Source organism: Notolepis coatsorum, assembly GCF_963971535.1.
Source record: "Notolepis coatsorum genome assembly, chromosome: 17".
Lineage (NCBI taxonomy): Eukaryota > Metazoa > Chordata > Actinopteri > Aulopiformes > Paralepididae > Notolepis > Notolepis coatsorum.
The window spans coordinates 75094619-75238797 of NC_140181.1; the positions used below are offsets into that span (position 1 = coordinate 75094619).

General features: G+C 43.2%; 1 protein-coding gene across 1 annotated transcript; it reads left to right on the forward strand.

The window, feature by feature from the left end:
* Positions 1 to 27471: 27471 nt before the first annotated feature.
* On the forward strand, positions 27472 to 96850 carry LOC311244479 (rho-related GTP-binding protein RhoA-D-like). Its single transcript, XM_084334017.1, has 5 exons — positions 27472 to 27594; positions 71506 to 71661; positions 87293 to 87413; positions 88841 to 88971; positions 94047 to 96850. The coding sequence occupies exons 2-5, from the start codon at positions 71506 to 71508 to the stop codon at positions 94218 to 94220; spliced, it is 582 nt and encodes a 193-aa protein (XP_084190143.1). The 5' UTR covers positions 27472 to 27594; the 3' UTR covers positions 94221 to 96850.
* The last annotated feature ends 47329 nt before the right edge of the window (positions 96851 to 144179 follow it).

A 144179-nucleotide genomic window follows, 5' to 3' on the forward strand; every position in this document is an offset into this window, starting at 1 on the left:
TCTGGTCTGCATCCCCTTAACAATTATGTGTATTGAGCCGTATTGTATTGTACCCATTCTGCAATCTGTTAAATAAGGTTTTTCATTCATTCATTCATTCATTCATTCATTCATTCATTCATTCATTCATTCATTCATTCATTCATATACATACATACCTGGACCTGTTTCCCTATTTTTTCATGTATAGTATCAGAGGTTACAGCATCCAGTGTCAAGTCAAGTGAGGTGAGCGTGTTCTACTACTTTTTTCCTCTAATGTCGTGAGGTTAAAATATATCTATGGATTACAATTACATTAGAGCAAAACGTAACACCCTGTGACGGATGCATCATTATATATGCGATATTACCTTGTTCCCTCACCCTTATTGTTGGTTTAGTTAGTTAATGTTTATACAGGTTTACATTCATGATGCACATACACTATTTATATTTCACATAATAATTACACACGACACATAGACTTGCGTACTGATATCATATACATTCTTTATTGACTGACTTGCATGGTTTAAGTTTGAGTGCATGCATCTCGTTCATTTGTTTGTTTCTTCAACTCTGCAGCCAACCGTCCTCGACTCCTCGCTCTGGGAAAACAGAGCAGCTGCGACTGGTCCACCCTAAATAGCCGGATGGGGGTGGTGGACCAAACCATGTTAAAACCATTGTATTGTAATTTTGTTTTGTTATATGTATTTCCTTATTAATTAAGATTATTGGTTGTTCAGTTTGGTAGATATTTATTAGATTAGTCTGAATTGTAAGATGTTGTTTAGTAGAATATTAGTTATATCAATTAACCTGCCTAGGTTAATGTGTCTGGCCAGGACCTATATATAGTTTTGAGTTCTTATTTGTCTGTCCTCTTCCGTTCTGTTCATTCCTGCTTTTATTATTTGGACCATTTATGTTCTATTTTGTAAATGATGTATTTGCATGGGTAAATAAAACCCTTATTCTTTGGCTGTATTTGCATAGGTAAAATAAAACCCTTATTTTTTGCCTACACCACTGTGTCCTCCTCGTCTGGCTGCTTGGTCCCTTACACACCCCATCTTGCTAAATGTAACTCTGGATTAAATAAGTCACTATTCAATGTATTGTGGTTATATATATTTTTATCGGCTGTCACAGGAAAAAAATCATCAGGCCTTTAACAGGCCTTTTAATTGTATCTTTCATCCATTAATATATGTAGAAATAATAATAATAAAAAAAAAATATATATAATTTTGTATAATAATAATAACTTTATTTGTATAGCACTTTTCATACAGAGGTTGCAGTTCAAAGTGTATCAAAGATTATGAACACAATGATGTGTTTATTTTTATATATATTTTCAAGACCCCCAGGTTGAGAACCACTGAACTAGATAAAACAAATATGTCTACATTGCTAATCTTTTGTTACAGAATAATGTTTGGATCACTGATTGTGCCTTTAAAGAACTCGTTCAAATGATTTGAACTTTGCACACAGCTTATCTATATCATTTTATGGGCACAGTATGTTGTGGGAGTTCAAGGTACATGCAGTAGCACGCAGCACTTTTGTTTGTGCAGCTGTTTAGGAGGGCGTTCCTCCAATGAAAACTTGGATCTTGCTCAATGCAGTACAGCAACTTGCAATGGGCCTGGTCTACAAGATACACTACACCACTAAGATACCCATGTACATGTCGAAATACTTCCCAAAGGTCAGTGAATTCCACGACCACAACACCAAATCATGTTCAACCCAGATTCGGCTCAAACAAGGGACTAAACACGTTTTGCAATTATGCTACAACAATGTGGAACGCCCTACCCACAGCCATAAAATAATGTGAATCCCTACCCTCCTTCAAAACCGCGCTCAAAGAGCACCTACGCGAGGCTGCAATTCGAAACTGGCCCCGGTAAATGTCCAAACCCCCACCACCCACCCACCCACCCAACCCCCTCCAATGTACAGTTTCTTCCCCCTCGAATGTATATATTTTCTTTTATGATCTCTGTCTCTTAAACAGTATATATTTGTATATCTTGTGTGTCATAAATGTCTGGCTGTAATAGTACTGTATATCTGTATCTGTCGTGTATGTCATAAATGTCATGATGAATTGAAAATGGGGGACCCTGACAAGACGAAAGTCTTTCTCTGGTCTGCATCCCCTAACAATTGTGTGTATTGAGCCGTACTGTATATTGTACCCATTCTGCAATCTGTTAATAAAGTTTTCAATCAATCAATCAATCAATCAATCAATCAATCAGTTCCGTGCCACTGCCTACTGCCTCCACGTCTGGTGTGAACGCCTGGTCGCGTGAATATTTTCCCTAACCTGCGTTACTTCCACGTTCGGTTTGCGCAATCTGATTGGCCACTGACGTTTCTGGTCATGTGACATCTGCGCCAATCGTGTGACGCCTGTTTCTGCGCCTATTTCCGCCTCGAACAGCATGCAAACTACCTAACGCCTAGTTTATCACTGGTTAAGCTTAGGCGACTCTTTCAAAGTTGGTTAAGGTTAGAGTTTGGAATCAGGGCTGGTGTTCTATCGCCCTGCTCTAAGACAAACTCTAACCTTAACCAACTTCGAAAGAGTGCCTAAGCTTAACCGGTGAAAGAAACAGGCGTCACACGATTGGGCGCACATGTCACATGACCAGAAACGTCAGTGGCCAATTGAGAGCGTCTCCGCAAACTGCGGCTACGGAAAAAAAGAACGACAGATGCGTGCTACTGACTGAGGGTTGTGTAGTGAGCCTGTTATTCCACTAGGTGACACTGTTTCTTTACACCCTACCTGGCTGTCGAAGCCTTTTATGGAACAACCAGAGCCTTCAACGGCTCTGGGAACAACAAGGTGAAAAGAGACCAGTGCCCATCCCCCCTCTCTCTCATGAGTAAACTTCCTCTGGGATGTGAGTGGTGGTGACTCAATAGTTCACTGTAGCCTCAAGCCTGTTCTCACTGTTTATCGGTCTGTGATAACTGCTGAGAGAAAATGGTGAATCTCCTGCGTGCACGTGGGAGTCAGACTCAGATATGATCATCGTATATCGCTGGAATCCTTCATCATGGAGGTCTGGAAGGAGAAAATGAGAAGGCCATCTCGTCTATTTTCCCCATGTCATGTAAACAGGAAATACTGATACACGGTCTGCTGTTTTTTGGACGTGTGAGTCTGTTTGTTTTCCGGGGGGAAGTGCACCATGTCAGGTTGCCCAGATTAATTTCACTTTTGTTTCCTTGGCTCAGCAATGCATGACAAAGCATTATTGTCTCTTCACTTCCTGGAGAAAAGCCCACACCTCCAATTTATACACAACCACAGTTCAGGGACGTGCACAGGATTTTAGAGGGGCAGGTGCTCAAAGGCTGAAAAGGGCACTATGCCCTGTAGCCTGTAGCTCCTACTGGTTTCCATTTACAGTGCAATCCTTCTGGCCTTCCTCGCTGCAAAGTCATCATCAATCACATCATCATATGAAATCTGACCACCTGAAATCTAACCTCATGGTTAATACTGATTACAGCCAGCCCACTGAGGCGTTCTTGAGCCATGGTTGACCTCAGGTATGTTTTTTTTTTTATCTACTTTTTTCTCCCATTTTCAATTTTTCTCCCATCCCAATTTTCGTATCGTCCAATTCTACCCTCCCCTGTCTCGAACGTTGTTAGGCCATGCTTCCCACAAGCCGGCTGCAATGTGGACTAACCCTTACATCACGTGTCCCCTCCGGTACTCGAGGAAGCAGCAGTCGCATCTTTTCACCTGCACAGCGCGATCTCTCAGCGTCGGGGGTCTGCATTTTTGGAGCGCACGCCGCCCCCGTCGCTTCCTGATTCTGCTGTGCAGGCGCACCAACCGACCTGTCCGATCCCCACCCATCAGCTTCCCACCCCCTAATACTGCCAATTGTATTAGTATGAACGACCAGCCAAGCTGATAGCAATGCGGAGAGCTGGGCTCGAACCCAGCGTCTCCTGCATTGGTGGTGAGCGCCTTGCCTACTGCACCACCTAGCCGCACCTCAGGTATGTTTTCAAGAGTTTTAATTTGGAAAAACTCCTCTTGGCTGAAGCTACTGTTACTGGTAGCGTTGCACTGATCCGCAGAGCAATACACAAGTTGGGATATATTTCTGTGAGCTGCTTTGTGTGTATGAATTTCAACAACTCAAGAGTTGTCATGCTCTTTGGTGGCAAGTCAGGTACATTTTCCAACTCCTGAGCCAGCTCCTTCCCATCCAAATCAGATTGCCCTCCATGGTTTAAGGCGTGTACAAGTGCCTCTGCTTGCTTCATCAGCTCTTGGTGTGGCAGGTCTTGGAAGTTGTACAAAATTGCATACAAGTTACAGGTTGAAAAAGCCCTCAGCTCGGAACTAGGCAAAATCTGCATATGGCTCGCAGACAACAAACTATCATTACACATGGGCAAAACAGAGTCCATTCTCTTCGGTTCAAATAACAAACTCAGCAAGACCGACGGCTTCTCGGTTACAGTGGGTGACAATATTGTCACAAGGAAAGATGAAATTACCTACCTGGGTTCCATCCTAGAGGCTAATCTTTCCTGTGACAAAATGGCATCCAATGTAATAAAAAAAAGTCAACCAACGAACTCGATTCTTGTACCGGACCTCCTCTCTGGTAAACAAGAATACCCTGAAGACTCTAGCAGGAGCACTCATTCAAGGGTACTACGACTATGCTTGCACCTCATGGTACCAAAGCACCTCAAAGGCACTAAAAAACAAATTACAAAAATCCCAAAACAAGCTGGTCAGACTACTGCTTGACCTGACTCCTAGAACCCACCTCACCCCTGCCCACTTTGACAACCTAGGATGGCTTAGAGTAGACGACAGAGTACAGCAACTTGCAATGGGCCTGGTCTACAAGATACACTACACGACCAAGGTACCCATGTACATGTCAAAATACTTCCCAAAGGTCAGTGAATACCACGATCACAACACCAGGGGGAGCTCCACAAATCATGTTAAACCCAGATTCGGCTCAAACAAGGGACTAAACACGTTTAGCAATTATGCCACATCAATGTGGAACGCCCTACCCAAAGCTGTAAAGGAATGTGAATCACTACCCACTTTCAAAAACACTCTCAAAAAACACCTACGGGAGACTGCAATTCGAAACTGGCCCCTACAAATGTCCTAACCTAGTTGTACAGTAAATTACCAAGTATGGCTTTGTCAGTATTCCAATGTACAGTGTACAATGTGTGTGTGTCCCCTACCCAACCCCCCCCCCCCCCACCTCCAATGTACAGCCCCCACCCACCCAACCCCACCCCACCCACCCAACCTCCTCCAATGTACAGTTTCTACGTCAAATGTATATACACTCTTTTTCTGGACACTTTTGTATCACAAACAGTACTGTATTTGCAAATCTGATATGTCATAAATGTATAGATGTACAGTAGCAGTACTGTCTATCTGTATGTCATGTATGTCATATATGTTATAATGAATTGAAAATGGGGGACCCTGATGTAAACAAGACGAAAGTCTTTCTCTGGTCTGCATCCCCTTAACAATTGTATGTATTGAGCTGTACTGTACTGTACCCATTCTGCAATCTGTTAATAAACTTTTCAATCAATCAATCAAACAATGTGAATTTGTAATTCTTATTTATTTGTTTGTTTATTTAGCATATTATATTTTGATTATATATGTGTAACATATCGCTGCTGTCGGGACAAAACCTCATAACTCCATTTTTTGAATATTTTTTTTATTATATAAATCAACTCCGTAGATCATCCTCCATATGTGTGTGTGGGTTTTACAAAGTTTAAACAATGGGAAAGCATTAAACCGATCATCTGTCTAAACCTCCTAACTCTATTCACCCTCAAATCTGTGTTCGTTTTTTTCATCTGCTGAAAAGTTGGGTTTTTGGAGTTATGAGGTTTTGTCCCGACAGCAGCGATATTTACAATTTTCTTTTAAAGCAAATTTGCACATTATTTTATTGTTTGTTATTGTTATTATTATTATTATTATTATTGATTGTTAGCTAAGTTGTTTGTTTTAATTCTTTAGTATGCACTTTACATTTCTTCTTAATTTTCTTTGAAAGCAAATTTGCACATTCTTTTATTGTTTGTTATTGTTATTATTATTATTGTGTGTTAGCTAAGTTGTTTATTTGTTTTAATTCATTAGTGTGCACTTTACATTTATTCTTAGCTCTTGTTCTTGCTTGTAAAAAATAAAGGTGCAGTACTTTACTGTATAACTGTTAACCCTTTCACTGCCACACGACAGAGGGTTAACCCTTTACTATCACACAACCGACGGTCATGAAAAGGTTAACCTTGTGTGTATTGTTGCAGTGAAAAGGGTTAACCGTTTGGTAGCGCGGCAGTGAAAGGGTTAAGATCTCTTGATTTGGGGGGGGCGCAGTGGTGAAGCTCGCCTAGGGCACCAAATGTGCTAGGTCCGCCCCTGCACACAGAGACACACACTTCACTAAATAAGTATAAACATTTCAAACTAAAATCTGTTTCCCCTGCTTTTGATTTGAATCCTGGGAATTGCTCAAGTAAATAGCTAATAACTAAAAGGCTAATAACCCAAGACACCAGGAGGTTTCTTATCTGAGGTGCATATCTGTCAGTGTGCGACTTGGCAAAGGACACTTGCCTGAAGAATGTAACTATTATGTATTGTAATTTGTCTATTGTGTCGCAGTGAATGAAATTATGTACGAAACGGCCCACTTATTCAGAGTTCAATCTTTAAAACACTGTCAGATGTTTTCAAAATGGTCATTCAACCAGGTCCTATGATAGCTATTTTTTATATAGTAGGAGAAGACTATGATAATCTCTCTGGAACTAAACTCCAGATAACAAAATGTGTCACGTTGCTAGCATGGAGATTGATCCTCCTTCACCGGACATCTCAAACAAACATCTCAAAACAAACTAGTCAGACTACTGCTTGACCTGACTTCTAGAACCCACCTCACCCCTGCCCACTTTGACAACCTAGGATGGCTTAGAGTAGACGACAGAGTACAGCAACTTGCAATGGGCCTGGTCTACAAGATACACTACACGACCAAGGTACCCATGTACATGTCAAAATACTTCCCAAAGGTCAGTGAATACCACGATCACAACACCAGAGGGAGCTCCACAAATCATGTTAAACCCAGATTCGGCTCAAACAAGGGACTAAACACATTTCGCAATTATGCCACATCAATGTGGAACGCGCTACCCAAAGCTGTAAAGGAACGTGAATCACTACCCACTTTCAAAAACACTCTCAAAGAACATCTACGGGAAACTGCAATTCGAAACTGGCCCCTACAAATGTCCTAACCCAGTTGTACAGTATGGCTTTGTCAGTATTCCAATGTACAGTGTACAGTGTCCCCCACCCACCCACCCCCTACCCAACCCCCCCCCCCCCCCCCCCCCCCCCTCCAATGTAAATCCCCCCCCCCCCCCCCCCACCCACCCAACCCCACCTACCCAACCTCCTCCAATGTACAGTTTCTACGTCAAATGTATATACACTCTTTTCTGGACACTTCTTGTATCACAAACAGTACTGTATTTGCAAATCTGGTATGTCATAAATGTATAGATGTAGCAGTACTGTCTATCTGTATGTCGTGTGTGTCATATATGTTATGATGAATTGAAAATGGGGGACCCTGATGTAAACAAGACGAAAGTCTTTCTCTGGTCTGCATCCCCTTAACAATGGTATGTATTGAGCTGTACTGTACTGTACCCATTCTGCAATCTGTTAATAAAGTTTTCAATCAATCAATTCAATCAATCAATCAATCAATCAATCAATCAATCAATCTCCTCACCCTCAGAGCTGGACTCAGTGGCTGAGAGAGGTAATGCAGCATCTCACGTGAGGCTCCTCTAATACATTTCAAATGTATCTATGGGTTACATTAGAGCAAAACGTAAACCCCCCACCTGAATCCACCAGAAACACACATGTGAACGCTTTATCCGATTTATACCAAATCGAACAGTGATGTATTTCAACAAGTTATATTTGGGGGAAATTGATTTTGATATGAGGGATAATGACGTCAAGAATATCTTTCACATATTAAGGGTGGCGAGTGGCGACTAAAAGGGCTCTGACAAGGAAGTGGATGAGTCAGATGGTACCGACGGAGGGAGAATGGATGGAAGTGATCCATGAGATGTATGTGATGGAAATGTTGACGTATACGCACTGAGACAAACAGAAGGAAAGGTTTGAGGAGAGGTGAGGTCAGGTGAGACTCATGAGATCAGAATCTGTGTGACTGTGGGAAATACGGAGAAGATAATGGTGAAATGTCCCTTTTTGACTTGTGATATTTGAATTGATTTTGTTTGTTATTTATTTAAATTTTTTTCACGAGTGTTGTTTCTGTTTGCATGTTTTGTAATGAAGAATTGTTAACACTTTGGTCGCCGGCCAGAAATCCGGAAATGACGGCGCCTGGCCAGGATTCCAGGGCGATTTTAGCATATCTCATGATCTTAGCGGAGCTATTTCTATATTTTATATTATAACTATTGGGAAACTATTGGGAAATGGTTTGGCTCATTTGACGACGACGAGTTGATGTACACTATGAAAGAAAACCGTTTGTTTCTGCATGTCTTCGTTCGTTCACAATTACAAGTTAAAAAAGGTAAACACAGAGGAAAATTCAGCTGGTTTTTCTAGAAAAAAAGTTACAGCCGTTTTTATGCCAGCTGCGCAATTCCCCATTGCTGCTGCTTGAAACAGACGAGAACATGCACCAACATGGGCGGGGGTGATAATAGTTACCGAACGTGTTATAAAGCAATTTAGACTGGGATGGATGGATGGATGGTTTGATTGATTGTTTTATTGTTTGATTGATTGTTTTATTGTTTGATTGATTGATTGTTTTATTGTTTGATTGATTGATTGTTTTATTGTTTGATTGATTGATTGTTTTATTGTTTGTTTGATTGATTGTTTGATGGTTTGATTGATTGATTGTTTGATTGTTTGTTTGATTGATTGTTTGATGGTTTGATTGATTGATTGTTTGATGGTTTGATTGATTGATTGTTTGATTGTTTGTTTGATTGATTGTTTGATGGTTTGATTGATTGTTTGATTGTTTGTTTGATTGATTGTTTGATGGTTTGATTGATTGATTGTTTGATTGTTTGTTTGATTGATTGTTTGATGGTTTGATTGATTGTTTGATTGTTTGTTTGATTGATTGTTTGATGGTTTGATTGATTGATTGTTTGATTGTTTGTTTGATTGATTGTTTGATGGTTTGATTGATTGATTGTTTGATTGTTTGTTTGATTGAATGTTTGATGGTTTGATTGATTGATTTTTTGATTGATTGTTTGATTGATTGTTTGATTGATTGTTTGTTTGATTGATTGTTTGATCGTTTGATTGATTGTTTGTTTGATTGATTGATTGTTTGATTGAATGTTTGTTTGATTGATTGTTTGATTGATTGATTGTTTGTTTGATTGATTGTTTGTTTGATCGATTGTTTGATTGATTGTTTGATTGATTGTTTGTTTGTTTGATTGATTGATTGACAGTCCGACTGACTGACTGACAGTCCGACTGACTGACTGACAGTCCGACTGACAGTCTGACTGACAAACTTGAAATGCAGTAATACTATTATATCGATCAGGTGGGAATATATTGTATTGATCAGGTTAGTAGATATTGTACCGATCAGGTATTATAGATCATGTGCATGCAATGAACTAAAAAAAATACCATTTCGACTGTTTCTCATTCATGTACTGTGCATAATCTGCTCCTGTGTTGTAGACACTGTGTTGCTCTGTACCTACCTGTTTTCCAATTTATTCGTCCATACATGATAAACACATTCATAAAGTAATAATATCTTGTATTGATAATATATCAATTAGTTTCACCTGGAAATACTACTACCTTATCAACCACCATGCCTGGCGCTAACAAACAAGTAAGTTATGACTACTGGTGTAGGTCCAGAAAAACATTATTATAAAATACAGAATACTTTACAATGCAGAAAACTTGAAACTTTGATGAAGTGAAATTTTAATTTCACAATATGTTCAATAAACTGGGTGACAGTCATCAGTACCAACCATTGTTGCTGTGCATTAGACACATATGCTGGTAACATTCACAGTATAAAATTATGGTAATTTACCAAGACAATACCTTGTAAAAAGTGAACACTGGATGATAACCAACCATTGTTTCAGTGCATTTAGAAGTTTGCTGGTAACATTCACAGTATAGGATTATGGTAATTTACCAAGACAATACCTTATAAAAAGTGAACACTGGATGATAACCAACCATTGTTTCAGTGCATTTAGAAGTTTGCTGGTAACATTCACAGTACAGGCACGTCACATGATCAACTACAGGGCATATCTTACAGTTGGTCTCTCGCATCGATGACTGCATTGTCCATTGATAAATGGATGAAGCGCCAGATGATCTGTGGACCAAAAAATATCCAATACATGCTTCCAAAGTATATAAATAAGAGGCCAATGGACTGCATTAGAAAAGTGTGGTATGTTACCTACAGTATATACTTTTATAAACTGGGTGACTGTCAGCAACCATTGGTTCTGTGCAAACGGTAAAAATGAGGGGGGAAAAAGATAAATAAAAAAATAAACTATATACACAGACAATGCAAATGATGAATGGAGTCGACACAGCTAGATCGCTAACATAACGTCTCATCTGCAAGTAGTCCAAACATGCCTATGCAATATCGACAACCGTGGCCCAAATACATGTGTTCAATGCATTTGTCTTGTACAGAAAACAGTGCAACTACCCATACACTATACTATACTATACTATACTATACTATACTATACTATACTATACTATACTATACTATACTATACTATACTATACTATACTACTCTCAGCTAGCTATACTATGTACCGGAGTGGTACACATGGTTTTGTCTGTATCACACAATGATGGATTATTTAGAAGTACTCTGTACTTCTGTGTGCCGGATTATTTAGAAGTAGTCTGTACTTCTGTATGACAACTAATAAAGAAACTATTTAGAAAAATCCTTCTTTGTGTGATACAGAGTGAAGCATTTGTCACGATGCAGGGGGACTTTGCACAATGTGCAAAAATATCTGGTTTCACCCCTGAGGCCACGCCTAAGGCAGACCCGACATTTCCTACATGGTAGCTTTCGCTTGGGGGTGGCTTTGTATGCAACCATTACATGCTTCCCAAAGCCACCCACTAATCTGCTCTGTGGGTCCCCCGGTGGGGCCCTAGGGTCGCGCTGCCTGTCACGCCCCACCTGCTCAGCCCCTGCCTCCTCCTCACCCCCACCCTCCTCCTCCTCCTCCTCTGCCACCCCAGGAATCTTCAACTCCTGAGCCCCTGTGTAGGTCCGCGCCACAGCCCTGGTGTACCGGAAGAGGTTGTAATAATACCCTTGTTGGTGCCTGGTTTTGTACAAGACAAACGAGTTGAACATACATATTTGGATCAGATACAGCACAAACTTTTTGGTCCACTTTCCAGTCTTACGTGTAGCCGGATAGTACGCAAAATTTTGATCCAGCTGGTCGACTCCTTTCATATAGCGCTTGTAACACATGATGGTTGACGGCTTGAGCATCTCCACCCTCACCGCTTTGCCCTTCTTCCGCTTCTGCCACACTTTTGCCATTTCCATGGTGTCCTCATGGAAGCTGGTGATAGACTTCACGATCCGTTTATCACGCCATGCCACGATCATGACCTGCTTGTTGTTGACCGCAATGCGCTCCCCCACACCGATGTCAGCATTGGTCAGGTTCTTTATGATGGCTGGCTCCCCCCGGTGCTTCCTGAGGGTACCACAGACGTCGGTCCTCAACTGTCGGAGCCTGGCGCACATGTTCACCGAATTCTAGAAATTATCCATGTATAAGGTATGCCAAACGTCCAAGCGGACCGATGACCGTGTCCCCCAGGTTCGCGCTATCCCGGCAATATGGCTTGAACGCGAAGCAATATCCTGTGCGTGATTCGCACAGGAAGTATGACTTGATGCCATACCGGGTTGGCTTGTTGGGGTTGTAGACACGGAAAGCCAGGCGGCCTCGCCATGCCATCATCCCCTCGTCAATGGCGAGCTCACGTTCGGGCTGGTACAGTTCCTTGCACCTCATGTTGACATGGTCGACTACAGGGCGTACCTTACATAGTTTATCTCTAACATCTAGGGATGTGTTGTCGGCAAAGTGGAGGAATCGCCAGATCAACTCATACCGGTTGCGTGGCATGGTGGCTGAGTAGTACGGTGTGAACATCATCTCATCAGTGGTCCACATCATGTCCACGTGAGGCTTCCAAAGGACACTGCTCAGGAAAATGAGTCCAAGGAACTTCTTCAGCTCCTTCAATGTGAGGGCCTTCCAACCCAGTGCCCTGCTACTGGTTAGCGTGGGATCCAGCCAGGCAATGAACTGATCAGCATAGAGGTTGGTCTGGGCAACAATGGCGTTGAGAAAGTCATCCGTCAGGAACAGATCTAGCCATTTTGCAGGCCGGTGCGAATTCAGTGCCGCGGCGTCCTGGAGCAGCACCGGTTGGGACGTGAAGGGGATCCTGCGAGGCACCCAGCCCTCACGAGACCAGGCATTCTCCTGGTCCTGACGGATCGCAGACCTGCTCTTCGCTCCTCCGCGTCGCACGCCACGACCTGTCAACGTAGTTACAAACTGTGTGTGAGTGAATGAGTGAGTGTGTGTGGGGTTCAGATGTCAGAGCTGGACGTGGTGTGGGGGTCAGAGGTCAGAGCTGGAAGTGGTGTGCAGAGTGAGGCCAACTTACCGCGCTTAGATGTGCGTTTCCGCCCTGCAACGGGTTCCGGCATGTCCCGACTATCATCCAGTTCTAGAATCACATGATGTAATACATTACACTAGGGCAACGTATTGTCATTTTATTTACATGATATATATATATATATATATATATATATATATATATATATATATATATAGCATTATGTGTTATATTTTATGTACAATCACCTGCAGGAGTAGACTGTGATGCTATGTTGTGTGGGTCTCTGCGTCACTATCTGCGCCAGAATCTGAATTGGATTGAATTCATTCAGTAAGTAAGTCTCATAAAACACAATAGTAATACATTTACATACATGAATGCATTAGTTAGTACATACCCAAGTATGTGGGTGTACCACCGCCGGACGCTGAATCTGTGTCGGATCCTGTAATGTACATAAAATAAATCAGCTGCCATTGTACTCAAAGTGATGGTCACTCCTCCCCCCATATTAGTTAGATGAAATGGGGAGCACATGTGGTGGTGAATAAATATAAATCAAGGCCTATATGACAATATAATCTCCAAATAAAAGAACTTGACATTAGTTAGATGCAGATCACATGTGAATCAAGGCCTATATGACACACACACAACACACACACACACACCTGTACAAGCCATTGTACATCATAGCCATGGTCACTCCTCCCCCCATATGAAATGGAGCACATGTGGTGGTGAATAAATATAAATCAAGGCCTATATGACAATATAATCTCCAAATAAAAGAACTTGACATTAGTTAGATGCAGATCACATGTGAATCAAGGCCTATATGACACACACACACACACACACACACACACACACACACACACACACACACACACACACACACACACACACACACACACACACACACACACACACACACACACACACACACACACACACACACACACACACACACACACACACACACACACACACACACACCTGTACAAGCCATTGTACATCAAAGCCATGGTCACTCCTCCCCCCATATGAAATGGAGCACATGTGGTGGTGAATAAAATAAATCAAGGCCTATATGACAATATAATCTCCAAATAAAAGAACTTGACATTAGTTAGATGCAGATCACATTGTGAATCAAGGCCTATATGACACACACACAACACACACACACACACACACACACACACACACACACACACACACACACACACACACACACACACACACACACGCCATTGTACATCAAAGCGATGGTCACTCCTCCCCCCATATGAAATGGAGCACATGTGGTGGTGAATAAAATAAATCAAGGCCTATATGACAATATAATCTCCAAATAAAAGAACTTGACATTAGTTAGATGCAGATCACATGTGAATCAAGGCCTATATGACACACACACACACCACACACACACACACACACACACACACACACACACACACACACACACACACACACACACACACACACACACACACACACACACACACACACACACACACACACACACACACACACACACACACACACACACCTGTACAAGCCATTGTACATCAAAGCCATGGTCACTCCTCCCCCCATATGAAATGGAGCACATGTGGTTGTGAATAAAATAAATCAAGGCCTATATGACAATATAATCTCCAAATAAAAGAACTTGACATTAGTTAGATGCAGATCACATTGTGAATCAAGGCCTATATGACACACACACAACACACACACACACACACACACTCACACACACCTGTACATCAAAGCCATTGTACATCAAAGCCATGGTCACTCCTCCCCCCATATGAAATGGAGCACATGTTGTGGTGAATAAATATAAATCAAGGCCTATATGAATCTCCAAATAATGTAGCTGTTTGACACGATATTATACTTCATCGATTTGAACCTGCATGTAAATACACAATATTCACATTGCATTTGTCAAAATGACTTACCCTGCTCCCCTCGACCACCACCACCACGTCCATGGCCCTCGTCATGGCCCTCGTCGTGAGATGAATCCGATTCTTTAAATAAATAAATGGACAACGTTGGTCGTCGAATATACACCGAAATAAATAACATGGATCAAAATGTGCTGCACTTACCATGGTATCTCCGACCAAGATCAAGGTCGTCGTCAGATGACTCCCGATCTATAATAAATACATACCGGCGTTGGTTGGCGAACTAGCGTTACATAGTCACAGTATACAATGAATCAATTAGCGTTAGGTAAAGCATCATCAAATATACACGTTTCACACACACAATCACATCTACACGACCTTACCTGGTAGTTTCCAATCGGCGCTGCCGTCCGATTCATGAACAGTTGAATCACTGAGTCCCGGTCGGAGCTACCAACGGACCGGTCGTTGTTGCTACAATGGGTCCAAATGCCAGCTTGGTTTGAACAAACCGATCCCCCGTCGGCCTGTCCCCACGCTTACCTACACTACGTCTCCTCATACTGAACTAATAATCTAAATGGAATAACTAACTGATCAAACTACTATTACTACTACTAAAATATACTAACTAGACTACACACTAATCCCTCACAATAGTACTACTAGTTAGCATGACTAGGTACTTCTAAAGCACAGCTGAAACCTTAAAATTATTCTGATACTATCACTAATACTGTATAAAACTATAACTATACGACTATAGGCTGATTTCAATGCAAATATCTCTCTCAATCTCTCTCTCTATCTCTCTATCTATCTCTCTCTATCTCTCTCCCCAACAAAACCTCGTAGATTCTGGGACGGCGTAAACTTTTATACCTGCGGTCAGGTATGCTGGCCAATCAAATATCAGCTTCATTGTAGGCTGCAATATCATTATATTGGGATACAGTGTTAGAAAATAGGGGGCCACCTAGTGTAATTTGAGAGGAAATGCAGTTTCCGGTTCAAACTCAAGTCCAAAAGCTCTGCGGTGAAGTTCAGACTGGGAAAATGGAAAAAAGATGTAAACAGATCAAAGACGCTGTCCAGCGTCTTCGGCAGAATAAGCATGGCGGGGAAAGACGCTGCACAGCGTCTTCGGCGATTAAAGTGTTAATGGGGAATAAGTCAATTTCACAAAATTTTTATTCAAGTTAGTCCAATGAGAGAATGCATAAAAATGACTATTGTGATCATAGGTTTCACTCAGACAGTTATGGAATTTTGGAATAATTCACATACACAAACACCAACTATCTCCTCAGATGGGAGTCCCTAAGACAACATCTTATCAACCTATTACGTGTCCATTTGGGGGTCCTTAACACAAACCACTTTGAATGTGGGTTGGATTTCAGTGTGTACAGGGGAGGAGTCGCAACCAAGGTCTGGAGAAATGTACAGTAGAAATAGTTAGTATAGTCCCAAGCCACACGTTGGACCAAATCCTTTTTTTTTTTTTTAAAGTACGAACAAAATGCAATATCAAGCAGGGCTCTTTTGCCTAGAAGTTGTTGTTATGGACGGCATTACTGATTCTACCTTTAAGTGCTCATACATACTGTATGTGGATTAACAAAACAATTGAAAAATGTAAAGCTGGGGGTAAGAAAGTCATTGAGGATCATTGAGCGCATCACTGTGAAGGAAGGGTGTGCTGCATTTACAACACAAGGCAAAATGAGAGCAGCGCAGTGTGCGGCACAATAATAGTGTTATCTCAATTATCTTGTGTTTGTGATCGTGGGAAGCCAACATCGTAATTGAAATTGAAACTCAATTGATCACCCAGCTCTACAAGGTGCACAGAGCATTGTTCTTCCCGCGGACAGAGGCAGCCGGCTGTAATGTGGATGCCTTCTAGCCATTGCCCTCCTGTCTTGGTAATATGGAGGATCCGTTTTTTTTACATTTGCCAACAATGCAAAGCAATCAAAACCATGGACCATAAACACCCCGGGTGGTATGATGGTAGCAGTAAATATGATCCAAGAAAGGTTAAAGCAGTAACTCAGCTACAGGTCATGTAATGTTTTGGAACACAAAACATTAATTATTTTGACCATATAAATGTTCAAATTCACAAACTGTTACATTCTTTTGTTTGATTTGTAGATGGGAAATAGATTTTCTCACCCCCCATTGTAAATCTGTCAAGAACTTTACCTTGTACTGTCTTTCACTCTGCTACTAAGGAATCTACCTTGCCTGATTACCTACTATGCTAATATGCACTCAAGTTCAACACTGTTTGACGGACAATGTTACTTACTCTTATCTGCCAGAGTTGTACCATTCCTGCTGACTTGTTGTACAGAACTTGTAAGTCGCTTTGGATAAAAGGGTCAGCTAAATTACTAAATGTAAATGTAAATCAGAATATAGGCATTTTACTTGAGTTCTTACTAATATTATCAGCATAAGCAAACCTTTGACAGCCACAAAACACAGTAAATACATATAAAACCTTACATATTTACCCAGTGTTGTAGTACTCGAGTCCGAGTCTGATTCCTGAAAAAGTATTTAGGACTCGTGACTTGACTTGGACTTGAGCACTGATGACTCGGATTTGGACTTGGACTCGAGCATTGACTGCATTCGGACTCGGAAGGTGCAGATGAGGACTCAGACTTGTTAATTGAAAAATACTGTTATTTTATAAATTAAAAAAAGATTGTAATAGGCGCTAATCATTCGGCATAAGACATTGATGGGTAGTGCATTTGTTTGGCTATTGTGTCATAAAGTAATTAAACTCCCTTTGAAATAGTGGCCGCTGTGTCATTTATGTTTAATGTAGACCTTTTTTTTTATTTGTATGTCAGCTCTTTGACAGCCAGAGGGGAGTGGACTCAACCTTGATGACTTTGACTCTGACTCAGACTAGGGTAATGGGGATTCGACTAGGACTCGACTCGGACTCTTCTTTGGTGACTCGGACTTGGACTCGGACTCCAACACTGGGGACTCAAGACAAGATTTAGTGACTCGAGATTTAGTGACTCGAAATTTAGTGACTCGACTACAACACTGCATTTACCCCTTTCCTCATGTTAGTCCTCTTATCAAAAGCTCAGTGGATCTAAAGACATGTCTCTATTCCTATGTTCTTGTTTTTGGGGTTGGGGCTATACCTAATTGTATGTGTGAGTATGGATTGGGCCTTCTAGGCTTCTGTTAACCCTTTCACTGCCACACTACCAAAGGGTTAACCATTTCACTGTGACAATACAGAAGGTTAACCCTTTCACTACCACACTACATACTGTTAACCGTCTGTAGTGTGGTAGTGAAATGGTTCATGTGAATTTTCATCTTTAATTCCAAGAGTTTAAAGGGATCATATTTTGCTTTATTTTTCACTATTTGGGCCATTTTACACAATTCCTGTGAGTATATGGAACACATCTGTACATTTCTTTTCAATAAAAATTTAAAATGTATTTTTAACACTTTGATCGCCATGGTTAAATTCATAATTTACCATCCCTCGCCATCTCTATTTGTCTATGGAGAAGTTCCCCTTCTTTGCAGGGCTATAACTTTTTAAATTGTATTGCTAAATTGACATTATTATGGCCCATTCAATGTCCTATATCTATTGTTCAGGGTGTAGCAACGTTATACTTTTTCATTCACATATTCATACTAAAATACGGTCTAAAGTATAAGTATGTTTTTATCGTTTTCTGCAGCTTTCTCCAGAACTTGATTTATAGCCCTAAATGCATTATATTGATGATCAAATACAGTTTGGTAGGAATCTGTGCGAGATAAAAAATGTCAACTGGATGTGCTTCTAGGAGTTACTACGTATGATCTGATGTTGACCGGATGGGCGGGGGGTCGTTTATAATTCCGTGGGCAACGTTATATCATTCATCTAGTAGCGGCACGGTGGTGTAGTGGTTAACACTGTCGCCTCACAGCAAGAAGGTCCAGGGTTCGATTCCCGCTTTGGGACCAGGTTTCCATGATGCCAGGTACCCAGGTGGGATATCTCCCAGGCCTTTCTGTGTGGAGTTTGCATGTTCTCCCCGTGCTCGCAAGGGTTTCCCCCCCGATAAGATAAACCCAATGGAAAAACATGCACAACAACAGATCGCTAACGCTGTGGTGTCCTTGACGAAGACGGACAGGAGCACTTGGATTGGTCCCCTGGCGCGGCCCTCGCCGACGCCTGTCTGCTCCCGGCTGCCCTTGGGGGGAAGGACGACGGGATGGGTTAATCGCAGAGACAAATCGCATCGGCGATCCTACAAAAAGACAATGCATGCGTGTGTGTTCCGGTGTGTGTGTGTGCTAACCGTGTGTGCTAATCGCTAAAACGTTGAGGATAATTGCATGCAATTAAAGACCTCTGAACAGGTCCTGCATTATTAGTGTGGGTGATATGATCATCAGAGCAGTTAGTAAAGAACACGTTGGAAAATAACGCTGGATCTTACCGTATCTTCCTCGCGCCGTTGGGCGATGAGCGTGGAGCAGAGATATTCCTATTATGGATGTATAAATACCCGATCCATTTCCAGGTTGTATAATAGTATATACGTCCAAATCATGTTGTTTATCGAGCTATTTGCACCGATCGGTGTTCACTGTGTCAAGATGGAGTCCCTCTAACGATAGCGAGTGCCCGGACGAAATATGGGTGAGCATCACTTCATCCACAGATCACTTCCTGTTGGGCAATCTGCCGATCGGCCACCAGATGGCGCTCTTGTTTGTTTGTTTGTTTGTTTATTTACACATATAAAAACAATTACATATATAATACAATATAATCCACAAGGGATGTGTAGGAGAATTGCATAAAAACCCTCAAGGGGCTTGCATGTGGCATTCACCAGGAAGCATAATCCACAGGGACAATGCATTGTTAACTTGTTTCGCATGGCAAGATATAGCCCCGTGAATATTATTGCACGGATCGGAATACGGGCACGCACGTGGGAGTGTGCGCTATGATATTTTGCAACAGGTAGACAGTGATACAGAGAGAGAGAGACATAAGCCCCCTCTCTCTCAATGCAGTGCGCTCCGAGACTTGCACCGGATGAGCCTGTCTCTCTCTCTCTCTCTCTCTCTCTCTCTCTCTCTCTCATCTCTCTCTCTCTCTCTCTCTCTCTCTCTCTCTCCTCTCTCTCTCTCTCCCCTCTCCCCTCTCTCTCTCTTTTTCTCTCTTTTGAGGAAGTGCTGAATGACAGGGAAACGGCTTCCGCATTAGTTCCACTCGCTCCGTTTTGATAATAATTTCAAAGTATAATATCAGGTTAACCTGGGCCCCCAAAATTGGCCATTTTAGTTTTAGTTTTTGAGAACTGCATACTTTTTTTGCAAACCAAAACAACATACTTTATACTTATAGCACATGCATGAGCCTGGTCTCTTTTGAAAGCTGACATTCTGAAGTTTCCAATTCCAGAAGGGGAATTCACTTTTAGTGCTAACATAATAGAGTAACATAGGTCTGAACTTGAGTTGTAGATAAACTTGTTACTCAAGTTTTTCTGTAGTAGTTAGTTAGTAGTCCAGAGGTAGTATTTCCCCAGAAGGTGGCATGGCTTACAAATCCATACAGACCCATAGCCTGAAACCTTATGTAGTACATGTCCAAATTCCATAAAGATCCATTCAGAAATGAGTGATTAGGAGTGATTTTGGTAAACTGTGTACAAAAGAAAAACTCAGTTTTCTCATAGACTTGAATTCATTCGCTGTTTTCCTCGTCCTGTTTTCGCTTGTTAGTTTTCTTTCGTTTTTTAGATTCATACATCCCCACGTGGGGTATCATTGGAAGGCCACACTCATTGGCTACAACCCTCCACAATCATTTTCGAGATCGCCAAATGATTGACGGAACTAGAGCCCCAAGAGTTGGGAGTTGTATTTTGCGTAATGCCGTGTACTTTGCACAAGCCTCAAATACCGGCATGTAACTCGAGAACTGCTGAACGGATTTTGTCCGATTTTGTCGCTATCGACAGGCAATAAATAAGCCTTCAATTCGATATATATATTGTATTACAAAATATGCATACCCGAGCCATTAGAGGTCACCAAAGTGGCAGTGGGCAACTCGTCCTCAAAAGGGCCCACGTGTGATTGTGGGCAGGCGGGGGCAGATCAGCGCATATTCACGTCAGCGAGTGAGTCAATTCAGAATGGCTTGGTTCAGTGGGGGAGGTACTTGTCTCAGCTGAAGTAGAGGAATGGGACTGGGTAGAAATGTCACATCTAGTCAGTGTTGGTACAACCCCACATTGCTAGAAAACAATGCAAACCACTGGAAATCTGGAATCTGACCAATGTTGTCACAAGGAAAGATGAAATTACCTACCTGGGTTCCATCCTAGAGGCTAATCTTTCCTGTGACAAAATGGCATCCAATGTAATAAAAAAAAGTCAACCAACGAACTCGATTCTTGTACCGGATCTCCTCTCTGGTAAACAAGAATACCTTGAAGACTCTGGCAGGAGCACTCATTCAAGGGTACTACAACTATGCTTGCACCTCATGGTACCAAAGCACCTCAAAGGCACTAAAAACCAAATTACAAACATCTCAAAACAAACTAGTCAGACTACTGCTTGACCTGACTCCTAGAACCCACCTCACCCCTGCCCACTTTGACAACCTAGGATGGCTTAGAGTAGACAACAGAGTACAGCAACTTGCAATGTGCCTGGTCTACAAGATACACTACACGACCAAGGTACCCATGTACATGTCAAAATACTTCCCAAAGGTCAGTGAATACCACGATCACAACACCAGAGGGAGCTCCACAAATCATGTTAAACCCAGATTCGGCTCAAACAAGGGACTAAACACGTTTCGCAATTATGCCACATCAATGTGGAACGCACTACCTAAAGCTGTAAAGTAATGTGAATCACTACCCACTTTCAAAAACACTCTCAAAGAACACCTACGGGAGACTGCAATTCGAAACTGGCCCCTACAAATGTCCTAACCCAGTTGTACAGTAAATGACCAAGTATGGCTTCGTCAGTATTCCAATGTACAGTGTACAGTGTCCCCCCCCCCCTACCCAACCCCCCCCCCCCCCCCCCCACCTCCAATGTACAGCCCCCACCCACCCAACCCCACCACCCCACCCACCCAACCTCCTCCAATGTACAGTTTCTACGTCAAATGTATATACACTCTTTTTCTGGACACTTTTTGTATCACAAACAGTACTGTATTTGCAAATCTGGTATGTCATAAATGCATAGATGTAGCAGTACTGTCTATCTGTATGTCGTGTATGTCATATATGTTATGATGAATTGAAAATGGGGGACCCTGATGTAAACAAGACGAAAGTCTTTCTCTGGTCTGCATCCCCTTAACAATTGTGTGTATTGAGCTGTACTGTACTGTACCCATTCTGCAATCTGTTAATAAACTTTTCAATCAATCAATCAACAGTACATAACTCAGGTTTCATGCACTCAGTTGCATGGCATAGTATACTGTTTGGCTCCAAAGGCCAATGTGTGTGTGTGGGTGTGTTGTGTTTGTGTTCATGTGTGCATGTGTGTGTGTGTGTGTGTGTGTGTGTGTGTGTGTGTGTGTGTGTGTGTGTGTGTGTGTGTGTGTGTGTGTGTGTGTGTGTCATAGGCTCACACAGATTTTCTATGCTAATTAGCAGCATTAGAGTGTCAAAACAGAGATTTGTGTACTTAGGTACTCGTTCACTCTGTGTGTGTGTGTGTGTGTGTGTGTGTGTGTGTGTGTGTGTGTGTGTGTGTGTGTGTGTGTGTGTGTGTGTGTGTGTGTGTGTGTGTGTGTGTGAGAGAGAGAAGAGAAAGAGAGAGAGAGAGAGAGAGAGAGAGAGAGAGAGAGAGAGAGAGAGAGAGAGAGAGAGAGAGAGAGAGAGAGAGAGAGAGAGAGAGAGAGAGAGAGAGAGAGAGAGAGAAAGAGAGAGAGAGAGAGAGAGAGAGATGGCTGAGCCCGATCATGAGTGTGCTCTCTAAGTACTATTCTACATTTCAACATCAACACATACCTTTTCCCAGCCAACAGACACCAGCTATCTCCCCACACCCACCCAGGCAGTGTACAGAAATAGCATCAGTATTCTATGGGACTGGGAGGTGGCACACTGCTTCCTTTTATCTGAAACTATGTGTGGGTATTACCATGGAAACAGCAGTGAACTGTCCAAATTACTGTCAAAAGAGGCCTTGATTTTGGCACCCGTGTCATGGGGCATAGATAGGGTAAGATCGGCTCTGACACGGGAGCCCGATCCCGGTGGGGGTCCTCCGGGGCGGATGTATGTGCCCAAGGCTGCACGCTCACGCCTGCTGCAGTGGGCGCATACATCCTCTCTCACCGGCCACCCTGGGGCCGCCAGAACCCTGGAGTTTATCCGTAGGAGGTTTTGGTGGCCAACAGAGGAGGGGGATACACGCTCCTTTGTAGCGGCCTGCCTGGTGTGCGCACGCAGTAAGACCTCTCGCCGTGCACCGGCGGGTCTTCTCCGGCCGTTTCCTATTCCCAAACGTCCCTGGTCGCACATATCCCTGGATTTCATTTCTGGCCTTCCTCTGTCGGATGGGTTCACTGCCATCTTGGTGGTAGTGGACCGATTCTCCAAGGCGGCTCATTTCATTCCCCTTCCCAAGCTCCCCTCGGCTCGGGAGACGGCTGACCTGGTGGTGCAGCACGTCTTTTGGATCCACGGGCTTCCAGTGGATATTGTGTCCGACCGGGGCCCTCAGTTCGCCTCCAGCTTTTGGAAGGCGTTCGCCGCCGGCCTCGGCGCCTCCGTCAGCCTGTCGTCTGGGTTCCATCCGCAGTCGAACGGGCAGATGGATCGCGTCAACCAGGATCTGGAGGGTGTCCTGAGGTGCTACGTCGACATGGAGTAGGAGGTTGGCCTGGGCTGAGTATGCACATAATACCCTTCTCTCCTCCTCTACTGGTATGTCTCCCTTTCAGTGTCAATATGGTTTTCAACCTCCTCTTTTCCCCGAACAGGAGCAGGAGGCTGAGGTGCCATGTGGCTCGCTGTCGCAGGATGTGGAAGAGGGTGCGGACAGGGCTGCAGAAGGCCTCTGTTAAGGCTCAGCGGCAGGCTAACCGTAAGCGTCATCCGGCTCAGGTTTTCCGTCCTGGGCAGCGGGTTTGGCTTTCCACCTGTGATCTCCCTCTCCGGGTGGAGTCCAGGAAGCTGGCTCCTTGCTTCATAGGCCCCTTTAAAGTGGTTCGTCGGGGGAACCCTGTGGCTTACAGGCTGCGGCTCCCGGCCTCTATGAGGGTTCATCCAACGTTTCATGTGTCCCTGTTGAAGCCATTCCTCTCATCGCCCTTGTCCCCGCCACTCCCTGCGGTTCCTCCGCCTCGCATTATTGATGGTCAGCCTGTCTATACGGTGCGGAGGATCCTGAGTTGTAGGCGGAGGGGTAGGGGGTTTCAGTTCTTGGTGGATTGGGAGGGGTACGGGGTAGAAGAGCGTTCTTGGGTGCCTCAAAGGGATATTTTAGACCCCAGCCTGATCAATGATTTCCGGCGGCTGCATCCCGAGGCCCCCAGGTGAACGTCTGGTGCCGTTCGTCGGGGGGAGGTACTGTAACGTTCTGGGTTCCCTCTAAGCTGTCAGTCTGGAATGTTTTCACCTGGTGGTTGGTATTTGCATTTTGGTTGTCACGCCCACATTCCTGTTTTTTGTTACTGATTGGTACTCTCCACTGTTGCTGTCACTGTGCTGTCAATTTGCTGTCACTGCTAATTGATTGGAATGTTTGGTTGGTGACTACTTATTCTTTCTCTGTTCCCTTGTTTGTTGTCGAGGCTTCAGAATACCGTTCGTGTGTAAAAGGAGCTGGTCAGAGTTTGCTGAGCCACTCGTGATGCATTTATATTACTTTTGCCTGTTCTCTCTGTTGACGCCCGGCGTCTTTCCTGGATTATCGCTGCTCTGTGTGTTAAAGACACATCCTTAGAAATAGCTACCTATCTCTGTCTCTCCTTGTCTCCTCCACCATGGGACTCACTACTAATCACCCCCATACGTAACACTTTGGGGTATTTTGGGGTATACTTTGGGCTATTTCGTGGTACTTTGGGGTATTTTGGGGTACTTTGGGGTATTTTCTGGTATTTTTTGGTGATTAGTAGGACCCATAAAGGGTCGTACTTTTGCTATATTTCTGAGATGGAAGAACGATGTTTTCGTCACTTTGTTAATATGAGAATTGAAGTTCAGTTCTGAATCTATGATAACCCAGAGACTTGTGACCTCAGATTTGATCCACGGGTTAGTCCTCCCAGGTTCTTTATTAACGTTTCTTCTTCTGTTTTGGGGCCGATAATTAGAATTTCAGTTTTGTTCTCATTTAGTTTCAGGAAGCTCTTACTCATCCATTTATTTATTACCAATAAGCAGTCTGTAATGGAGTTAATATCTGTATCATTTGGTTCAGCAGATATGTACAGTTGTGTATCATTCGCATAGCTATGGAAACCCACATTATGTTCTCTGATGATATCACCCGCAGCGGTAACATGTAAAGGGAGAAGAGTAAAGGACCTAAGCAACTCCCTTGTGTAACTCCATAGTTGTTGTTATATATCTCAGACATGTGGCCTCCTAGTTTAACATAGAATTTCCTCCCTCTGATGTATGTTTTAAACCAGCTTAGCACATGTTCTGAGAAACCGACAAGGTTTTCAAGAGGATCGATTAGAATATCGATTGTATCAAATGCTGCACTGAGATCTAGCAGGATAAGGATGGAGACCTTATTCTTGTCAGAGTTTAGTCTGAGGTCACTGATTATTTTGGTGAGGGCAGTTTCAGTGCTATATTTTCTGAATCCCGACTGTAATTCTTCTAAGATTTTGTTTTCATTAAGAGAGGAATTAATTTGAACTGAAACTATCTTTTCAAGTACTTTACTAATGAATGATAGGTTAGATATTTGTCAATAGTTTGCCATTACATTACTATCCAAGTTAGTTTTTTTTAGTAATGGCTTTACAACTGCCGTTTTAAAGGCATCTGGGAAAATACCAGTTCTAAGGGAAGTGTTTATGATATCTAGCACAGGGCTTGAAACACTATTAAACACCTGTTTAAATAAAGCTGTAGGTATAGGATCAATGTCTGAGGTGGAGGAGTTACATTCTGAGACAGTTTTGCAGAGTACATCTAATGTGATGCATGTGAATCTTCTCATGGTTACATTGCACGGTTTGCTGTAATCAGCTTTATTTCCATCATGAGTAAGGCTGGCCCTGATCAAGGTTATTTTGTTGTTAAATAATAGTGCAAGTTTTTCACACTTAACCGTTGATGACTGAGGAGGTGTAGGGGCAGTGTTAAGTAGTAGATTAACTCATTGGACGCCAGACCCGATGATAGTCTGATTAACTCGCCATCGTCATAGACAGTAGTGAATAGGCTTTAAAGGGACAGTTTTTGACATAACATGGTATGAAATACTTGCCAGTAGTGTAGGCTAATCGATACATTAAGCTTACTTACCGAGACCCATGGTCGTGTTATAGTCATATTTCAAGTGAGCCGGGCCGCTTCAGACAGAAATATTTTGATCCGTTTACATTTACATTTAGCTGACGCTTTTATCCAAAGCGACTTACAAGTTCTGTACAGCAGGTCAGCAGGAAGGGTACAACTCTGGCAGCTAAGTGACAATGTTTGTCAAACAGTGTTGAACTTGGGTGCCACACTGCCACAGTCTTGGGTGCATAGTAGTAAAGACATGTTAGCAGGGGTGCGTTGGTGATTTCAAAGCTGGTTGCACTGTGTTTTAATGATGCCACGTGCATGCACGCTCCCGGCACATCCGTGCATGTGCGTGCGCGTAGAGCCGGTTGCTCTACGTGCAACCCCGTCCCATGCATCAACGCACCCCTGCATATTAGCATAGTAGGTACAGTAGTAATATAGGCAAGGATCCCCACCACAACATGCAAACAAAGGTTTTAACCATCCATCCACAACAGAATACTGTGGTCCAAATGTATTTCCGATACTTGCTTCTTCTTTCAGATCAACTATTTTGTTTATTGAGGAAAGCAGTGCATTAACATATTGCACATCCAGTTCCAAGACTTGAGGAGGTTAATAACACAATAAATGACTAAATGAAAAGAGCATCCACACACTCAGGTCTGAGCAAGCATTTTTTTTTTATTTGCAAGCTTTCAGTTAGAGTGTGTGATGCTCTTTTCATTTTAAGTCTGCTATTTTGTCAGCTGAGTCTGATCGGGTGAGCTGTGTATTAAAAAATAAAAAATGTAAATGTAACCCTACCCCTAATAAAATAAATACAAGCTACTGTACAATACAGAAGATTATTTGTTATTGAATGTGAAAAGCTTAATTTTGTTCTCTGTTCACCTGTACCTCCTCTTGTAAATGTAGGATTATAGCTCTGAATCAGAAAATGTACAGTATATATCCCAATAAAAGCACCTGTGCTGTCATAGTAGTGTCCTGTGAGTTGTGTGTGTGTAGGTATTATCATGTATAATGATGTCATTCTTTTCTAACCGTAAAGGGGAGGGGACTTCTAACGGCTGAAACCTCCGCTCAGCCAATGGCGTGCAGACGCAAGATTCTCAAACGCGTCAAACGGCTCCGTAGACGCGTGTGGGCGGGTCTTGTGAGCTCGTCAGTTGTGTTCCTTCCTTGGCCATAATAGGCTAATTAGAGCTGGAACAAGGAAGGAGTCGCATCTCCAGTGAAAAAGACGGAATTCTCGGATATTAAAAGCACGCGCGGACAGAGGTGAGGCACAATAATGTATTTTTAACACGATATATATTTGTATTTTTATTTATTTTTTTGAATGCGAAGTCGAGTCAGTATTGACAGCAGAAAGTGAGTTTCGGGCTTTGAAGGAAAAGTAGGTGGTGGTCGGCGGACGAAACGGGGCAGGCACGTTGATTAGTCGATAATATCAACAGCTTGGCGAGTTGAGACTTTTGTTTCCAAGTATGATGAGCAATTAGAAATGTTCGCGTGTATCGTGGGCCGTGGCTTTATAACGCGATGGAAATCGTCGCAAAGGGGACACACCTGTTTATTTCCCCAACGCAAGCTTGTTGTTGCGGGTAGTTGAATCATGTTTAGCACTACAAAATGCATCGACCTGGATATTGGTTGTATAACTAATAGTAATTATTAATAGTAGTTTATCATTTGGACCATTTTAATAACTTATTTCAACGACATGCTATGTGGCGATCATTTGAAAGAACAATTTCCTTGCTGTGAAAAGTTTCTCGTTTCAAACCTGTTTTACCAGTGAGATGATCGATGGTATTTGAGGCGTTTCTGATGACGGCGACTTTTCGGAATGCGTTTATTCAGAATAGATGATTACTTAACCCCTTCAGTTTGGCTATTTGGCCAAGACTGCCCTTTTCCCTCGCCTGTCCTGAACATGTAATGGCCTAAAACTGTTCCAATGTCCCGAGGACATTCCTTTCCCCCGAGTCGCCACACCCTTCTCTAGTCTGCTTCTCGGCCACTGTAGTAGACCCGCCTGCCTCGCAGCATGTTGCTCCCGAGCTCCTCGTCTTGGCTTGTTGTCGAACACAACCGAGACGCACTACTTGGGCTAAATCTTATTATGATGTGCAAAACCCCAAAAAACGTTTGTGTACTTCAACTAGGCCACTCCCACCCCGTCGTGTAACGCTCAAAGGACATTGTATGACAGCCACTTGCTGGTAAGGAATGCATAGCGATTCCCCCACAGGTTGTGTGTGTGGCTACTGGCTAGCACAGGAGAGTGATGTCATTGTGGTGGACCGTGGAACAGCTGACTGCTGACCAAGCCATTCACACACAGGTAGTGGACAGAATTGGGACGTTACACTCTCACAACACATACACCGTGACACACGAACGGTGCAGTGGAAGGGAACCTGGAGGAAATCTGCAATCCACAGTAGCCTAAATCAATGGCACAGGAAAGGGGACATCGTGATTTGTGCCATGTTACAGTACATACCAGAGAAGCAAGCTCTCTGTATTACATCATCATCATGTTTTTTTATGTATGGCCACTTTGTTTGCACAGCCCTCTCTCAATCGAGGTCATCTTGAAAGATGGCTGAGTTGCTCATATAGGTCAATGTGAAAGCCTCGTTGATAAATATCCATTAGGGAGGCATGAAGCCCCGGCTCCATACGCTCCTGCATAGCCGGAGGCTATCTCACCCACAAAACCCCCCTCACCACCACCTGAGGTGCACTCTCTCTGGCCCACCTCGTATGGCTGTGCTGTACTTCTCTCTGTGGGGGTGTGTTTGTGCGTAGGAGTGAGCATATGAGACGCTGAACCCAGAACCGGAGTTTTATGTTTGTTCACCGGGTCACAAGAAGAGTCGCTGTAAATATTTGGGAACCTAGGATGAGGTTCTCTCCTCCTCGCAAACCAGTTTTGTACAACAGAAAGCTCTAGTCTAGGAGATGTATAGCTTTAGTTGGATCTCAATGGCTGTTTCTAGTCTAGGAGATGTATGGCTTTAGTTGGATCTCAATGGCTGTTTCTAGTCTAGGAGATGTATAGCTTTAGTTGGATCTCAATGGCTGTTTCTAGTCTAGGAGATGTATGGCTTTAGTTGGATCTCAATGGCTGTTTCTAGTCTAGGAGATGTATAGCTTTAGTTGGATCTCAATGGCTGTTTCTAGTCTAGTATGGCTTTAGTTGGATTCTCAATGGATGTTTCTAGTCTAGGAGATGTATGGCTTTAGTAGAGCCATATGAAATCCGTTTTATTATTTTCCAAATTCCATTTTATTTTTTCCCAAATTCCATTTTTTCCGTTTTAATATTTCAGAATTCTGTATTTTGCCTTTTATGCTCATTTTACCATCAGAAATAGTGTCTAATAAGTGGGAATGAATAAATGTCCACAATTGAATAACAGTCCATTTAATGTTTTTAAGTGCTCAGAAATACAGTTCAATTTTACACAATATTTTTCAATTAATATTGTGACAAAATAAAAATACATATTTCAAGTGTAAACAATAGATACAGCTAGCTACTACTGACATTATCACAATGACAATGTCAGTAACCTAGCTATATCTATTATATTGTGATGAAATATAGTAATGCATAATTTAGGCACCTTTAGTTTAGTTTATTTCGTTTATAAAGGACAGTGTATAATGGAAATCGTTTGCATTAAACAAATGGATGGGTGCACTAGATTTAGCAAGAAGCTATCATTTCCATCTATAGTCCTATGTACTGTAACGTTTCATAGCTATTTAAGTTTATTTAGATTATAAATGGCAGTGTATAATGACAATAGTTTGCATTAAACAAATGGATGGGTGCACCAGATTTAGCTAGAACTTCTAGAAGCTATCATTTCCATATAGTCCTATAACGTTACATAGCTATTTAAGTGTATTTAGTTTATAAAGGGCAGTGTATAATGACAATCGTTTGCATTAAACAAATGTATGGGTGCACTAGATTTAGCTAGAAGCTAAACGTCCTAACGTTATAGCTATTTAATCACAATAGTGTCGCAAGTGTTTTTGCGGGTCCAGTCCACGGAACGTTGACAGAATTAGCAAAACACCTTATCACCGGAGGCATAAAAGTCATTAGGATACTGTTCTGCTCTGAATTGAGGGCTTATTGTGGAATTGTTTAGCTTCTTGACGATGTTAACACTGAAGCAGCCAGACGCTTGAGCACCGCGGCTGTGTTGTGTGTAACACGCTGTAGAGTCCCCGCCTCCCCGGTCGCGTGTGCACCAAACGTTCCACCCAAAAACGAAATTTCAGTCCAGATTAGGCCAAATTCTGCAATATTCCACGTTTTGCAGTCGATTCCATTTTTATTGGTTAATTCCGCGATTCCGTCCGCGATTCCGTGAACGCGGATTTCATATGGCTCTAGGCTTTAGTTGGATCTCAATGGCTGTTTCTAGTCTAGGAGATGTATGGCTTTAGTTGGATTCTCAATGGATGTTTCTTCACAGCAATGTTTGTGAGCGCATCCATAATCAGTAGCCTGTGCAACTCTAAGGGTGTCTTCCCATTAGGAACGGGTGCTCCGCTCCGTCCTTGAGTGCGAACTCCCTCTCCCCCCTCTGGTTTGCGTACACACTGCAGTCTTGGTTCGCTCCCAGCCAGGCACAATTGAGGAGAGCAACTCTCTATAGTCTATATATTTCTGAATAACCAAAACAGTTACACAGGACATTTTCGCTGTACCTCGGGAAGTAATGTACCAGCTAAACCTACACAATGGGTTTTGGATTTCCCTACACTAAAAACATTATGGCCATGACGGATAGACAAAACATAACGAACAACGTAAAAGATAATATGCATATATACTTGATCGCTATAGTCCCGCTGAACACAACTAGTCACAACGTCGGGCTCCCAATAGACCTATCTCAAACCCTGCCCTCTTTTCTTGATCCTCCAATCACAACTGTTGCTTACCTCGGACAAACTGATTGGAGGATCAAGAAAAGAGGGCAGGGTTTGAGATAGGTCCAGGCGGCGTCTATTCGAATACCAACCGGTTCATGCTTCCGTGTTCGCGTTTTGCGCTCTGATTGGCCACTGATGTTTCTGGTCGCACCAATCGTGTGACGGCAAGTTCTTTCGCCGGTTAAGCTTAGGCACTCTTTTGAAGTTGGTTAAGGTTAGAGTTTGTCTTAGAGCAGGGCGATAGAACACCAGCCCTGATTCCAAACTCTAACCTTAACCAACTTCGAAAGAGTCGCCTAAGCTTAACCAGTGATAAACTAGGCGTTAGGTAGTTTGCTGCTGGTCGAGGCGGAAATGGGCGCGTCACGCGATTGGGCGCACATGTCCAGAAACGTTAGTGGCCAATCAGATTAGCAAAACGCGAACGTGGAAGCATGAACCGGTTGGTATTCGAATAGACGCGGCCAGGCGGCCACATTACTGTGGACAACGGCGGGATCACTGGTTGGTTTTGGCCGATTATGCTGTCCACTGCATCAAACCACAGGAAAGATATTGAAGCCTCATCTACTTCACTTATTAGCTCGATATTGTTGACTGATCTGTTGTACCCGTGCACGCACATTTTCTAATAACAGCATTATTAGACATGCAGCCAATCCAACGAAAGACGCGCTGGTTGCGCTGGAGAAAAAACAAATTGGATGTTGCGGTTGTCTTTTGCATGTTATTTGTTCTAAGATGCTAATTCATCTGTATCTGGATAACCAATGCATGGATTTTGTCGAGACGGGTAGCGTTATTTTGGGAAAATTATAGTCTGGTGTAGTTTTCGTCCACGAAAAATGGAGGCTCTAATTATTATTATTCATAGACTCTCTATGAATAATTAGAGCTTCCATTTTTCATGGACAAACTACACCAGACTATAGATATAAATTTTCCCGAAATAACGCTACCTGTCTCGACAAAATCCGTGCATTGGTTATCCAGATACATGAATTATCATTCAGAATAAGTGGCTTTGTACGTGTTTTTGCTTATCTTTTACGGCTTACGTTTTGGGCTATTATTAGAGGCTCCATTTTTCGTGGCAGAAAAATACATCGGTCTATAGAAATAAATGCATTCAAACAAGAAACCAATGTATAGACATAGCATTTGGCAAATTGCCAGGCCTAATGCGAGCCAGGGAAGTCTTGGGACTAGGGCTGGGCGATATGGCCAAAAACGTTATCGCGATAAAATTATAAAATTATTTTCATATAACTCGATATCGATAATTATCGTCGATATAATGTCTGTCAAGTTTAATTAACTTATTATGCCCGGCGCCGATGGACGGGCTATTAATATACTTGTTTTGCTGCTGCGAATGTCTCGAGAGTCGAGTTGATGTCGTCATCAGTCCACGCACATTAGCAGTTAGCCAAAGCAAGCGGAGTATCTCATGACAATGTACTAAATATGACCCTAAAATACTCTGTTCCGCCCCAATACATTGCAACGACGTCCACCGTATACCCCACACTACTATAACAGTTACCCTCAGAATTCAAAACACACACCAACTCGGCAGGTAAACTGTAAAATAGCGCCGTGCAAGCTAATTAGCCTAGCCAGCCTGGTTTACTGAGTCCTACCTCCGGGTCTACTTCCGGGTCTCCTTCCGCTGTCGGCCATCTCCTTCACTGATTGGTTGTTAGTGCGTGTGCTCATATCCAAGCTTGGAAAATCGATATATCGAAACTTTGCGACCACGTTTCATGTTTATTTCGAGGAAATAATTTATCGTGATAGTTATCGTTATCGTTTTATCGCCCAGCCCTACTTGGGACGCAGCTTCATCTCAAAGTTTCCATCATCCACTGAGCCGTGAGGCTCAACATGCTTGTTTGGTTGAGGTCTGAACTCTCCAAATTGCCCATAATATAGTTTTTGTGGGTACTATTGTCCAGTTGTAGCTGTATGTTTTTATCTGCCCAAAATTCAAGCAAGCATGAAGGCATTACAGCTTTGCTTGCACACCACGCCCCGCTCCGTCATCGGGAACACTGGTGCGCACCCGAGACCACCTATTCCAGCGGTCCCGTCTTGGACCGAATCAGCGTCCCCGGTGACGGGGGGGGGGGGGGTGTTCTCATCACACTCTATTTTGGTGTGATCGTGTTCTGATTCGACCCCGAATGGCTAGTGTGAAAGCCCCCTAAGGGACCCTCCTCCAGGTCATTGATGTCACGGTCACCTAGGAGACTAATGAGCTGACTTTGCTCAGAGAAAACGGCGAAATAACCTGTGTGCACGTTCGCCCCTAAACTCTTTGATGTTGATCAAAACCTCTGTGTGGCAAACAGAGCCTGCTGGCTACAGTGCAGTGCAGCACTAGTGAGCAGCCACTCTCTGACTCCAAAGATCCGCTGGAAAAATCTGAATCCTTTTCTACTCAGCTGAGGCCTAGTTTCCTGTAGGGATATTATTAGTAATAGCAGCACGGCCCGAAGACCGCTTTGGAAAGCTCCACTTTTTTCTCGACTCCTATTCGGAGCAACTTCCCCACACCTCCTGTGTCTTAAGTCACAGATGGGACTGGTGCAAGTGACATGATGTCGCTGTCACTGGTGACGACCTAGAGAGACAGAGCGAGAGAGGGAGTGTGGCACTGTGGCACCCTGAAGACATAGAACATTAGTTCCCTAATGGTGACATCACACTGCAACACAGGAAGAGAGGAGAGGAGAGGAGAGGGACATACTGGGAACGTTAGCCTGGAGGAGAGGAGGTAGAGCTGAGAGCAGAGGGAGAGATGACAGAGAGGGAGGGATATAAGGGAGGATGGAAAACTGGGTACAATCCGGTTGGCAGCATAGCACACTCAGAGCCATCAGGGGTACACACTAGTACACGCAGCACCAGCCTTTGCTGCCTCATTAGCAGCTGCTTCCCCCATAACTAATTCATCCACTTATTTATTTCATCATGGAATATTAATCAAAGGAGTTCCATTTATATACGTTTGAGTTTCTCCACATCTGCTGCTTGTGTTTTACAACTCTCTTTCTCTTGCTTTCTCTCTCATCCTAGTTCTCTCTCTCCCCGTTCCTCCTCCCTTCCCTCCATCGTTGTCTGTCTGTTTGAACCTCAAGTGAAGGCCCGAGGGTGGATGAATGGATAAATCTGTGATATTTTTCTCTGGTCCTCTCTGTGCTCTGAGCTGCGGTTGAGCGCTGTGATAAATTGGGATTTTGGCGGGGGGGGGGGGGGGGGGGGGGGGGGGGGGCGGTTGTCTCAGTGGTTCTGTCCTGTTTCAGATTTCTGTTTGGCTCTCTGGCTCTGCCTGCTGGTCCCTTATCTGCCCACACCCTAGCCTGGATGGATCCTTCTAACCGGTGTAAAGGGGCCAACTCCAGTCAGGCCCAATGATTTTCAACCATGTACTTCAAGTCTTATCTTATATGTTCAGAGACTGCAGATAAGCTACCATTCTAAATACATACTGTACTCTTATTTCCATGCATTTATTTACTTTGCTTATGAAACCTCACACACCAACAGCAACCAATAGACTGGGTTAAACACAAGTACAAAAACATGCATGACGGCATTGGGACAAAGGGGATTCTTTTTCGCAAGTATTGTTTGCGTGCATTTCACTACCTGATTTATATACTGAACTGAACGCTGTGAGGCAGGATCGATGTTGGCAGTAAGGGACCAGGGGAACGAGACGGGACTGAGCGGCTGCGCTATCTTTGATCTGGTCAGGTCAGCCTGTGTTTAATGTGCGCCTCCGGCTGTACCCGAATGGGCTGAAACGTGTAGGACTTGTACTTTTTTTTTATTCTTTTTTACGTGAACTTCCTAGGTATAGCCGCGCACACACACATTTACACACAAATCTCAATGGTGCTTTGGGCTGCTTTTAATCCGTCCGTGGCCCGAGTGGAAAAAGCGTGCGGAAAGATAAAAGGGGGGTGCTGGGTTGTGTGTTTAGGGGATAAGGGTGAGTGAGGGGGTGTTGGAAGTGGGTGAGACATTCCTCATAGCTTACGGTACCTCCTCCCTCCGTTTTCCAAGTCACGCGCACGCACACACAAACTCACACAATCGCACTGTTGGTCAGTGTTGCGTGTGAACTTCCAGTGACCCATTGTCGGTTGTCATCGTGACGGTATTGGCTGCCGTCACTAATCAGGCTCTCAATGGTTGCTGACGGTGACTAATTAATTTCCCTCTGATGGTTGGGTACCGTTTTTGAACCACATTTGAACTGATACCGGTACCAGTTCCTGGAATTCGGTTTTCGGAAAGTTCTCATGGCTTAATGTCTTTGTCCGAGAATAACTCATTTACATAATTAATGTTGGATTATTATTTCTATAAATTAATTATGTCAACTATTCTTTTGGAGTGGTAAAAAGAGAAAAAATCTAACCGGAACCTCCGGATTGCCAGACGACTGCTCTACTTCCCCGAGCCAGTGCTGTCACCCCAGAGCTCAACAGAGCAATTGTTTACGTTTATAACCCGGGAATTATTATGCCAATTTAACCATGTTGATGGACGACAGACTACATGTGTAATGTTATTCCAACAATAGTCGCCTGGGGGGGGGGCAGGTGGCGCACGGAGATTACGTTCGTCACCAACACCGGGAGACACTAGGATTCGCCTGTTCAAATCCAGCTCCCGGATTTATTTTTCTCCTGTCCATTTATTTTGTTTGCTTTCTAATTTAAAATACAGTTTGAAACCGTCTGTACACAGTAGGCTATGTGTGCTAGCAGAACTAGACTCCAGTCACGAGTCACCGTGCACATGTGCGGTGGTTTGTCCACCAAAAAAGCGCCAAAAGATCAAAAATAAACTAGCAGAGCCAGAACTGTTCAACTCCCCTGGAGCCACAGCCAGCAGAGAAGCCGGTTTACTTTAGCTTTTAAACCAGCTGCAGCCTGAGAACTGGAGTGTGAGGGGATGTAACACTAAAGATGGCGGCAATGACAAAGAATTGCTGCAAAATAAACATACATCTGTTGTTAAAATTTTATTTTTATTATACTTATAACAATTCGATAATTATCGATATCGAGAAATATGATAACATTATCATATCGTTATCGTAGGGCTGGGCGATAAAACGATAACGATAACTATCGCGAAAAATTATTTCCTCGAAATAAACATGAAACGTGGTCGCAAACTTTCGATATATCGATTTTCCAAGCTTGGATATGAGCACACGCACTAACAACCAATCAGTGAAGGAGATGGCCGAGAGCGAATGAGACCCGGAAGGAGACCCAGAGGTAGGACTCACTCAACAACAAGGCTTGCTAGGCTAATTAGCTTGCACGGCGCTGTTTTATATATTTACGTGCCGAGTATGTGTGGCGTGAATTCTGAGGCCACGTTTATAGTAGTGTGGGGTATACAGTGGACGTCGTTTCAATATATTGTGGCGGAAGAGAGTATTTTAGTGTCATATTTAGCACATTGTCATGGAATACATCGCTTAGAAACAACAGGCTGGCTAGGATAACGAGCTTGCACGGCGCTGTTTTATATATTTACGTGCCGAGTATGTGTGTGGCGTGAATTCTGAGGCCACGTTTATAGTAGTGTGGGGTATACAGTGGACTTCGTTTCAATATATTGTGGCAGAAGAGAGTATTTTAGTGTCATATTTATTACATTGTCATGAGATACTCCGCTTGTCGGCTAACTGCTAACGTGCGCGGACTGATGACGACATCAACTCGACTCGAGACATTCGCAGCAGCATAAGAAGTTAATTAAACTTGGACATTATATCGACGATAATTATCGATATCGAATTATATGAAAATAATTTTATAATTTTATCGCGATAACGTTTTTAGTCATATTGCCCAGCCCCCACCGTGTCCACCGTGCTTTTTTAAACTCCGATCGTCGTGAGCCATATCGGCCGATACCGATCCGATACCGATTGTTTTTGATTAAAAAGAAATTAAAAATTATTTTATATAAAAAGTTTTTTTTTTGTTTTTGTTTTTTATAAAATATATATATTATATAATTAGACTTGTACTTGTATTATCTGCGAGACATCGCCACCACGTTTAAGTCAAAATGCTCGCTATCTGCAAACAGCTCCACTGTCTGTGTGTACTCTAGTAGCCTCCAGCTCCAAAAAGGATTCTCCGGCGCTGCAGCGGGACCCTATTGGTAACGTTATGGTTCTTTGGTCATTTCACATTCAGCAAGCCCTCAGCTCGAATACGCATTAAATCAATGTTATAAGACATTGATATCAAGAGCTATCTGTAGCTACTGCTAGCCGGCTAGATGACGTTAAGACAGAACTTTAGTTCAATGGGACATTTCGTTTTGAACAGTAAACTAACGTCAGCTAACGCAAGCTAACGGAGGTATGAACATGGACTACTGGACTTTCTGGATCATTTGTTGATATCAGGAGCTATCGGTAGCTAGCCGGCTAAATACCGTTAGACAATGCCTACTAAACGTGAATAGTTGACTGGGTAATTTTGTTTAAACCGTAACGATAGCTAGGTAGCTAACGTTAGCTCAGGTCGAATGCACTACAGACTCGAGCAGGGGAGCCTCCTCTCAGTCCTCAGTGTTTACAAACTCTACACGGGGGCGGGCGGGGCTAGGGACGAGGAGCAGCGACAGTTTGCAGGTCCTGTGTGTCTGAGACGGACAGCGAGTGAGAGCTTCGCTTGATCGGTTTCCGCTATCGGCGAATATGACTCATTATCGGAATTCACAGATTGCATATTTATACTGAGTATCGGCCGATAACGATCGGTGGCCGATCGATCGGGGCATCCCTAATTGGCTGTATCAGGGGGTGGGGAAAAAGCTGAAGGGTGGGTCCTGGGTGTTGTGGACAGCGACCCCTACAGTTCGGTCGGGGCGCCTGCTCAGCGAGGGTTGGAACTGAGGAGAGATAGTGTGGCCTCCCACACGCTACACTCTCCCCGGTGAGAACCTGCGCGGCCAGGTTGGCCTGCCCCAGGCTGCACATGCGTCGGAGGAAAGCATGTGACAGTCTCCGGTCTCCCGGACCAACAGTAGGGGAAAGTACGCAACAACCAGGAAGGGTGGGATGGGAGAAAAATCAGGAAAAAGGAGGGGAAGATAGATAATAAAAAAAAAAAAAAAAAGAAAAAAAAACAATAGTCGCCTAGCCAGTGGCGGCTGGTCCATAGAGGGAGATAGGGCGCCACCCTCTGGTGCAAAGTGGTTTTGGATTGTTCTATTATAGTAGATTTTGACCGCTAAATGTATAATAATTTTTTTTTAAATAAATAATCATTTCGAATAGGCTTGGGCGGTATGACGGTATTACGGTATACCAGGGTATTTAGAAATCCCGACGGTATTGAAAATCAATACCGTCCGTCACCGTCAAAATCACAGATGCGCTTCAGCTTCTATTACAGTGAAACAGAGTTTTGAGTGTAGTGCACACACACGCCAGCAGAGGGCGAGACCAGGCGTCCTCACTAGTGGAGCGAGTGGGTCACAACAGTGTTCACGTTTTATGGTAATGTTGCGACAGTGCTGTGAAAATACCGTAAAGCGTTGTGCTGCGTCCCCAACCGACCTGTAGGAGTCGCTGTCCACAACGTCCAGATTACCACCCATCGACTTCCACCCCCTAACTCTGCCAATTGAGTTAGTATGACAGCTGGCCCAAGCCGGAGGCAACGCCGACAGCCGGAGTCGAACCCGGTGTCTCTTGCGTAGGTGACAAGCGCAATGTCCGCTGCGCCACCCAGCCGCACCTTTCTCCTCCTTTTTCTGTGATTTTTCTCCCATCCCAATTTCCTCTCGTGCCAATTCTCCCTCCCCTGTCCTGATCGTTGCTCGCATGTGCCCTCCACTGGCCGGTCGTAGGGAGGATAGAAGCCCATCACATGTCCCCTCCGATACATGTGGAGGCAGCCAGTCACTTCTTTTCACCTGCCAGTGCGGACTCTCAGGCTGCGGTTACACCTTTCGTATCATTGTCATACGCGTTTCGCAGCGACGTCCTGCGCCTCGAGTCACACTTTCGTTTTTTTTTTTGTTTTTGTCACCTGAGCACACTGATGTAGTACACTGCCAAAGCAGTAGGTGGCAGTAGGTGGCGAACATGAAGGCAATTTCAACCAAACTTGAATGTGCCAATACACTTCCTGGAAGCTCCAGCAAAGAAAATGTCAACAAGGCAGACGCCTATGGGCGCCACCATCTTGCCTATTTACTCAATGCAGCTATTCTTTTTCAGCAAAGCCTAATAAAAGTGCAATAAACAAAACGGATACATTCACTGTGTGTTCTGCCTGTCATTTGTTGATGAAACAAAACTAACATCAACACAAGTGACCACCAAGAGCGGATAGTTTAGTCTAAAAAAAGATCGGTAGCATTGTTAGCTGCATGCTAACGTCAATGGAATTTGCCATTATAACAGTATAGCATTGTGGCTAGAAGCTAACGTTAGCTCACGCTACTTAGCCAGCACCAAACTGATGATATCGGGAGCTATCAGTGGTTAGATAACATTAGAGACAACGCTGTGTGTATTAAACAAAGGTGAATAGATGACTGGGCCATTTTGTTTAATGCTTGTTAAGTTGAAAGAGGAGCTTTGAGCTAACAGGGTTTGATGGCTAACACTAGCTCATGTTATCCAGTGGCAGTGCCAATCGGTAATGCTAGCAGAATGAATGGATGTAAACTTTATTTAACATATTGCATATGGGTACAATACAATACGGCTCAATACAAACAATTGTTAAGGGAATGCAGACTGTTGTAGCTTGGACTGGGGTCCTTATAACAATAACTTGACAACACATAGTAGCTGCAGCTATTTGGTTTGGGACAGTGTCACCGGAAGGGCACGCAGATGGTATCTACTGCGCATGGGCGTTTTCGCAACAACGGCTCCGTGCAGACTACACGCTGTTGTCGGCGCGTATTTTAGCGTTTCTCGAAAACGCAAACACAATTTAGCGTTTCAGCCGTATCCACAAAAAAACGCCAAAACGCATTTCTGTGTAATAGGGACATGAAACGTATTTAAAAACGTATAAAAAAACGCCACAAATACACTAGTCTAACCATGGCCTCATTGGCGAAATGTAACGTGTGGGAGGCTCACACTGCCCCCGCCATCTCCTGTCTTTGCTGTACAGGTGCCCTGACCGACCTGTAGGAGTCGCTGTTTACAACGACCAGATCAACTCCCCTCCCACTGACTGCCAATTGAGTCAGTATGATGGCCAGCCCAAGCCGGAGGCAACGCTGACAGCCGGATTCGAGACCGGTTTCTCTTGCGTTGGTGACGAGCGCAATGTCCGCTGCGCCACCCAGCCGCCCCCACCAGTGCATACTTAAAAAAAAAAATTATATTATATAAATTATAAAACATGATAAATTTTTTACAGATACTGTTTTATATTGTTTTTTTAGTAATAACTAGAAAGTAATGGTATTTATTCAACAACAGGTGATTGTATAGATTAGTATCATTAATTGACAACTGTGCTCAATGAGTTAGGGCAGTGGTTCTAAAACTTTTTACACCAAGTACCACCTGAGAACGTAGCTGGCTCTCCAAGTACCACCATATGACCGGCGTTAAAATACAGTCTATTCAGCTATGCACAGTTCACGCAGGAGGCAAATGTATTCCTAATACCATTATTTATTGTTAACTTTTGTCAGACACAGCCACAATGTACAAAGGGATAGCACTAGAACTAGCAAACGCTTCCACACAACTCATACAATGCAAGGGGCATTGAGAACATAATAACTAACATTCTCACATAGCAAGTGAGAAAATTAAGAACGACTGTATTTCAGCAAATGTACTTAATTCTCTCTCTCTCTCTCTCTCTCTCTCACACAGCAAGCAATTGTCGGTCATTCTCTCTCACACTCTCTCACACACACACGCACACACAATTATTTTGTTACAAAAACTTAATTTCCTGCATTCTGGTGCAGGAATTTTTGAATTTTTACCCTTTAAATGCCAATGTTTGTGATGGGCATCACAAATTATTGTAAAAAATAAAAATAAAACACATATTCAATTAGGGCTGGGCGATATGGAAAAAAATCATATCGCGATAACGATATGATAATTAAATTTTATTTCTCGATATCGATAATTATCAAATTGTTATAAGTATTAAAAAAAAAAAAAAAAAAAAAAAAAAAAAAAAACAGATGTATGTTTATTTTGCAGCAATTCTTTGTCGTTGCCGCCATCTTTAGTGTTACATCCCCTCACACTCCAGTTCTCAGGCTGCAGCTGGTTTAAAAGCTAAAGTAAACCGGCTTCTCTGCTGGCTGTGGCTCCAGAGGAGTTGAACAGTTCTGGCTCTGTTAGTTTATTTTCGATCTTTTGGCGCCTTTTTGGTGGACAAACCACCATGTGCACTGTGACTCGTGACTGGAGTCTAGTTCTGCTAGCACACATAGCCTACTGTGTACAGACTGTTTCAAAATGTATTTTAAATTAGAAAGCAAACAAAATAAATCTCAATTTGGTCAGTATTGTCATTTGGACAAGCAAAGCCATTACTTTAAGTTGCAGGCAAGAAAGACAAGTCTGTCCACTGCCCTGTTGCAGGTCACAAAAAAAAAAAAAAAAAAAAAACGATTTTTCGATTTTTTTTTAATTTCGATATTCGATATCGATTATTAAAATATATCGCGATATTTATCATTATCGTTATATCGCCCAGCCCTATATTCAATACATTTTTTAATGTTAGCTTTTAAATACCAGTTTGTGTGATGGCATCACAAATTATTGTTAAAAAAAACACACAAAGTAAAATATTTACAATATATCAAATGCAAAGTACATTTTTCTGGGGGGGATTATTACAGGCTAGGCATGTGTCAATGATTAGCAGCAACACATATTTTGATGGATTTTTTGTAATGTCAGATTTAACACCAACTCTTTTCAGAAAAGTGGGAGTATTTCATTTTTTATCTGACATTACAAGAAATCTAAAAATAAATGGTTATGATCAGGGCTGAAGTTGAATTAAAGATTTATGACTGTTTAGACTGCATTACTCTCTGTCACAGTGATCTCCTGGTTGTTCCCCACTTAGATTATATAACTATCGCGCTGCCGCAACCAGAAACACTGGCCTGGCCTGCTTTCTAAGTTCAGTGGCCTGACTGCAAATTTTTTTTTTTTTTTTTTTTATTTAGCTATTTTGGAAATGTTTTTAAGTACCACCAGCAGTACCACAAAGTACCACTAGTGGTACGCGTACCACAGTTTGAGAACCACTGAGTTAGGGCATTTGCCATGTTGTATGGCAAAACACACGGAACTGTTGTTGGGACTTTGGTTCTGCACGGCAGGGCTCGAGACTAACGATGTCCCGTCGTCCCGGGGACGATCAAATATTGATTTGGGACGAACAAAAATCATTGCCGGGACACAAACGGGACGAAGAGGATTTTTTTTTTCACAGGAAATGTCAATTAGCCGACTGTCAGTGCGCGCACATATTGCTGTCAAACGGTGCGTGTCTCGTGCCGACTTAGTTGACAGAGAGACGGCAACATTATCATGTGGGGTTCACTGAAGTCTAAACGTTGCGTGATTTGCCGAATCCAATGACTATCTCCGCCGTCCCAACGCAGCGATACGCTAATCCAGCATCAAGCTCCCGCCCACCATTCTGATCAGCAAACCACAGGTCGCGCTGCAGCAGCCCCAAATTGATCTCGACATCGGAAAAGAAAGAAGTAAAAAAATGCCAGGAACTGGTGATACTTGCTGTGTGCGTGAACATAATCCCTTGGACATGAACTGACGGTACGTTTTTATTGATATATCATTGGGATCCCCCTCCGAAATTGGTCAACACGTCACCATGCATTTTGGCCGGAGTTTAAAAAAGCACGGTGGACACGGTGGGGGCTGGGCAATATGACTAAAAACGTTATCGCGATAAAATTATAAAATTATTTTCATATAATTCGATATCGATAATTATCGTCGATATAATGTCCAAGTTTAATTAACTTCTTATGCTGCTGCGAATGTCTCTAGTCGAGTTGATGTCGTCATCAGATGCACGTTAGCAGTTAGCCGACAAGCGGAGTATCTCATGACGATGTAATAAATATGACACTAAAATACTCTCTTCCGCCACAATATATTGAAACGAAGTCCACTGTATACCCCACACTACTATAAACGTGGCCTCAGAATTCACGCCACACACATACTCGGCACGTAAATATATAAAACAGCGCCGTGCAAGCTCGTTATCCTAGCCAGCCTGTTGTTTCTAAGCGATGTATTCCATGACAATGTGCTAAATATGACACTAAAATACTCTCTTCCGCCACAATATATTGAAACGACGTCCACTGTATACCCCACACTACTATAAACGTGGCCTCAGAATTCACGCCACACACATACTCGGCACGTAAATATATAAAACAGCGCCGTGCAAGCTAATTAGCCTAGCAAGCCTTGTTGTTGAGTGAGTCCTACCTCTGGGTCTCCTTCCGGGTCTCATTCGCTCTCGGCCATCTCCTTCACTGATTGGTTGTTAGTGCGTGTGCTCATATCCAAGCTTGGAAAATCGATATATCGAAACTTTGCGACCACGTTTCATGGTTATTTCGAGGAAATAATTTTTCGCGATAGTTATCGTTATCGTTTTATCGCCCAGCCCTACGATAACGATATGATAATGTTATCATATTTCTCGATATCGATAATTATCGAATTGTTATAAGTATAATAAAAATAAAATTTTAACAACAGATGTATGTTTATTTTGCAGCAATTCTTTGTCATTGCCGCCATCTTTAGTGTTACATCCCCTCACACTCCAGTTCTCAGGCTGCAGCTGGTTTAAAAGCGAAAGTAAACCGGCTTCTCTGCTGGCTGTGGCTCCAGGGGAGTTGAACAGTTCTGGCTCTGCTAGTTTATTTTTGATCTTTTGGCGCTTTTTTGGTGGACAAACCACCGCACATGTGCACGGTGACTCGTGACTGGAGTCTAGTTCTGCTAGCACACATAGCCTACTGTGTACAGACGGTTTCAAACTGTATTTTAAATTAGAAAGCAAACAAAATAAATGGACAGGAGAAAAATAAATCTCAATTTGGTCAGTATTGTCATTTGGACAAGCAAAGCCATTACTTTAAGTTGCAGACAAGAAAGACAAGTCTGTCCACTGTCTCTGGTTTTAAAACTGCCCTGTTGCAGATCAAAAAAAATAAATTTATATATAAAAAAAAATATATAGATTTTTCGATTTTTTAAATTTCGATATTTGATATCTGTAACTGAGGGGTACAATTCCCTGACTGTATTGATAAGTATGGTATCATTAAACCACTACCGCTTTATGTACTTTAATTACTGGCCATACAGTACATGATATATAAATATGATGAACACTTCCCACAATGAATCGGTTCCACACCAAATGGTAATTAAGTATTTATTGCAGCAAAAGGTACATAATATACTTCTCTGTATTTTGGATGCGCTTATAAGGCAAAGGAATGTGCGTAGGCAAATCAATAATGAATGTCCATTCTCTGGTTACGCAGGAGGTAATTATACAACCTGAATCTTAGGGAATTATATCTATGGTACACTAGTAATATATAGCGGGAGATACTGGAAGGGTCCCCCTGGTTGTAAGCCAGCAGGGGTAGAGGATCTGTCGGTAGTAGAGAGTCTGGTCAACGATGACTAAGGAGACTCCAAGTACAGGAGACGGTGCAATAGTCTCTTGATCCACAGACTAATACAGCTGTTCTCCGTAGACTGTAGCTCCACAGTGAAGAAAGCTAGCCGGCCTCAGGCTCTCTGAGGCGCCGACTCGACCTGGCTCCTCACAGGGTAAATCCCACACGTGTAGGCGTCGGCGATTCTCCGCTCCATAAATCACAGGACCAAAGCAAATATAATCCAGCCGCAAAGGGCTATGTAGTCGTCGGGTAGATTAATCCAGTGTACATGTCCACACGGTTCTCGTCTAGGTCTCCTCGGGTGAAAGCGCCATGAAAGCAGCCCAGCCTGGATAAGCACTCTAGCTGGTACGAGGAAGCGTTGGTGATGCTGGTCACTGTAGAACTTTAGCCGCACGATACACTATACACAAATAGACTATTACTGACTTAATAGAAATATGTCGCACTCGACGGTATAGCGCCAAACTCTGACAATTCAGTTATTAATTCGCACGCGGTCTCAATGCTCTATTTGGGGCCAAACAGGCCATACTTCACCGCACGGAGTATCGTGGGTGAGGCTTCAACTTATTGGGTAACTCTAAGACTTCTGACTAAGTGCTTCTGTATTCACCTGCGCCATATTTATATGCACGGCGAACAAACTAGTGCCAACCTCATTTCTGTCTCGTAGCCCTGGGCAAGGCCGGGCATGCACAGACATGTCTTGACGGTGACTTTGAACCTGACTCCGGAGGCACGGCTCTGGCGCCTGTGGACCGCTGTCCAATAGGAGAATGAAATATTATGGTCTGGGCTAAAGGGATATTCCGTGTATATGTACAAGGAATATACAAGGGATATCAAACGATATACAAATACTATGCAATATATATCAATCAATAAATATATATATTCGGTTTAATCTGATCCTTTGCAACAATATCGATTATTAAAATATATCGCGATATTTATCGTTATATCGCCCAGCCCTAGGTGGACACCTTACGTGTTTATAATGAATGAATGGTAAAACGGATTATATTGAAACATAGTGCGAGCACTCACAACAACTATTCACACAATTTAAAACGGCCCATATTTATTATAGTTGACAGTCGCACGAGACCACTATACAAGAACCGCGAAAATATCAGTGTTATAAAAATAGGGCGGTTAGGTGGCGTAGCGGAGATTGCGTTCGTCACCAACCCCGGAGCTGTGAGCTGGATTCGCCTGTTCGAAACCAGCTCACAGCTCCGGGGTTGTCACCAGCTTGGCTGGCCGTTCACACTAATACAATTGGCTGTATTAGAGGGTGGGAGAAGCTGGCGGGGTGGGTCCGGGTCGTTGTAAACAGCGACTCCTACAGTTCGGTCGGGGCGCCTGCTAAGCGCGGATAGGACCTGAGTGGGATAGTGTGATCCTTCCACACGCTACGCCCTCTCAGGGAGGATCCGCGCTGCCAGGTGAAAAGAAGCGGTTGATTGGCTGGACGTGTGTCGGAGGAAGCACGTGATGGCCTCCACTCTCCCAGATGATCTGACTGGGGGGGGGTAAGTGCGCAGCGACCAGGAAGGGGATTGGGAATTGGCATACGACTAACATTGGGATGGGAGAAAAATCGGAGGAAAATGGAGGGGGAAAAAGATCAATTAAAAAAAAAGAAAAAAAAAGATTTTATAAAAATAAACGCTATACTGGCATCCTCTCAGTGAAGAGAGCACCGCAAATATGCTGCGCTATTTGAAGAGGATAAACACAGCAGAAGAAGATGGAGAACAGACACACACTGACCAACAGGGAACTGCATCCAACAATACAAACCCTGACTCTAACGTAAGGACACATTTAAATAACGGAAGTGTAATGTTATCCGCAACGCCCCAACCCTGGACACTAGGGCTGGGCGTTATGGCCTAAATATGATATCACGATATTTTCTGACCTTTCGGCGATGCACGATACACATCACGATGTTTTCTTTTTTTCCCCAAACAATTCATTATGAGGCTTACCAAGACAGTATTTGAGTTTGCAAGCTAACATTAAAGACAAAATAATATACCCATGCATTTAGCATTTTTATATTATATATTAGATTTAGATTATTGGATTATCAAATTATATATTGCATATATTTAGCAATGAGATATTATATGATTTAGATATGAAATATGATTAATTGAAAATGGGGGACCCTGATGTAAACAAGACGAAAGTCTTTCTCTGGTCTGCATCCCCTTAACAATTGTATGTATTGACTGAGCTGTACTGTACCCAGGGAGCGAAATTAACTTTTTGACTCACCGGCCAGTGGCGGGTAGATGGGAAGAATCTACCCGCCAAGCATATTTCTTACCTGCCAAATTTGTTTGATTAAAAAAATATATATATATATTTTATATTTTTTTTTTTAAATAAAATATATATTATATAATCATACTTGTAGTTGTATTATCTGCGAGACATCGCCACCACGCAATAAGTCAAAATGCTCGCTATCTGCAAACAGCTCCACTGTCTGTGTATACTTGAGTAGCCTCCAGCTCCAGCAAGGATTCTCCGGCGATGCAGCTAGACCCTATACTAATACTCTACATTCAGCATGCAAGGATTCTCCGGCGCTGCAGCTGGACCCTATTGGTATAATATTGCGGTTCTTTGGTCTAATCACATTCATCAAGCCCTCAGCTAGAATACGTGTTGAATCAATGTTATAAGACATTGATATCAGGAGCTATCTGTAGCTACTGCTAGCCCGCTAGATAACGTTAAGACAATTTAGTTTACTGGGATATATAGATCTAACGTGACAGCTAGCTAACGAGGGAACGGAGGTATTATGCACTCGAGTCGACTATTGCTGGAGCATTTGTTGCTATCGACAGTAGCTAGCCAGCTAGATACCGTTAGACAATGCCTCGTCATGTATTAAACTAAAAGTGAATAGTTGACTGGGTCATTGTTTAAACAGTAACGGTAGCTCATGTAGGTCCGATCTAGACTAGAGCAGACTGCTACCATTCTGAGAGCTTAACGTTAGCACTACAGCTGCGGGCGAGCTGCTATCATTCTGAGAGCTTAACGTTAGCACTAGATGCTGCGGGCGAGCTGCTATCATTCTGAGAGCTTAACGTTAGCACTAGATGCTGCGGGCGAGCTACTATCATTCTGAGAGCTTAACGTTAGCACTAGAGCTGCGGGCGAGCTGCTATCATTCTGAGAGCTTAACGTTAGCACTAGAGCTGCGGGCGAGCTGCTACCATTCTGAGAGCTTAACGTTAGCACTAGAGCTGCGGGCGAGCTGCTATCATTCTGAGAGCTTAACGTTAGCAGTGGCACTAGAGCTGCGGGCCGCTCTGTGTTGATACGAGCAGAAGCCAATAGTATCCCGCTGCAGGGCTGGCCCGGCTGGGCGGATATGACTCGTTGCCACGTTTTTTTTCAAAATAAGAATATCATACGAACCGAATGCTGCTAACTGCCGGAGCCATCGATATTATGACTCTAGCTGCGCTTGGGCCGGAAATGAGACCCGCACAGATTTTCAAAATAAGAGTATCGTTATGAACTACACGTCTACACGCCACACGGCGGGCAGGGCTCTCAGTGGCAAGCGCCAAAGGTAAAAACTGACCGCCCCTGGCGGGCGACGGGCTTTAATTTTGCCCCCCGACTGTACCCATTCTGCAATATGTTAATAAAGTTTTAAATCAATCAATCAATAGCATTTTAATGAAACTACTGTATATTTGTATGTCTCTAAATGTTTTGATGAATTGAAAATGGAGGACCCTTATGTAAAAAAAGTCGAAAGTCTTTTTCTAGTCTTCATCCTCCAGTCCACTGTTGTTGTATTGAGCTGTACTGTATTGTACCCAATTCTGAAATCGTTAATAACATTTTCAATCATTCAGCCGGCAACAGAATAATTTTGATTGACAGTCGAGTCTTCTAATTACGTCACACTGTTTGCACCCGCCCTGCTGTTCTTAGCACCAATCGGCAAGCGCTATGCGTTTTTTACTTCCGCTTTTGTCCGCATTGATTTTGACGAGAGCTCAGCTCAACGACAACAACAGCTCCCCGCGGCCGACGAGTGATTACCAGCGCACCGCAGCATGACTAAACGAGCCATAATAATTTTATTGCAACGAATGTTATAATAAAAGCCTTTCCATACATCTGTCTGATTGAAAACTTTATTAACAGACTGCAGAATGGGCACGCACGCACGGGCTGAGATATGAACAGTAACGCTTGCTATCTATGTCGTCATCGGACGTTGCTATGTTTGGGTAAATACGCTGATGTTATTGAATGTGTAACTATATAACGTTAATGCCACAAAACGAATGCCTTTGTTAATAATAAGTAGTAACTTTGATGCAGTAGTGTGTGTGGGGGCGGCGTTGTTCAAAAGTTTGAACGGGTGTGGACCAGATTGACACGACACAATCCTCTTGGGCAAAACATCACGATATCCACGATACGTTAAAAAAGTGTATCGTTAATGAACTGTACCCGATATTTATATAATATCGTCATATCGCCCAGCCCTACTGGACACCTTCAAAACTGCTCTAAAAACACACCTCTTGACCAAGGCTTTTCCCCATCAGTTAGTTTAGATTAGATTAGGTCCATTATCCATTATCCCTAACCTTCCCTCATCCCCTTTTTCCCCCCTATTTCCCTAGCCCTATTTTTTGTCCTGATTGTGAAGCGACCTTGGGTTCTATGAAAGGCGCTATATAAATTTGATTTATTATTATTATTGGAACTGTATATTATCGACACGTTCTAGTTATAGCTGCTTATTATCTTTGTGCTTACAATAATCAAAAGGTACGGTACACAATTGGTCTCACCCTCTGTGCCATTATCAGCACAAAATATGTCCCCATATGATCAAATTGACGTTGATATATTATATATATAAAAAAAAAATTGGGACGGTTTACATTCACTTTGGGACGGTTAAAACTGTATTTTGGGACGGTTCTGGGACGGTGGTGAAAAAAGTTAGTCTGGAGCCCTGCTGCACGGACGTTATACGTTGTTGCACTCTATCCTGTCGGCTCCGGTTCAGTTAGCTACTGCTAGTAACGTGTATGTTGTGATTTCCGATGCACAATAAATATTCAACATTCTCTTTTGAGACTCCGCCTCAGACTCATATCCTTTGGCACTAAAAGCTAAACATTGTCACCGGTATGGCTGTCCGCAACATGTCATTAATTGCGTGCATGTGTGCGAGAGGTCGGTCAGTGATGACACTTAGGTTAGCCAGTTAACGTGAGCTAGATGGAAAGACAATGTAACGTTACGGGTGAAAAAGTGATTTACCTTGGAATACTCCTGTGCCAAGTTGCTGTACTTTGCTTGCAGGTCTGCAGCCATTATTGCTTGATTATGAATAGCCCCAACTTTAGCCAAGGTAACGTTAAAACGGATGTTGTTCCAACGAGCTAGCTCTTCAGCTAATGCTAATAATAACACCAGCAAGTGGAACAGATTGCAGCTCCCAGTCACACCGCTCTGTCGGGATGATGGCATTTAAGAAAGTATCTGCTGTTAAAATGACAAACGGCATTGACACTTTAATTCACGGTCGATTAAAAACACGTTTGTTTTATAATGCTCACTCTCAGCAGGAGGATACCGCATGTGTTGTTGATAAATTACGTCATATGGGATCGGAGCATAGATTTGACGCATACTCGCCGATACTGATGCCAGCATTTTAGGTAGAGCCATATGAAATCAGTTTTATTTTTTTCCAAATTCCATAATTTTTTTTTCCAAATTCCGTTTTTTCCGTTTTAATATTTCAGAATTCTGTATTTTGCTTTGTACGCTCATTTTACCATCAGAAATAGTGTCTAATAAGTGGGAATGAATAAATGTCCACAATTTAATAAGATATGGCAGTCCATTTAATAGGGCTGTCTTAAATGCTTCGAAGCTTCGTTCGATGGGCATGGGTTTCGAATATGAAAATTAAATTCGATTATTAAAAAAAAAAATATATATATATATATATATATATATATTTTTTTTGCTAAATCAACTCTGCCTCTCTTTGTTAACTACAACAAGCAATGCTGTTTGTTATTTAACTCTTTCAGTGCCACGCCTGGTTTTCCGTTTTACCGCTTGAATGCCACCATCGGCGCCAATGTTAACGTTAATATCGCCTAATCTATGTTTTAAATTATGGGTCTAATCTGCCCATCGCATTATCAAAGACTATTTTCCAGTCAGTGCTGTGAAGGCAGATTGTTTTTTTTATCGCGTCGTTTCCGTTTCAGAGCAGTTAGAAAAGCCCCCGTTTTGATATAAAAAACAGCTCATTCTGGAGCATTCTATGAAAATCGTCTTTTAGTGGAATATTCCACAACGTTGATATTCGTCGGCCTTTTTATGAATCGTTTTCAAATAAACGCTAGATGATCAATATTATACGTGCACGCAAGCACATTACGGCCGCGCACTGATAATCGCTCCGTTGATTTCCTCACAGACTTTTACAGTGAAACCGAAAGAAGACATTTCACAAAACAGCTTATAACTTCATCAAACTTACTCCGATTATCCTACCACTGATAACATAGAGTCCTTACCTGACATCAGATGGTATCCAACTGGTATATTCCAATTCCTGATCACCATTCGAAAAAATCTATACGTGTATGGATCCAACGCGACACTGTAGAGCTCCATGATCCGCGGGGATCTGAGGCTCCAGAATGAACTGTGGTAACCCCGGCTGGATCAGTGAACTGGAAAATGTGGAGTACCGGATTTTTTCTCATTTTCATTGAGTCCATTCCAAAATCACTTATGTCATCTGGGAGACGACAGGGGGCGCTTTTTTCCACAGTGATCACCGGCGCAGCTCGGCTATACTCGGGTAGGCTCGGGTGATGCAATAATTTTTCAGATCGCAAAAAAAAAAAAAATAATAATAATTCCGAGAAATCTCGTGAGTGGCACGCAACCACCTATAAAAAAAAAACGAGAAATCTTGTGAGTGGCACTGAAAGAGTTGAGATGAGGTCGGACTCGGCACCGACAGATTTGTGTTCATTGTGCTGCTTTTATGAAGCCTCAAAAAATGACTGCTTACTAGGGCTGTCTTAAATGCTTCGAAGCTTCGAACGTTCGATTCGATGGCACAAGCTTCGAACATAAAAAAAAAAATCGAAGTTAAAAAAAAAATAATAACATTAATTTCTTTTTCAAAAAAAGAATTTTCAACATTTTTTTTTTTTACTTCGATGTGTGTGTGTGTGTGTGTACTACCCATCCCAGTTAGGACAGCCGAATCCCGTCCAATCTTTCGCCGTCGACTAAAGACTCACTTCTTCAACCATTATCTGAAATGATAAAATAAAAAAAAAAAAAAAAATCTAACCGTGACTAACCTTACTGTCATGCACTTGTCCTAATAAACTAACCTACACTGTAACACGCAACACTTTGATGAACATTGTTACTCAGCTGATAGAGTTGTACCCTTCTTGCTATCTTGTCGTACAGAACTTGTAAGTCGCTTTGGATAAAAGCGTCAGCTAAATGACTAAATGTGTGTGTGTAGGTGTGTGTGCGCGCACCTTGTAGAATTCCACACATAAGAAAGAAAGATACTGGGATGAATAAACAAAATAGGAAATAAAATGTAGAAATGCATGCAATACATAAATAAATATGAATCTCCATATATGAAATATAACATTTAGATAAGGTGCTACTGAGATGTTTTGGTGAGTTCTTTGTTTTTTTGTGGAAGTTGCCCTTCTTAAAAATGCATGAACATTCACTGATAATTGGTCTGTAGTGGAGTCTACAAGGTCTATATTGCCGGACCATGTAGAATCCGGACCTTGTAGACTGACATAATTCTGTGCATAGTTTAGTCTACACAGGCCATATTTCAAATAATCAAAATCTTACTTCATTCATCTTAAACATTCTTGATTTGGGGGATTGGTAGTTCCCATGAAATCTGAAGTTGTTCAAACGACAACAGCGATCCACCTTGAATTAAATCACACAGCCGAGTGAAACCTTGTTGGATGCGTCAGTCACGAAAGGGGCTACTTAATTAATTAATCCAACCCACTTTATTTATAGAGCACATTTAAAAACAACAACGTTTACGAAAGTGCTGTACAAGTCCCACAACATAAGATATAAAAAAAAAAAGAAAAAAAAAAAATTCTCGAAGCTTCGAATTAAAATCGAAGCTCGGCCCCGAAGCTTCGATTGCCAAAAAAAGCTTCGAAGGTCAGCCCTACTGCTTACAATATTTCATGAAAGCAAAGTGTTTTGTTTGTCTAAGATTTTAAAAGGTTTAAACTTTACAGCACTGACAAAGTTGAACAGAGTGCTGTACAAGTCCCACAACATTTATAAAAAAAAAAAACTTTAATTTAAATTTTTTTATAGTTGATTCCATTTTTATTGCTCAATTCCGCGATTCCGTGATCGCGGATTCCATATGGCTCTAATTTTAGGCTGTATCGGAGGCATTTCTGATACTGGTATCGGAGCAACTCTAATAGAGCCATATGAAATCCGTGTTCACGGAATCGCGGACGGAATCGCGGATGAAATCGCGGAATTGAGCAATAAAAACGGAATCAACTGTAAACGTGGAATATTGCAGAATTTGCCCTAATCTGGACTGAAATTCCGTGTTCGGGAGAACATGGAACGTTTGGTGCAACCGCAACGCGAACATGACCGGGGACGCTACACGCAGCAATTTCCAAGCGTCTAGCTGCTTCGGTGTTAACGTTGGAAGAAATTCCACACTAAGCCCTAAATTCAGAGCAGCGCAGTATCCTAATTACTTGTATATGACCAGCAATAAGGTGTTTTGCTAATTCTGTCAACATGCCATGGACTGGACTCGCAAAACACGTGCGAAGATCACTCTCCAAAAGCCATGTCAGATACACGGGAAACCACTGTGCTTCAAAACAGAGTCGGGTATATCTGCAGTGCCGCAGCCCCATACACACCAGCTCTCTAACGATGATCCATGGTGATCACAATAGATACAGCTAGAGCGCGAGGCTAATCACTGACACTATTGTGATGAAATAGCTATGTAACGTTGCAGTACATAAAGTACACAGGACTAGTAGAAATGATAGCTTCTTGCTAAATCTGGTGCACCCATCTATTTGTTTAATGCAAATGATTGTCAGTACACACTGTCCTTTATAAACTAAACTAAAGGTGCCTAAATTATGCATTACTATATTTCATCACAATAGAATAGATATAGCTAGGCTACTTACATTGTGATAATGTCGGTAGTAGCTAGCTGTATCTATATCTTTGTTTACACTTGAAATGTGTATTTTTATTTTGTCACAATATTGTGTAAAATGTAACTGTATTTCTGAGTTGCAGCACTTGAACATTAAATGGACTGTTATAGGGCTGGGCGATATGGGAAAAAAATCATATCGCGATAACGATATGATAATGTTATCATATTTCTCGATATTGATAATTATCGAAATTGGTATTACCGGTAAGTATAATTTTTTTAACAACAGATGTATGTTTATTTTGCAGCAATTCTTTGTCGTTGCCGCCATCTTTAGTGTTACATCCCCTCACACTCCAGTTATCAGGCTGCAGCTGGTTTAAAAGCGAAAGTAAACCGGCTTCTCTGCTGGCTGTGGCTCCAGGGGAGTTGAACAGTTCTGGCTCTGCTAGTTTATTTTCGATCTTTTGGTGCTTTTTTGGTGGACAAACCACCGCACATGTGCACCGTGACTCGTGACTGGAGTCTAGCTCTGCTAGCACACATAGCCTACTGTGTACAGACGGTTTCAAACTGTATTTTAAATTAGAAAGCAAACAAAATAAATGGACAAGAGAAAAATAAATCTCAATTTGGTCAGTATTGTCATTTGGACAAGCAAAGCCATTACTTTAAGTTGCAGGCAAGAAAGACAAGTCTGTCCACTGTCTCTGGTTTTAAAGCTGCCCTGTTGCAGGTAAAAAAATAAAAAAATAAAAGTATATTAAAAAAAAATTATTTTTCGATCGTTATATTGCCCAGCCCTACTGTTATATCTTATTAAATTGTGGACATTTATTCATTCCCACTTATTAGACACTATTTCTGATGGTAAAATGAGCGTACAAAGCAAAATACAGAATTCTGAAATATTAAAACGGAATTTGGAAAAAAATGTAATGGAATTTGGAAAAAAATACAATTGATTTCATATGGCTCTAAACTCTAATCCTCAGTAAATATCAAACTTCTCTGACCTCGCCTGGTCTTTCCAAAGACACAAGAGACAGTAATATATATATATTTGTGGAAATGGCTCCCTCTTGTCTAGTATATTACACTCTCATACTAAACATGTAAAGGTACTGAAATTTGGTACCGATTGATCTAGCGTGAATCGGTACTCTGTAGTAATGATGTAATTCGGTCGGTACCCTTAAAAGTACAGAGTTCAGTAGTACCCAACCCTACTGCTGGTGTGGTCATATCAACTGGCCCTGAGAACGAGGCAGTGACTGGGCTAATGAGTTACCACTCGATGGGTGACTTGACCCCCCCCCCCCCCCCCCCCCCCCCCCCCTGGAGAAGGGAAGGTACGTGCCTGTCTGTTGGTGGAGAGAGGAATGAGAACTTTGCCCTCCCTACTGCCCCACTAGGAGAATAACATTATGCAAGGCCGGCCGAATTATCCTAAAGTCACACCCGCAGTGCCCGCACCCTTACTGACCTCCCAGAAAACTGGTCATGTGACTGCTGGTATGTGTGTCTTTCAGAGTGAGGCGTGACCGCCCAGCCACTGCAGTTTCCCCCCGAACTTTGTGAATGTGATATGAGTCATGTAACAGTGGGCTTTACTCAGCTCTGTGTCATCTGACTGTCTCGTTGTACTGCTGTGTCTTTGCTACACTATTGGAACAGAGTGTTTCCGAGACCAAGTCTTAACATGCTTTGCATTCTTCGTCGACATCTTGTTTGACTGCATTTTGTTAGTTTGTTCATATCTATGTAGGTGACTTCAGCTGAAACCTCCCCTCTTTGAAACACCTTGTTCAGAAATAGTTCAGAAACTGTTCAGAAGTATTGTTCAGAAAAGTCACAGAATTCCACAGGTCTACAGTACAGATGGAATAGGAGATATGAAAGAAACGTAAAGAAAAGACATTAGGAGGGGAATTTGCCAATGATTATATTATTTCAATGAAGTCAAACCTTAAAGCACAGTGGCACTCGCTCCACAGTTGAGAGAGCCACCACTAGTATGTGGCATTGAAGAACAGTTGGTCAGTGACACTATTTTTCATAATCGTCAGATTCGTCACGACAAACCCGCGTACAGCCACCTCTGCCTGCTGCCGTGCAGGTTTCTCTCGAGACACCACCGCTACTATCCTTTAACCCTTTCACTGCCACACTACCAAACTGTTAAACCCTTTCACTGCGACAATACAGAAGGTTAACCCATTCACTGTCACACGACAAATGGTTAACCCTTTCACTACCACACTACAGAAGGTTAACCATTTACTATCACACTACAAACTGTCTGTAGTTAGTGTGATAGTAAAGGGTTAACCTTCTGTAGTGTGGTAGTGAAAGAGTTGACACACGCCTGTTAAAACGGGGTGGGTAACATTAGAGAAGGAGAAGAGACTGGTTGGATCGGCTGCCCCTAGTGATGCACGATATATCGGCCGCCGATATAATATCGGCCGATATGGCCGTTTTTTTTACACATCGGTATCGGACCGATATCAAGATAGGGCCGATATTAATTTTTTTTTTTTTTTTTTTTTTTTTTTTTTAAACATGTTTTGGCCTTAAATAGTTTCAAAATATCTGTCATTTCTGAAAATACGTTACAAAAGTAAAAAAGTTATGCGTTTTGGAAAATAGCTCTTTATTTGATTATCATAAAAAAGTGTTTTCTATACAGAGATATCGACATCGGTAAATATCGGTATCGGCCAGAACAGCAATATTAATATCGGTATCGGCCACAATTTTCACATCGGTGCATCACTAGCTGCCCCCTCCTTGTGCTAATAAAGCCTGTTTTTTAATTGACCCGGGGACAGAAAACTAAGGAGGAAGATGGAGAAAAAACTGAAGGGCGAGAGATTTCGAAAGCCCCTTTGCCACTCTCTCCCAGGCACAGGAAGTAGGCAGTGTCTGACTCACACACACACACCTACTGTACAGGGAAGGACCCATTACATTACAGGGCTGTACGCTAAGCTTTTTCACTAGGGGCACACTTGCCCCTAAATGAGAAATTTAGGGGCAAAAAATATTTTTTAGGGGCACATTTTTATTTATATCGATTGTTTTTGATTTAAAAAAAAGAACATTTTATATAATTTTTTTTTAATAAAATATATATATTATATAATCATACTTGTAGTTGTATTATCTGCGAGACATCGCCACCATGCAACAAGTCTAAATGCTCGCTATATGCAACCAGCTCCACTGTCTGTGTGTACTCGAGTAGCCTCCAGCTACGGCCAGGATTCCCCGGAGCTGCAGCTGGACCCTATACTGTAGCCTCCAGCTACGGCCAGGATTCACCAGCGCTGCAGCTGGATCCTATTGACTATATTCAGCGTGCCCTCGGCTCGAATACGCATCGACTCAGTGTTATAAGACATTGATATCAGGAGCTATCTGAACTATTTAGTTTAATGGGACGTTTCGTTTTGAACAGTAAGCTAACGCGAGCTATCATGCACTACTAGACTTACTGGAGCATTTGTTGATAGCTATCAGTAGCTAGCCGGCTCACCGAGGTCCCAGTGTTTACAACAGCCACGGGTGCGGGAGGGAGGAGGCGCAGCAGACGCCGCAGCTCTCTCCGTGTGTCTGAGTTCAGTTCAGTTCGGCTCACTATAGGAGGTCGAACGCGTAAAAAATATGAAGCAATACTAACTTTACTTTTCTTCATAGCTAAATCAGACAGTCAGCCAGTCTATCAGAGTGAGTGCTCAGTCGATTGTTCCCGCTGATCATGCCTGCTGAGTGCTCACTGCTCAGCTCGCGTGAGTGACGTCATCGCGTCATCACACGCCTTGGATAATTTAGGAGTGAAATGCGAATACAAGGCTTGAAAGCACTACTCGCAAGCCCGCCCCCAGATAATATTTACCAATCGCAACGGCCAATTAAAGGGGCAATTCGCGACGATATCATTGCAGTGTACAGCCCTGCATTATAACCAGTGTGGACTAGAGCTGTGAATCTTCACTGGCCTCACGATTAGATTATGATTCAGCTGTCCGCGATTCGATTCTACGATGCAGCTCAATAATAATATTACATCCTCAATTTTATAATCTATATTACTGCACATGGCTACTTTTTCATCAAACAAGCAGTCAGATAAATTAACTTATTTAGAAAGTTTTTAAATCAGAATTCGGTTGCTACCCTTAAAGTACCGGATTCTAGTCCCTAGCGGCTACTAGTCTTAAGTTACCTACTGTAGTGAACTTGGAGCCATCAAGTTTCCTGTTGAGCTTTAAAGCCTCTCTGGAGTTTGTCTGATTTTGACAGGATGCTAGGACAATATACAATTTGTTTGTTTTTTACCTCAGACTAAAGTGGATTATGCTCCCTTCAAAGGAGTGGCTAATGGGTTCTGCTGCTGCAAAACTTACAAAACATCTTTTTCCTGGCCATGTGTCTGCAAATACTGGGTCAAACTATGTGTTCCCCATCTGTGAGCTTTGTAATGGGACTCACCCAGTCTGTGTGTACTTGCTGGTTAGGAGGCTGCTTTGTCACTTTCTGCGAGACTGTTCTCCATTCTCCAGCTGTAAACCATAAAGGCATCTTATGCCATGCTTTTGACCATAATTTAGGCATCGAGGGCTCAACACTGCAAGACTGTGAGACACGTATTGTCGCCCCAACAGCTAAAGAGTACTTTTTATTTTTCCACTTCAAGCACTGTCATACTAAAAATAATGTCACATTTGTAAACACGCTGCGAGGCCGTCCATCAGTAACAAGCTGCACTGTTGTAGAAAGAAACTCAAATTGGCTCCATTTTCTGAAGCTATCTCCAACAGCAAATGGAAACAGCTTGTACTAAAGCAACCCAACCAGTCATTCATGAGTTTGCGGGTGTGGGTGTGTGTTTGTGTTTGTGGGTGTGTGTCCTCCGGACCGGCACTGACAGCATGATGTATGGAGTTAAGCAGCAGCCCGCTATCGCACAGAACAGGTGGCTCTCTCCAGAGACGACCCAACAACATTGGCCTGATTTAGTGTGTGTGCAACGCATGTGTCAAGCCAGCTGAAGAAATGTACCTGTGTTTATTCTTGTGACTTAAAAACGGTAGATAAGTCGGGCCTTACAGTAGGGGGGGGGGGGGGGGTCTATAAAATCAGGATTGTTTTCTAAGATTAAAAATGTAATTCACAAATTCCAAAAATAGGTTTTGTTCTTCTTGTGTCATGCTGTCAACTTTCTCATGACCTCGCAACTATAAAAGACTAGGCCGAAATCCTACAGATTAGCTAAGCAGAAAGAAGCACACAATAATAGACTACACCCTTCGTAACTTGAAGGTTCATAGCATTCTAGAATCAAATTGAATTGCTTAGATAATCGTGTTGAATCAAGAAATGGATTTTAAATTGAGTCGTGACTCCCAAGAATCTGAATCAAATAGAATCGCGGTGATAACATTCCCACCCCTACTGTCACATAGTCTAGGGTTATTTTAACCTCTTAACACATTCCCTGCCAGGAAACTAACTTTTTGGCTTACCAGCCAACTGGCGAGTATCTGATTTTTTTTACCAGCCAAACAGATTTTTTACCAGCCAAAAAAATATCGCTAATCTGTGATTTAAATGTGTCCTTAGTAACTTATACTCTAGGGTTGTACTAGGGTTGGATGCAGTTCCCCGTTGGTCAGTCTGTCTGTTTTCCATCTTCTGCTGTGTTTAACGTTATCTGTTTGCGAGTGCTCCCTTGACAGACTGATGGTTAGTACCGCGGGACTTTTATTATATATCTTTTTCCCCCTCCTTTTTCCTCCGATTTTCTCCCATCCCAATCTTAGTCGTTATGCCAATTCCCAATCCCCTTCCTGGTCGCTGCGCACTTACCCCCCACAGTCTGTCTGGGAGAGTGGAGGCTACCACGTGCTTCCTCCGACACACGTCCAGCCAATTCCTCCAACCGCTTCTTTTCACCTGGCAGTGCGGATTCTCACTGAGAGGGCGTAGCGACGTAGCGTGTGGAAGGATCACACTATCCCACTTAGATCCTATCCGCGCTTAGCAGGCGCCCCGACCGAACTGTAGGAGTCGCTGTTTACAACGACCCGGACCCACCCCGCCAGCTTCTCCCACCCTCTAATACTGCCAATTGTATTAGTGTGAACGGCCAGCCAAGCTGGTGACAACCCCGGAGCTGTGAGCTGGATTCGAACAGGCGAATCCAGCCGCTCCGGGGTTGGTGACGAACGCAATCTCCGTTACGCCACCTGACCGCCCACCGCGGCACTTTTATTAAACATTCTATATGTTCGTGGGTTGGCCAGTACTGCGTGAACTTTTATTAAACATTCTATATGTTCGTGGGTTGGCCAGTACTGCGGGAACTTTTATTAAACATTATATGTCCGCGGGTCTTGTGCAGTACTCGCCAGATTGGCGAGTGGTCTTCATGAATCACTCGCCAAACGTAAAAAATACTCATTTGGCGAGTAAAGTGGCCTAATTTCCTCCCCTGCCAAATCATATCGATTATTGCGTTATGGCAGCGGTTGCTACTAGGGATGGGAATCCTAATTGGCCGATGCCTGGAACCGTGTGGCTCCTGTGACTTTCGATTCCCTTAACGCTGCCAGGTTTTTCCTACAGTTGCGCGCGTTAGCATGTAGCCATGGCAGACTCTATTTGATTCCTTAAGGGCTCGAAATTGCCTGGCTTTTGGTCATATGCTCCCGAAATGCTCCCGCTGTTTGGCTACTTCTATGTGCAGTGAAAACTACTTGAATGCTTTAGAACAGTCATTGATTTAGTTTAGGGTGAGCTAAAATTAGCCGCGGAGCTATCGCTAGCTAACGTGAGCTAACGCTATTTAATCAAGCTCACAAAGAGAGATAAACAGCTGACAGCGGATAGTACAGGTACAAATACAATAAAACAGCGGATGGGGACTGTTGTGTAAACATTGTACTCTTTAGTTCACATATAATAAGAGCCGGATTGTTTATTTACTAAGTCTCTACTCTGAGTCCGTCAGACAGGAAGTACCATGGTGCAACATACAAATGTGTCCGTGTAGCAACACAAGCCAATACCTACAGGACAGGGGCCCGGGGAGGGAGCTCTGTGTGTGTGTGTGTGTGTGTGTGAGACAGAAGTCAGAGGAATAACGACTGTTATTCAATAGATTAAATTAGTTTAAGAATAAAAAAATAAATACATTTTAAGAGAATCTCAAATACATTATTTTATTTAAGTGTAGGCTATAGTTAATGTTTTATTTTTTACAGTTTTTGTATTTTTCTGACATGGTAAATGGCTGCTTTTTTATATAGCGCTTTTATCCAAAGCGCTTTACAATTTGTTCCTTACATTTTACCCAATCACTCACACATTCACACAACGACGGCGCAGGCAACCATGCAAGGTGCCAACCTGCTCATCAGGAGCAGTTAGGGGTTAAGTGTCTTGCTCAAGGACACATCGACACGCTGCCCGGGAGGAGCGGGAATCGAACCGGGAACCTCCGGATTGCCAGACGACTGCTCTACCTCCCGAGCCACTGTCGCCCCTGACATGGGGGCTCAACAATAAATGACAATCAGAAATGTCAAGTTGCATGTTGTTATTCTAACCAGCTTAGTTCTGTTGCATTTCCAATTTATTTATTTAAATTATAAATTGATCAGGTATCGATAAGAGAATCGATAAAGAATCGAATCGATAAGCAGAATCGATAATGGAATCGTATCGATAAAATCCTATCAATTCCCATCCCTAGTTGCTACACACGGACGCGTGTCTAGAGTCCCGCAACAATATGTGAGTGTAGAGCTGCCGCGGTATTGATTATTTCCTTACCGCACAAATTTGCATAATATTTCCTACCGCCGCGGTTTTTACCGCACGCACACAAAAAATAAAAAAAAAAGTTTGAATGCATTTTTCTTTTTTAGTAGTAGTCCACTCTTTATAGCATATAGCCTGCCTCTAGTCTAAATGTCTATCTTTAGAGGATGACTTTGCAGCATGAATATTGTTTGGGATTCGGCAAGCACGCATTAGTTATTGAAAGTGAAACACGGATGCGCAGTTCACTCGGTGTCGCGGGCAGGGGTGGTTACCCCTAACCCCCCCGACCCTTTCTTATTATTATTACTATAAAGTTACTACTTTATAATAAAGGCATTCGTTTTGTGGCATTGACATTATATAGTTATACGTTCAATAACATCAGCGTATTTACCGGACCATAGCAAGCAATACTCTATTCATATCTCAGTTCCTTTCTTTGCTCAGAGCGTGCTGAGTTGTCCCATTCTGCGGTCTGTTAATAAAGTTTTCAATCAGACAAGTGTATAGAACGAAGGGCTTTTATTATAACATTCGTTGCAGACAGTAAAATCATTATGTCTCGTTTAGTACTCCTGAGGCGCGATGTTAGTCCACTCCGGCGGAGAGTTAAAGCTAACGTTATTAGCCGTGTTGTGATGAGCTGACATTCGGGACGTAAAAACGTGTGACTCGTCTCTCTTCTGACCAATCAGTGGTCTGCAATGTTTCACGTGACTTTTCTGGTACCCAATAGGGTCGCTTGGAACCTCGATAGACGAGTAGGGTATATCTGCAGAGCCGCAAGCCCAACGAGAGGAGGGTAATTTATTATTATTATTATAAAAAACAGCGGTGACGCGGTATTCAGCCTACTCTCTGCGGTGGCCGTGATGTAACAGCGATACCGCGGTAATGCGGTAATCGCGGCAGCTCTATGTGAGTGGCGGACGCATTTGCCAGATGCACGGAGATCTCCAGAGATCCATTTCCGGTTGCAACTCGCCGATCATCCACCAGGCGGCAGTATTGAAGCGTTGCAGATGGGGCTGGGCGATATGACGATATTATATAAATATCGGGTACAGTTCATTAACGATACACTTTTTAAACGTATCGTGGATATCGTGATGTTTTGCCCAAGAGGCTTGTGTTGCGTCAATCTGGTCCACACGTTGACACTTTTGAACAGCGCCGCCCCACACACACACTACTGCATCAAAAGTTACTACTTATGATAACAAAGGCATTCGTTTTGTGGCATTGACGTTATATAGTTACACTTTCAATAACATCAGCGTATTTACATAGCAACGACCGAGGTCGACCTAGATATAGCAAGCATTAGACGTTCATATCTCAGCCCGTGCTGACTCCGTTGTGCCCATTCTGCGGTCTGTTAATAACGTTTTCAATCAGACGGATGTATGGAAATGCTTTTATTATAACATCCGTTGCAGTAAAATCATTATGCCTCCAGTCGTTTAGTCATTCTGCAGAGCTAAAAGGTAAAAGTCGGCCGCGGCGAGCTACCGCTGCCATTGTTGTTTTCATTGAGCTCTCCAATAGCGGAAGTAAAAAATTAATACGCGCTTGCCGATTGGTGCTAAGAACAGCAGGGCGGGTGCAAGCGATGTGACGTAATTGGCAGACGCGACTGTCAATCAAAATGATTCTGTTTGCCGACTGAATGAATATAAACGTTATTAACAGATTGCAGCATAGGTACAATACAGTACAGCTCAATACAACAACAGTCAACAGTGGACTGGAGGATGCAGACCAGAGAAAGACTTTCGTCTTGTTTACATCAGGGTCCCCCATTTTCAATTCATCATATTTCGTATCTAAATCATATAATATCTCATTGCTAAATATATGCAATATATAATCTAATAATCCAATAATCTAAATCTAATATATAATATAAAAATGCTAAATGCATGGGTATTTTATTTTGTCTTTAATGTTAGCTTGCAAACTCAAATACTGTCTTGGTAAGCCTCATAATGAATTGTTTGGGGGGAAAAAAGATAAACATCGTGATGCGTATCGTGTATCGCCGAAAGGTCAGAAAATATCGTGATATCATATTTAGGCCATATCGCCCAGCCCTAGTTGCAGAGTTGTGCAGGCTCCCACTGTATCAGACCAGGCTCCGTGAGGGCATTCTGAATACCATGGTGAAAAAATGAAATATGATCTCAATAACGTCGTACGCCGTGGAATGGCAGAATTAGCATGACCTTGAAACACGTTGTACGATGTTTATGGCGCAGGATGTGTTAAGCCTGAGCTCTATTTTCTGAAAATCTGCCTAAAAATACATAAGTAAATGGAAGATTGCTCCACTTCTACAAGTCCATTTGCATGTTCTTGGTATACTATGGATCTCAGGGAATGTATTCCCAGTGTCTGTTACTAGGCTTGAGTAAATTGTGATTAACCAAAGGAGAATATAAATTATTTTTCTTTTCATCTTTGATGGTGAATAACACCATGCTAAAAATGACCAGACATGAAAAACTGCCACTGAGCTCATTCAGCACCTTCTTGAGATCACATGTACAAATCTAACCAAATGAATAAAGGGAAGATGATTAAACAGGCGTTTTGGAGAGATGGTACTGAATTCTGCCATCCGGAGTGCCTCTTGTATATGACTTAATTATGAAATTAATTTCTCCCTCATCAGCTGTGATTTAGATACTTAGTTGATGCTAGTGGAGCTCTCGGTCTTAGCGGCGTCGGTGCTGGAGGTGCTCTGTACCGAGATCCATGGCCTGGCACACTGCCAACCGCCGGGCTCGTCACCTGCTACCCTCTCTCCATTATTGTCAGCTTGCGGGAGATGACTATCGATCCGCGCACGGGAGTGCGTGTCCGTAAGCTTTTCACTCGCAAGCCGGGGGATGTACTCTGAATAAACGACGCCTTTCAGGGATACATGGGGAGAAGACGGGGGAGAATGAACTGAGGGAACGCTCCTGAACTGAACACGCTGACACTGTAAATGAAAAGATTCGACCAAGGTGAGAGCACAGTTGGTGGTACATTTATAGGTTGTGTGTGTGTGTGTGTGTGCATGCGCGTGCGCAGCGGTATATAGAGCACGATGTCCCACCCCTTTGTGTTAGGGTTACTGCGTTCCCAGGCCTCCCGCGTCACTCCTCCCGTTTCTCTCACTTCCCCTCCCCTGCCTGGCCGACACGGAGCCCTCAGCCCTGCTGCTTTCCTACTGCAGGACTATACAGCCCGGGGTAGAGGAAGAGGAAAATAGTGACGTTAATATTTTCGGGCGATAACGCGTTGATACCGCGTTAACTTTGACAGCCTTAATATATATATATATATATATATATACACAAATAAATTACCTTCCAAGTTCATCATATACAACTTAAATATTTACCTTATTTTTTTATCAAATATAACTTAAAATAATTACCTTCTGTTTATCAACTTTACACATGCTTAACACTTTGAGTGCCAGCAGGGGGCGCACAGGTTAGGTCTAGATTGCCAGCGCTCTATTCAATGAGAGGGCGAGCACATTTGCGAACGCATAAACTATATCTTAAAAGGGACCTGCATTGCTATTCCTAGCACTATTTGGGCAACTTTACACAATTCCTGTGAGTCTATTGAACACATCTGTAAGTTTTTTTTCTTTTTTAAATGCATTTTATATTTCCTATCAAGTACTCAAAAGCACCATTTTCCAGCCTCAGGATTTCAGGCTATTTTTGGATGGGCTCCAGCGGGCTGGGCGATATGGCAAAAAAATCATATCTCGATAACGATATGATAATGTTATCATATCACTCGATATCGATAATTATCAAAATTGTTATAAGTAAATAATAATAATAATAATAATTAAAAGATTTTTTATTTTATTTTTAAACAGATGTATGTTTATTTTGCAGCAATTCTTTGTTGTTGCCGCCATCTTTAGTGTTACATCCCCTCACACTCCAGTTCTCAGGCTGCAGCTGGTTTAAAAGCGAAAGTAAACCGGCTTCTCTGCTGGCTGTGGCTCCAGGGGAGTTGGAACAGTTCTGGTTCTGCTAGTTTCTTTTCTATCTTTTGGCGCTTTTTTGATGGACAAACCACCGCACATGTGCACCGTGACTCGTGACTGGAGTCTAGCTCTGCTAGCACACATAGCCTACTGCGTACAGACGGTTTCAAACTGTATTTTAAATTAGAAAGCAAACAAAATAAATGGACAAGAGAAAAATAAATCTCAATTTGGTCAGTATTGTCATTTGGACCAGCAAAGCCATTACTTTAAGTTGCAAGAAAGACAGTCTGTCCACTGTCTCTGGTTTTAAAACTGCCCTGTTGCAGGTAAAAAAAAAAAATCCAACATATTATTTTTTTCTATATCGATTATTAAAATATATCGTGATATTTATTGTTATCGTTATATCGCCCGCTCCGCCCATACTAGCAGAATCCTTTGAGTGACAGCCACCCACCAAATAGTTCTGGCCATACTACTCTACTAATGCCAAAGTGAACCTAATACACAAACAAATATGGCTCAAGCATACGTTTTCAATACAATACAATCCACAAAGGGATGACACCGAAGCAGGTACCCATGCCATATGATTTTGGAAAACAAATGCCCGGAAGAATAAGATTGCTCTCCCAATCCGTCTAACACACACACGGCACTTGTACTAACAACGTTAGTTAGGAACATAATCATTCATTCGCAATACACACAAGTAGGTCTACATATATACAACGAAGCACGGAGATAAGAACGTTAGCTAAGCTAGCTTGCTCGCTCAGTCCGTCTAACAAACACACACACACGCGCGCATACACACACACAGTGCTTGCACTAACGTTAGACTGTCTTGGCGCACACACACGGAAGAGTGATGAATGAACGAGGTCCTACTGCTAATTAACTAATTACAACGTACTGTATGTACTTACTGATTCGATGCTTTCTTTCGGTCTCAAAGACTTACAGGCTAAGTTCCCTTCTTCTTTAGCAACAGCCAGGAAATCACGGAAGCATAAAGTCCCTCGTCTTTGCAAAAATCCAAAAACGAACTTGGTCCATTGCTGGCAAAGCACGACATCCTCAGGAAAAATGTGCAAAGACGTATTAGCAACTTTGCAGCCAGGAACAGCACATGGCCTGTGTGTTTGCTCATATTATTTACGTTAGGCTAAGTCACTGCACTTTGGTCTGCTCTAGGTAGATTGTAGGCGGGCATTGGCTCCAACCACAGAGCCAATCAGATCACTATCCGCTTCCCCAGCGCCACGTGACGTCACCATGCGAGTCAAATCAGAACGACCTGATTAAATGGAGCAGGAAATGAATGACCTGAATGACGGCAATCCGCCAATATGGTATTTAGAGACACAGACACATTGATACTAACTCCTATTACTATAATACAATGCTAGACACTGAAAAAAGACATTTATAATGCATGTCACCTTTAAATTATGTCTGTCTAATACGACCGTCGCTTATCAATGACTTGTTTGCGGTCAACATTGTAGAAACGGATTGTACATCGGTACATTTCCGTTTTATACCATTTTGAAAAACGCTCGTTTTTGGAAATTTCCAGAAAAAAATTTGATTCTGCAGGAATCGCCCTTTACTGGAATACACAAAAAAAACGTTGTAATTTTTCGGCCTATTTATTAATCGTTTTCAAATGAACTCTAGATTATCGATAGTATATGTGTACTTGTGCACGCTAGAGAAGCGGGCTGAAAAATCGATTATCTTATTTCCTGATCAGCACACACACATACACACATAGGGGACACGTTGATATATCTGTGAAACAAGCTCTGATTACCCCAAGACTGGTAAAATAGATTCCTTACCTCAGATCAGATGTTCTCCAAAAAGATTATTCCAATTCCTGATCGCCATTCCAAATATCGATTTGTGTTTATTGATCCAACGCTGGGTTCTTGAAACACATATTCCACGCTGTTCTGAGGGCCCACAAAGACTGCAATCGACTCGGATTAAAGTAAAATGTGGATTCTGGATTTTCTTTTCCCCATGCGTTTTCATTCAGTCTAATCCAAAGGGTGCATTACCATCCGGGAGACGATAGGGGGCGGGCGGTATTTTCCCTGTTCGAGCTCAGAGAGAGTCCCACTGGTAACGTGAGGCTAGATTGATGAAAAATGAATGGAAATCGCTAATAAAAAAATAACGATTAATAACGAGATTTCTCGTCGTTGGCACTGAACGGTTGGCATGAAATAACAAGAATTCTCGTCGTTGGCACTCAAAGTGTTAATCATTGTGCAGATGTCCATCCAAGATCCAACATGTCCCAACAATCGCATATGAAGGCTCCTTCCTCTTCCCTGTACCTCTCGAAAATATAGTTATTTGGACATCTTGAACTGGTTTATATTTTTACACTTTGCTTCAGTTCAACATCTAGAGTAGACCATTCCACAAATTCATCCCACACAATGTTTTTTTAGGTTCAACTTTCCTCATAAGTTATAACCCCCCTCTCTGTTTGATGACATGTTTTGTATGTCGCCAGGAAGTTAATTATTTCTTGCTTTGTACATTATTTGTGCCGTCTTAAATTCAGATCAGATCCATACACTTCAAAGCATGCATCTTTAAAAACGGCATGTTAGTGTGCTCGCAAAGTCCTACATTGTTCATTGTCCTCGTAGCTCTTTTTTGTAGTACGAGTGTATCGTGTTTTTGTACGCGTTAACGACCCACACCACACACGGTAATTACGATATGGTAATAAATAGGGGTGGGAATCACCAGTTTCATCATGATACGATACGATATCGATTCTTTGGACAACGATACGATATTTGCCAATATCACAAAGTCTCTCACGATACAATACGATACGATTAGATTCAGGTGCCTGCGATCGATACGAGATGATATCATATGCCCATTTAACACAATCAGTAACATTTAGATCAACAAAAAAAAGGTAATGAAAATATCATTTGACATTTGTATTTTTGAGCTCTTCCAGACATTTAAAGGAAAACCAATCTATTGTTTTTAATACAAATAGACCTCCTGTTCACTGTAAAGTGCCACGTTTTTATATATTGAGCTTTAAACTTTAAGCTACATTTTTTGGAACTCAAAACTCACAACCTCCCTCTCCCAAACCGTTCCTACAACAATTTGTTGATGTTGCATGATCATGTATAGGCCTACATTTATTATGTATTATATTGTTTATGTTTAAATAACATTTAAACATCAAACTCCTCTGACCTCATCTGGTCTTTCCAAAGACGCGCGCACACACACACACACACACAGAAAGGGAGAATGCTATGCTGTAACATCTACACACACGGAGCTACTGCTGTTGTTCTTGGGCGGATATGAGACTCGCCACAGGATTTTCAAAATAAGTATCGATATGAATCGATCTTATTACATCGCATCGATCCGATTCGATTGTTGATAATTACATCGATGTATCGATCTGGATCGATGTATCGTCCCACCCCTGGTAATAAATGGGAACAGTGTATAATGCTTTATGATCCAATATGTGCCTAGTTTTTCCCAGAACTGCAATGCTCCTCGCCAACTTTGCTCGTACATTTATGTTGACGTTTCCAGCAGAAGAGATCTAATATCACACCCAGAAATGTATTCATAGTCTATCATCACTTGTACATTTAAGCAATAATACACGAGAACCAGTGGAATATCAGGAATATTGCCACGGCTGTGATGCGCCTGCAGCCACGAGAGCAAAGCTCGAGTGGCGTAGGCATCACAGAGTGGCAATATTCCTGATATTCCACTGGTTCAAGTGTATTATTGCTTTTATACAGCAACTTGCACCGTTGGGGGGGGGGGGGGGGGGGGGGATATAGGATGAATACAGTAGGGCTGACCTTCGATTTTTTTTGGCGTTCGAAGCTTTGGGGGCCGAGATTTGATTTTAATTCGAAGCTTTGAGATAAAAAAAAAAATATATATATATATTTTTATTTTTATCTTGTGTGACTTGTACAGCACTTTGGTCAACTTTGTTGTTTTTAAATGTGGTCAGTGTGTCTAAGTGTCCTTGAGCAAGACACTTAACCCACGAGCTCCCGATGAGGTCGGCACCTTGCATGGTCGTCTCTGCCATCGGTGTGTGAATGTGAGGGAAAAAATCATAAAGCGCTTTGGATAAAAGTGTTATATAAAATGCACTATTTACCATTTGGTGCTACTCTGTTGTCTGTTCTTGGTACCAAACCCTCCTCCCTGCTCCTTCACTAAGGCTGAGCAATTAAAACATTTAATCAAAATATCGAACATATTTTATATGAAACATCATGAATCATATCACAGTTAAAATATCAGTTGGAAGGGCGGCTGATTGGCTCAGTGGGCAAGGGTCGAGCTCGCCTCTAACGCAGGAGACGCTGGGTTCGAGCCCAGCTCTCGGCGTTGCTACCGGCTGGCTGGCCGGTCGTTCATACTAACACAATTGGCAAGTGTTAGAGGGTGGGAAAGCCGGTGGGTGGGGATTGGACGTTGTGGACGGCGACTCCTACAGGTCGTTTGGTGACGCCGGTGCGGCGGAAGCAGGAAGTAGCGGGGGCAGCGTGAGCCTCCCACGCGTTACTCCTCACCACTGAGTTTGAGCTGCTGCGGTGAAAAGATGCTACAGGCTGCCTCCTCGTGTACCGGAGGGACACGTGATGCAAGGCTTCTGTCCTCACTACAACCTACCAGTGGGAGGCATAGTCTAGCAACGTTCAAGACAGGGGAGGGAAGAATTGGATATACGAAATTGGGATGGGAGAAAAATAGAAAATGGGGAGAAAAAGTGGATACAAATAAATAAAATCAGTTGGAATAATTAAGATTTTAGATTTTTTTTTCCAATATCGTTCAGCCCTATGATCCCTCATGCACTCTTTATCTCTTCTGATTCTGTTAAACTTGTCACTATTTTGCCCATCCTCCCTTTGTGTATTGGCATATTAATAAGCTGGTTCATCGTTTGGGTGAGGTAGCTATCGGCTTTTAGGTGAGGGAGAACATTGCTGATTGTGCGAAATTGACAAATCTGTGAAATCATGTCTCGCAGTAAGGCAGACGGACCTCTTCATATCTACTGTCGTTCTTGAGGACCAAAGTATAATATTTTGATGCCAGAGGAGCACTGATCATTGCCCAGTAATGATGATACTGGGAATCCAACAAGCTGACTAAAACCAACAGCCAGATGGACTTAAGGACTGAGACCCTAACAGTCAGATGGACTAAGACCCTAACAGCTCGGCTTATCATTGCCAAGAAATGGAGTTAGAGCTAATGAATAGACTAAATTAAAGTATATTGTCCTGTCCTTTTGTAGATGGCAGCCATCAGGAAGAAGCTGGTGATCGTGGGGGACGGAGCGTGCGGGAAGACCTGTCTGCTCATTGTCTTCAGTAAGGACCAGTTCCCCGAAGTCTACGTCCCCACAGTCTTTGAGAACTACATCGCCGACATCGAGGTGGATGGCAAACAGGTATGTGGTGTAGACTTGTGCATTCGTGCTTGGCCCATGTGGATTTCAAAACTGTTGAGATTGGCTAAAAGGGAATTCCACCGTGAAGTAGGGCTGTCCCCGAATAAGGATTGGATAGTCAACTTTGATTGGCCGAAATTTTCTGATAGTTGACTACCCCCCTGAGAAGAGAAAAAAAAGTATAATATATATATATTTTTTTTACATTCCATTTGGGCTGTGTGGGGGGGTCTTTAATGTCTGAAGGAGTCTACTGAAGGCTTCTTGTCCTCTGTGAAAGCATGCAATTGGTCCACTGATGGATACATCTTGATATTTGTCTAGTCTAGGGTGAAATCCTCTTTCTGTGCCCATTTTTTTAAGGCAGTTAGCCTCGCTGGTATGTGCGCCATTAGCGTTAGCCACGCTTCTAGACCTCTTTGCTTTTGGAAAGAATTTAAAAAAATATATATATAATAAAAGAAATATTATAAATACTTTTTTTTATATACACTTTTTCTCCTATTTTTCTCCCATCCCAATTTAGTCGTTATGCCTATTCCCCCCGCCCCTTCCTGGTCGTTGCGCACATGTGCCCCCCACTGGTCGGTCTAGGGAGCCCTGAAGTCTATCGGATGCTTCCTCCGATACATAGGAGACAGCCAGCAGCCTCTTTTCACCCGACAGCGAGGACTCTCACTGGGGACGTGTAACGCGTGGGAGGATCACACTACCATACCCAGTTCCTTCCCTCGCTGTGCAGGCGCCCTGACCGACCTGTAGGAGTCGCTATTTACAATGACCAGAATACCACCCACCGGCTTCCCACCTGCTGACACTGCCAATTGTGTCAGTATGACGACCGGCCAAGCCGGAGGCACCGCTGGCAGCCGGATTCTATACCAGTGTCTCTGCGGTGGTAGACGGATGCTTAGTCCGCTGCGCTACCCGGCCGCCTTATTATAAATAATAATAATTTTTTTCATTTGACTAAGAGGTTGGCAGTCGACTGCGGCTCCTTTCGACAGATTAACTATTCGACTAATTGGGGTCAGCCCTACCGTGAAGCAACATTAAAACTCATGGACGAGATTACGGCGTAACTGATTTAATTCTCTAATGCTCAATTAGGGCTGTCTTAAATACTTAGAAGCTTCGTTCGATGGGCATGGGATTTGAATGGGAAAATTAAATTTTAATATATTTAAAAAAGCAAAGCAAAAAAATTCACCTGCAAAATCTTGCGCCTCCAATGCAACGAACGTCATACGCCTCATTAACTTTGCCTCTTTGTTAACTACAACAAGCAATGCCGTTTGTTATTTAAGATGAGGTCGGACTCGGCACTGACAGATTTGTGTTCATTGTGCTGCTTTTATAAAGTCTCAAATGACGGCTTACAATATTTCATGAAAGCAAAGTGTTTAGTTTGTCTAAGATTTAAAAAGGTATAAACTTGACTGCACTGACAATTCTCTATAGTCTTTTTTAGGGTTGACCCCTATTAGTCGACTAATCGATCGAAAGGAGCCGTAGTCGACTGCCTACCTCTTAGTCGAATGCAAAAAATTAAATAAAAAGATTTATTATATTTTCTTTAATAAAAAAAAAATTATTTATCATTCTTTCCAAAAGAAAAGAGGCCTAGAAGCGTGGCTAACGCTAATGGCTCGCATACCAGAGGCTAACTGCCTAAGAAAACAGGCACAGAGGCACTGAAAGAGGATTTTAACCCATCTAATGAACACACTAGACTAGACAAATATCAAGATGTATCCATCAGTGGACCAATTGCATGCTTTTGCAGAGGACAAGAAGCCTTCAGTCGACTCCTTCAGACATTAAGCACCCCCACAGCCCAAATGGAATGATAAAAAATAAAAATAAAAAAATAAACTTTTTTTCATAGTCGACTAATAGTAGATCGGCTCATTTCTGCCAATCAAAGTCGACCAAATCCTTAGTCGGGGACAGCCCTAGTATTTAAGTATTGTACATTTTAGTTTTGTATATTGTATGTTTTGTATAGTGTTTGGTCTTTTACTCTTTCACTCTATGAAGCACAATATTTGGAGGGCCATACAGAACCAAGCATTTTACTATAATGTGTATGTGACCTGTATGTAAAGCAAAACTTGAACTTGATGAACTCTATGTGGCCAAAGTGATCTCTCCTCCAAAACACCAGCAGCGCGCAGGTGCTAATTCAGTAGAGCTAAACATTATAATTACCCTCCCTGAACTAACGGGTGGGTAATGTAAATTTCCTGATTACCGCAATCATCTCTCAATCAGCTTCCCACTCTCTCTCTCTCGCCAGGTAACGGCGTAACCAGAAGTAAATGACCTGCCCCTCCCCCCTTGTGTGTTTGGTAGGAAGGGCAACCTATAACTGACTTTGTCTGACGCCTGCCATTTTCTGCCTCAGTGTGGGCCTTTGTAAAGCAGGAAGCTGGAGCATGTGCAGTAGTTCAAGGCCATATCTCTGGGCTGATGATATTTATAGACTTGAGTAAATTTTTACTCTGTAGTAAAGCCACGTTTTCTACAAGAGAGACCCAGAGTGGAATTCCTCTTCATTTTGAAAGAGCTGATTCTTTTACCAGTCGCATGCATCCAGATCCATGAGTGGGATGACATTCAGCGTCAGGGGTGAGAAAAGATGAATTCTGGATGGCTGCAGAGCAGCGGAGAAAGAACTCTAGAGTCTAATAAAGAAAAATTGATATCTCAATTTGTGTCCTATATAGACCACTGCACTTCCGTGTTACATGGAGCTCATGGGAGAGCGCAGGGGGATAAAATTAATCCTGGATTCTCTGGATTGGGGAGTAGGTGCGGGGGAAAAAGTGACTATAGCTCGGCAGAGAAAGTGCCGATCGACTTGGGATTGGTCTCTCCGTGTTCAGGAGACGCAGGTGTATTTAAACAAAAAAAAAGTCGGCTACAACTACTTACGTCAAGGCTCTAATCAACATTAATACATTTTATCCCCTGTGCTCTCCCATAAGCTGAAGATACCGGAAGTGTTGCAGTGGTCTATGGCCCCAAAATGACAGTCTATACTGTTCATTGAAAATAATGGATTGAATCATCTGTACTCTATACTGACATGAGGTAGAGCTAAAAGAAATGAGGTGGTGATGAACGGACACAGTCAGCCAAGCATGTACGTTTGTTGGGTCTCAAGGAACTGTAGACCTTGAGTCAACAACAGGAAACGCATCATCAGACTTCCTGTGAGGGGTTGAATCCTCCCCCCATCCACCCCCACCCTTTCCTCTGTCATGACTCATGACCAATGTCTCATTTCCTGTTCCTGTTTCCTGTACAAAAATCTTGGATGGGCTCACTTCCTTAAAACAGGTTTTGGCACTAGAGTGCAAAATTGGCCATCTGCCGTTGGAGCAGCTTTAGCCTGTTAAGCCCTAGCCCTATTTTCTGAAAATCCGCCTAAAATACATAAGTAAATGGAAGATTGCTCCACTTCTACAAGGTCCATTTGCATGTTCTTGGTATCTAGGGACATCTATGGATCTCATGGAATGTATTCCCAGTGTCAGAAATTGTGTCTGTTACTAGGCTTGAGTAAATTGTGATGAAACGAAGGAGAATATAAATTATGATTTTTCTTTGCATCTTTGACAGTGAATAACACCATGCTAAGAATGACCAGACATGAAAAACTACAACTGAGCTCGTTCAGCACCATCTTGAGATCATGTGTACAAAATATCTAGGCAAATGAATAAAGTAGGGATGCACCGAATGGGAAATTCTTGGCCGAAACCGATACTGAAAATAGGAAACGGTTGGCCGAATGCCGAAAGGCCGAAAATGATTAATATAAATATATATAATGTATTTCTTATTTTTTTTTCAGCTACCTGATTATGGCAAAAGACATGATTATGGCAAAACTTAACTTAAATAATATTAATAATCACTATTATGGGCCCATAAAACATTTATTCAGCACTTTTGAATGCATACATTAATTCCAGACTGACTGCTGAAAGATTGTACAATTTAAAAATGTTCTCTTTGCATACAACAAAATGTGCATTAAAGTCAAGTGCATTTTCTTTTCTATGTAGGATAACTACAACATAGTGCATTCAGAACAAAGCCAAGGTGCTTTAAAACTGCATAAAGATCTGCATAAAGACACACACACGAGAGGGATAATAGCTTATAGCGGACTTAATGATGTTACTATAGTGGCTACTGTCATAATTCATGGAATTATGGAAGGACTGTTGTATTTACTACATCTCCCATGACTCTTAGCGGGGGATGACGTAGTTTACGAGAGACGAGTGAAAGAGGACCGGAAGCGTTGTTAGCTAGCTTAACGCTAACGTTAGTTTAAAAGGTTTGAACCGCGACGGGCATATAGTAATGGCGAGGATATAAAGCATGTTAAAGACTCATTTATTGGATGCGTTGCTCGCGGAGTTAGTTATGACAGAACGCTGCAGAACGGAGGAAGAGCTGCCAAGCTGCTCACGTTAACGTTGTGCAAAGTCTGTAGCCACGTTTTGATTACGTCATCACAACAACACTTTAGGTTACGAACGTTACGTAAACCCTGTTCTTTGACATTCTGTGATATATTTTCGGTGCTAAAACCCTCGGCCGAAAATGTTTCGGTGGCCGAATATTCGATGCATCCCTAGAATAAAGGGAAGATGATTCAGCAGAAGGTTTTGTAGATGCAGTACTGAATTCTGCCATCCGGAACATGCTATTTGAAATACTATTATAGAACATAGATTACCAGGCCTATAAATGACCTTATTATAGCCAACTCACACATCTATGGATTGGGCCAAATCTCGTCTTTCAAATGGCAGAGTTCAATTTGGATTTAGTATCTCCAGGCGTGCACTGAAGAACCGTGATTGAAAGCTACTGTATGTACAGTTTCATTCTAATAATGCATATGGCTCCGCCATTTTGAATCCGTTTGCAACGCGGATTGTTGCTAAATGTTCACAGAAGGTAGACACACTAACTGCGCTCCAATCTATGCCAATAGCATCCAGTTTTGTGGTAGAGAATCCAGAGAAAGAAAAAAAAATTTGTACACAAGTAATTTGCTTGCAGGAAGCTAGAATTGGCTGGGTACTGTAGTTTTTCGAACTTTCAACACTATTGTTGAAAGCCACACATAGTAGCTTACTACAAAAACCTAGGGGTCCGCAAGGACGACTTCAAGCTGGAAATGGTAACAACAGATGAGGTACTCAATAAACTGAGCGCCCTCCAACCTAACAAGGCCACTGGCCATGACAACATCCCCTCCAAATTCCTCAGAGACTCAGCAGCCGCCATCACCCCAATCATCACACACATAATAAACCTCTCCATAAAACAGGGACACGTCCCCAAGGACTTCAAAATTGCGAGGGTGACCCCTCTGCACAATAAGGGCAGCAAATTAGACCCAGGCAACTACCGCCCTGTTTCTATTCTCACCTCCATCTCGAAAGTCATGGAAAAAATAGTCTACGAACAGGTCGAAAAGTACCTAGCGGAAAAAAATCTAATCTACGAATTCCAATCTGGCTTCAGAACATCCCACTCCACTGACACATGCCTTCTCTATTTGAATGACCACATCAAACAAGAGGTGGACGCAGGCAAATACTGCGGCATGGTCATGCTGGACCTACAAAAGGCCTTTGACACGGTCAATCACTCCATTCTGATTGACAAGCTAAAAGCAATTGGTTTTGATAGTCTATCAGTGAGCTGGATGCAATCCTACCTTGAGGGGAGGGAACAGATGGTGGAGGTAAACGGTACCCTATCCCCCCCCCCTCACAGTGAGCTGTGGTGTTCCACAAGGAAGCATACTAGGACCGCTACTGTTCCTAATTTATGCAAATGACATGTCGTCAGCTTGTGACTGCAACTTGTTCCTGTTTGCGGACGACTCAGCCCTGCTGGTCTCTGACAAGAACAAGTTACAGGTTGAAAAAACCCTCAGCTCGGAACTAGGCAGAATCTGCATATGGCTCGCTGATAACAAACTATCATTACACATGGGCAAAACGGAGTCCATTCTCTTCGGTTCAAATAACAAACTCAGCAAGACCGACGGCTTCTCAGTTACAGTGGGTGACAATATTGTCACAAGGAAAGATGAAATTACCTACCTGGGTTCCATCCTAGAGGCTAATCTCTCCTGTGACAAAATGGCATCCAATGTAATAAAAAAAGTCAACCAACGAACTCGATTCTTGTACCGGATCTCCTCTCTGGTAAACAAGAACACCCTGAAGACTCTGGCAGGAGCACTCATTCAGGGGTACTACGACTATGCTTGCACCTCATGGTACCAAAGCACCTCAAAGGCGCTAAAAACAAAATTACAAACATCTCAAAACAAACTGGTCAGACTACTGCTTGACCTTACTCCTAGAACCCACCTCACCCCTGCCCACTTTGACAACCTAGGATGGCTTAGAGTAGACGACAGAGTACAACAACTTGCAATGGGCCTGGTCTACAAGATACACTACACGACCAAGGTACCCATGTACATGTCAAAATACTTCCCAAAGGTCAGTGAATACCACGATCACAACACCAGAGGGAGCTCCACAAATCATGTTAAACCCAGATTCGGCTCAAATAAGGGACTAAACACGTTTCGCAATTATGCCACATCAATGTGGAACGCCCTACCCAAAGCTGTAAAGGAATGTGGATCACTACCCACTTTCAAAACCTCTCTCAAGGGACACCTACGGGAGACTGCAATTCAACACTGGCCCCTGTAAATATCCTAACCCAACCCCCTCCAATGTACAGTCATTTACCTAGTATGGTTTTGTCAATAGTTCAATGTACAATTTTGTTTGTTTGTACAGTGTCTCCTCCCCCCCCCCTCTATATTTGAATACCGCCTATGTCACAAATGTATCAGTACTAAATACCTATATGTCCCTATGCCATAAATGTCATGTATGTTGTGTATGTCATAAATGTCTATATGAATTGAAAATGGGGGACCCTGATGGAAACAAGACAAACGTCTTTCTCAGGTCTGCATCCCCTTAACAATTGTATGTATTGAGCCGTACTGTATTGTACCCATTCTGCAATCTGTTAAATAAAGTTTTCATTCATTCATTCATTCATTGAGAGCTCTGGATGCCCTCTTCGCATATGACTACAACTGGCGACGTTCCGCTAATTCAAAATGGCGGATATTCGCTAAATTAAGACATTCCATAAACTAAAATCTCACTAACACTTTAACCTATTGGTAAACAAACGTATTGCTGAAAATATACACCGACTGCTGTTGGGACATGGTTAGGGTCTTTACTCTTAGATACATTTGAAAAAAAAAAAAACGCTACTTAATGTCATACAGTCTGGAGAGATTGATTTATGACGTGATGTCATTTGCGGTCCGCCGATGGACCGCTCAGGCTAATAGTCGGTATGGTGAAACGTATGGTGACTGTATGAGGAAATATTGACCCCTTAGTGATTGATGGGTGTGTGCGACCAATCAGACTAGCTGAGTAAAGGCAGTTGTTTGATTATTTCTGAATGGAGCCTACTAGACAGGAGCACAAACTCTGAGGCACTATGCCAGAAACTGGCTGCAGTTTTCCCATTATATTAATGTATAATCTGTTTTTATCTTTAAACTTGCAATGCTACTGTGACGCCCTAATTTACCTTGAGGGATTAATAATGTATTTATCTAAAAAAAAAATCACTTTGCGGGGGCGCCCTCGTGGCGCATACCATAGTGCCTCGCGCACCTACGCGGCCGACCCGGGTTCGATCCCAGCTCCCGTCGTTATTTGTCGCATGTCCTCCCCACCTCTCCTCCCATTCGCCCTCTCCTCTGTCGGTCCTGCGTGACCAATAAAGCTGTAAAAATGCTAAAAAATTATTTAAAAGAAAATAATCACTTTGCAGCGAATATCGAACAAATAACAATGGACTCCTTGGAGACACCCAGTGGAGGATGCCTCAGAGTTGGATGTCCCTGGCGTTGCTGCCTTGCGCTCCTCATATCTCCATATAGAGAGTAGTAGTGTATGCAGGAAGGCAGGCAGGCAACTCGGTCTATATTCCCATGGGACTCTAACCCTTCCTGCCCTGGTCTACTTGTCACCAGCCTGACTGGCTCCAATTCTGCCATTTTAAGTTGTCCTGGACAGTCGGGGGATATTTAACTATTGAGTGATTTATTGTGGCGGTAGGGGTTTGGTGGCTACGTTTGTGCAGCCTTTCATAGCTAGCCGCATGTTGTTTGCATTATTTTTATTATCAGAACTGATTTTAAACATTGGCTGTAGGTGGGGGAAGGAGGGGGGTGTTCTCAGGGGGCACTTAACACATTGAGTGCCAGCAGGGGGCGCACGATTTATCGCTTGAATGCCAGCCTTTTGGGACTGATTTTCCGATATTTCATGATTTTCGCGGAGCTATTTCTATATTATGGCTGTGTCTAATACGCCCGTCGCTTACCAATGACTTGCTTGCAGTCAACATGTACGAAACGGATTGTTTTTTCATTGGTACCGTACTTTTCGCACTATAAGCCGCACCTGACTATAAGCCGCAGCAGCTAAATTGAATGATGTGTACATATATAAGCCGCACTGGACTATAAGCCGCAGGTGTTTTAATGTTTAATTACCATATGTTATTGGTAATATGTTATACGCTATTCTTGTGTGTTAACACCTTGCTAAGTGCACCCGCACAGACCACACCCAGCTTCTCGTTTGTAGTCTTTCCACCAGCATTGGGACACAATACTGTCGGACAAATAACAAGAATTAACTCATTTACAAGTTGTATTAAGTTGAGCAAATAAGGGAACAGATAAATAACATTTCAATGCAGTAAAAAAAGCAAGATTTTAACAGCTTCGGGTTTGGTCCACATATAAGCCGCACCGTTATATAAGCCACAGGGTCGAAAAATGGGGAAAAAAGCCGCGGCTTATAGTCCGAAAAGTACGGTATATTTCCGTTTTATACCGTTTTGAAAATAAGTTTTTGGAAATTTCTAGAAAAAAAAAGATTCCACGGAAATAGCCATTTACTGGAATACACACAACACGTTGTCATTTTCCGGCTGATTTATGAATCATTTTCAAATAAATGCTAGATTATCGATAGTATATGTGTACTTATGCATGCTAGAGAAGCGGGCTGAAAAATCGATTATCCATGACCTGGTCAGCGCTAACGTCATATACACACATAGGGGACACGTTGTGGAATATGTGAAAAAAACATCGGATTACCCCAAGACTGGTAAAATAGATTCCTTACCTCACATCAGATGTTCTGCAAAAAGATTATTCCAATTCAGGCCTGTACATTGCGACATATATGTCGCACGTGCGACACTGACGTCAGTCTGTGCGATGAATGAATTGACTTCAGTAGCACTGGTGCGATGGCCCGTGGAGCAAGCAAAAAAAAATAAAGTGTGACGGTAAATTGAATGGACCACAGCGCCACGCTATCCACTTGGTACTTGTAGTCTCGTGCGATTAAAAACAATGTCCCGTCTCGCGTAGAGTCCATAATCAAACACCAAATCCCATAATCCCTAGCGAACAATATCCCCGCGACTAAGTTGCGAGCTCAATGTACACTGACTGGGTGACTTCGACAAGATGAAGCGCTTTTTTAAGGTATTAAATCCAACAAAAGAAGTACAAGATCAAAACCCCAAACGAGCCCGAGAGGGACCACCGTTAATAGAAACGAGACAAAAGGAGAAGATTAACAAGATGTACAGATATAACGCAGAGTGGGAAAATGATTTTCCGTGGATATTTTTTAATGAGGAAGCACAGCTATTATTATTCTGTCACTGGTGCCGGGAGACTCCGGAAAAGATCCGATCAGAGAATCCCTTGACTCGCGGGTAACAATATCCTAAAAAGGGATAACATTAATAAACACAATACGTCCCATCGACACATTCTTGCCCGGGATGCCTTCAACGCTAAACAAACTCCTGAGCGCGGGCCGGCACCCTCTTGCACTCGCTGAGTTAACAGACGACCAGAGCGGATGATGCTGATCTCCGTGAGGTAAAGTTTAAGATGAATGTGGCATATTGCATCGCCAAGGAAGAAATGCTGTTCACTAAATTTAAGCCGCTAATTTTACTCTGTAAAAAGAACTCCATCGTATGGCTACTTAAATTCCCCTCCGGGATCAATAAAGTATTAATTATCTATCAATCAATCTATCTATCTATCTAATAACGAGACAATATGCAAATAAGGTAATAATAATAATAATTAATTTAATTTATAAAGCCCTTTTCATTCATGCAGAGTTCCTTGTACTTAGTTCTGATTAATGCAATAGTGTGTGTGTGTGTGTGTGTGTGTGTGTGTGTGTGTGTGTGTGTGTGTGTGTGGATCTGAAAAAGTGGCCAGCAGACATGATGCTGGAACTGTGACACGTGTGCAGTGCACACACACACACACACGCACGCACACACACACACACGAATAATTATAATAATAATAATAATAATAATAATAATAATAATAATAATAATACATTTATTTATTTGGTTCCACAAATATGTACAGGTGTTTGTATGCATTATATCTATTTGTTATGTTGGTTTCTAGGTGTTTCTAGGTTGGTTTCTAGCTTTCCCTGTAATCTGAGTCCACACCAGCGCTGCCTGGTCTCGGACTGCTTCATATCGGTTATATGGTTATGTCCTTGTTCTTTTTGTTTTACATTATGGGCAAATAAAGAAAGAATTTGTCTAAAAGCATTTCTTGTTAAAGTTTGGATTTTGTGTGCCCTGTATGCAAGATTCATGTCCCTTGCCAGTCACATACCTATTTAAGTAATGAACTGCACTACTTGTGGTTGTTTTTAGAGATTTTAGAGACGTTTTATACTCGTGCTACAAGATTTTGGCCTGTGCTACAAAACTATCAACCTCTGTAGCACCAGTGCTATGTGCAAAAAAAGTTAACGTACAGCCCTGCAATTCCTGATCGCCATTCCAAATATCGATCGCGTTTATTGATCCAACGATCCAACCTCGAAACGCATATTCCACGCTGCTCTGAGGGTCCCCAATGAATGCAATCGTCTCGGGTTACATGCCTGAGAATTCAAATGTGGAATCCAGGTTTTTTCCCACCCATGCATTTCCATTGAGTCCAATCCAAGTGCATTACCATCCGGGAGACGATAGGGGGCGGTACTTTCCCTTTTCGAGGTCAGAGCCAGTCCCAATGATAACGTGAGGCTGGATTGATGAAAAATGAATGGATATCATATCGCTAATAAAAGCAATACCGATTAAATACGTCGTTGGCATTCAATAGGGGGGTGTAGTGGTTAGTTACGTCATTGCTGTGTTCCACCCTCTGTCCAACACAATGTATTTCCCCATTGCCAATTTCTAAATCGTCTCGTTTAAAACAAATAAAGCATTAACATTTGCATGGTGTACCTTTCTGTGCGTATTCATCCACAATCTATAGCTCAACATGAAAATATTCGCAATTAATCATAAAAAAATCGCAGAATAAAAAAAAAAATGCTAACAATAATGTTAGTGATGGAAGAGAACTCATTTTGTGCAAAAATGGAAAGCTTTTCAATTTCCATGCAGCAGAATTGTTACAATAGCCGATAATCCATTTTCCCAATGATAAATCCCTATACAGGTGGACCTCACAGACGGTCCAAAGCGATGTCGGACTACACCTCCCTATACAATCTTTATTGCCCATTTAGTCGAGGCAGTGGGAGTTTTTAAATTATGCTGATGGTTTAGCAGTTTCCGTGGATACAGTACTTGAAACAATCATTGTATGTGTGATGGTTCTGGTCGCAGCACAGTCATTTGTAAAGATCATGATAGTTACTCTAATTCCATATATTTCTAATTGTCTCCAGAGGAGGAGGGAGAGGGGTGTGAGGAAAACACTGCAGTGTGGAGAAACTTATGGTTTAAGTAGGACAAACTCATGTTGTCAGCTGAAGTAGGAACATGAAGATATCTACACACTGTGTATTGTGCTGCTCTGCAGTAGTGGTCGACCGATATATCAGGACGATATTTGCCGTTAAATATCTGTATCTGCTTCGCTATCGGCCAACCGACATTACCATCTTTTGCGGGCTTTAGCGAGCTCATTTAATGTTGGAGCGAAAATTATACATCTTTTTACATTTTTATTTTATTGAATCCTTTATTTATCCAGGAATGTCCCATTGAGATACAAGATATCTTCTTCCAGGGAGTCCTGAAAGAATCTAGAGATCCTGAAGAATCTACATCTAGAGATCTCTGTTCTGTTCAAAGGAATCTGTTGAAGGAATGTGTGATTATGTCTCACTTGTCGAACAAACCTGAATGTTATTGCCATAATATAGAACATAGTTTCTTTACCTTTCTGTGAACGTCTAGGAAAAAAAAACACATCTCAATCTGATGAAAAATGGCGGAGCATTTTTCATTACATAAAAGTAACTGTACTTGCAGTAGATTTTAGGGCTGACCTTCGAATTTTCTTTTTGGAATTCGAAGCTTCGGGGCCGAGATTCGATTTTAATTCGTAGCTTCGAGATTAAAAAAAATTATAAAAAAAGAAATATTATAATATCATATATTTTTTTTAATGTTGTGGGACTTGTCAGTGCTGTAAAGTTTAAACCTTTTTAAATCCTAGACAAACTAAACACTTTGCTTTCATGAAATATTGTAAGCCGTCATTTGAGGCTTTATAAAAGCAGCACAATGAACACAAATCTGTCAGTGCCGAGTCCGACCTCATCTTAACCAACAGCATTGCTTGTTGTAGTTCACAAAGAGAGGCAGTTGATTTTGCACAAAAAATATATATAATAAAAAAAATGTATAGATTTAATTTTTATTTTCATAATCGAATCCCATGCCCATCGAACGAAGCTTCGAAGTATTTAAGACGGCTCTAGTAGATTTCATTCAGTCTTTGCTGCCCTGTTACGGGCACCTGGTGGTACTAAATCCAGATTGAACTCTGCCACTGGAAAGAGGAGATTTGGCCCGATCCATAGATGTATGACATGACCATAATAAGGTAATTTATAGGCCTGATATTCTATAATTAGTGCGGTCAGGCGATTAAAAAATGTATCTAATTAATTACAGGATTTGTAATAAATTAATCACATAACCATTTTAGGCCTGATATTCTATAATCATATTTCAAATTGCATTGGTCCGGATGGCAGAATTCAGTACTGTATCTACAAAACCTTCTGTTTAATAATCTTCCATTTATTCATTTGCTTCGATTTTTCAGGTCTGGTCAATTTTAGCATGGTGTTCACAGTCAAAGATAAATTTTTTTTTTTATAGAAATTTAATTGATATTCTCATTTGGTTCATTACAATTTACTCAAGCCTAGTACCAGACACAGTATTTCTGACACTGGGAATACATTCCCTGAGATCCATAGATGTCAGTAGAATCAGATATCATGCAAATGGTCCATTAAAAAAAAATCTGTAAATGTTTATTCTACATTCGTATGGAATGAATGAGATAAAAAAAAAAATTGTAATTGAGTTAATTTTCATAACGTGATAATTTGCTGTGTAATTAATTAATCTAATTAACGCGATAAACTGACAGCCCTAATATTCATATTTAAAATTGCATGTGTCCGGATGTCAAATTTCAGTACTGCATCTACATAAACCCCTGTAAATAATCTGCCCTTTATTCATTTGCTCAGATTTTTGTACACTTGATCTCAAGAAGGTGCTGAATGTGCTCAGTGGCAATTTTCCACGTCTGGTCAATGTTAGCATGGTGTTATTCACCGTCAAAGATGGAATTCTTTTTATAATTATTTATATTCTCCATTGGTTCATTACAATTTACTCGAGCAGAGTAACATTTCTGATACTGTGAATACATTCCCTGAGGTCCATAGATGTCTCTAGATACACAAGAACATGCAAATTAAACGTGTATTATAAGTTGATAAATCTAGTGATCTATGCAGGAACAATAAAAATGTCAACGAATCTCTTCTCTACACAACATTGTGTAAGCTAAGCAGTGTTGTGTTTAGGGGTGAAGTATTAACCAGAAATCACCACTTTCTCACTGCACTATTTTATACACACAGGCCGACAGTTTCCAGGGAAGGATATTTCTTTACTTGCCTTAAAAGTGAAATACTAATACATGTGACGACTAGTCACAGCTGTAGAATTTAAATGTGGCTAAATATCAGTTGCGCTGCTATGCTTTATAAATGTAAGCGTCCAGTGGTTAATGGGTCGAGCGCCCACTGCTGCCAGACACCGACCCCACAGTTGAAGGACATGCACAAGGCAGAGGAGCGGCTTGCTCCATTTATGGCAGGAATGAAGTGCAGACGACTACATTTATAATTTTTTTTATTCTATTTATTTGTTGGGCTTTTTCTGTATTTTTCACCTGTCCCAATTTTTGTCGTTATGCCAATTCCCTTCCTGGTCGTTGCACACATTGCCCCACTGTTGGCCTGGGGGGGGGTGTAGAAGCGCGCAGGTGTAGGCATCTGTTGGCATCTGTTGGCAACTTCACAACACTTATGAAATAGTTGTATTTTATCGGATGCAAACAAATAAATCATTATATACAGTATGCCATTGGCCACCCTTCTCTCTGCAATGGCCTCTGCATCAGCCATTGAAAAACTGGTCGACCACACTACCCTACGACCTTCTTTTAATTAAACAAGGTTCACAAAAGGTCATTGAAGTACTTAAAGTGCTTGATTTTTGAGAAAGTCGAGGCCTGGAATTCCTTGAAAACAGCAATTTTCTTTTACAAGGTGCTTAAAAAGTAATTGAAATTCAAATCAACCATTCGCATTGAAAGTTGTTCATCCATAATAAAAAGAATTCTGAATCCAGACATTTTAAAACCAAGAAATTGGTAAGCCTAAAATATTGGATCCGATTTTTTTTTTCTATAAAAAAAAAAATCTGCATTTAAAAGTGAATTGTATCCCCCTTTTTTTTATATATATTAATTTTTTGGTGTTTTTTATTGCTACTGGGCAGTCCAGTAGAGAGAGACAGAGGAGGAATGGGAGACAGAGTGGGGGGAAGACATTCGGCAAATAACGACGGGTTCGGGAGTCGAACCCGGGTCGGCCGTGTCGCGGCTATGTGGTTCGCTACTGGGGCGCCCGAATTGTATCCCTTTAAATGCAATTTAAAAAAATAAATTAAATGGTCCTTGGAAAAGTATTCGAAAGCCCTTGAATTTCATTTTGCACCGTCTGTGGGAACCCTGTTTAAAGTCATGTTAATGTTTATGCGTCAGTGTGTATTAACTAGAGCAGGTCGGCAGCAGCAGCACTCTCATGGTCACTGCTAACAGTTTGATGAAGTGCCACAGAGTACACGGCAGCAAGCCACGACTGTAGGGTATTGGCTTTATAGTCCTGGAAGAGGGAGAGGGAGGGAGGGTGGAAGGCAGGGGGCATCATTCTAACACACCATCTGGGCTAATTTGATATCTCCCTCTTTCTCTTCGCGCACTCTATCCTTCTCAAATTATCACTCGTTATCTTTGGTTTGCTAATTATCACTCAATTCTCTCTCTTCTCTCTCCTAGGTGGAGCTTGCGTTGTGGGACACAGCGGGTCAGGAGGACTATGACAGACTGAGGCCCCTCTCCTACCCAGACACGGACGTCATCCTCATGTGCTTCTCCATAGACAGCCCTGACAGTTTAGGTGAGCCTGGAGAGATAATGAGAAAGCGCTGCCCTGTCAAAGTCAAACAACGAGTACACACACAGATCGATTTAAAACACAGAAGGAGGGGACGGTTACAGTTGACAGAGCAGTCGATTACTCCTCATCGCCATGCTTGTCGAGGCCTGTACTGGAGCACAGTCTCCATTTGCTGTACAGGAACACAGTCTCGATTTCCTGCACCGACATCTCAGGTATTCTATATTTAATGTGCGTGTAGAATAAACCGGGGGAGCTACGCCCAACATATTTTAAATCCTGTCCAATCATGCACTGAATGTGCAGAGAAGGGGTAGGTAAGGAGGCGTTGGTTCGGACAAAATGGTGCAAATGAGTCTGATTCTGATTATTTTATTGTCACAGCTTTTCAAGTCTTACTGCTAAGTCTGAAGCCGCATGAGTGAGAGATGCAGTGGAAAATATGACTTTGAAAGTCCGAATTGAGTAGCAATAATTATGCATTTAATAAAGATGGGCCAGAATAGCACGAGAGTAAGCGTCATATTGTAGTGTGTAGTCGAGGATGGGGGTGTATTTGTGTGTGACGGGATTTTATCCATATTTTCTCAAGTTCTTATTGGCTGTGAATGATGTGCTGTGACATGCATTGTTTTTTGGTGAATGCATCACATGACATTTCTATGAAGATACCATAAAAGTATCAAATGTCAATACCCAGCCCTGGAGCTTTAGGATATGTGTGAAATGATGTGCATAATAAATCAGGGTTTTTCTGGTGAAGTGCCTTGTTGAGTTCCTTCAGATGTGTTTTAAAAGGAGTGAACAAGGATGCTTTCAAAGCGTTGGGAGAGCCCCATGGGACTGTATGCCATCACCACATTTTCTGGAAGCAAACGGAGAACCTAATACATGATGTATTACTGGCTAGTTTAAGTGTTCTCTTCATGTCAGACCAACGGCTTCTTCTCTTCATGTCAGACCATGATGTATTACTGGCTAGTTTAAGCGTTCTCTTCATGTCAGACCAACGCCTGTAGAAGCTGTGCCCCGGGGCCGTCTCCATGGTGTTCTGATTAGACCAGGCCACAGCTGGCATTCCTACTGTATCTTGGCATGGCATCTCCTTTGAGGGAAAACAACAGTGCTGATTTTGGCTACCGGGCTAGACCGCCTATCACCCAGGAGTCGATGGCCTTCTCTGTTTATGTCTCGTGAAGGGGGGATGAGAGGAGAGGAAGGGAAGTAGGAAGAGGAGGAGAGGAGGGGGGAGAGGAAGAGAAGTGGGGAGAGGATGAGGGAGGAGAAGAGAGGAGGTGTGAGGATGAGGGAGGAGAGGAGGGGGGGTGGCGGCACAGTCCTTTTGGGGCAAAGCCCAGGAATTCCTACAGAGTAGATTATGATTTGGATATGAATTGACTGAAGCGTTTTGTTGTCTCGTTTTGCAGAGAACATTCCAGAGAAGTGGACGCCCGAAGTGAAGCACTTCTGTCCCAACGTTCCCATTATCCTGGTCGGGAACAAGAAGGACCTGAGGAACGACGAGCACACGCGCAGGGAGCTGGCCAAGATGAAGCAGGTCCGTGTCACTGACCTCACCTCCGTCAGGCCTGTATAGACCTGTTTGTCTGTCTTGTGTCCATCCAGTTTGATGTTAAAGGGCCACTTCACCAAAGAAAACAATGCTGATTTATTTTGCACATAATCTCGCACACACGTCCAAAAACAGTTTTTCACACATTAATTTAGTTTGACAGTTATTGAGAGTGAGTTTGATTTATGTGATGTCATCAGGGATATTTAATCCTTGTTGTGTTAATTACGGCGGCATTAAATGATGTAGGTGGAAAATAATAGCAATACTTTGTCTTAGAGGGGCTGCCACCTTTTAAATGTAACCTCTTAACACTTTCAATGCCCAAAACGTGATAAGATGTTTTATCAGCCCAATGCCTGAATGCCCACAACGACAATTATCGCTTTATTTTTTTATTGGCGATCTTAATTCATATTTCATCAACCGAGTCTCCCGTTGGTATGCAGCCCCTGTAGGAGCTCAGATGTGAAAAAAACGCCCCCTATCGTCTCCCAGATGGTAATGCACCCTTTTGGAATGGACTCAATGAAAATGGATGAGAAAAGAAAAATCCGGAATCCACATTTTACTTCTCAGGCATGTAACCCGAGCCGATCGGATTCATTGTGGAGCCTCAGAACAGCGTGGAATACATAATACAGTATGTAGCGTTGGATCAATAAAAGCGATTGATTTTTGGAATGGCGATCAGGAATTGGAATGATCTTTTTGGAGAACATCTGATCTTGGGTAAGGAATCTATTTTACAAGTCTTGGGATAATCAGAGTTGTATTCGCTGAGATCTCAGCGTTCGCCCTGTGTGTGTGTGTGTGGGCGATCACTTTGAGGAAATCAGAGAATCGATTTTTCAGATTCCAGTATCACGTCTTCGTCTGTTTGGCTCTCCATCCAATTCCTCTGCGTTGTGTCGTTTTAATGGTCCTGACGTCTCCGACACTGGCTGATAAGATCCTTATCTCTCCCCGTTAGTACAATCCGCAAACCATAATAATTCTCCATCTCCGTAAGAATTCGACACTTCGACAACGTGAAATACCTTACAAGGAGAAGCATGGTTTATTTGATGAACAGAAACCTCAGCTCAGATGTTAACAGATTGTATTGTCCTTGAAGAGTCTATTCTAATGATCTTTCGGTGTGTTCAGTCTATTGTCCTTTTGCTATTCAATCCACTGGTCAGGCCTGGTCTTTAGCCTAAAACCCTCCTCGCGTTAGCCGAAGCTAATGATGATGTGTCATTCTTCCCCCCCCCCCCCCCCCCCCCCCTTCGTGATGAGAGGAGAGAGAGTCTCTTCTGGTTTCTTCCCTCTTAGTCTCAGTCAAATTTTTAGTCTGCCCTACACCCGGAAACACCGTTCTGGTTGTCATGCGACGTGCTGTCATGACAACTGCTAACCTTTCACACATTAAAGGGGAGATGAAGCAGTGAACAATGTGATCCTAGTTTGTTTGTTGTGTACCTTGTGTAAGACAATGCTACCTAGCCAGCAGGCTGAATGCTCCGCGACGCTGGTTGAAGTGGAGCTAGGTAGCCAGCAGGCTGAATGCTCCGCGACGCTGGTTGAAGTGGAGCTAGGTAGCCAGCAGGCTGAATGCTCCGTGACACTGAACTGCCTGGGCCGGTCTGTCTGTTGAAGACCGAGGGAACCGCGTCCGGCTTCAGCTGATTAGTGGTCTTCTGGACAAACCTCCCGCCCCCAACAACATAATCCGAGGTAATGAAGTGTTCGCTGCAGATCCTCCTTCCCTGTCCAACAGGCTGGTCGCGCCGCCTGAGTGCAGCCAGCCTGAGCCAACGTGCCAACAACACTGTTTTTTTCACTGGTAGTTTGTGGAAATTAACCAACTTTCCTCTCTTTCACACGGTAAAATTAGTTTGAACGGCCAGGAGCAATACAAAAAGAACCACTGCGGTCCCGTTGTTTTGTAGGCAACATTTTATTTACTGACTGACCCATTCACTATAGGCAGCTAACCAGCAGTGTATACACCAAACCAACACTGTGACGTCAGCAACAAAATGGCGCCGCCCATGTTCATAAATGCTACATAAATGGACATTACAAATCGTTTTTTCTTAGAAACGCCTTATTTTTATAACGTGATTTTTTTTTTCTGTGGTTTATCTAAATACGAATTTGATGCTATGACTATGTGTTTATCGCTATGCTTCATCTCCACTTTAAAATGCAGTTTCTACTGTTTCATTAAGATGAACCTCTCTCCCTCCTGCTCTGGGCCTACAGTACACTCGCTCTTATCAATTTGTTCTTACAAGGAATGTCAACATTCGGCTGGCTGCTAAACATTCTGCTGGCTACTGCCTCTGAACCGCTTCTTCTATCACCGTCTTCTAAGGCAAACCATGCACATTTCGATCTCTCTGACCCGGCACCGTTTTAGCTGTGGTCATCTCCCCCCAATCTATAAATCACATACATTGAATAAACCCCGTTTCTCTCGATACGTACACATAATATACTATCGATAATCTATCTTTATTTGAAAACGATTCATAAATAGGCCGAAAAATGACATTTATTCTAGAATATTCCAGTAAAGGGCGATTATCATGGAATATTTATATTTTCCTTAAACGAGGGCTTTTCAAAATGCTATAAAACGAAAACGAACCGATAAAAAAACAATCCGCTTCGACAATGTTGACTGGAAAACGAGTCATTGATAAGCGACGGGCAGATTAGACACATAGCCATAATTTAAAACATAGATTAGGCGTTATTAACGCTAACATTGAAGTGGATGGTGGGCATTCAAGCGGTAAATCAAGATTAAGCTTGGGCTCATAAAGTGTTAACACATTGGGGACGAAGCATGGATATATCCGGCTTTTGAATCCATGTGTTGTGGACAGAATCACGGAGATATCCGTGGGAAGTTGTTATTGCTTTTATTCCATTTTAATAACCTGTTCAAGGTCGCCGAGCTGCACTGCAGATCTTCCCTACTCTATGAATTCGACAATGTGCAATACCGGCCAGATCCTCTTAGGGGCGCTACTGCAATGTGCCCTGTGGGCGAACGGATCGGTCTCTTTGTTGTCTTTCAACAAAGATTTGAGTAGCACGATTTTGGATCTGCAGCCTGTAGCTTGGATTACGTTTCGAATCGCAGATTTCACCATGCAATAAGGAGATTTATCATCAGCCAATGGACATATCGATCTACCAGATGGCGATCAATAACGGGGAAATGCTCGGGGGGATCCCACCGGCTCATGGTAAGATCTTTTTCACGTAAATTACAGCCCGATCAGAGCTTGCTATGATACTCAACCAGCCGACCAGCGTATGTGGCTAGTTAGACAAACATGGTTATTGGTAATCGTCCCCCGCCCCCCCCCCCCCCTTTCTGCCATTGGATATAACGTTAGCAGCTATTAGCTCTATAACTAGCCTTCCAGAAAATATACTAGCCCAAATCCGCTATAAAGCTTATATTCACCGCGCTATAAAATGAGAGCCTATTTATGCATTTTTTTTTCTTTAAGCCATTTTGAAGGGACATTTTATGCACTCAATTGACAATGAGAATGGACAGATAGCAATACTATAAAGTATAGATTTAGCTGTACAAAAAGCCACACGTTTGTTTACAAAAGCTGGTCCTCAACCATTATATTAGACGGGCCCCAATGGCCGCGAAAGTGTTAACAGGCACCCTGAAAAGTGGCCATTTTTATTTTTGTTTTTGTTTTTGAGGACTGCATACTTTTTTTGCAAACAAATACTATACTTTATACTTATAGCACATGCATAAGCCTGGTCTCTTTTGAAAGATAACATTCTGAAGTGTCTGATACAATAAAGAGAGATGCTAATGATATAGAGTAACATAGGTTGCATAGGTTGCTCCTTCAAAGCTTGCCTCAAAACCCACCTGTTCTCCCTTGCCTTCAACCCCCCCACCCATAACCCCCCTCCAACCCGATTGATGTCTGTCTCCTGTCGCTCTGTCTTTTTGTGCTATCTCATGCCGTCTTCCCCTGTTCCCCCCATGGTCTCATGTTCCTTTTGTTTTTGTTTCTTTGTGTTTTGTTTCTTTGTTTTGACTATGTTGCTAACTACTGTTAGCGACTTCGGGTCATTGAGAAGCGCTATATAAATAAAATGAATTATTATTATAGGTCTGAACTTTTGTAGAAAAACGTTTTTCTGTAGTAGTTGGAATATCCAAAAATAGTATATCGAAAAAAATTGGTATAAGCTGCAAAACACCCCGAGTCCATAGGCTGAAGTCTTATGTAGTACATGAGTGATTAGGAGCGATTTTGGTAAACTGTGTGTAAAAAAAAAAAAAAAGCTCACCAGGATTCCATTCATTCTGACTTCAATTCATTCTGCGTTTTTTTTTCTCTTCCTGTTTTCGCTCGGGACTTTTCACCTACATCCCTGATTCGATCATTGGAAAGCCACACTCATTGGCTACAACCCTGTCCAATAATCTTCAGGATCTGCAAATGATTGACGGAGCTAGAGCCCTGCGAGTCCGGGGTGGTAATCTGACTTTGCCGTGTACAATGGCGCACGCCTCGCATATCTGCATGTAACCCGAGAACCGCTGAATGGATTTGGTCGAGGCATTCGAACGGCAACAAATAGGGCTTTAATTCTATATATATTGTATAAAAATAAATGCAGACCCGAGCCGCCAGACGCTCGCAAAGTCGTGTGTCGCGCCGGTGGGCAAATCGTCCTAAAGAGGGCCCGGGGCCTATCCGTTGCACGTTATGTGGTTAATTGAGCTGTAATTGACACAACCCAAGGATTCAATGTCCCAGATGATGTCACTGGTGGCCATATTCAAACTCATTCACTTTCAATAACTGAATGAATGTGTGAAAAAACTGTTTTGGGATGAGTGAGATTATGTGTGAAATAAATCAGCATTGTTTTGTGCCCCTTAAGACGCATTTCATCTGCTTTCTGTGGTCGTTCAGCGACAGTTGCTAGGTAGGCTCTGGGAAGGTGCACAACTGTCAACATCTCACCGCCACCTAACCAGTTGTTTGTTGTTTGTTACGTTAACCCTTTAGGAGCCAGTGAAGCCAGAGGAGGCCAAAGACATGGCCAGCCGCATCTATGCCTTCGGCTACATGGAATGCTCGGCCAAGACCAAGGACGGCGTACGGGAGGTGTTTGAAATGGCCACCAGAGCGGCACTGCAGGTCCGCAAGCGCAAGAAGAGGGGCGGCTGCCTGCTGCTGTGAAGGGGAGGGGCTGGCAGGCCAAACCACCGATTGGCAAACTGACGGGAGGGCCCCCCCGCAGAGCAACCTTAAAGAAACCTTTAAACCAACGGCTTCCTTGGACTATATTTACAACGTACACACACAGATTCACATATGCTCGCACACACTCCAGATACATATATGCCACAAGCGAATATGAAAAGACTCTTGACGCACCTGTTTAAAAGCAAAACAAATCAGCCTTTCTTTTTTTACTTTCTGTTTCCTTTGTACTCACACATTGTCCTGTTCTGCTCTTGCGTTTGCTGTCTTTCTCCACCAGCATACCAGCCTGTTTGTGGGAGGGGCCAGCCTCCTCCTCTTTGTATGTATGTATGTATGAATGTACTGTATGTTTGTATTTATATGTGCATATACTTTACATATAGGTATCCCCCCCCCCTGTCACCCTTCCACTGCCTCTGTGCTCTGTTTACAGAGAAGGATCAAGTAACTCCGACTCGGCTTACTGGCACGGCAGATATTCTCACATGATTCCGTTACGTTTGGTTTCATACAGGTCCAAAATTAGAGTACCTAATAATGAAAACAATTGCTTCAACCCTCACGAGTTGTCCCATCTCCAATGTACATCATATTTAGTTGCTTTTTATGACTAATGTATACGCTGAAATTCCCATTTCACGAGAGTGCTGAGTTGGCAAATCTCTCTGTATCTAGTTCCCCCCCAAGCTCTCTCCGTTGATCTACAGGATCGTACATCCAGGGCCTATTCACACAGAATTAATGCATTCACTGAAACCTACAAGGCAGAAAACGGCAAGGGCTATTGATGTGCGTGTGTGTGGAGAGGCTTATGGAATGCACCTTGCTCCGTCTCGCCTATGGTGAGAACATACACTGGCACAAGAAACACAGTGGGCTATTGTCGAAAACACAATAGTCCCAGTCACACACACGGGCTGCTGAGACAGACAGGCCAGTGACCAGGCTCAGCCGACGCCTTCCTGTCGCAGGGCCAGCTCCTCTGTGGGAGTCCTGGGTGGTTGATTCAGACCCATTATTATGCAGTCGTGATGCAAGATTACTCTGTACACTGTTCATTGAAAAGTGAGCGCACACACGGTCATCTGTGGGTTACTACTGTACTACAGCAACGTTGGCGTTCACACAGTGATCTGTGGGTTACTACTGTAGTTCGTGTTCACACTGATCTGTGGGTTACTACTGTAGTTCGCGTTCACACAGTGATCTGTGGGTTACTACTGTAGTTCGCGTTCAGTGATCTGTGGGTTACTACTGTAGTTCGCGTTCACACAGTGATCTGTGGGTTACTACTGTAGTTCGCGTTCACAGTGATCTGTGGGTTACTACTGTAGTTCTCGTTCACAGTGATCTGTGGGTTACTACTGTAGTTCGCGTTCACAGTGATCTGTGGGTTACTACTGTAGTTCGCGTTCACACAGTGATCTGTGGGTTACTACTGTAGTTCGCGTTCACACAGTGATCTGTGGGTTACTACTGTAGTTCGCGTTCACACAGTGATCTGTGGGTTACTACTGTAGTTCGCGTTCACACAGTGATCTGTGGGTTACTACTGTAGTTCACGTTCACACAGTGATCTGTGGGTTACTACTGTAGTTTGCGTTCACACAGTGATCTGTGGGTTACTACTGTAGTTTGCGTTCACACAGTGATCTGTGGGTTACTACTGTAGTTCGCGTTCACACAGTGATCTGTGGGTTACTACTGTAGTTCGCGTTCACACAGTGATCTGTGGGTTACTACTGTAGTTCGCGTTCACAGTGATCTGTGGGTTACTACTGTAGTTCGTGTTCACAGTGATCTGTGGGTTACTACTGTAGTTCGTGTTCACACGGTGATCTGTGGGTTACTACTGTAGTTCGCGTTCACAGTGATCTGTGGGTTACTACTGTTCTACAGCAACGTTGGCGTTCACACATACTGGACGGGGACCCACACTGTACACACGGAACCAGATTGTCGGCTCTGGAACACCAAACGCCAAAATTGATAGATGCCTTGGTTACTTGGGGTACAGGGATTTATTGATTTATGAGTAATGGCCTTTTGACACCACAGACCAAATCAGCCAATATGTAAATGTTTCTGCATTCCTTTGAAATGTGAAAATTAGGACATGTGAGAATAAAAGCCAAATGTCCACTGAGACGGTCCAAAATGGTCATTGGACTTTCTCTTTACAATGAGCCCAGTGGAGGCAATATGACGGAAGGTCTCTTTCCTCTGCTTTCACACCAGGGTTGATGGTCGGCACATGTTCCACGTCAACCTTGTCGTAACCCCCCCCCCCCCCCTAAACTCTCCCTCCCCAAGCTCTAGACCCCATGGAAGATATCCGGGTAGGTTTACGAGAGGAGACCTCCGCCTAGCCCATCGCAGCGGACTAAGCTGCAGACACACTTGTCCATTGTTTTCAGATGCACTGAGGTCAAGAGGGCAGCAGGCCAGAGCCTCCATCTGCAATGTCTGTAATGTCCCCCAGAATAACATGAGGTCGGGATAAAACGCTGATTGTGATGACGCTTTAGAAACAGGACCAGGGGAGGTGTTGATGTCTGGATGAGACCAACGTGTTAATAAAGTATTTTTGAAATGCTAAGTAATCCTGCGTTATGCTGTTCATGTTTGCTACAAAACCATGCAAAGGAAGAAAATGGTGATTTAAAGCTGCAGTAGGCAACTTTGGAGAACGCCCATTGTTTTTTACCCTGTTCCCAAGTCTCAAAACTAAGACCACCATCGCATTCCTTGTCAAATTCCAAAAATGTGCAAAACCACCTGCTGATCAGAGGCTGGGAAATATATTTTATTAAAATACATTTAGCTTAAAGCTGCAGGAGTCTCAGGGATTCTGTGGGAAACCTGTGTTGCGTTGAAAGATTATGCAGAGCTTGCTCCATTTCAGCTGGGCAGGTAAAGTCACTCTTGCTGCTTTCTCCAGTTGCCTACTGCAGCTTTAAAGTTTGTTGTGTGACAGAGATAAAAGTCGGTACAGTGAAGCCTGCAACTGTTCCCAATGTATTCATAAACATGTTGACACTAGATCCAGTTCACAGGTGCATCATCTTCTGTTGCATTTGAACCGGGGATGTATTGGAGGGTAAAACCCACTTAACTATGTTTTTAAACTGATAACCTTTTATGGGTTCATAGTGTACTGTACAATAAATACAATAGTGTACTGTAATAGTAAGTTGTATCAGACGGATGTAAGAATATGTTAATTAAAATGATGTTCTCTGTTCTTATCCATGTCCCCTGTTAACAACTGGATGTTAACAATTATATAAAAATAAATAAATAGTATTTTCTGTACATAAGGACAGGGCTCCAGCATAAAATAGAGAATACGTAGAAAGGAAACAATACTTTATTTGGTCCAGCTCATGACACACCGTAAGACAGATGATTTAACAATTACACTCCATATTGTAAACATGACGGACTACATTTATCCTTCATTCAAGTTCATCTCATTGTTTCCCAAATACAGTACATATATGTATAGTGGGAAGGTCAGTGGCCATAGAAAACCTCAGGAGAACCACTCTTGGGAATTCAGTCCCACCAACGTTAAAGGGGAATACCACCCATTTTTAAGAATTCACATGATATTCCAGTGCCCCAGTACAGCTCAGTCAGTATTTGTGCACACACGTCCCTCTATCCTAAAGTAAAAAAAAAAAAAAAAAAGGATAATTGAATGTACGATATAATTTGGGAATGGAACATTGACTTTGTGGAGCCATAACATCTGAACTTCTCACACCAACATGAGATTATAGTTTTGCATAAAAGGTCTAAACCAGAATTTAAACCTCATTTGAGTTGTCGAGCTCGCAACATTTTCTGGGCCCACAAATCTGGTACAGCCACCAGGCGGCAACTAATCTCTAACTACAGGGCTGATTTGGATGAGACGTCGCTGATGATGACAGCAGGCCAGGAACCTGGGCCCTCATTCATCAACGTGTCTTACGCACAGATATGTGCTTAAGCTGTGCGTACGACCATTTCTAAGCAAAGAGTGGGATTCATCAATTTCAACTTGAACTTGACTTTGTGCTTATGTGTACGCACAGCTCTGAGCATGCTTAGCTGACGCCCAGTGGTAGAATATCGTTACTACGGCATAAGCGCTCCTCAGTACATGCATTCGTTTCAACGCGGAAATAAAGACACTGGCGCGTGTTCTGTATGACCCCCGTAATTCATTATAGTTCATTGTGAAATAGCGATATTAGTGTAATTATTGTCAAACCCTAAATAGCATGTGGAATAGGTCTTTCTCTCCGAATGAATGCAGGTTTATATATATAGCGTTATCGGGTGCACTGACTGCGCTCGCAGGAACTGTTTTCAGAGATAGCATCAGATAGGGATGAATGAATGAATGAGGGGCAGTCTAATTGCAGAGAGAACATAATATTAACTAGAGTCCACTACCCGAGACACCTCCTTCATTTGTACCGCAATTTGGGACCCAAATTGGAGCTATGAGCTTAAAAGCTTTTCCGTGCTTATTTGAGAAGGTCCAGCTGCAGAGCCGGAGAGACAGACAGACAGATAGACACTGTTCCACAGTGTGTGTGTGTGTGACCACTAGTCTCCTAGTAGAGACCCCCCCTCTGGACCACCTCCCAGTAGAGACCCCCCCCCCCCTCTGGACCACCTCCTAGTAGAGAAGTTTTCTGAAATGTATGTTTATATATGCAAATGAGGCACTTCCCCATTAAATATGTGGACATTTATGGATGCAATAAGGCAAAATGAAGTAAAATGAACAACTAAATGTGTGTTATTGATGTTTTATTGTCACTAGTTTTATAGAAGACATGTTTAGGAAGCAAAATATAACAATCTCAAAATCAACAAAAAGTATATTTGCCTATTCACCTGCAGTGTCTCGCCTTAATCCTCATCTTCGTCTTCTTCCTAGAGAAGTCTCTACTAGGAGGTGGTCCAGAGGGGGGGGGGGGGGGGGGGCTGAGTCTCTACCATTAGACTAGTAGTCACACGCACGCACGCGCGCACACACACATACACATACACACACACACTGTGGAACAGTGTCTGTCTGTCTGTCTCTCTGCTGTCTCTCTCAAAATAGTATAAGTGCTATCTTGGCCCTGAGAGTTGCTCTCCGGCTCTGCAGCTGGACCCTTCTGAAATCAGCACGAAAAAAGCTATAAGCTTATAAAACGATTTAATATGCTAAACTTCGTTTTAAATTCCTTAATTCACTTTTGTTTATTTCATAAAGATTTTCCCGACATAATGCTACCTGCCCCGACCAGATCCGTGACTCTGTTGCGATACAGATGAATTATGAATGAATGAATGAATGAAAACTTTATTTAACAGATTGCAGAATGGGTACAATACAGTACGGCTCAATACATACAATTGTTAAGGGGATGCAGACCTGAGAAAGACGTTTGTCTTGTTTCCATCAGGGTCCCCCATTTTCAATTCATATAGACATTTATGACATACATAACATACATGACATTTATGGCATAGGGACATATAGGTATTTAGTACTGATACATTTGTGACATAGGCGGTATTCAAATATACAGTACTGTTACCCCTAGATCCTGACAGAGTATATACATATGATGGGGAGGGGACTGTACATTAGGAGGGGGTGGGTGGGTGGGAGGGGAATATACATACGGCGGGGAGGGAATATATACATGCGGTGGGGAGGAGACTGTCTATTAGGAGGTGGTGGGGGTTTTGGGCATTTACGGTGGCCAGTTTCGAATTGCAGCCTCCCGTAGGTGCTCTTTAAGGGCGGTTTTGAATGTGGGCAGGGATTCACATTCCTTTACAGCTTTGGGTAGGGCGTTCCACATTGTTGTGGCATAATTGCGAAACGTGTTTAGTCCCTTGTTTGAGCCGAATCTGGGTTTAACATGATTTGTTGAGCTTCCTCTGGTGTAGTGGTTGTGGTATTCACTGACCTTTGGGAAGTATTTTGACATGTACATGGGCACCCCGGTCGTATAGTGTATCTTGTAGACCAGGCCCATTGCAAGTTGCTGTACTCTGTCGTCTACTCTAAGCCATCCTAGGTTGGCAAAGTGGGCAGGGGTGAGGTGGGTTCTGGGGTTCAGGTCAAGTAGTAGTCTGACCAGTTTGTTTTGTGATGTTTGTAATTTTGTTTTAAGCGCCTTTGAGGTGCTTTGGTACCATGAGGTGCACGCATAGTCATAGTACCCTTGAATGAGTGCTCCTGCCAGAGTCCTCAGGGTATTCTTGTTTACCAGAGAGGAGATCCGGTACAAGAATCTAGTTTGTTGGTTGACTTTTTTTATTACATTGGATGCCATTTTGTCACAGGAAAGATTTGCCTCTAGGATGGAACCCAGGTAGGTAATTTCGTCTTTCCTTGTGACAATATTGTCACCCACTGTAACTGAGAAGCCGTCGGTCTTGCTGAGTTTGTTATTTGAACCGAAGAGAATGGACTCTGTTTTGCCCATGTGTAATGATAGTTTGTTATCAGCCAGCCATATGCAGATTTTGCCTAGTTCCGTGCTGAGGGTTTTTTCAACCTGCAATTTGTTCTTGTCAGAGACCAGCAGGGCTGAGTCGTCCGCAAACAGGAACAAGTTGCAGTCACAGGCTGACGACATGTCATTTGCATAAATTAGGAAGAGTAGCGGTCCTAGTATGCTTCCTTGTGGAACACCACAGCTCACTGTGAGGGGGGGGGGGGTAGAGTACCGTTTACCTCTACCATCTGTTCTCTCCCCTCCAGGTAGGATTGCATCCAGCTCACTGATAGGCTATCAAAACCAATTGCTTTTAGCTTGTCCATTAGAATGGAGTGATTGACAGTGTCGAAGGCCTTTTGTAGGTCCAGCATGACCATGCCGCAGTATTTGCCAGCGTCCACCTCTTGTTTGATGTGGTCGTTCAAATAGAGGAGGCATGTGTCAGTGGAGTGGGACGTTCTGAAGCCAGATTGGAATTCGTAGATTAGGTTTTTTTCCGCCAGGTACTTTTCGACCTGTTCGTAGACTATTTTCTCCATGACTTTCGAGATGGAGGTAAGAATAGAAACAGGGCGGTAGTTGCCTGGGTCTAATTTGCTGCCCTTTTTGTGTAGAGGGGTCACTCTCGCAATTTTGAAGTCCTTGGGGACGTGCCCCTGTTTTATAGAGAGGTTTATTATGTGTGTGATGACTGGGGTGATGGCGGCTGCTGCGTCTCTGAGGAATTTGGAGGGGATGTTGTCATGGCCAGTGGCCTTGTTAGGTTGGAGGGCGCTCAATTTTTTGAGTACCTCATCGGTTGTTACCATTTCAAGTTTGAAGTCGTCTTTGTGGACCCCTAGGTTTTTGTAGTATGCTACTATGTGTTCTACCCCATAATGCCCTGAGTGGGAGGGTAGTTTGTTTACCAGTGTTGTGGCTATGTTTGTGAAGAAGATGTTTAAGTAATTGGCTACATCCAGCTTGTCTGTGATGAGCGTGTTGTCCGTCTTTATGTTTATGTTTGAGAATCTGGTTTTAAGTTTTTTACTGCAGCCTAGTTGATTATTGAGTAATTTCCAAAGTTCGCGGGGTTTGTTTTTGTTTTCCTCAGTTTTGTCGTTGATGAAATTTCTTTTTGCGGTTCTGATCATGGTGTTTACGTCATTTCTTAGTCTGTTTCTTTGGATTTTTAGTTCAACCACGTGGGCTTGGAGTTCACTGTTTGAGCTTTTGGAAAGCTTTGTCTTACTTTTATCTACTCAGAAAGCTTATAAAACGATTTAATATGCTAAACTTTGTTTTTAAATTCTTTAATTCACTTTTGTGTATTTCATAAGGATTTTCCCGACATAATGCTACCTGCCCCGACCAGATCCGTGACTCTGTTGCGATACAGATGAATTATCTACTCAGAATAGTATTATAAAGTGGCTATCTTTTATGCTGTAGATCACTGCTGGTATGTGCGTGCAGAACCTTTATTTCAGCGGGGACTGTAGTATTTATTTGACGTTACTGTACAATATATGTGTATTAAAAGACGGAGCTGTCTTTTATTGTATTATAATAATTATTAATATTAAAAATAAATTAAGAAAGGCATTCTTATTCCAGCATGCATTAATGACACTAACGGGCAACGGCAAAACAGTGGTTAATGGTCTTTATTAGTGTTTGCGGTGTCCAGGCAGCAATGGTCTTTTAGGAAGTTAATAGATATAATATCCGACAGTGTACAACACCCTCGGTTTAGTCCATTCTTCCACATTTCATGGGGGTGTCCATTACCGTATATGGTTAATCGGGGCGGTTTTGGTATGCAAATAAGGGAAAGTGTGCACGAGCCTCGGCGCAGGGCCAAGGTGATATTTATCATGACAGGTGTGCGTAGAACCTGCGTACGCACGTGTGGTAAATCCCGTTTATTTTGTGCATGCACTCATTCTAAATTCTGTGCTTACGTGTGGAAATAGAACATTTTCTACGTCACGTTGATGAATGAGGGCCCAGGATTCTAGATTCGGATCAAGTTTTATTCTAATTAATGTCCATCATTGTCCTTTTGAAGTCCATTGGAATACATATTCAGTATGAAGCTACACCGTTTGAAGGCAAGAGGGCGATACTACACAGGTTCACTGGTAATCAACTCTCTGGCACCTGTTTACAACATGCTATAGTGAACCTGTTGTCGTTGATATACCTACGCATTAATAATATGAATTAATTTACATCATTGTCCATTGAAATAAGCCCCACCCGCTTTCTTGATATTTTTATTCAATGTTTTAACAGATACAAACAAAGCAGACAGGACAGTAGGCGAGTCAATCTATGAAAAAAAAGCACTTAACCCAAAAATTGGGTTGATACAAAAGGTTTTTCGATGGATTCCGATAGTATTGGGCGTGCTAAATAACATACTAAAAGTCGACCAAAATCGACCCCCCCGAAAGCCGCCATTTCCAAGATGGCGTCCCAGATGGCGGTGGAGATATTAAAATGGCTATATCTCAAATTGAGAATATGGTGCAAAGGATTTCTCAACTGATTCTGGTACCTCTGGGCATGTTCACTAACATACTAAAAATCTAGGAAAATACACCTTCCAGAAAGGCATAATTTTCAAGATGGCGTCCAAAATGGCGGAAGACCAAGCTTAAAATGGCTATATATCTCAATAGAAAAAAATATATAACTGATTTTTCACTTGATTCTGGTACCTCTAGACATGCTTGTGAACATACTAAAAATCTAGGAAAATACAGGAGCTTAAAATGACTGATCCTGAGTATCAAGTCTGGTTCGAGTTAACGAGACTGAATCCACCTTCGAGGAACAGGAAAATCCCGGCTTCAAACATCGGGTTAATTGAATGGGACTCTTGATCGACTTAGTTGAACCAGGTACGGGGAATAGGGCCCAGAACAGCACAAGGATTCAACAGAGGCAAGGATGAAAAGGGATGCTGCTGACATGGAGAAGATCACTTCAAAACTTGCTATATGTTCACCTTTCTCTCCAGACTCTTCTTTAAGGAATGTTGTTACAGGTGTTGTCGCTGAGGATGGAGTGAACGTGCATGATTATGACTCTGTTGGACGCAACATCATGCACAAAATGATCGGACAGCCGGCATTCACATTTTCATTTAGTAGAAAGGATAAAGCCATAACCCTTGGACAAAAATCGTCTATCAAGGTTGCTCCTGATCGAATCATTGATTCTGCACTTCTTTTTCAACGTTTCCTTATTGTCTCCCAAACTGGAGAGCTGTCATTGGAGGAGGTTATGCGTTACGAACTCAGTCCTTTCCCTCCTGCCCTCTTTGAAGCCGGAAACGTCTTCCGCAAAGCTGATAAACCACAACTAGCGCACGCGATCTGTGATCATGCAAGTGATGCAATCCTAGATTCTGTACCAGAAACGGAGCATTATGTTCTTGATGGTGGTTCACTCCTTCACCGAATACAATGGAAGCACGGAAAAAGCTATGGTAAAATTGCACACTCATATGCAGACTTCACCATCCAACATTATGGCTCAGCTACAACCATTGTGTTTGATGGCTATGAGGATGGGCCATCCATTAAAGACAACACACATCAAAGAAGAGGAAACAATATTCATCCCATTGTCAACTTCACTGCTGAGACAGAGTTCTCAGGTAAGAAGGAGGAGTTCCTGTCAAGAGATCTGAATAAACATAAACTGATCCACATGATAAGTGATGAACTGAAAGAACGGGATTGCACTGTGGTCAATTCACTTGGAGATGCTGATGTAGACATAGTAAGGGCCGCAGTGGGATCATCTCTTCTTCACACCACAACGCTGATTGGAGAAGATACTGATCTCCTCGTCTTACTTCTTTACTATGCACAGAGAGATAGCAAGGGCCTTTATTTCAGATCAGACAAGTCGAAAGCTGATGGCAGTTTTAAAGTGTACGCCATAAACCATTTGAAAGAAGTACTCGGACAGGATGTGTGTGCTCAGTTGCTGTTCATCCATGCTGTGACTGGCTGTGACACAACTTCCCGGATCTTCGGAGTTGGCAAAAATATGAGTAGGCCTAAAGACCACAATAAGTGGGTCATTTATTTTGTGTTCAACACCAAAGCCAGCTTTCTAGGTCGAATATAATAACCAATTTTAATTTTAGCCAAAATAAGCTACAGGCAACCATTTTGATGATGCAAATGATGCATTCCTAGCAGATATATTTAGCTAGATATTTTGCTCGTTATTAATGTATAGAGGTGCCAGAATCAGTTTATAAATCCTTTAGAAATGTTTTCCCATTTGAGATAGAGGCATTCTAAGCTCCCAGTCGTCATTTTGGACACCATTTTGAAAAGTAAGCCTCTTCGGAAGGTGTATTTCCCTAAAACTTTAGTATGTTCCTAAGTATGTCTTGGGGTACCAGAATCAAATGACAAAATCATTTTTATAATTTTTAATTTTATATTGACATATATATAGCCATTTTAAGCTTGGCCAGCCGCAATTTTGGACGCCATCTTGAAAATGAAGCCTTTCTGGAAGGTGTATTTTCCTAGATTTTAGTATGTTAGTGAGCATGCCCAGAGGTACCAAAATCAGTTGAGAAATCCTTTGCACCATTTTCTTAATTTGAGATATAGCCATTTTAATCGCCCCGGCGCCATCTGGGACGCCATCTTGGAAATGACGGCTTTCGGAGGGGTCGATTTTGGTCGACTTTTAGTATGTTATTTAGCACGCCCAATACTACCAGAATCCATTGAAAAACCTTTTGTATACATTTTTTTGGGGTTAAACCATATATTGACTCGCCTACAGACAAAATCAAGACATCACAACGACAAAAATATATATACCCTCCCCCCTCCCAAAGAAATTAATAAAAAAAATTGTATCTTACCAGTGTTAGACATAGACATATCAAATCAGAGATTGAGAATATATATCTATAAAATACAGTCTTTTTACATGGCTTTGTGTAAAGGACAGCTTCACACCTGCTTTCATATCATGAACCATCCGTAGTCAAGTCAAGAGTTTTATTTGTCATGGCATACAAGTATACAATGAAATGCGGGGGGTCTTGCCCGCAACGATTGTGCATAATACAATAATAAGAATCCAATAGGATGAGAATGACATTTGTGCAATAATACAAGTAATCAGAGTAGGGCATATCAGGTATGAGACTCATGGAAGGTGTCCAATGAACTTAAAGTTGTAAAGGTTTATTCCACCCAAATAGTTTTTTTTTGACCAAATATTTTTATTTTCATATTTTCAAACAAGAAACAACACAGCACAATAATGACAATAATACATAACAGACATCCAAGAACACAAACTAACACAACAATGACTAGACAATAAATTAGACCTATTATATATCGGATACACAACCAGTCAATACAAGTTGTCACAAAGAAAAAGGATAACAAAATAAAATCTTTACTATGAAAAGTGCTTACCGGGCCCCCTCCACCTCCAGGTCCGGCAACCGCAAGCCACAGTCCCAGAGGACCCACAGCCCGGCCCCCCGCGAGCCAAAGCACCACGCCTCTTTAGTGCCTCGACCCGCAGAGACCCCGAACCGCGGCCCCCCCAGCCAGAGCCCACGATCACCAGACCCAGATCAGAAGGGGGTCAGAAAAGATACATAGGACCAATATTGAATGAAAAATAATAAACAAACAAAAATAAAAATACAAAAACACCATAACCATCAACATACATGAATATTCGCTCGATCTCCCCCCCCCCCCCTCTCGCCCCAGGACCCCAACGTGAGACATCAATATAATACCTTATTCAGTACTCAATTTCCAGAGTCATATGCGTTCTTTTAGTTTTTCCACCGCGGCCCACCAGACCGTGATATTGGCCTCATTAACACCTATGACACGTGCAGTAGAAATCTCCAAATAAATCAAGATAGGTGAGAATCCATACCTTCGGACATAACTTATCTGGTTGTATCCAGCGTGAGGCAATCAGCTTCTTGGCCGCCGTTAGACCAGCCAAAATGAGCCTCTTTACTTGTACAGAGGTCGGCAGCTGAGAAACATAATTTAACAACACAACAGAAGGCAAGGCCGGTATGGTTAGAGAGAAAATCTCTGATAACTGAGTGGTGACATTTTCCCAGAAGATCTCAACAGGAGGGCATTCCCAATACATATGCATATATGTTTCAATGGCGCCGTCTGGACACAAGTTACATCGAGAGTCAGGCCTGAGACCCATTAGGTTCAATCGCCTGGGGGTCAAATAAGTCCTATGAACAAAATTTAGATGGATCTGTTGGTGATCTGGGTTGTGTGATCAGGGGCGTAGCTGGGGGGGGGGGGGTAGCTTAGGATGATTCCAAGGGCCCAGCACTGGGGGGGGGGCCCAAAAAAAATATATTTATATAGAGAGAGAGGGGGGGCTTTGGTAGACTATCGCATTGGTCCATTCATTGAAGATGAACGCAATGCGACATCCTTTACTAGGCTCACCCACCAACAGTGCAGGTGCTGAACTGCTGATCCGAATGTATAGGTAAAAACCATATTATGCGTTTTCATCAATAAAAAAATGGCAAAAAAAAATCCGCTCACGCGCTCGCATTCACTGGGGGCCTACAAATACATTCTTTCATGGGGCCCAGAATCTGGAGCTACACCCAGGCAAGCGATACCGGAGTCTTAAGGCGAGCACAGAAAGACTCAGAAGAAGCTTCTATCCCCAGGCCATCAGGCTGCTAAACGAACAATAAACACTATGCAACAACCATCAAATGCACACAGCACACACACGCACACACTCACTCAAACAAACAACACACTGCAGCACCCACTCTCCACACTTTAGATCACACAAACACACTTTACACTTTATATTTATTGATAAAGGATTTGCACTACAACTCGTACACCTACTGTGAATTGTACCTAAATTGCACCTCGTCCCATTTCTGCCTTGCACTATATAGTATTGTATATTAGTACACTGCACAGTATTGTATATTGTATGGTAACTACGTCTATTCTGCATCGAACATTGTACATATGTCTAAACTGAACACTGTGACCTCATTTTTTTTACTTCTAATTTTACTATGTTATTTTATTTCATACTTATCTTGTCTTGCACAGTCTCTGGAGCGTAACAGTAAGAAGCATTTTGTATAAAAGTATTCTGTACTTCTGTATGACAAATATTAAAGAAACTTGAACTTGAAACTTGTGATGATAGCCTTCCAATACCACATCCCAGTCAAAATCTATATCCAACTCAGGGATATCTTTTCTCCAAATCGTATCTAAGGGTAGGTCTCTATATGAGGCCGTAAGTAAGTGCCGATAAAAGTCAGAGACGAAGCCTCTCGATGTCTCTCTGTCATAAAAGAATTTGTGAAACCGGTGTCGTTCTAATGGAGCATCCCATGGGACTCCGTGAGCCTTTAGAGCTGCCCTCATTTGTAAAGAAAAGAAAAAGGAACTACCGGGGAGATCAAATTCGTTGGATAGGTCCTAAAAAGACCGGATACCAGAGTCATTGAAAACATCCCTCAATACATGGATACCTTTCCCCTCCCATCTGGGGAATCTAATGGGTCGTTGTCCAATAAGGAGCAAATTGTTATTAAACAGTGGGGAGTACGTGTGCCATTTATGGCGGTTAGCGCGAGTTCTCTGGGTGTCACGCCAAATCTGGATCACATGTGTAATCAGGGGGCCAAATCGTAATTTGCATTGCTTAATTGAGATGTTGGTATACACGATATCTTGAAGTCTGTGTGGGGACACCATCTCCTCCTCCAATGGACGCCAGGAAACAGCCGCTTGAGCGTCAAACCACGTGATAAGAGGTCTTAGAGAGTATGCTTAGAAATAATATTTGAAGTCCGGAAAAGCCAAACCCCCGTCCAATTTACTCCTCTGTTCAGTGGTTCTCTTTAAGCGTGTGCGTTTGTTATTCCAGACGAATTTATATGCAGCAGAGTGCAGTTTTTGCCAGTAACCAACAGGAGGAGACAACGGAAGCATGGAGCTAATCAAATTAATTCTAGGTAAGACATTCATCTTAATTATTGAGGCGCGGGCCTGTAGTGAGTTCTTTCATTTGGACCACCTGTCAAAATCCTTCGCAATCCTGTCACCCAAGCTGGAGTAGTTATACTTTACAGTCTGGTTAACAGTCGGGAATATTTCAACCCCAAGGCATTTAAAGTGATCTACCATGAGAATATTTGCCGGAAGGAGGGTTGCCTTCGCAGCCTCGTTGAGTGGAAAGAAGGCTGATTTTGGCCAGTTGATCTTAAATCCAGATAGGCTGCCAAAGTCATCTATTACTTGGAGAAGGTGGGGCAGAGAGACGGCCGGGTTCTGCATAAATAGGAGTACGTCATCCGCGTATAAGCTGATATGGTGATGTGTGCCCTTAATTGACACAGGGGATATAACTCGTGATTGCCTTATGTACTGCGCTAGGGGTTCGAGTGAAAGAGCAAAGAGTCCTGGGCTAAGAGGACAACCCTGTCTAGAAGAGCGCGAAACAGCGAATAGTGGTGAGCAAAGCTTCCCTGTCAAGATCATGGCAGACGGGCCTGTGTAGAGAACTTTGATCATGTGAATGAAACCCTCGCCCAATCCTATCCTTCCTAGTACTGCCCATAAATACGACCACTCCAATCTGTCAAAGGCCTTCATCGCGTCTAAGGACATGGCGGCCGTAGGGGTTGCAACATCCTTACTGGCGTCAATCACGTGTAGTAACCGTCTGATATTATCCGTGACCAGACGGCCTCTTATAAAGCCAGTCTGATCGGGGTTGACCAGAAACGTCATGTGCTTTTGAAGTCGGATGGCTAGCACCTTAGCATATAGCTTGAGATTGGCTCCGAGGAGACTTAAGGGTCTATAGCTGCCACATTCCGTGGGGTCCTTATCTTTCTTGAGTAGAACACATATAAGTGCCATATTGACATCCCTGGAGAAGTTGCCCTCCTCGACTGAGTGTAAAATCATTGAAAGTAATAAGGGACCAAGTATATCCCAAAACGCAGTATAGAGTTCCGGTGGAATGCCATCCCAACCAGGAGCCTTGCCCCGCTGCATGTCCGCAATTGCTTCCCTGAGTTAATCTAGTGTGATAGGTTCAGCTAACCGCTTTGCGTCCACCTCTGAGATTTGTGGTAGGTTAATTTGACTAAGATAGTCCTCCAGCTTGGCGTGATCAAAGACCACCACTCGTACAGGTTGGAGTAAAATGAGCTAAATGTATCATTGATTTTTTTGGGGTTGGTGGTTATCTCCCCCTGTTGGTTCTTAATGGCAGGGATATCCGCAAATTGATCGCTGGCCCGTATCCTCATAGCCAGTAGGTGTCTTGGTCTAGAGCCATGAAAGTAATAGTGTTGTCTTGTTCTGTGCATTTGAAATTCAGACTGTTGTCTTAAAATGGAGTTAATCTCCTTTTTCACTACTTTAATTTGGAGCTCCAGTCAGTCAGAATATTTGCGCTGCATAGAAGACATCAATGTTTTATGCAGCTCCTCCAATTCCACCAACTTGGAGAGAAGCCCCTTGCGGAGATTGGAAGCAAATAGCGTGGTATTACTCCTAATAAACCCCTTGACCGCATTCCACAGAGTTCTGGGGTCCTGTACCGAGCCAGCATTAAACTGCACGAATTCAATGAGCTTCTCTTTAAATTGTAGATAAAATACCTCGTTCTTCAGCAGTGTTGAGTTAAAGCGCCATCTAGGGGCACGAGACGTCATTTTGCTGAGTGAACCCTTAAGGAGGATGTATTTGTGGTCTGACAGTGCAATGGGCTTCAAGTCAACGTCAAAACTATCGAATAGCCTAGGGGAGGAGAAGACATAATCAATTCTTATAAACCCAACTCTTATAAAGCCAGTCTGATCGGGGTTGACCAGAAACGTCATGTGCTTTTGAAGTCGGATGGCTAGCACCTTAGCATATAGCTTGAGATTGGCTCCGAGGAGACTTAAGGGTCTATAGCTGCCCTCCCACTCAGGGCATTATGGGGTAGAACACATAGTAGCATACTACAAGAACCTAGGGGTCCACAAAAACGACTTCAAACTGGAAATGGTAACAACAGATGAGGTACTCAAAAAACTGAGCGCTCTCCAACCTAACAAGGCCACTGGCCATGACAACATCCCCTCCAAATTCCTCCGAGACTCAGCAGCCGCCATCACCCCAGTCATCACACACATAATAAACCTCTCCATAAAACAGGGACACGTCCCCAAGGACTTCAAAATTGCGAGAGTAACACCCCTGCACAAAAAAGGCAGTAAATTAGACACAGGCAACTACCGCCCTGTTTCTATCCTTACCTCCATCTCGAAAGTCATGGAAAAAATTTTATACGAACAGGTCGAAAAATATCTCGCAGAAAAAAATCTAATCTATGAATTCCAATCTGGCTTCAGAACATCCCACTCCACTGACACATGCCTTCTCTATTTAAACGACCACATCAAACAAGTCAAGTCAAGTCAAGAGTTTTAATTGTCACGGCATACAAGTATACAATGAAATGCGGGTCGTCTTGCCCGCAACGATGTGCAATACAGTGGTACAACATATAATAGAATCCAATAAAAAAACAACATTGTGCAATAAACAGGTAACAGGTAACATGGTGTGACATCTCGGTATCTGTACATAGTTATTTACAGAGCATATAGGACATGCTAGGTAGCTTTGGTAGTGCAATACACTGTTCCTGTTATTCTAATTTAAAGTGGCCTTTCCTTTTGACCATAAGTGTGCGGCATGAGTGTGTGCCCGCTCATGTTAAAGTGTTAAGTGGCTGCTAGTGTGTGAGCGTGCACAGCGTGCGTGTCGTGTGTGTGTTCATGTGTGCTTGTGTGTGGATAGTTCAGTGTTCTGTGGCACTCAATGTTCATTGTTCAGGGCTCTAATGGCCTGGGGGAAGAAGCTGAGCATAAGCCGCTCTGTCCTAGTAGCTGGGGTTCGCAGGCGTCTGCCTGACCTCAGCAGCTGGAACAGGCTGTTATTGGGGTGGTGAGGATCTTTCATTATCCTGCAGGCTCTGGATTTGCACCTCTTGTTGTATAGAACCTGCAGGGGAGGTAGTGCAATACCCGTGGTACGCTCGGCTGAGCGCACTACTCTCTGTAGGGCCTTCTTGTCTTGTGCCGTGCTGTTTCCATACCAGGCAGTGATGTTTCCGGTCAAGATGCTCTCTACAGCAAGAGGTGGACGCGGGCAAATACTGCGGCATGGTCATGTTGGACCTACAAAAGGCCTTTGACACTGTCAATCACACCATTCTGATTGACAAGCTAAAAGCAATTGGTTTTGATAGTCTATCAGTGAGCTGGATGCAATCCTACCTGGAGGGGAGAGAGCAGATGGTGGAGGTAAACGGTACCCTATCCCCCCCCCCTCACAGTAAGCTGTGGTGTTCCACAAGGAAGCATACTAGGTCCGCTACTGTTCCTAATTTATGCAAATGACATGTCGTCAGCTTGTGACTGCAACTTGTTCCTGTTTGCGGACGACTCAGCCCTGCTGGTCTCTGACAAGAACAAGTTACAGGTTGAAAAAACCCTCAGCTCGGAACTAGGCAAAATCTGCATATGGCTCGCTGATAACAAACTATCATTACACATGGGCAAAACAGAGTCCATTCTCTTCGGTTCAAATAACAAACTCAGCAAGACCGACGGCTTCTCAGTTACAGTGGGTGACAATCAACTCTAAATGGATCTAATCAGTGGATTGCATATTTTCTTCAAGAAGCAGAATAAGGCTAACCCTCTCTGCCTATTGGGACATCATAATCGGGCTACCAACTTGAAGACGTGGTCATTTTTGGATTATCGAAGCTTTTGGACTGCAATAAGAAGATTTTGGATCTGTTTACCGCGCACAGGATCTACCAAAATGAACTGATGACACTTGGACACTTGGACTAATAATGCATTCAGTCATTTGGACGGAGTTGTTAAAACTCACTCCACTCAAATCAATAGAGTTATATTTCACTCTATTCAAATCAAATTTAAAGTGACGTGGCTGGGATAAATTGTGCCAGTCAGCCAAAACAAATTCCTGGACCAAGGTCGAACCAGAGAGCTGTGGAGTCGAAGGTCCTCTGGGAGATAAGAGTGGCGAGCGGCTTCCCCTACCCGCAATCCCTACCTCCCCCACCCAGGACTTGGCTTGTGCACTCCCCCCCACCCCCCCCCCCCCCCCCCTTCCTCTGCATTGGCGCTGCACTGTCGGCTGCCTCGTGTGAGGGATCACTCCCCCCCCCCCCTACAGCCCTGTAACAACCCCAACCCACTCCCCCCTCCTTCCGTAAATGGCGCTGCCTATGACGGCTGCCAGTCTGTTTGCGGTGGTGAATATGCATATGTTTGTCTCAAGGCTCTGTACCATTATTACTATCTGAAATGTAATAATTGTGGAATATTACTGTAATGAGCTGTATGTGTATGATCCAAGCGTCCTATGATCCTCATAGGAGCATAACAGAAAAAAGCATTCCATGTGAAGGTATTCTGTATCTTTGCATGTCAACTAATAAAGAAACTTGAAACTTGAATATTGTCACAAGGAAAGAAGATATCCTAGAGGCAAATCTTTCCTGTGACAAAATGGCATCCAATGTAATAAAAAAAGTCAACCAACGAACTCGATTCTTGTACCGGATCTCCTCACTGGTAAACAAGAATACCCTGAAGACTCTGGCAGGAGCACTCATTCAAGGGTACTACGACTATGCTTGCACCTCATGGTACCAAAGCACCTCAAAGGCGCTAAAAACTAAATTACAAACATCTCAAAACAAACTGGTCAGACTACTGCTTGACCTTACTCCTAGAACCCACCTCACCCCTGCCCACTTTGACAACCTAGGATGGCTTAGAGTAGACGACAGAGTACAGCAACTTGCAATGGGCCTGGTCTACAAGATACACTACACGACCAAGGTACCCATGTACATGTCAAAATACTTCCCAAAGGTCAGTGAATACCACGATCACAACACCAGAGGGAGCTCCACAAATCATGTTAAACCCAGATTCGGCTCAAACAAGGGACTAAACACGTTTCGCAATTATGCCACATCAATGTGGAACGCACTACCCAAAGCTGTAAAGGAATGTGAATCACTACCCACTTTCAAAAACACTCTCAAAAAACACCTACGGGAGACTGCAATTCGAAACTGGCCCCTGTAAATGTCCTAACACAACCCCCTCCAATGTACAGTAAAAATGACAGAGTATGGTCTTGTCAATATTCCAATGTACAGTGTTGCTTGTACAGTTGTACAGTGTCCCCCACCCACCCCTCCTACCCAACCCCCCCCCCCCCACTCCTACCCAACCTCCCCCCCACCCACCCAACCACCTCCAATGTACAGTACCCCCCCCACCTACCCAACCTCCTCCAATGTACAGTTTCTACGTCAAATGTATATACTTCTTTTCTGGACTCTTTTCGTATCACAAACAGTACTGTATTTGCAAATCTGGTATGTCATAAATGTATAGATGTAGCAGTACTGTCTATCTGTATGTCATATATGTTACGATGAATTGAAAATGGGGGACCCTGATGTAAACAAGACGAAAGTCTTTCTCTGGTCTGCATCCCCTTAACAATTGTATGTATTGAGCTGTACTGTACTGTACCCATTCTGCAATCTGTTAATAAAGTTTTCAATCAATCAATCAATTCTGGAGAAAGTTTTATGTCTCGCGGAGAAAAAAAGAGTAGTCTCGTGAGGTTTGGTTGAGTACCCGCCACATATCCATAACCCCTGTGTTTTTAGACCAGCCACGTAGGGCCGCGGACGCCTGCTTTTGATCGTGGGTTACCGCATCTCCGGATTTATCAATCAATGGATCCCACATGGCATTGAAATCAGCACCCACTATGAATGAGTACTCAGGCAGTTTCAGCATCTCTGTAGTGAGTGCAGTATAAAATTGTGCGTCATACACATTAGGGGCGTATGCAGCTATAAGAGCAATTTTCCTGTTAATGTATTCCAATTTCGCTATAGTGATTCGTCCTTCAGCATCCGACCACACGTCTACTAGTTTAATATTCAGCCTCCGCCTAGCCACTATGGCTACCCCCCGGGATCTAGTGCTAAAAGAGGAGGAGCCTATACTATGATAAAATTTGTTTCCAAGTTTAGCACTGTCAGCCTTTAAAAGATGCGTTTCACTCAGCAAAGCCACATCGACCTCCTGTCTTTTCATCCATGTAAGAACACTTGTGCGCTTATGTTGCATGTTAACACTTTGATCGTCATGGTTAAATTCATAATTTACCATCCCTAGCCAGCTCTATTTGTCTATGGAGAAGTTCCCCTTCTTTGCAGGGCTATAACTTTTTAAATTGTATTGCTAAATTGACATTATTATGGCCCATTCAATGTCCTATATCTATTGTTCAGGGTGTAGCAACGTTATACTTTTTCATTCACATATTCATACTAAAATACGGTCTAAAGTATAAGTATGTTTTTATCGTTTTCTGCAGCTTTCTCCAGAACTTGATTTATAGCCCTAAATGCATTATATTGATGATCAAATACAGTTTGATAGCGATCGGTGCCAGATAAAAAATGTCAACTGCGCGTAGTTCTAGAAGTTACTACGTATGATCTGATGTTGACCGGATGGGCGGGGGGTCGTTTATAATTCCGTGGGCAACGTTATATCATTCATCTAGTGTGGGTGATATGATCATTAGAGCAGTTAGTATAGAGGACATTAGAAAATAACGCTGAAACTCACCGTAGCTTCCTCGCGCCGTTGGCAGATGAGCGTGGAACAGAATTTTTTCTATTATGGGATGGAGAAATACCCGATCCATTTCCAGGTTGTATAATAGTATATACGTCCAAATCATGTTGTTTATCGAGTTATTGGCAACGGATCGCTATGTATTGTGTCGAGCTCGAGTCCCGGGACCTATAGCGAGTGATCGGACCGAATTGAAATGAGCACCAGCTTCTACATCCTGTTTCTCCCCTGGGCGATCCCCCGATCGGCCACCAGATGGCGCTCTTGAACCGTTAGAGAGTTGAGTGGAGCTCAGCAGTATATCTCAGGTCCCCGGGGGAGAAATATGATTTCGATCACAGATTTTTGAAATATTGATATCAAAGACGTGTTACGGCGTCTTCGGCAGAATGAGCATGGCGGGGAAAGACGAGTTTCGGCGTCTCCGGCGATTAAAGTGTTAAGCCCCCCTGAATTCCAGATCAAGATGTTTAAGTTAGCCATAGTCCACCCAGGTTGCAGTATGATTGGACGTGATTCCCCTGAAGTAGAGTACCACAATATATACACAACCCCACGCTAAGGACCTGTTGGGGCGAGATCAGACATACAATAGAGCGAGCGAAAAGAAATAAAAAAACAAAAAAAACCTGTGTGTGTCCCCCCCCCCCCCCCCTCAAAAATCTTGTCCGATGTCGATCAAACATCACCTGGCACTGTGCCCGGGTCACAGCAACCAGGACCACACTAGTTTCAAGTTCAAGTTTCAAGTTTCTTTAATAGTTGTCATACAGAAGTAGAGAATACTTTCATACAAAATGCTTCTTACTGTTACGCTCCAGAGACTGTGCTAGACAAGATAGTATCAAATAACATAGTATAGCATGTAATTTAGAAGTAGAAAATGAGGTCACAGTGTTCAGTATAGACATATGTACAATGTTCGATGCAGAATAGACGTAACTGAGTTACCATATAATATACAATACTATGCAGTGTACTAATGTACAGTACTATGTAACTTTACCATTCTAACCAGAATTGTATATTGTAACAAACTAGGACTAGGGGGACTCCCCCGTCTCTCAACAGAGAGTATCAATCTGTCTATATAGAAATCAGTGCATAGAACATTATTCACACGAAAAAGGCACACGAAACATAGTTCGTCCGAACTGAACTTGATTAAAGTGACGTACTCTTAACACATGTCGAAATAACACCATTGTGGAAACAAACCCCGATCATTACCGTGCTGTCCACGTTGAAGTTGCGCAGGAGAGTTAAATGCAAACAATATTGTCCGCTGCGGCAGGATAGCTTCGACCTGCCACACGCATACAGTTCTTTGCAAGGGGGAATAACCCCCTCGAATGGACGGACCATAAACATATTCAGTCTGTTTGAGTGAAGACTGTGATCTTCATCCCGCCCGGTTAGAGTCGAATAAAGATAATAAACAACCGTAACAAATCCTTGCGCCGTTTACTGGATAGCTCAAAATTGCTGGATGGTAAAAAGGGCAAGAGATAAATAATAATGAAAAAACTGATAAGAGTATAGGGCGTCTGAATTACATTCAATTAGTCCGTAATCATGTTTGTGATTGAAACAGTACCGTATAGAGAAGTCAGGTATTATCGTCTTGAAGATTGAATAAGCAGCGGTCGAAAGTCAATACCAAAATGCTGGGCTGGCTAGCTAGCCGGTGTGCTAAAAGCACTCGTGCAGTGAGGACGGTAGCTTGGTTAGCTTGTATGCTAGCCGCCCACACGTGGAATCATCGTCGCTCTTATAGGGATGCTAGCCTGGATAGCTAGCATGTTAGCAGGCCACACGTGAAGCCCCCCTCAGGTACCCGCTCCAGCCTCTCAATGCCCGTCGCTCGGCGCCTGCTCCACCGCGGCCTGTCCGCTCCTCCCCGTCAGAGCGACCGTGCTGCTTCTTCGGATGTAGTCCTCCGCCTCGGCTGGTGACTTGAACAGCCGGTTGCACGATACCTCTCCCCGGCCCATCTTTACCTTTAACGTTGCTGGGAATAGCAGAAACACCTCCACAGCTCGCTCTCGTGCCAGATCCATAGCGCCTGCAAACGCCCCTTCGCCGTTTAGCTGTGTAATCGCTAAAGTCAGCCGAGAATCTCAATGTACATCCATTCACAACCGGAGGTTTCAGTCTTGCCTCTCTCAGTACAGTATATGCTGTCTCGTCTGAAATCTCAGGCAGCAGAAAATGAATGAGCGGGGGATTGCACGTCCGCCCTTTGCCTGGGTAGCGGGCCTAAAGATCCTATGCGCTCTTTCAATCTCAGGCCGAGCTATCTTTGGAAACCATTTTGGGACCATTTCCACAAGGAACCCAATCGGGTCGTCATCCTCCGTTTCATCAGGCAGTCCATAAATTCTCACATTGCATCTCCTGCCACGGTCCTCCAGGTCTGCCGCCTTTATCTCACAATCACGTAGCCTGTCCTCCAAGTTTAGTATTCCCGCGACGTTGGTTTCAGCCGCCTGCACGACCGCGGACATATCTTCCTCCGCCACGGTTAAACGAGTGCCTATTCCAGCCACCTCCTCCTGCAATGCATCCACCCTGCCCGCTAGCTTAGCCAAGATAGCATCCGTTTCTTCTCGCAATATCGCCCTGATGAGATCCTTATCCAACTCGGTCAGGGATCCCAGCTTGCTCTGCGTATGTTTAGACATAATTCCAACTCCTGGAAAAACAAATGGTATAAAAAATAAAACGTATTCAGGGATAATGTGGTCCGGTTGCTGAGCTCCGAAATATCAGCCAGCCATGTGCTGTGGAGCGAAACCGGAAGTCCCCCACCCGAATAGTTTGAAAGGTTTATTCATCCAACTAGTTTCAATGGTTTATTCCACTCAGTAGTATAATCGTTTGTAATAGTGTACTAGGAATAATGCGGGGAGATCTGCTTTAATTGGTCTGTTTTCCCCAACCCTACACCTAAAATAAACCTAAAGGGACACTTCACCAAAAAACAATGCTGATTTATTTTGCACATAATCTCACACACATCTGTTTTCATTCAGTTTGACAGTTATTGAAAGTAAGTAGTTTGAATATGGCCACCATTGATGTCATTGGGGACACTGAATCCTTGTGTTGCATTAATTACAGCATACAATTAGGTAGATGGCAAAAAATAGCAATACCTTGTCTTATAGGGACTGCCACCTTATGATTTCATTGAGTTGTAAACTTGTAATTAACTAAAATGTATCAGCATTGCTTTGAGCCCCACCCAGTGTGTCAGCAACTAGAAAATAAATGGGTGGCTGCCACCTGGTGGAGATGTGTGCTCTACTGAGCACAACATTCTAGTTGTCTTAAGACTTTGACATACAAATGTCAAGATTTCTCTCTGAATTCTAGCTTCTGATTTCTTGAGTGGTGCATGGTCACAAATAGCATAATATTGTGAATTCTTAAAATGGGTTGCATTCCCCTTTAACCAATTAACTGTACATAACATTAATTTAAAGAAAGCTTGGCCATATCTTTGTCTAAAGATAAATAGTTTGATTTGATGAGTATAATCAGATTGTATGCTGGTATAGATGTCCCCTTAGGTTTCTAATCATAGAGCTTAGTGTTACAGCATCAGTGGTATAACATTCTCATCTTCTTTTCATCTTTAAATATAACATTACTTTGGTTTCATCTTAGATTATACAAATACAATCAATACAATCAATCGGTCTAACATAATATTTTATACAAATCAGTGTAAACATATCAGTTGTACATAAAAGTTTAGATTTACAGTTTTGATAAATCACCAACATTGGGGCTGGAGTGTGTCTAATTTTTTTTTATTAATGTTTGCTGTAGAAACCTTTTAAATCTGTGGCCTCTGGTGGGGGAACACTTCCAATAACAATCAATCAAATCTGGGTCCCTTTGTAGGCCAAGAGGAGGGATAAATGTTTGTATTGAAACTGGTCCCAAGTGCTTTGTCCCCTTCTCATAGGTCTTTCTCCACTCTGGGTCCAGATGCTGCTGAACGACACTCTCCTCAGTCTCCACTGGGCGGCCAATGAGAGAGAAGGTGGCAGGACCAATAAGGGAGGAGAGGGAGGGTCTTAATACCAACTCAATATTATTGTTATGAATATTTGATTCACATGGAAATGAAGCTACTTCACTCAGACAACTTGCGTATTAAAATAAGGACTTTGACGTATTAACTAGGGCTGTCAAAATTAATGCTTTAACTTTGGAGATTAATTTAAATTATTTAAAGCATTCAAATAAATTAATCTAGATTAATCTATGGAGTGAAAAATCTTAAAATTTTAGCACCACGGATATAAGAAAGAGGTCTAGCTGAGTCAATGTTGATGGTTTTGTTGAACATGTATTTCACAGGAGATAAACTGTATTCAAAGAAAGCTATTAAAATAGTCTTTGAATCTAAATATACTTTCTTTGTGTTGATTTTACATTAATTCCATGATTTTACTCAAGTAAATATCTGTTACAAGCTTCGGTTTTAAGTAGAAAAATGCTATTTTTAATCTAGATTAATTACAGAAAATTGTGAGATTAATTCGTTAATTTTTTTTATCTATTGACAGCACTAGTATTAACCCTTTCACTACCACACTACAGAAGGTTAACCCTTTCACTACAGAAGGTTAACCATTTCACTACCACAGACGGTTAACCCTTTCACTACTGTGAAAGCCAGATACAAACTAATCCCAGGCAACATTCAAAAATGGTTCAGAGACAGGGAAGGAGAATATAATTTAAGAGGGAGAGGGAATCTTAAACAACCAATGGTACACACTACGCTGAAAAGCATGTGCATATCTGTTTGTGGAGTGAAGTTGTGGAATATTTTACCTGAATACATCAAACTGAGTAAACATATGGCACAATTTAAAAAGCAGCTTAAAAAATACACAGAGAAATACAGAAATGAGTAATGAGGATAAACAAAGTAATGCTATATTGTGTTATGTAGTTCTGTACTGTATTCATTGCTGTCATGTGAATCAAGTTTTTTTCTTTTTGTACTATAAGTAAAAGTATATTCTATATTGTATTATACTAAATTATGTTATACTTATAACTAGTAAAATTAATGGAAGAACAAAATGTATGTAAATGTAAGGGGGTAGGGATCAATAAGCTTAGCTTCCCTCTACTCCTTTTTTGGACATGTCTGCTAACTAAATACATTGCTTTTGACTTTTTGTTTATAATTCCTTTTTTTGAATGTTTTTTAATTGTTTTAATTTTTTTTAGATTTTTTGTTGTTATGATTGTTCTGTTTGACGGAGCTAGATACCGTGATTTGTTTGGATGAATATGAAGAATACATGTTCAAAAATTAACTTTTTCATTCATTCATTCAAAGGTCTGTAACCATCTGTAGTGTGGCAGTGAAAGGTTGACCATCTGTAGTGTGGAATACATTTCTAAATCACTGTCTGCTAAGCATAATATAAAGCTAACCAAATATAATAGCAGGAAGTGATCTATTACAACAAACCACCCCCAGGGGGAACCATAGAGTATCATATAAAGCCATGTCCTGTTGGACCATACAGAAACAGAGCCCACAGGTGGATGCTGGGGTGGTGGGAGGAGGTGGGAGTGCACGAGCAAGGAGCAGCAGGGAGGCAGGAGGTATGTACACCTGTAGATGCAGCAGAGCTAAATATAAGCCAAATATAGAAGCAGGGAGCATGCAGGAGAGAATAATACATTGAGTGTGTGTATGCATTACCTTGAGGCTCCATTTGGATATAGAGGTCCGCCAGTCTGTCCGCCACCTCCTCATCATCATCCTCTGTATAGGAGAAACCAGTATGGCCTCCTTCATCCCTGCAGTATTGGATGAACCTACAGCCAAGGGGGATGTGAGGGAAAGAGAGAGACCGAGAGTGAGAGAGAGAGAACAGAACATTTATGAAAATCTCTAGAGCCACTTACAGATCAAATGACACAGAAACACTGAAGTTGGTGGCAACAGTCACCTGCCCCAGGTAGGATCCGTCTTCAGCACACTGGGGTTTCCCACCACAATCAGGAGGGCTTTGGCTTGAGTCATCGCCACATTAAACCTCTAGATAGAGAGAGGAGATGGGAGCGGGTCAACATCACGTGGGTAATTTACCTTTTCCGTGCATCTATGTGCAATTCATCCACACTTTCTCGTTCTTGACGAAGCCGAGGCTGAACTTTTGGTCAAACCCAACGTATTTGGGGCTGCTGCGAACTGTAGACACCAGGATCACCTTCCTCTCCTGGCCTTGGAACTCCTCCACGGAGCCAACCTGACACACACATGGAGGGTTACCGTGGGAACTACGGTTAATTTCGTCGTATTGTTTGCTAATAATCCGTAGCAGCCGATCAAATCAAATGTAGTTGTCAAACCGTCTATAACACACAAACTGCTGCCTCCATACCTTCAGATCCTGAATGTTCATCAATTTCAACTTCTTCTGCACTGCCTTGAGGGCCTTGCGGATCTTCTCCACCTATGGAATATTAATAAAAAACAGCATTTGTTCCAGATTCTCATCCGTCAATAACTCTCGGAATACATTAATATAACACTGTTGCAGCTGATAAAACTGTATTGCACATTGCATTTTACACACTGCAAAGATATACTGTACATAGCCATTTTGTTATTTACATTTGATATAGTATAATATATACATCCTGTTATCTGCACTGCACACTTTTTAGAACTGTATATAGTCATCTTTATTTGAGTCACATTTTATCTTATTTTATTCTTATTCTATTCAAATTGTATTGTATTTATATTATTGGAAGCTGATATGGTCGAGGGACCACAACCAATAGAATGTCACTCTTTCTTTGCTGTAAGGTACTGAAAATACGTGACAATAAAGGAATCTGAATCTGATTAATCGCACATAGTTCCTCCGGTGCCCCACAGAAACGCTTCATGTCATATTAAAAACCACACTCCAAATGTCATCGAATCGTAGCACTCTCAACCTGCTTCCTGTATGGGGCGATGATGCAGATGTCTTTCATAGTGATAGTGGCCAGGCCCTTCTTGCCCTGCATCTCCAGCAGCTTCTCCAGGTAGGGCATCAGCACGTCCACCTCCGCCAGGTTAAAGAACGAGGGGCTGTTGGCTTCACGCTCGTCACGACCGGCCACTCCGTGGAAGATCACAGGGAAGTCCTGGGAGAGGAAGGGATGGAGAAAAGAATACAAGACATTATCTGGATGCTTTGGATCCATGCTTTAATTTCATCTGGGCTTGACTGCTGTAATTCCATGTACACTGGGATCAGCCAGTCATTCATGTCCCGCCTGCAGCTGGTCCTAAACGTAGCGGCCAGGCTTCTGACTGGTTCCAGAAAGAGGCACCATATCTCCCTTGTTTTGGCCTCTCTTCACTGGCTTCCAATATCATTATTCTTTCAAGGTCCTGCTGTTCGCTTTCAATGCCCTGAACCAACTGGCACCCTCCTATATCATAGACCTCTTAAGCTCATAGTTACACCACCTCCAGGTCTATCAGGTCGTCTGCCTCCTGGCTGTCCCACGATCAAGACTCAAACTCAGAGGCCGTGCTTTCGCAGATACAGCCCCTAGGCTATGGAATAGCCTTCCCTTTTCCATCAGACTGGCCCCATCCGTTGATTCTTTCAAGTCTCGGGTTAAAACTTCTATTCACTAGCGTTTGAATCTTCTTAATGGGTTTTGTACTTCTTGTATATAGTGTGTTGTGAAGGGCCAGATTAAACCGAATATATATATTTATTATATATATATATTTAATTGTATTTGTATATTCTCTAATATTCCCTGATATCCCTTGTATATTCCTTGTACAATATGCATTGAATATCCATTCTAGCCTACTGAACATCCCATAATAGTCTCCATTCTACTATTGGTCGAGACCTTGGTGCCAGGCTGCCATACCCCCCAGACCCAGTTCAAACGTACCGCTCAACATGTACGAACAAGTCCTAGTTCCGCGTAGGAATCTGGCTACCGCACCACTAATGGTACTATTTGTTCATAGTGCGTATATATACTGCGCTACTAAAGTAGGACTTTCTTTTAGTCCAGTTTCTTACCCTCCAATAGAGTGACAGACGTAAAGCCTCCCCGCGACGCCACGTGTGGGAGTAAGGCCAAGTTCGGCCTACCATCGGTATTGAGACATCGTGTATATTAATATTTGAATAGTCATATTTGGCACTATATCGTCGAGTTGGACGTAGTCTATTAAACTAATAATAGTCTATTCATATGTAGTGCTTCGTGCGGTGAGAATACTATCGTAGTCAGTACCCCCATCGTTTCGGGTAGAACTGGCTGCTTATCCAGGGTGGCCGACCCCATGTGAGGCTGCACCCGAGGAGCCCCAGAGCCGACGAGCGAGTGGACCTGCATACCGGATTATTCTACCGACGACAGCCCGCCTTCCCAGGCACGGATTATGCTTTGTATACAGTGATTATTCTATGGATAAAGACCAACACTGCCGTGTGTTGGAAACCCCCCCCCGGAGAGGACGACAGGTGAGGAGACGCTCTACACGACGAGGTCGCTTCACGTCTCTCCATCGTGGACCGGAGGAAGCCGGCCCACAGAGAGTCCAACTGCTTTCATCTGTGGATCGAGGATCGCTGAGGCACCGAGCCGCACAACCGTGGGTTCTCCCAGGATACCCTCGGCCAGACGGATACAGCCAGACTCTACCCCCCCCCCCCCCCCTTCTCCAGTTGTCTTACAAGCGACCGGAATTCCCCCCTAGTGTATCCAGTTCTATAATCATTAAAGTATCATTGCTATTATTCCTTAAATATTCCAGGGTGTATATTTACCGCCTGCGCCACCAGAGATTGGACGTTCTCTATTGATATACCAACGAATACTCATTTGCCATAAAAGTGCATCCTATTTCAAATCATAAATGTAATTAAGTGATTGCTCTACATACCTTTTGCTATGTATTAATTATTATTAAACGCAGACTTTCGACTTGGTACATTTGTGTTGGATCGTTTCATCTACGTGGGAGTGTTTACCATAATTATTTATGCCTAGTACTGGGTGGCCAGAGTCTAAAGTACAAGAGGTAGTGGTAGTAAGTATCATATCTAACAATACAGTCAGGGAATTGTACCCCTCAGTTACAATTGGTCCTTCGAGCCGGATGGTAATTAGTGTAATATTAATATAGTGTTATTAATATTGAAATGGCCTATGATGAACACTCCACGAAACGATCCTCCTAACCAACGCCCGCAGCGCGAACGACGGCTCCCTCAGTACTTAGAGGCTTACGCTGTCAGTCAACAACCTAGTCTTCTACTAACAGTAAACGCGGTAAAACTAGAAAGTAAAAGTATGTCTAACCCCAACGCCCAGACTACCCCGACCATAGAGGCCCCTACGGGTTCTAATGTAACTGACCAAGCTCACGGTGGGGACCAGTGGGAACCAGACATGACTTCACACCCCGCCAGTACTGAAGAAGTAGTCCCCGATGAGTCCCGGGAGGAATACAACGCTACCGAGAGAGAACTCGGCACGGAAGAAGACGGGGAGAGCACCGTGGAGATAGAGCTCCAAGGCTCCGCAAGGAGTACCCCGAGGGAAGGCTCCCCTATACAACCGCCTTCTCCCAGCGAGGCAGAGAGGACCCTACAGCAGGCCGTCCTCATCAGCCTGAACGCCGCTGCTGAACGCGACCGACTGCAGATCCAGCAGCGGAGCGAAGAAGAGCATATACGTCTAGAAATAAGACGCATTCAGATGGAAGAGAATGTGGCCCGAGACCGAGCAGACAGCCAGCGAGCAGCTGCTGGTGCTCTACGGGACGCAGAGCGCGACAGACAGCAAGCGCAACTAATAGAACAGCTGATCAGACGGACAACACCCTCTCCCTCCGCCAGAGGCTCCAGGAACTCGTCTAGACACACCTCCAGGGCGGCATCCCCTAGCCGAGTAAACAACCCTGAACTTGACCAACAGACGAGGTCTATACCCCCCACAGACCACCTCCCCCCACCGGTCCAAGCGAGACCTAGCAACCGGGAAGGAGCAGCATATCCTGTGGAGAGGCTAAACCAGAGACTACAAGCACTGGATGACCTAACTGAAGACGAAGAGGAAGAGGAGGAGAACCACGCCCGACGACAGCACAGTACTCTACCGGACCAGGAGGTCCGGTACAGCCCAGGCTATACTCCCGCGGAGCTGCGCTACAGACCCCCGACTCTATACACGGGTGAGCACGACGCACGACCCGCACCGAGGAACAGCACCTGGACAAGCGGGCCATGGTACACTGCCGGTACCAGCCCATACCAAGGAGCGGGAGGAGACTCGCCTAGGAGGCCTCTCCCCCAACGCTCGCCGATGTATCCACAGTCAGCGTCATACATTGGCACGCCTATGGTACCCGACTTCACCCAAGAGAACCGGGCCCAGTATACAGAACTCTGCATGTGTCTGGAGACCATGTTGGTGGATGTATTGGATGAACGCCATAAATACGCCATCCTACTGAAGCACTTAAAGGTACCCCGCGCACATAATATAGCGCTCGCCTACGCGACTTCCACCACCCCATACACAGCAGCGCTGGTAGCATTGGACCAGAGGTATGGGCGCATATGGGATTACGTGATCCAGGAGATCCGACACATCGACCGCTTACCCCCAGCAATAGACAATCGAGCACTGGACGACCTGTCCATCAGAGTGCAGTCCCTGGTAGGGATGTTGGGAGCGCAGAGAGAGAAGGGGAGGCATGAACTTTACGCCAACTCAAATGTGGAAAGGATCTTGGAGAAGCTGCCGCCCGCTCGACAGGAGCGTTTTAGGCGGCAGAGAGACCACCGAGACCCGAATGGCCCCAAACCGAACCTCCTCGATCTAGCAGACTTCCTGGCGAGAGAAGTCAGCAGCCTACGGCTAGATACATTCGGACGGAGCACCCCTGGCTCCAGAGAAGGAACCAGACGACTAAATGATGGAAGAAGATCGGTGACTGTGATGCACCAATCGGAGTGAGTACCGAGCAGCAGGAGCCACAGTACCCCCTCCGGAACGGAGAAGTGGAAGATAGTGTGCCCCTACTGTGAGAAAGAACACTGGCTAGCGCAATGTGACTCCTTCCCCAAGCTGAACGCGGAGGAAGCAAGTCAATGGATAAAGTCCAACAAGCGCTGTTTTCGCTGTGCGCGCTCACACATGGCAGCCGAATGCCGCTTAAAGAAAAGGTGCACCAAGTGCGATGGAGCCCATCTGGACATACTTCACGACAGTAACAGAAGGCGCCCTTCACCCGCACCATCCAGCAGCAAAGCGAGCGTCATGTACATCGATCCCGCCAGCAGCAGTGGAGCCCGAGTACTCCTAAAAGTAGTGCGTGTGACACTAAGCTACCAGAATAAAGTCCTGGACACTTACGCCGTCCTCGATGACGGGTCAGAGAAGACCCTTCTGCTCGCCTCCGCTGCGGCCCAGCTAGGGCTGCGGGGAAGCGAAACCCAAATGACAATTCGGACAATAAGACGAGATTTGAAGACGATAAAGGGCGAGAATGTCTCATTCTCTATCGCAGCAAGCGGCCAGCCTGAGCGACGGTACCAGATTACAGAGGCTTTCACCAGCCAAGAAATAGGACTGTCGCGGTACACATACCCCGTCGCCAAGCTGATGGAGAAATATGCACATCTGCGCAAGTTACCGATCCCGCTCATAGACAATGCTATGCCGACCCTGTTGATAGGCTCCGACCATGCAGACCTCATTGTCCCGATAGACCGGGTTCATACCGGACCCCGAGGCTGTCCTGCAGCAGTCGAGACCCGTTTGGGATGGACTCTCCAAGGCCCGCTCGCCAAATCTCTCAACCGAAGTACAGCCACTAGATGTCTCCACTCCCGAGTCACAGAGGGAGAAACCGCACTCCTGCAACACGTAGAGCGGCTATGGACCTTGGAACAAATGCCCTTTAAGAACGGAAAGAAAGACATTCGCTCTAAAGATGACATTTACGCCATTCACCTCCTCGAGACAGGGACCAAGAGAGTCCCAGTCAACGGCGTGTTGAGATACGCCACGCCACTCCTGCGGCGAGAAGGAATGCCTACTTTCCACGCCAAGACAGACGCCACAGAACGGTACCTGCTGAACACGGAGCGGCGCTTAGCCAAGAACCCCGCCCAAGAGAGTGTATACCGCGCTGAGATTGAGAAGCTCATCACAGCGGGACACGTCACAAAGATGGACATTAAAGAGGCTGACCAGACCACTGAATCGTGGTACGTGCCTCACCACAAGGTCCATCACAACGGTAAAGACCGCATAGTATTTAACTGCAGCTACCAGATCGGATCCCAAAATCTGAATAAAGAGTTACTGCCCGGTCCCACACTCGGCCCCTCCCTACTCGGCGTTCTACTCCGCTTCCGCCAGGAAAAGGTGGCCATCAGCGGGGACATTAAAGGAATGTTCCTGCAGGTGAGATTAGTAGAGGAGGACAAGCCCCTGTTACGGTTCCTGTGGAGAGAAAAGCCAGGAGATGAGCACCCAGCCATCTACCAATGGGAAGTCCTCCCCTTCGGAACGACGTGCAGCCCCTGCTGTGCTACATTTGCACTACAGAAACATGTAGCAGAGGACCCAGCAGCGGACGAAGAGGTCCGACACAGCGTAAAGAACAGCTTCTACGTAGACAACTGTCTACAAAGCCTTTCAACCCAGGAAGAAGCCGAGGCTCTCCTGATTAAACTCCGCGCCTCATTGATCAAAGGCGGCTTTGATCTCAGGCAGTGGGCCAGCAGCGATCCGCAAGTACTGCGCAGCCTCTCCTCCGAGGACAAGGCAGCCAGCAGCGAGACCTGGATGGCTACAATCCCGGGAGAAGCCCAGGAGATGACCCTGGGATTGGTGTGGCGATTCAAAACAGATTCGCTTCACTACAGACACAAGCCCCTGACTACGGAGCAGGGAAGGCCGGCGGCGGCGCCGACCACCAGACGGAGTGTGTACACAACACTCGCCCGACAATATGACCCGCTAGGATGTATTCTACCGTACACCACCAGGGCAAAAATGATTGTACGAGCATTGTGGGACAAGGACCAGGGCTGGGACGACCCCATTCCCGCACACCTTGAATCCACCTGGAGAGAGTGGGAGATGGAGCTCCACTCACTCCCAGGCGTTAACATGCGCCGAAGCTACTTCCCACCCACGGTGAGGCCAGAGACATGTAAAATGGACTTACACGTCTTCAGTGACGCCTCAGAGGTCGCATACGGATCAGTAGCCTACTTGCGGGCCCAAGAAGAGGGGGGAGAGATCTACACAGCATTTGTCCTCGCCCGCTCGAGAATAGCCCCACGCAAGCAACAATCTATCCCACATCTAGAGCTCTGCGCAGCCCTAGCCGGAGCGCACCTAGCCACGCTCATCCAACGTGAGCTCACCATACCGGTGTCTAGAACAATCCTGTGGTCAGATTCCACGACAGTACTCGCCTGGATCAAATCGGACTCATGCAAGTACAAAGTCTTCGTGGGAGTCAGAGTCACCGAGATTCAAGACTTAACCGAAGAGTTAACCGGAGAAACAGAGTGGCGCTACGTTGATACAAAACAGAACCCAGCTGACGTCATCACCCGGGGAATGCCCCTAGATGACCTCACCCGTCGCAATGTCTACAGTGACGGCCCAGCATTCCTAAAGCTCCCGGAAGGAGAGTGGCCCACGCCTATCCCGAGGGAAGCAAGTCAAGAGGAGGCTGAGAATAAGAAACCTATGTTCTGTGGATTGAGCACTGTTATCTCCGCAGACCCCAACATAGATGATTGCACTACCATAGAGAGTGCACAACAAGGGACAAACTTCAAAGGCGGCGAAAGAGAGCTGAGAGAGAGCTTCCAAGCTATGGGCCCAGAACTTAAGACCCACCTCGCTCCAGCACAGATTGACTTCCAATTCAACCCCCCAAACGCACCCCACTTCGGTGGTACTTGGGAACGGGAAGTGCGTTCCATAAAGACAGCCCTGTACGCAGTACTTGGGGCCCAGACTGTGGCGGAAGAAGTCCTAATGACAGTCCTCACGGAGATTGAGGGAGTATTGAACTCTAAGCCCCTCGGCTACGTCTCCAGCGATGTGGCGGATATCGACCCAGTTACCCCCAACACACTCCTGATGGGGCGGCTAGATCCCGCGTTACCCCAGACAATGTACCGGCCTGAAGAAGCGAACGGCCGACGAATGTGGAGGTACAGCAAAGTATTAGCCGACAAGTTTTGGAGCAGTTTCCTACTGCACTACCTACCGTCTCTACAGACCCGCCAGAAGTGGGTAAAGGAGAGAGACAATTTGACAGAAGGAACAGTCGTCATGATTATTGATCAATCACTGCCCAGAGCTATGTGGCCGGCCGGCCGCGTAAGCAAAGTGATCACCGGTGCCGACGGCAAGGTCCGAGCAGCTGAAGTGCTTGTCCAGGGTCGCACTTACACCCGTCCCGTGGCGAGGCTCATAGAACTGCCCCGACTCCCAGACACAATCGATGATGACCATGACCCTATAACCCTATGACTTTGTGAAGTTGACTGACCCCTACAGCAAACCCTTATGTGTAAATAGACAACGCGATTAATCTGTCTCTGCTTAACTGATTAGGTCTGGGACCAATCAGGGGGTGGCTGTTGTGAAGGGCCAGATTAAACCGAATATATATATTTATTATATATATATATTTAATTGTATTTGTATATTCTCTAATATTCCCTGATATCCCTTGTATATTCCTTGTACAATATGCATTGAATATCCATTCTAGCCTACTGAACATCCCATAATAGTCTCCATTCTACTATTGGTCGAGACCTTGGTGCCAGGCTGCCATACCCCCCAGACCCAGTTCAAACGTACCGCTCAACATGTACGAACAAGTCCTAGTTCCGCGTAGGAATCTGGCTACCGCACCACTAATGGTACTATTTGTTCATAGTGCGTATATATACTGCGCTACTAAAGTAGGACTTTCTTTTAGTCCAGTTTCTTACCCTCCAATAGAGTGACAGACGTAAAGCCTCCCCGCGACGCCACGTGTGGGAGTAAGGCCAAGTTCGGCCTACCATCGGTATTGAGACATCGTGTATATTAATATTTGAATAGTCATATTTGGCACTATATCGTCGAGTTGGACGTAGTCTATTAAGCTAATAATAGTCTATTCATATGTAGTGCTTCGTGCGGTGAGAATACTATCGTAGTCAGTACCCCCATCGTTTCGGGTAGAACTGGCTGCTTATCCAGGGTGGCCGACCCCATGTGAGGCTGCACCCGAGGAGCCCCAGAGCCGACGAGCGAGTGGACCTGCATACCGGATTATTCTACCGACGACAGCCCGCCTTCCCAGGCACGGATTATGCTTTGTATACAGTGATTATTCTATGGATAAAGACCAACACTGCCGTGTGTTGGAAACCCCCCCCCGGAGAGGACGACAGGTGAGGAGACGCTCTACACGACGAGGTCGCTTCACGTCTCTCCATCGTGGACCGGAGGAAGCCGGCCCACAGAGAGTCCAACTGCTTTCATCTGTGGATCGAGGATCGCTGAGGCACCGAGCCGCACAACCGTGGGTTCTCCCAGGATACCCTCGGCCAGACGGATACAGCCAGACTCTACCCCCCCCCCCCCCCTTCTCCAGTTGTCTTACAAGCGACCGGAATTCCCCCCTAGTGTATCCAGTTCTATAATCATTAAAGTATCATTGCTATTATTCCTTAAATATTCCAGGGTGTATATTTACCGCCTGCGCCACCAGAGATTGGACGTTCTCTATTGATATACCAACGAATACTCATTTGCCATAAAAGTGCATCCTATTTCAAATCATAAATGTAATTAAGTGATTGCTCTACATACCTTTTGCTATGTATTAATTATTATTAAACGCAGACTTTCGACTTGGTACATTTGTGTTGGATCGTTTCATCTACGTGGGAGTGTTTACCATAATTATTTATGCCTAGTACTGGGTGGCCAGAGTCTAAAGTACAAGAGGTAGTGGTAGTAAGTATCATATCTAACAATACAGTCAGGGAATTGTACCCCTCAGTTACATAGTGTATTATGTCTCTTCTATGTACTGATCCTTGTATGCCTGCTTTACCGTATTTTAATGTGTTATTATTAGTTTGAAGGCCTTGCACAGCACTTTGGTCAACTCTGTTGTTTTTAAACCTGCTTTATAAATAAAGTTGATTTATCGAGGGAGGAAATGGATTACATTATAGGCAGCGTCATGTTACCTTCTTGGACAGGTGATCCCATCTGCAGTAGGAGTTACGGATCATTTCGTTAGCAAACACCTGGAGCTCCCCGTCGTAGAAGAGCTCATTGGGAATCTTCAGAAGAGCCGGGTGGGACCTAAAGAAGAGAAGGGGGGGGGGGGGGATGAAATGGACACAAAACAATTGGACAAAAGTAGCTGAACACAAGAAAACGGTACGGCTGTTGTTTCAAAATTTATTAGTTGACTCTACATAAAGCGGCACAGTGGTGTAGTGGTTAACACTGTTGCCTCACAGCAAGAAGGGTTCGCTTCCCGGGGACCAGGTTGCCGGGTTGCCAGATACCCAGCTGGGGTGTCTCCCGGGCCTTTCTGTTGAAGTCAGAGGCTCTGTGTAGGATTGTTAGTAACTGTCTAACTGCATATATAACTGTTTCCACTAGAGGGCGCTCTAGGCGGAGCCACTCAGGAACACCACCAGGTGGCGAGTATAAATATAGATGTCTCCTCCCACTCTCTCTTTCCCCCCAGCCTCTCAGTGAGAGGAGAACTATAGAACTGCTGCTCTGCCATGTGAATAAATAAACCACGCCAGTTAAAGGCTAAAGATAGAAACCATGCCTCTTGACCACATTATTGTCGCCCTATAGCCGGATTCTGTCAACAGGTTATGGGCCCAGATAACGCCGGGGCGAAATAATAAGGGTAGCAAGCTTAGCTAAAGTATAGGCTAGGTTAGCGCCGGGAGCACCGCGTGGCTAGATGCTAGGCCAACAAGAGCTAAAGCTACGCCTACCACCAACGAAGAGGATGGAAAACAAGGGAAGGGGCAAATGGCCCTCATTCAATGGAAAAGCAGAGGACAACGAGCTCTGGGAAGAGCGCATGCTATGCTGCATGCACGGTGCGGGACGGAAGGAGACAATCCTGGCAGCCCCCACGGGAGACCTGACGGCGGAAGAGCAAGCCCTGGACGACCAGCATAACGCAGGCGCGTACTGTGAGTTAGCGCCACTGCTCGACGACACCAGCTTGGGGCTGATATTCCGCGACACTAAAGACAAAGGCCGAGAAAGCCTGGAGGTGTTGAGAGAGCATTACATCGGGCGAGGAAGACCCCGAGTCGTGGCCCTCTACATAGCACTAACGGCCCTGAGGAAGGGGCACACCGAGACTGTGACCGAATACGTCAACAGAGCGGAGCAGATCACAACGCCATTGAGGAGTGCCGGAGAAGCACCAAGCGATGGGCTAATGATGGCGATGATGATGAGAGGACTACCGGAGCTGTACAAACCGTTCACACTCCTGGTAACACATGGTTCAACGGACATGACGCTGGGACAGTTCAAGGCCAAGTTAAGAAACTTCGAGGCCTCAGAAGATACCCACCCAGCCGAGCGACGCCAAGGAAGAGGGCCAGGAGCACGGCGGAACTGGCGTGTTGGCGATGCGGAGAGAAAGGCCATCGGAGAAGCAACTGCACAAAGACTGTCTGGTGTAGCTTCTGCAAATCCACGGGGCACACAGACAGAGCGTGCATGAAGAAACACGACCAGAGCGCGCAATACGCGCATGGACAAGATGACGGCCATGGACAAGACGGCGGCCACGGACAAAATGGCGGCTACGGACAAGATGGCGGCTACGGACAAGATGACGGCTGTGGACAGGGTGACGGCAGCGGACATGATGGCGGCGACGGTCGACGTGAGACGGATCGAGACGACGCCCGGAGAATAACGGGACAAGAAGACTGCGCTTTCGGGGCGCGGACGGCGTGCATCGCCGGACCGGCCCAGCTGCAGCGGGCCCAGAGGAGGGGACTGATCGTGGACACACGTGCGTCGTCCCATGTCATCAACGACAGGAGTCGGTTCAAGAACTTTGACGACACTTTCCACCCGGAGAAGCACAGCATGGAGCTGGCAGACGGGAGACGCACCTACGGATTGGCGCAAGAGAGAGGAGACACACAGGTATGCCTCACGGACAGTAGGGGGCGCCGGCGTACGGTGACGTTAAAGAACGCTCTCTACGTACCATCGTTCCCACAAGGACTATTCTCTGCAATAGCTGCTACTGCAAGCGGTGCCAAGGTATTCTTCGATAAAGGTAAAATGTTCTTGTAGAACCTGACGGTACACGGTTTGACATAAAGATGTACCAGAGAATATATTATCTGCAAACGGAGTGTAATGACAACAACAAGTGTAATGATAATAATGATATGTGTAGCGTGACGGCCAGTCACAATATTCAGACATGGCACGAGATTATGGGTCATTGTAATTACGAGGATTTACTGAAACTGCAAGCAGTGACAGAAGGCATGCACATTGAAGGTGAAAAGCGTAGACCTGACAAAAATTGTGCAGTGTGCAAAACGGGGAAGTTTACTCAACCGAGATACAGAAATCCCACAGAAAAAGTAAGGGTACCACTTGCATTAGTTGACACGGACCTAGCCGGCCCAGTAAGCAACAAGTCCATAGGAGGCTTTAGATATGTACAGTCTTTTACAGATGTGTGCACAGGGGCAGTGTTTGTTTAATTTCTCAAAGCAAAGAGTGACACACTCCAGGCCACGGAGAAATTCCTGGCAGACGTAGCCCCTTATGGTAACGTAGGATGCTTGAGGTCCAACAACGAAACCGAGTTCACAAACAGAGAGTTCCAATCACTGTTGAGAAGGTACAAGATAAGACACGAGACGTCACGTCCATATCCCCCACACCAGAATGGAGTGGCAGAGAGGGAATGGCGCACCCTTTTCGAAATGGCTAGGTGTAAGCTAGTAGATAGTAACTTACCTAAGAGCCTATGGCATTATGCGGTGCAAGAAGCCACTTACACCAGAAACAGGTGCTTTAATAAGCACTCGGGCACCACCCCGTATACAGCACTGACAGGAAAGAAGTGTAATCTAGCCAGAATGCACCGATTTGGATCAGTGTGTTATGCATACCTGCAGGACAGGGGAAAGCCCGAGTCCAGATGTGTAAAATGACTTTTTGTAGGACACGACAAGGGAAGCCCCGCTTTCCTAGTTTATCATCCCGGTAAAGGGAGAGTGCAGAAACACATGCTAGTCAAGTTTGTCACAAAGGCAAGTCAAGTAAGTCAAGTAATTTATTTATATAGCACGTTTAAAAGCCCAAGAGCCAAATTACATGGGAGTGTGTGAGTTAGGGTGTGGGAGAATCAGGGTTTATTGAAGGCCAGGGAATAGAAGTGGGTTTTTAGACGGGCCTTAAATGTCTCCAGTGAGGGGGCAGATCGGATCTCCAGGGGAAGCTGGTTCCATAGCTTGGGGGCCACGGCCTTGAGACATGTGAGAGCGAGACACAGACAGAGGAGCCAGAGCTGGCCCTCATGCATCAACGTGGACTTTGAACTTGACCTACTTCCACACGTAAGCACGGAATGTAGAACTAGCGTACGCACAGGGAAGTCGGCATTCATCACACGTGCGTACGCAGGCTCTATGGTCCTCCGTGTTGATGAATACCACTTTGTTCTACCGTCAATGCTCGTGCATGATTATCCATATATGGTCATGAAAATGAGGAAACACCCCCCATGGGATGTGAAATAATGGACCGACCCGAGCGGGACTCCGAGAAACTCCACGGAGAATTCACTGCTGTCGAACCAAGAAGACACTATCGCGTATTATGATTTATGGGATAAATAAAAGGCGGACTTGTAAACGGTGATGTCAGATATCAACGGCTCCCTAAGACCATTGCTGCAATTCTGCCTGGACAGCTCAAAATACTAATAAAGACCGTTCGTTGACCACTGTTTGGCGTTGGTTGTGTTGTGTGTCATTATAACCGTGCTGTACAATATGAATGCCTTTATTAGTTGTGTTCGATTGGCTATATGATTTTTAGAGGCATCTATTTTGTTGTCGGCTAATAAAGACCGCGCTGGAATATGACTGCCTTTTCCCGTGTTGTTTGATTAATACCCACGGATTAAAGTTCTCCTCAATTCTATTCCAAATCGCGATGGATCTCCCGTCAATTTTCTACCTGCTGCATGATTTCTAGAGGCATACTACTACAATCTATTTTGATGTCAGTATTGGGTAGCCTATATAAACAATATAATACGAGAGCATATACAAGAACAATGAATCTCACTGCATGTATGATGTATCCTGCCTTTCAATACATGAACTTGAATTCCATCATATAGTCTGTCCACTATCTGCATGGTGTCATTGCAATGCGTTTTCTATTCTTTCTTGTACAGTAAAAAGGGGGAAGAACACTATATTCATATGACTTATTCTGCTTACAGCTTCGAAATTCCACTTGTTTTGTTTAACGTAAAGCCTTTTAAATATAATCAAAACGTTCCCGTGTTTCGGCGGTCTGTGCGCAAAATAATAACGAGTTGAGCTTTATGATTTATGATGAATTGAAAATGGGGGACCCTGATGTAAACAGGACGAAAGTTGGTCTGCATCCCCAATTAACAATTGTATGTACTGAGCTGTACTGTACTGTACCCATTCTGCAATCTGTTAATAAACTTTCCAATCAATCAATCAAGCTACGCGGAGCGCAGTCAGTCAGTAGCCTACACCCCGTATATTCCGATAACGCTATATAAAACCATGAATGAATGAATGAATGAGAACTTTATTAACAGATTGCAGAATGGGTACAGTACAGTACAGCTCAATACATACAATTGTTAAGGGGATGCAGACCAGAGAAAGACTTTCGTCTTGTTTACATCAGGGTCCCCCATTTTCAATTAATCGTAACATATATGACATGCTGCATTCATTCTGAGAGAAAGATCTATTATTCCAAATGCTATTTATAGGGTTTTGACCATAATTACACTACTGTTGCTATTTTACAATGAACTATAATGAACTACGGTTCATAGAACATCCAGTGTTATTATGCACAGAAGCTCATTTCCTTGTTGTAATAATATATTCTACCACTGGGCGCGAGGTACGCCAGGTCCGAAATGTGCGTAGATGTAAGCACGAAGTCAAGTTCAAGTTGAAGTTGATGAATCCCACTCTTTGCTTAGAAATGATCGTACGCACGGGTTACGCACAGATCTGTGCGTAGAACACGTTGATGCATGAGGGCCCTGGACTCCAGAGTAAGGTGTGTAGAAACAGAGACACATCAGCCCAGTGTACTTAGTACGGTCGTGCAGGCAGACAGTCAGCCACCCCCAGAGGGCGATGACGAGGAGCACCCGAGGGTGACGTCAAGTGCCCCAAGCAGTGGGAGGTATCCCTCAAGGGAACACAAACCCCCAAAGTATCTGACAGACTATGCCCGGAAAGGTAGTGATGAGGAGGACAGTACACCTACCCCCGTTGATTACTGCTACAGGGTAGTCAGTGGGGTAACCCCGACCTTTAAAGAGGTCACATTGTCCCCCGAAGAGGGCAGACAGACAGTGGGAGGGAAATGGGTGTATTCAACCAAGTTACCAGAGGGCAGACAGACAGTGGGAGGGAAATGGGTGTATTCAATCCAGGAGGGTATTGAAGGCCACGACAAATACAAAGTATGGTTCGTAGAAAATTGCTTAAATGCTGAAGGAGGGTACTCCAATGTTTAAATACTGAAGGAGGGTGACTAATTGCTTAAATGCTGAAGGAGGGTAATCCATGTTTAAATACTGAAGGAGGGTGGCTACACTGCTTAGATGCAGGAGGATGATACTCTAGGTTTAAATACGGGAGGAGTAGAATCCAGGTTTAAATACCTGATTAAGAGTCCATGTCTACATACTGAAATGGATCCTATGTTTAATTCCATGTTAAAGTACAGAGGTGTCCATGTCTAAATACTGAAATGGATCCTATGTTTAATCCCATGTTTAAGTACAGAGGTGGATGACTTACCATGTTCTCAATGATGTAACTATGTGGGAAAGACCCTGAAACTGTTCTCAATTATGTAACTATGTGGGAAAGACCCTGAAACGTTTAGACATGTAAAAATGTAGATCAAGGGAAACACCATGTGATCAAAAACTATACTATCAGGAGGATGCTCAGAAACTGACAGATGTAAAAATGTACAGAGAAGCTGTGGGTAGCCTCATTTATTTAACAATGTGTACCCGCCCTGACCGATGGTTTGTAGTGAGTAGACTGTCACAGCATTTAGCTGACCCCACAGAGGAGCATTTGGATTACAGCCAAACATGTCTTTTGTTATCTTAAAGGTAGACAAACAACTGTGTTTCAGAAAGAGCAGCGAGGGTCTAGGACTTAAAGCCCACAGTGATGCAGACTGGGCAGCTGACACCACATGTAGAAGGAGCACCACAGGATATTGTGTGAGTTTGAACACAGACAGCTCACTGGTTTCGTGGAAAACAAAGAAGCAGCCCACAGTGGCACTATCAACTTGTGAAGCCGAATATATGGTTCTAGCTATGACCATACAGGAGTGTATTTATCCAGAACAACTGCTAGAAGTGATGGAGATAAGATTATGAGTATATTGCTTAATATGTAATAGTTAATTGGAATGTATCCTCTATACCAAATATGGTGGTTTTTGAAGATGAGGGGCGTTTTGTCAACATCATTTAAAAATGATGGACACTGTGTATATATGAAGGCTGTTGTTTATGAGGGCAACCAGGGAACCATTGTGATTGCTACAGTAGGAACCCAGTGTGTCAACATAGATGTAAACATGTCAATATAGAAAATATCATCTCATCAGATCTGTCATCAGAGAAGAAAGAATGACACTGGTTTACTGTCCAACGGACGACAGGGTAGCAGACACTATGAGGAAACCTGTTCCAAATTAAAATTGAAGGGATTTGCAAGGGTCATGTTTAATGTGTAAATATTGACTGTCATACCCTGTTGATGTTTTGGATTATATTATTTCCTTTGTAAAATGTTTTTCAAATAAGTTATCCAGTATGCTAATACAAACCCTAAGTGGGAGTGTTGAAGTCAGAGGCTCTGTGTAGGATTGTTAGTAACTGTCTAACTGCATATATAACTGTTTCCACTAGAGGGCGCTCTAGGCGGAGCCACTCAGGAACACCATCAGGTGGCGAGTATAAATATAGATGTCTCCTCCCACTCTTTCTCCCCAGCCTCTCAGTGAGAGGAGAACTATAGAACTGCTGCTCTGCCATGTGAATAAATAAACCACGCCAGTTAAAGGCTAAAGATAGAAACCATGCCTCTTGACCACATTATTGTCGCCCTATAGCCGGATTCTGTCAACACTTTCTGTGTGGAGTTTGATGGTCTCCACTCCAGAAAAGGAGATAAACCCAATGGAAAAATGCAGATTGTTGACGCTGTCGCGTCCCGGACAAAGACGGACAGGAGCACTTGGATTGATCCCTGGGCGCGGCCCAAGCCGCAGCGTTGGGGGGGGGAGGACAATGAGATGGGTCAAGTGGAGTGAGGCATTTCATCAGCGACCCAATGCATGTGTGTGTGTGTGTTCCTGTGTGTCGCCCATCTTACATGCGTGTGTTGCTGCATGACAAATAAGGACGTCTTCTTCTACTTCTTCAATACAATCATTAGGGTCTTATTCAATTTGTTTTCCATGATTGTTTCAGTTATGTATTGACCTCTTGAGATACGTCTGGTAATCCGGAGGTTCCCGGTTCGATTCCCGCTCCTCCCGGGCAGCGTGTCGATGTGTCCTTGAGCAAGACACTTAACCCCTAATTGCTCCTGATGAGCAGGTTGGCACCTTGCATGGTTGCCTCCGCCATCGGTGTGTGAATGTGTGAGTGAATGGGTAAAATGTGAGGAACAAATTGTAAAGCGCTTTGGATAAAAGTGCTATATAAATGCAGCCATGTACCATTTACCAAATGGAAAACCATGTTGTGTAAAATCGCTACCATACCTGTAGTTCCTCAGCAGTTTAGTAACAAAGTGGATGTCGAATGCCCCCCCCTCATCCCTCTGGTAGACACGGACATGTTCCATCAGACGTTCCAACAGGGACAGAGCTGGAAGGAGTACAAGCAAGAATGGACGTCGAACCAAAAAAAACAACATCGGTCTGTTAATTCTCACCAACCTTCTAAATATAATACAATTCACATACTGTATAAGAATTGAATACATGGTCATGTGTCAAATATTACTTTTCTTTTGGTCTAAATATGACTTGGTCTAAACTAGTCTGTTTACTTCTAGCTGTTTTACTTTACACCACTGACCAATTTCCTGAGCATAGCTTACTTTTTTTGATTTGGGCATTTTTGCTTTGTTTCCCTTTTTAATAAATTAGACCCTTATGGCGATAAACCATACAATGATATAGGAAACAAAAACTACCCAAAACTAACCCGTTAACCCTCCTCGTGGTTTGGGAATAGCACCGCACACGACCGCAGCAGACTGCAGAGAGTGGCTCGATCAGCCAAACGCACAATTGGAGGTGGGCTTCCCACTCTCCAGGACATTTACATCAGGCATTGCAGGGCCAAGGCTAAGAGAATAGCCAAAGACTCCACCCAAACAACTGCCTCTTTGCACTGCTGCGGTCAGGCAAGCGCTACCGGAGTCTCCTGGCCAGCACAGAGAGACTCAAAAGGAGCTTCTATCCCCAGGCCATCAGGATGCACAATGTGGATTCTATGCTACACTAACCCATCCATTCTACATTCATTGCACACACATCCACATGCACACACTCACTTTAAACATTCACCTTTAACATTCACTACACGTTTTAACACTACACCATATTTTATAAATGTATTACTAAAAGATCTGCACTACCTCTCTACCTGGGTTTTGAATTTTGATTGCATTTTGTGCTCTGTATATTTGTAGTTTTGTATATTGTATATTTTGTACAGTGTCTTTATTCTTAAACTTTTTTTTGTTGCTGTATGCACAATCTCAGGAGGCTCATACAGAACCAAGCATTTCACTGTAATGTGCATGTACCTTATATGTAACAAATAAAAACTAAAACTTTAGACTTGAACTTGAGCAGTGTTACTGCCAAGTCCTACCATTGATTTATTGTCCTATACCAGTACACAAAGAACCCACTACTCACCCATGCCGTGCTTCATTGCCAAGGGGGATCTCAGTATGGGCCCCAGCTGTTTGGGGTCTCTGGCCGGCACCACTTGACCAGAGGTGACTTGGAGCAAACCTACCGGTACACACATAGAAACACACTCCATCACCACAAAACGTGTACAACAGAATTAACATGACAAATATGCACTGTCCACATTGTAGAACCATATAATAATAAATAATAATAAATCAAATTTATATAGCGCCATTCAGACAACTCACAATTTAGAAATCCAATTATCTTAAAGGAACACGCCAACATTATGGGAAATGTGCTTACCGTCTTCTCCAGAGAGAAGATAGATACCTATTTCCTCTCCGAGCGTTCACTAGAAAACAATCCGGCTTACAGTACATCTACATTTTTACATTTAGCTGATGCTTTTATAGCTGGATCTAACCGGTCAGAGGGATGATAGTAGCTGTATCTAACCTGTCAGAGGGATGATAGTAGCTGGATCTAACCTGTCAGAGGGATGATAGTAGCTGTATCTAACCTGCCAGAGGGATGATAGTAGCTGTATCTAACCTGTCAGAGGGATGATAGTAGCTGTATCTAACCTGTCAGAGGGATGATAGTAGCTGTATCTAACCTGCCAGAGGGATGATAGTAGCTGGATCTAACCTGTCAGAGGGATGATAGTAGCTGGATCTAACCTGCCAGAGGGATGATAGTAGCTGTATTTAACCTGCCAGAGGGATGATAGTAGCTGTATTTAACCTGCCAGAGGGATGATAGTAGCTGGATCTAACCTGCCAGAGGGATGATAGTAGCTGTATTTAACCTGCTAGAGGGATGATAGTAGCTGTATTTAACCTGCCAGAGGGATGATAGTAGCTGTATCTAAGCTGCCAGAGGGATGATACACTCTGTCTCCACAGCATGCCCTGGGGGAATTCCTCCTGACACCAGCCTGAGGAAACAGAAATGATTTAGAGTCTAATCATGTACAGTTCATGGAGCAGTATGTTATAGTATGAAGGATTATGAGTCGTATGTACATTTTATAGAGCAGTATGTTATAATATGAAGGATTATGAGTTGTATGTACATTTCATAGAGTAGTATGTTATAGTATGAAGGATTATGAGTCTAATCATGTACATTTTATAGAGCAGTATGTTATAGTATGAAGGATTATGAGTCGTATGTACATTTCATAGAGCAGTATGTTATAGTATGAAGGATTATGAGTCGTATGTACATTTCATAGAGCAGTATGTTATAGTATGAAGGATTGAGTCTAATCATGTACATTTTATAGAGCAGTATGTTATAGTATGAAGGATTATGAGTCGTATGTACATTTCATAGAGCAGTATGTTATAGTATGAAGGGTAACACTTTATAATAACACTCAGTTATAAGACCTTTATAAGGTATTTGTAGATAATGAACTAATCATGAACAAATAATTTATATACATTCGTAAATTATTATTAAATCATTTAAAACTATATTTGTATAACATTTACAAATTAGTTCTACATTATTTATAACTCATTATCAACATTGTTTGTACTTGATTTGTTCATCATTAAATAATGTTGTTTAAGTGTAGTAACACATTTGTAGATGCTTTGACAAATGGATATGAAAAAACGACTATACTGTACCTCCATTTATTTGTTCATGTTCAACAAATGATTTGTTAAGACATTCATAAAACATCTATAAATCATTTGCAGATGCTATTGTGTGCCCTAATCTGAAGTGAAGCCTATTCATCATTAACAAATGTCTAATAGTTAATTATTTGTTTACTTTTTCATCACCCGTTACAAATGTTGTAGACAGCTTTCGGATACACCCTTCTTTGTGACATCAAACAGTGACAGAATTAGGACTATAGATAAATGCAATTGTAAATTAATCCAGATTAATCTATGGAGTGAACATTTTAAAAGTTTTTCAGCAGTATCTTTGCTTGTTCTTTTTTTGCATTGACTCATGCACCTTTTTGAAAATCATCTGACATGAAGATGGAACACATTTTTGTTGTTAATATGACATTATCATCCTGTAAGCCAATCTGCACTTTAACATAGGCCTGGGTTGTTTTTATTTCTGTTAGCACCTTGGATATAAGAAAGAAAGAGGTCTAGCTGAGTCAATGTTGATGGTTTTGTTGAACATTTGTATTTCACAGGAGAGAAACTGTATTCAAAGAAAGCTATTAAAATAATCTTTGAATCTAAATATACTTTCTTTGTGTTGATTTTACATTAATTCCATGATTTTACTCAAGTAAATATCTGTTACAAGCTTCGGTCTTAAGTAGAAAAATGCGATTTTTTATCTAGATTAATCTAGATTAATTACAGAAAATGTATCTCTATACTTAAAATAACATGCAACTTGAGAAAACACTAAAACTACCAACCCGCAGGAATATTGCTTAGTCTAATTCTATAATAATAATAATAATAATATTAGGTTACTTGTTTAATGTCTAATTAAAATAACATGCAAGTTGAGAAAACACTAAAACGACCAACCTGCAGGAATATTGCTTAGTCTAACTCTATAATAATAATATTAGGTTACATGTTTAATGTCTAATTAAAATAATATGCAACGTGAGAAAACGCCCCCCAAAAAATTGCTGCCCTGGAGTCTATCTTCTATCGGCATTCGGCTGCCCCGTTATGAGCAAGGTCTTCCCCACATGTTCAAAAGCCTAGAGAAAGCTTGTCTTAACTAATCATTGTGCTCTCTCTCTCTCAGTGATCCTGAAATCAGACTTCCACACTTCAAATCGGTCCTCCATCCTCTGGTGAAGTCTGGGCGAGCTCTGGCATGCTCTGGAAGTGTGTTATTCAATCCCCGGGTATATATATATATATATATACACACACACACACACACACACACACACACACAAACATATTAAATGTATGGATGAGTTGCTTTATATACTCTGTGTAAACAAACATATTGAATATATGGATGAGTTGCTTTACAGTACTAAACAAACATATTGAATGTATGGATGAGTTGCTTTATATACTTGGTGTACTGGTCTAGGGTAATTCACCTTTCCCCCTCCTCCCACACTGTGCAACATCCTGATGTGCAATATCCACAGTGCAATACCCACCCACTATAGGGAGAAACAGGAATACCAGCTATTAGGAAGTAAGATTCACTCAGTAATAATCAGTTCTTTTTCCAAAATGTTTTTTTATTGTAAATTATTTCATTATCATCACAACACCATACATCCAC

Coding starts and splice junctions, on each gene's coding strand:
- LOC311244479 (XM_084334017.1), top strand. CDS start 71,506: ATGGCAGCCATCAGGAAGAAGCTGGTGATCGTGGGGGACGGAGCGTGC. Junction 71,662..87,292: donor TCGAGGTGGATGGCAAACAG/GTATGTGGTGTA, acceptor TCTCTCTCCTAG/GTGGAGCTTGCGTTGTGGGA. Junction 87,414..88,840: donor AGACAGCCCTGACAGTTTAG/GTGAGCCTGGAG, acceptor CTCGTTTTGCAG/AGAACATTCCAGAGAAGTGG.